The following is a 139,745-nucleotide window of genomic DNA, read 5'->3' as shown; positions in this document are numbered from 1 at the left end:
TGAGTTACATTTTTACCAAAAACTACTGTAAACTACATACTTGAAACAATATCGAAACTAATTAAAAACAAAATTTCGAAAGAAATAAATGATGCTGGAATGTATAGTATTCAGATTGACACCACACAAGATATAAGTGTTCAAGATCAATGCGCAATTATAGTGAGATACGTAAATAAATACATAAATGAGAGACTTTTAGCCATCGTCATTGTGGAATCATCAACGGATGAAACTTTTTACAATATTATAAAAGATATATTAGGAAAAAATAATTAGGACATTACCAAATGTATCGGAAATTCTACTGATGGTGCTAGTAATAAGCGCGGGAAATATCGTGAGTTTTCTGCTCACATGCTAGAAGCTATCCCGGAGCATGTTCATGTATGGTGCTACGCTCAGTTTTGAATTTAGTTATTTCTGACATTACTCAGTCATCAATTGCTGTAGCTTCATTATTTAGTCTATTAAATTTAATAGCAATTTTTATTTGAGAATCGTATATTCGAATGAATGTGTGGATTTCTTTTAGTAAATATACTAGGCGTAAAAAATTAAATACGATAGGAGAAACGCGATGGTGGGTCAAGGATGTAGTCTTGAAGAAAGTGTTTGGTAATTTTGCTAATCCTAAAGATGGCTTATATGTTGAATTAATATTAACATTACAGTATTTTGCTACATCAATAAACATTCAACCAAGCATACAAATAAAAGCAAAATCTTTTCTAGATTCCTTAATAAAATATGAAATAGTTTTTACAGCTGAACTTTTCTTACAAATATTTGATATTACAACACCGATTTCAAATTATTTGCAAGAAAGAAGCATAGATTTTATCAAAGCTCATCCTATGGTTATGAATGCAATCAAATTATTAAAGGATATATCGCGAAAATTTAACGTTGTAAAGAACTCTGCTGATGTGTTTGTAAATTATGTTAATAATAAACTGGATGAAATGCAGTGTGATGTCGAAGTTGAACATACATTACCGGATATTAGAATACGCAAAAGAAAGCAAATGGACAGTGGAGAAACTACGGACGAACCGGTAAGAGATTCATTCAAGAGGTATGAAATAAGTAATTACAATCACATACTAAATACTGCAATTCAAAGAATGGAAAATCGTTTTACAAAAAACCAATTATTTTATAATGACTTTGCATGTTTGCATCCAAAAATTTTTTCTGAAAATACTCCAGAAAATGCATTCCAAAAATTAAGCAGTATTTTAATACAATTTAATCCAGAAGCAACTCAACACAATATTATTTCAGAATTGCAACATTTTAAAACCTCATGGAATATTTTAAAGGAAAATGTCATTGAAACTCATCAAATTAAACGAAAATGAACATTATTTTGACGATCAAGTAGAAAATGATAAAGACTCGATTTCATCCTCATACTGCAAAGCTTGCAAAAATTGCCCTATTTGTTGTTACAACATATTATTCAGATATAACATGTTAAGTGGCGCTTATTCTATACTTAGTCAAGCATACAAATATTTACTATCTATGTCTGTAACACAAGTGTCCTGTGACACAGAGCTTTTCTATGTTAAAATTCATTAAAAGCAAACTAAGATCAAGTATCAGACAAGAAAATCTGGAAGCCTTCATGTTAATGTCAGCAGAGAAGAATATTTTAAATGAAATAGATTCTGATGATGTCATTAATATTATTGCTCAACAAAGCGAACTTCTAAATAAAAAATTAATGTTGTAGACTTGTGTTTATTGTAATTTTTGTCAATGTTATATTTTGAATATATTTAAATATAAATTGAAAAAAATACATTTTTTTTTATTTATGGGCTGGGCTGGTAATAATTTTTTCCACACAAAAATTTTAGGGCCAGTCCGCCCCTGGCTAGTATTACATATTTTATCTAGTCGCCGGATGGCCGAGCGGTCAAGGTGGCAGCCTACCGCTCTGGGGGACCCGGGATCGAATCCGAACGGGTCGAATAATTCCCAGGAATTTTTCGGGGGTGGTCCGTTCGGATATGTCGGGCCCCGTCCCTGACCACCCGGTCGCCCCATTGTGGGCCTGGCCGAACCCATAATGGGCCTTTTAAAAAAGGCCCTCTTAGTGCCCACAGAGCGGAAAGAGTTAAAAAAAAAACATATTTTATCTTTGGTTTGCTGTTTTGGGGCCGTGGATCGATTCCAGATTATGACTGCCTTAACTTTTTACATTCTCGCGGTCTCTGGGACTTCATTTGAAGATAAGGCAGCTATTTCGGCAATCTGTGAAGTGTGCGGCCGCTAAACCCAATTGAAGAGGATGAATCTGCCTGAGTGGTTGGGGTAAAATAGTTCTGTCCCCATCTCTCAGCTTCCGGCCGACCGCGACAAATGAATGACGCATTTTGTCGGGGTCGACAGGTCTCGCTGCTGGAGTTTGTAGATTGTAGATTGTGTGAGAAAAGTCAGCGAGCATTAAGTCCCGAAAGACCGTTGTGCCAGGGTTGATTGGAAGCTAAGATACAAGGTCGACCTGTTCGTTATCCCATTCATCCGAGGACTATGGGCGCAGCTGCAACCTCTACAACTAGACCCAGCGGCCGCAGAATCAGAAAGGGATAGCTACCTCATACTTAAACGAAGCCTCGGAGACCGCCAATACGTGGAAAATTCAGGCAGTCATAGCTTAAGCTTGATTCTGGGTTCCCAAAGCAGTAAGCTGAAGCAAAGCCACCATTGCTACAATGTTTATATTAGAAAATGTCGCAATTTTGGTTTTTGCCGTAATGGAGATTCTGCTTAGTCATTATGTGTTTTCTAGACAAACAAACTTACGGATAAGACTAAGACCTTCACAATGGTTTCGTGCCTTCAAATAGAATTTATATTTTGTGATTAACTTCACCCAAAAGAATAATTCGAAAACATTTTTGAAAAGTTTTTTTTTTTAAATTGATTGGAAACACTGGAAAAGTCAGTGAATATAACTGTAAATAAAACTGCAGGGTGATTTTAAAATTGAAAAAACACTGAAAATATATTTATCCAGTGTTTTCTGTCAATTTTGAAATAATTCTACAATTTCAAGAACCCAGATTCATCAAAATTACGTAAATTTGCTAGTAAAAAAAAATATGTAAGATGAGCACTATCAAGGTCTTTAGCAAGCCCATTACAAGTTTGGCCAGGTCCATGGTAGAGCGGTTGGGTAAGGAGTGGGGCCCGACATATTTTGACAGAACCCTCTCGAAAAATTCTTGTGATTTCTCGACCCCTCTGGATTCGATCCGGGGCCTCCAGAGCGATAGGTTGTCACCTTTGCCACTCAGTCAACCAGCAGTTTATGAACAATAGTTGAAGAGGCTCTGATAACCATGTGTTTTGTTTTATTTATCTTTAATGTTAAAAATTCAACTTGTATTCCTGTAAAGAACCATTTACCTGCATCTGATATGTTTATTTTTATTAAATACACAAATTTTTTTCAGAAATAAATACAACTGAAAATAGTCTCAGGTGATTGCTTTATTTATTTATTCGGGAGTACTTTAGCCTACATAAAAAAACATTAAAAAAACAGAAATGGATTAATATACATAGTATTTGTTCTACAAATAAGTACAAAGAGTAAGAGTAAAATAAGATTACAATACATGAGAGTTCTGCACTACAAATTAGAACATACTTATATTAAGTAACTTGCCTGAAACTTCGTTACTTTATTCAAATTTCTGTGTGAGGTAGTAAACATCTCAAACGAATTCACGCCACTGAGAAAATTCATCAACAAAGTGCCATGCTAAATAAACAATAATTTTAAAAATAAATTAATATTAAAATTATTTTTGAATTTTAACGCTTCATCTAAAGATTATTTTCTGGTGATTTTGTCAACTACTTGTTAAGTTATAAATTCCATTAGAAAGCGCAATTTACATTGAATAGTAATGTTTTTTTTTCTGCATAGTATCATAGATCACTACGAATATCATAATACAAGCAGATAAAAAATATACCAAACAAAACTACACATACTTGCATATTAACATTTTTTTTCATACTTCTATTATAAAAATTTGATTTTATAAAAATTTTTTAAATAATGTAAGTAAAGTTATCCCAATGACTTTTAAATTGGCCTGAGAACGATAACAGCAACAGGTTTCGGCATTGCATAAGAAGAAAAGAGTTAAACGTATTGAGGATATTGCAAACTACATTTGTGATAAAGTAATTGAAGACTTGAAAAATTACAAGTTTTTTAGTTTAGCTTTTACTCTAGCACGAATATTCCAGCAACATCACAATGCTCGGTTTTTATTAGATGTTGTACAGAACAAAATTGAATTTGCGAAGATTTTTTGAAGTTCCTTCCGATGAAGGGTCAGACCAGGGACAAAGATTATCTCAATACTATTTGCAATTTTCTAGAACAGAACAAGATAGATATAAAAAAATTACCGTTTGTGTATGTACCGATTGCTGTCCTTCAATGACTGGATCCGAAAATGGATTTATTTCTCTACTGAAACAGAATTATGATTTGACAAATCTAATAACATTTCATTGCATCATTCATCAGAAAAACTTGGCTTCACGTATTGCTAATTCGTGAAGTGAGAACTGTCATAAATATAGTGAATTATATCCGAGCACGAGAACCGAACTACAGAAAATTTAAAAGTCTTTTAGAGAAAGTGGGTAGTCAATACAGTGATGTTCTTTTACATATCTCGGTACGTTGGCTTAGCAGGGGAAAAGTTCTGGATAGGGTTTTTTCTTTGCGAAAAGAAATAACGCTGTTTTACAGCAAAATAATAAAATTTACATTGAACTGCAAAACGATGAATGGTTGTATATTGTAGCGTTTCTGTGCGACATTACAGAGAAGATTAACATACTCAACACTGGTTTACATGGTGAAAATAAAATAATTTCACAGATGGCGAATAAAATATTTGCCTTCGAAGAAAAATTAAATATTTATTACAAGAAATACAAAACAAAATACTGCGAAATTTTCCAACCACGACAAAAGCTAAACAAGACGATATTAATATTTCTCCAGAAAACTATATATTTTTTCAAATTATTTAACTGCGCTATCCGAGGAATTTAAACACAGATTTTATGATCTTAAGAAAAATAAAAAATATGCTGTTGCTCATTCAAAATCCCTGACTCTTGGAACCGGCAATAATATCAGAACTGGCTAATATATTGGCATGTAATTACGCAGAGCTATTTGACGAATTTATTGAGATGAAGAATAATACACACCTGAAAGCTATTTTTAAACAAAAGAGAGCGGAAAATAATTACGTTGACTTCTGGAAAATAGTGCCCGAACAATATAAGACGGTAAAAAATGTGCTCAAATTTTACTTACGTTCTTCGCATCAACGTATCTTTGTGAAACGTCATAGGCCTACTCAAAAATGAAATATGCAAAGAACATATAGGCTATAGAAACCGGTGTACTGATTCACACCTGGATGCCGTTTTACGAATAGCATGATTTAAATGAAATTGTGAAAAAATGTTCGCAATATTAACAGTCACACTAATTTTCTAGGGTGAGTGAGAAATTATGTACGTTTTTTATTATAATCGTTATGTTGAAGCCCGCGTGTAATAGCTAACATGTGTATGAGGCCCGAGAAAAAGGTTGAGTATGGTGGGGCTAGACGCTTGTGTATACAGTACGTATTGCTGACAAATTATATTTAACGTACAGAAATGAGTGTATTATTACGACTAAAAATTAAAACAACATAAAAAATTTATAAACTATAACCAACAGTTTACATTTAAGATTTACTGGTCGGTCGATTGTAGTTCTGTATTCCTAAAAAGTGAAAATGGAAAATTCTTTTTATGAGATACGAAGTGTTCAATTAGTTACTTCTAATCATACCGCATAGATAATATGCTTTCAAATTATGTCACTTTAACTAAAGTATAAAATTCTGCAGAACACAAACCATTTAAACATGACAAATAGTTTTAACGCATTTGAAACCGTGTCGGTAATTATTGTTATCTCCTAAACACTATAAAGTGCAGACACTCGGACACTTGGTAATCTTCATCTTAAGTTTATTTTAGTTGAAGATTGCCAAGTCTGCACTTTATAGTGTTTAGGAGACAAAAATGACAAATAGTTATTCATCAAATTTATTATTTTCATAGACTCCACAAATACATTTTCCTATTATAACTTTAAGATTGAAGATTGAAGATGGAATTAAGGTATTTGTCTGTATCTCTTATTTAATGAACAATTATAATATAAAAATAAATGCACACTTGGCAATTCTTGTACGTTTTAAATATATTCTATAATTTCTAGCCTGTTAAAAATTTTCCTATCTTAAAAAGTAAGTGGATTTACATTGTATTACTGATAATTTTACTTTTGTATACAGTATACTGTACATATATTTGTAAGATAATAATTCAGATACTTATTTGTGTAGTTAGGTCGTCTGGTCCCCGGAGATCAGGGACTGTCCCCGTTTTTGCTTATTTTTAATATTTGATTGTTCTATTCAAAGATTGATTCTACAATTTTATTAACACGTCAATATAATATTATCAACTTATAGATCAATAAATAAATAAATTTTAAAAAATTACCGAAGTTCAATCAGCTTTAGACTCCATTTTTACCGATTCTAAAATGTTCTCCAGTTGGATTGCAAATGATATGGTCCACCTAATGTAGTATAAAAAAAAAAAACTGCTGATGGAAAGGCGGTACCTTATTAATAAGGACAGGATTTAAGAGTGATAAAAAATTTTAAAAATGGGTAGAGAGCGCTAAAAACAAAAATGGTGTAAAGAAGTGGTGCTAAAAATCATGTTAGGCATCTATCTTGAGAGAAAATTTTTATTTAAATTACAGGGTACAGTATATTTTTTACAGGTCATTTGTTTTTATCCTACGCATATCATTGTCTCTTGAATGACTATTATTTGTCAAAATAAATGAATTAATTCAGATAATGGTAACTATTTCCAAATTTTTAAATGTAAATTTTCTGTACATGAAATGATATCTTTGTATGAAGGAAAAATCGAAAAAAATCGGAATCCATAGATGTTAGCGGAAATTACTTGGTCTCGAAATTCTTAATCATTGCATGAAACATCCTTCTTTAAGTTTGGATTCTTAGCAAGACTCTTATCATGCTTTTGCTTGGCAAATTCATCTAACTTATCTCTTACTGAAGAAAATAGGTCACACTGCTTTTCTTTTTGAAAATGCTTCTTTTCTAATTCGGTGATTGCATTAATAACGAATTTATATGAATATACAGCAGACAGTTCTGTTTGAATTTTAGCGTCCAAAAGTAAGTTCTTAATTTGACCAATTGCAGCAGAATTAAAATCTTTTATACAGAACAAATTCTTTGATTTTCTCATAATTTTCAAAATAGAAGATACTAGATCTTATCCATGTTTCCCAACTTGTGATGTCTGGATCAGATAGCAGGAGAAACTATGTTACTTCATGATACACAGCAACTCTTGCTGGAGCTTTCTTTAAAACTTTTTTATCTCAGAAATAAACATGTTTGCTTTGGGACATTTAGCATGTACTGATTCATACTTTAAATGAAGGCCATGTGCTATGCATGAAATGTGATTTTCGTTGACAAATTAAGTTGATTTTTACCCTTTCAAGCCCACGGATCCCTGAAAACTTTATGGGCTCCTGGTTAAAAACCACTTGAATAGATGAACGATAGAATTTTCCTTAACAGTAGTGATGTATATAGAAATTCCTCTAGACTCATAAATATGCAAATGCCCCAACTAATAGCGTCATTTTTGCACGAATAATTCTATTTTATAATTTCAATTCTGCAATAATTGTATCACGGATTAAGATACGGATGTGACACTTCCAAAGAACAGCATTACACTAAATTTCCAACGCCTTCACGAAAAACTAAATGTATTGCATATTGCCAGCATAAAGGGGTAAATCATTACTGAAGTGTACTTTTTAATATATTGGTAAATTGTAGCTTTAAACATACTGTATACGTATATATACTCATATTATTATTGCCCATAAAATATATATATTATGTTTTAAGTAGATTTATATCATTTATAAAAAAAAAAATAAAATAATATTTCAAAAATCTTTTTAAAACAACCAAATTTTATTTTACTATAGGTTTTCAGGAATTTTAGTCCGACGACACTCGCCTAGGGTCGACCTTAGATGCAAGGTTATCACCCTCGCTTTTCCCGCGAGTTGTTAGGATGACCCGAGAAAGCCTTTTTACGTATGGGGGTAGTGGTTTGCTGGACGCAAAGAAGACTCACACGGAGACCATATTTTCAAATTTAACGCGTTTATTTATAGGGAAAAATCATGCTTACAGATATGACGAAATGCAGTCCGATAAAAAATTGTTGCTCCCAACGATGGAGTTCTTTCTAAGGGACACGGGAGTCACACTTCAGAAAAGTTCTCTCGCTTAAATAGCAGGAGGTTTTCCTTCTGCTTGGTTGGAGAAGTAAGTAGTAGCAAAGTCGGTCCACGTAGCTCAAGCCCACGGTGTACTCAATGGTCCGTCGGGAAGTTAAGTCCCTATGCGTATCGTGGAGGAATCCGCAGCGGGAAGTTCAATTTCCAGATTCTTCTGCCGTATTTTTCTCGCGATCGTCTTTGCTTTTCCAAATCCGGAGCTTACTCGACCGGACTATTCTTCCAACCTCCTCGTGTCCTTGGGATCTCGGGTTTTTATATCGTTTTTACCCGAAATCCTGAGGTCTTGGTTTGTCCGAACGGTGACGGTCCAAAAATTACCCCAATGGATGATTTCTCTCTTGTTCTCACGAAGTACGATCGGGGATGTGTCAATTAAATCTGGAATGCGACAATTAAATCTCCTCGCACCCCATTCCTCGGCCACACCAGTCCTGTTCATGAAATAAGTCACCGATTTATTGGTTCCAACTCGACAGCCAGTTTCCTGTCAGGGGGGAGGGATGATGTCCCGGTCTCACATTACTCACAAATTTTAATATTAGTTACAGAAAATTTAGAAAGTTTTTGGATATAAATTCAAATATCATAAATTCAAATATGTATACAGTATTAGTACATTTTCATACATGATTCAACAATTTAAATATTTTTATTTGAGGTTCTAATAAGTTTTTACTTTTTATTTTAATTGATCACAATATTCTTATTTTAATAAAATAACATAAACAGATTAAAATATTTCAGGTGATTTCACTTGTATTTACAGACGAACTATTGAGTTCGTCTGTAAATACAAGTCATAATTTTAGACTCAATTTTTTCCTGTAAATTCCATCTTAATATAATTTTTCATTCATATTTCTAATTAAACGAATCAAATACTTTATAAATCGTTGGAAACGTAAAAAATGATAAATGGGGCGTTTTCTTTTTATAATTTTTACAAAATAACAGCGTAATAACAAACATTTCCTCTCTTCGCCACATTGAACGTCAACTCGGCACCCTTTCGTACGGATAGGAAACCGAGTTAACAAATTTGCCGGAATGGCGCACCATATCTTAATCCGTAAATTATATTTTTACAGATTTTTTAAATATCGAAAGTGCTGAGGGGCATGCTATTGGTATTATCACTGTGTTCATGAAAAATACATTCGTACACTAATACTTCTTAACCTGATATGTCTTATTTTATCACTGTTTAAGTTTTTAATTTGCTCTAATTGTTTACAATTTAAAAAAACTGTAAACATAAATTTCCCACTGTCCGTCTGTCTTTCCTTAACCTCCAGAACGGAGTTAGATATATAAAAGACGAGACCGGATATGAAAACCCTAGCGGCAGGAGGCATCAATTAACTATATAAGAATTTTCGGTTTGCGAGAAAATCATGTTATTTCAATTCAAAAATTTTCCCCTGAAAGGTGTTACATAGATGACCTGCACGACTCCATTGTTAAAGGAAAAGTACGATGTACAGGGGCAAGCCACTATTAATTTAAGGTGGAGAATATATGTTTTAAATTAAATAAATTAAAAATATTATTAAAAATTGCAGCTCGGTATTGTGACCATTGTCATAATAAATAATTGCTCGTTCCTTATGAATTGTTTCTACATAAAATTATTTTTTTCATTATTTTATTTTTATTATTATTATAAACTTTTACTCCCACCTAAATTCTTGTGCCCTGAGGCCGAGTGGGCCTAATAGGAAATCAGCCACTACAAGTACAGAAAAATTAATTTACATTTCGTAATTAATACACAATCCCATTCTTACAGTACTGTACAATCAACCGTTTAGTTACTATTTATGTGATACTAGGGTTTCTCAAACGGGATCCCGGTTGTTTTTTTAACCCGGGAAATATCCGGGGAAATTTTTTTCATCCCGGGAAATCCCGGAAATTTCTTAGAAATTCACTTTTTTCTTATTTTATGTTAAGGTTGAGGAACTTTTGTAAATAGAAAACATAATTAACTTATAAACTGTCAGAATACATTTGTATTTATTAATTTTAAACCTACGTATTAGTTTTTTTAATTTTTGCTCTTTATGGCTTGTCACAAATGGTCAATAATGGTATTAAAATACGTAGCTTATTTGTGGCAGGACTCTGAAAATTCTTTACTTGCCAGAACCTGTAATATCTGGAATAATTGTGCTTACGCTGTCTTAATTTTTAACCATGTCCAGTAGCTTCAATAACTGCGTAATGCCAGGTTGTGCAAATTGGGCAAGGATACAAACGAGTACGAAGTCTGCGAGTATAAAGTTTTTTTTTTTTATAAACCTGATTACTAAAGACAATCGAACTGCCAAATTATTGGGCTATGATGTTTCTAATAAAGCAGTCGACGTAGACAAATCAAGAATACTAGAGAGCAAAAGAAGTACTACAATCTCGAAAACGAAGTAGAAATCTTCCAGGCTACAGATGAAAAAACACATAATATCTGTCTTCTCTTAAATGCATTAAACACGATTCCAAACGCATCAATTCAATCGGAAAGAACATTCTCGGTAGCAAGACTTTTCGTTAGTTAAATAAGAACCAGATCGAGTGATTGGAGTATTGACCATCTTTGCTTTTTAAAATCTTATTATAAACATTTACAATAATATTTTCTATTGTGTTTTATTTAAAAATAAAAATTACTTTTTAAGTTAGAAGTTTGATCTAAGTTCATTGTTTTTTTAAATTTTTGACTCAATTCAAACATTTTTTGTTGTTGTTATTGTATGCAGTTTCCAGCAAGCTTTAATAAATTTTTTCTATTTGTGAAATTTCTACCCAATTCAAAGGTAATTTTTAATATATATCTTACACAGCATTATTAATATGATTTTGGAGGTTGCAAAACGTATTAAATTACAGTACTTTAAAAAATTAAGAAATAATTATATCATTTGATTTCAAGATATTTTATATAGCTTAAAAATAATTAATAATTAAATACTGGGAAATGAGAAACACTTGGTGATACTGTACCTTAACTAACATATAGTACAGAAATAGAGACTTACATAAAATTCAATAAAATAGTAGTTACAATAATTCAGTACTGTACAAGGTGTACTTCATAATGGCAATAGCAAAAAGGAAAATATACGGCAACACCACTCCGCAAAACTGAATTTAGCACTCTGACAGTTAAAAGAGTAACGGATAATCAAGTCTTTACTGTGTTGTACTTTCAATGTAGATAAATTTGGAAAAAAATATTACTTATATACAGTGGTACCTCGTACTTATAACGCTCCAGAGTTTGATTGCTAAATTAGAAATAAATTCGACCCGGAGTTTGAACAATGCTTCTGTGTTCGAACTATGTGCGCTGCGAAAAAATTCGCTCGCTGAGCTAAAGCCATTTGTTATGCACCTCAAGTCGTCCATCGCTCTCTGTAGGAAAGCATTCCTCGCGTTACACTCGAGTGTTTTCGGTGTTTATTTCGTTTTATTTTTGAGGTATTTGGATATATATATAACCACAGCATTCAAGAAAAGAAACAACGAAATCTAACTCGTATGTGGGAGGTCGTTGTATCGACGATTGAGGTGAAAAAGGAACTTATCACGAGGCATAAAAATTATATTGTCTACAGGTAAGTTACATCAAGGTCTTTTTTCTTTTCTTTCTAAGAGACACTAAGAGGAGCTTTTTTTTATATTCGACGTGGGTTCGGCCAGGCCTACAGAGGGAACGGCTGAATAGTAAGGTTCCTAGTCCGATATATCCGGGATGGACCACTCTCAAAAACTTTTTGTAGTCACTTGCTGGAATCGAACCCGGGTCCCCAGAGTGGTAAGATGATGCCTTAACGCCTCGGCCAGCCGGCCGTCAGCTCATTGGAGGGTGGCCCGAGGCGCCTGCCTATGTACCATCATTATTTAATTTTAGTCCTGATTTGAAATTAATATTTTGCAATGTAACATATGTTGATATCATGCAAATTCTCCACATAATTCATGTACAGAACATATTCTGCAGATTACACACTTTTTATTAAACGCTTTTATTTACCTTGCATTGTATTTTCCTCAAATTTCATCCACTTCTAATTAAAATAGAAGACTAATTTTCTGGACATACCTAAGTCCGATGACAATGCATATTAATGATGTTTTAGGGGCGTGGCCACATCCCCACTCCGAAACCCCATAAACAAAATTATGTGTGCGTGTAAATGTACTGTAATGATGTACAAGTTATGATGGGGTGAGGCCGCCCCATTGTCTCACACCCCTAATTTAGAACAACATGAATAATGAAAGCGTTTTTTTAATTATTTAAAATATACTAGAATCATTTTTCTAAGATATTACATTATATTTGAAATGATATTCTTTAATAGCCTCAAAGTCATCCACCAATTACTGGACCTGATTTTTTTGATATATCGAATAATAACGATTTATTAGACGCTAATAAGTTTACATAATACCATTCTTGCAGAAAGGTGGCCGATCACTTCTTTTCCCCACGATTAGTGATGGCATCCCTAGTTATAAGATATCATAAACTAAATTGGGTTTACAACAATATCAATTACATGACACTTCTTTGGGCAGAGTGATCACTTGAAATTTGTTTTTTTAAACTTCTGATACTCATTCGATTGACCATATTAGGAGAGGGTATCGAGAAAGCAATATACAATGCCATTTATTATTACCATATCATGTTTTTTTATATAGGATACTTTTATTTAAAGTAGATATTTAGAATCAGTGGCAATTCTGAAACTTTTTTGTTCTATATGTGAAAAAGTTCTGCCTATTGAAATTTTATAACTTAAACTCAATGGTGTTTGATTGTAATTGAGGTAAATAGAATGAAAATAAGCTAAAAACGTAACTACGTTTTTATTTGCACAACTTATATACAAACAATGATATGTGGAATCACGACGATAGCTTATTTACAGCTTTCTCCCTTATTGCTGGATTCTTCATACACTCGTTTCGGGCGATAGAAATAACCATACATTGGGGAAGCGTAACTAGTTGACTTCGGTTGAGCTTTGAGACATTTTATTACGTAAATGTTGCTAGGCAGGTAAGGAGGACTAATTTATATCAGGTTATTATGCTGATATTTGTAAAATGGGCTATTGGTTTCTAATTTGTCTCAGAGACCCTTCTGTCTTCTCATTTGTAAAGATACTTTGTCTGTTGATTTTTTGCAGTAAACTTTATTGCTTGGCTTGATTGGAAGACACTTCTATTTTGCTTGACCCCATCATTTAAATTATACTTCTCATCTTCGTAGATCATACTCAGTTTTCTAAACAATAAAGTGCTTGGGCTCTACAAAAAATAAGAGGAGCGATAGCTTCTCCCAAAATGCATTTTTGATTACGTATCAAGATTGATCCCTGATGTGGTCCCTGCAAAGCTAACGCGATTATCTTGAGGGTGATTTCGGAAGAGGGTATTTTTTCGAATAGGTTTCTTATTAAATGTAATGTTAATTGAGCGAAACATTTTTGGTGGTAAACTAATCTGGGATCTTTTCGGTTTTAATGAAAATTACTTATGTGCTGGTATTGTAAAAGCCATATTAAAATTACAAAAGGATTACTTTTATCCCAAAAGGTTGGTGATTTAGATCTGTTTATAAAAACCTTGATTCTAGAAATGGTTTGTACTTGATCTAAGTCGAAATCCTGTCTGTGTTTCCAGAGGGAATCATAAGAAGCTCGCTCGAGTTGTTGTCTCAAAACTCCGAAGATGTTCGTTATCGCTATCAACCCCTTCAGAGAAAAAATATATATTTTCTTCGTATCCATAACCGTTGCTATTAATTAATATTTGACTTACCAAATGTAAAGAATACTTTGCCAGAAGAAAAAAAAAACACTTTCATTTCAAATTGTAACAATTCAAACAAAATGAATTTTCTGGGACATGCGTTTCTTTTTGATCTTCACTCTGCCTAATTGTTGAAGTGACTGACAAATAATCAATTCTAACGGCCGATAATACGAATATTCATTTCTAAGGGTTTTTTGAACGAATGGAGTCTTGACAACAAGACGAACGATACTTCTACTTGACATATATTAATATATGATAAATTGAAATTATAATGTGTAAATATCTGATGTTTTTTTTTTGCAAATAAATTAAAATTGTTTGGACAGTCACATGTTCAAAATGTCTACGAACGAATCCGAAAATAAGAGAAACGGTTTTCATTTCTACAAAACTGTAGCCAAAAACGGCAACTGGTTAGTCAAAAGATATCTGGGCAATTGACAAAGTTCCTCTGCCAGTAATCGCCTTTGAAAAGCCAGATCTCCTCTTGAGTGTCGGGATGCTGACCGAGTTCAAACCACCTAAAACAATATATTTTGATTAATTTAGCAACTATATTATAAAATAATAAACGGAATACTTACATAGATTTCCAGTTTTCTCTCTTCCTCTTTCGATGTTTCCTGGCTTCTCGCTGTTTTTCTTCCAATCGATTTTTCTCGGAAGCAGCTCCATCTGAGGTAGGAAAATATCCACTATAAGTCTTTTAAAATACCTGATGATTATTAATATAATGAATTTATTTGATATAAAAATATGCATGCAAACTTTGAAACAATTCAAAAATTATTTGTCAGATAGCACAAATTAAGATTTTTTTGCCATCTTGAATACTGGACTATATTTTACTCCCAAAGTCATTAGCACACATGGGTATGTAGTCTACCTTAATCTTTCTATTACAATCGGATTTGACTCAGGCTGCATGCATGAGAACAAAGAAAATAAAAAAAGGAGAGAAGGAAATAAGTGAGGATCGATTTTGAATCCGATAGGGATTTTCACTTTTAGTAAATAGTTAGGGATTGCGTTTCAATCTCATTGACGCTGACCTACTAGTTGAGATATAATCTACATGAGCAAATAATAGGAAAAATTTAAATTATCATATTATAATCTACGTGAAAACTGCAATTTAATTCATATTGTAGCAGTAGCGTAACAAAAACCGATATTAACTGAGTTCAACTTAGAACGTGCAACTAGCATTCACTCCTGTATCACTGTGGATGTAAAGAAAACTCTTAGTTATTGTATATACATGTGTATAAGTGCGTTTTTCACATTTGAATCTTTTTCTTGTACTTATTTGATTATTTACTTACAGAGTTAAGGGACCTGAACACCTGAAATTTTCTCTGTAGTTCTAATAAAATCAGTAACCGAAAAAACGCTGAAGTCTAGAAGAAAAATACAATCCAATAAAGTCTAAATATGATAGTTTTCTGTTTATTCACAAGCGTTTACGCGGAAGAAAAATGCTATCCATTTCTTGATTTTTCAAGATATCTATATGGTTTAAATTTTATTTATCAAACGTTTGATAATTTTCATCTTTTTAGTTAATCTCAATTTTATAAACAGAAAAAAAACGAGACATTTGATTACACTATATTGTTGTTTATTTTCTTTCTATTCAAAGAATATTAAGAAAAACTATATGGGAACATGAAACTGTAACAATAATCTTTAAATACTTATTTTAAATACCATACTATCTCACGATAACTTTAATTAATTAGATCAAATTAAATTGGATTTCTAATTCATACTAGATTATTGCTGATTTTTAATTTTTTTTGTGTGTATTATGAAGAAAAATGGAGAAAAATAAACCATGTCAAATAATAATTTTGAATATGGGTGATAAATTGAACTGAATGTTGGAAAAATAACGAAGAAAGATTTTATTGCAAAGAAATGAAAATTATGAGTGTAGGGATTAGAATTTTAATTCATGCGATATATATTTTGCAACCTCTCTTTCTGAAGGCTTCTTTTATGTTCATCGTAAGTTCAACTAGGTTCTTAAAAGGACGGAGGAATAGTGAGGGGCAAAGTTTGACAGCAAATCATCCATGTCGAATAGCGAAAACCGAATGAAACCAATCACGAAATTTATGACTTTCCGGTTGCTTAGAATGACAAATAATTTCTTTACTTCCTCAATCATTCGGCTGTCATTCGCAAGATATTGTCAGAAATAGACAACATAGCAACTTCAATTTTATTCAAATGACAAGGAATGAGAAACGAAATATTTCCAAACTTCCAAACTATTGTAAATAGTGTGTACGGTTAAGAAAAAATCGAATTCAAATTGAAACCACTACGGCTGTAAAATAATTCCGTATTGCGCGGTCACTAGCCGATAACAGAGTGCTTTTTTTGCTTTGCTTGCAACAAATTACATATAATTGTGTAAAAAATATTTATGAAATTCTGCACCTACAGATTTTCTTGTAACACAAGTTAGGATTCTGTTGAACGTAGCATTAATTATCATTCACCGATAAACTTTTGAATTGTTTTTACGATTATTTTTTACAAAATTAATTTTGAATATATTTTACGAAAAGCTTTTCGTTTTGTTTAGATGTTTCCAGCTGCAAACGTTATTCACAAATATCCTATAACTTTAAAAAGTATTTTAAGCTTTTCTATGAAAATTAAAACTTTGACAAATATTATATTTTTTATATCAATCAGAAACTAGATAAAATAAATGAGGGTGAAATGGTGAACACATGTAATTATTGCATGTTTACACAGTAGATAATAGATATTAAAAGATAGCGCCACGTATTGATATATTGTGTTAGTTGAAAGCGATGTTTACTGCGTGCTGTTTAGAACAATTGCTGTAAAAATAGGTGAATAAATCGAACATTTTTATATCTGGCTTGCAAAATGTTTTACACGTTCGTGTTTACCGTAACCTCGAAAATCTTAACATTAGCGGATGACGTTGGTTTCTTGAATATACTACTTTAGTAGCTTGAATAATGAATTCTAATCAGTAATCGGTCAAAAATAACAGAGTAGGCCCTGGTAAAGAGCTTATCCTTATACTGTTCTCCAGCTAACCCACACTTTTAAGGGTGAGGTGATAAATTAGCAGAAAATTATATTTTTTTCGAATCTGTTTTTCGGAAAACACGATTACTTTGCTCATTATTGTGTTGTCTGGTAAGATAAGAAAACAACACTTCAGTCAGATTTTTAAAATAAAATTTATTTCTTACAGCTTCCAGAACTTTTATTCGCCATCTAACCCTGATTTACGCTATATATTAGTTCAATTTAAATAAATTTCTCTTACCTACATCACCCTCCTCGAGTTTTCGAATATCAGGGCGAAAGCGACAATCAGTTGGAGGCAAGATCTTTTCCAGTTCTTCGCTCAATTGATTCAAACCCATGGAGAAAAGAGTGAAATGATAATACTACAATAAAATTAATTTAATAATTTTACTGTTTTATAATACAAATATAGTAATAAATATAACCAACCTGAGAGGAATATTCAGGTCGAGGCACGACTTCCCACAATGTTGTAGAATTAGAAATTTCAATAGAAGTACTGGAATCATTTCTGGGCACGTCTCCGTTATCTACGGAATCAGATCCCTGTAAGAAGACTTAGTAAATTAAAAAGCTTCTTATATTTAATTATGCAAGTATAAAAAATAGAAATAAGAAATTTACGGAAGTAACTTTATTGGATCCGCTTGTAAAGGATCGAGTCAACATATTCAATTTTGATACTACTACTTTTTTCGGTGTTTGCGAAGGACTTCCACCAGGACTCGAGGCATGTGCAGTATTGGAACTTGCTTCGTTTGAATCGACGATAGAAAATTTTTGCCAATTTGCACGCTTGTACTCTTCATAGTCATTCATATTAGTCGATTTAAAGTACTCAGTCCATTTGCCATAAAGAAATCGTAGTTTGGTATTCCTTTAAAATATACACGTAAAATACAAATCATTAAAGGAAGAGGTTGTATCAATAATTGAAATATGAGCATACGAACTGCGAATCAGAAACGAATCCTTCTAAGCGATGCAAGTCCCTTCCTGTAATTCCAGCAGATTTGAAGTGAATAGTGGCCCGCAGACCGGTTGTATAACCGATTATTTCCATGGTTCCGTACTGAAAGGAGACGATAAAAGACAGAAGCACTTTTCTCAGAATGATGTATTCCGGAGAATCGATCAATCCTCTGCAAATTTTTAATTAGTTCCCTCCGGATTCATATTTTGAAATTCTATTCGAGTCTCCTATGAAACTGGAGATTTCTGATTTGCGGAGGAAGATCGATAAGACTGTATTAAACGCTCACCTGTTCGAACCAGAGTTGACCCACGATGACATTATGTACGCAACAATTAACATTTGTCCAAGAATAACTCTCTCCGTGTCTGTAAAATCAAATATGTTAATACGACTAGTTTAATAAAAATAAGTAAAAGCGTAAAGAGTGTTTTCTTTTTCTGTAAGATTTTTCTTAATCTTTAAAACAATTAGAATATTAATTTAAAATTAATTACTCTAAATTTCAAATATACACAATCGACGACTATCACGACTATCTCTAAACGACGATCATTTTTTTCAGAAACGATTCTTTTTGAAATGCATACAAAATAACCAAATAATGGCCATTTCTAAAAGTTGGCATATATAGTCTGAACTCATGAAAGTTTGTCTAGAATTGATTTTACTTCTAGATTTTCCAGAAATAAAATATAATCGATACCTGTCTGAAACTAGCAAGATCGTGACTGATGAATTTTCTTTCATTTTCCTTTTTATGATAAAATTATTATTAACCAGCAGGAAGCCGTGGAAATCGACCGTTTTATTCAGTAAAAATAAAATCAATGAGCTCATTTAAAATTTGGCGTTCTATACAAAAATCATTAGTACAGCAAGTGTTTTCCGGATCCGTCTGCGAGTGATTTGCGTCAACCTGTTCTCCAGATCATTATGCTTTTTTCAATTTTGCAAAAGGAGTCAAAGGCTAACAATTTAGCATTTTTAAGACGGGCTCCCAATTTAATATGACAGTAATGGCGGCCCATCTCGTGGCAATCACCTTGTCCTGAGCTTTATGAATAAAACTCTTAGACCTACTAACAGTCGAATGTTCAGGTTTACTCTTCTTAGGTTTGTCGAGATATCCATCAATCGCCACTAAGTAATTACTGCTGTAGTCAATGTTGACAAAACTAATTTATTTAAAAATTTTTTATTATCTTTATTAGTGTTGAAAAGTACATGCATTTATTTTACTAATACATAATTTTTATTGTAAATTCTAAAAAATTAAAAAATAAATAAAAGTGATGCTTAATTTTATTTTATTATATTAAATATTTATTAAATATTTAGATAGTGTATGTTAAAAATAATGAACAAATTTTTGCTAATTCATGTGTCATTAGCAAAAAATTTAGAATTAGCAGAAAAATAGCAGGAATTTAGAATATGGGTGAGTAATGGTTGTTCTAATGGTTATAAAGGAAACTAAATAGCTAGTTGAAACGCAAGCTTGTTAGCGCAAGCTAACCGTGGGTTAAGGTCAAGGGTTAGCGCAAGCTAACCCTTGACCTTAAGCTACAGGGTTAAGTCTACGGGGCATGAGTGTCCCGTAGACTTAACCCTGTAGCTTTGCCGCTATACCACGCCCCAAACGGTTGCGAATTTTTCATTTCTGGTTGCAATAGACTCGTCTTTATTTTGGTACCAGAACCATGTTTGTATCTTCAGCCTTTCTCTCAAAGCTGGACGGTATTTGAGACTTATAAAATTAATATACAGATTATTATTTTTTTAGCTTTGTATATATTTATAGTTTTGGGAGAGAAAAACATTATTATCGTTATAATTATCATATTTTGCAAGATAAATTTTTATTCAAAATTTTCTACAATTTAATAAACAATTTTCTCAACCTGAATCAAATATTTCAGTTTTTTAACGATTTTTTTTAACAGTTCCCATTACTGAAAAAACATATATTATATCCATATATATACTTCAGGATTCTAATTCTTTTATCCTGTAACTTGCTTTTTTATCTGGACAAGCAAAAAATCTTCCCTCGTAATTTGTAGTACGTAATATTGTACGTAATAATGTAGTACGTCACTCGAAACGTTAAATTCTGAACGAAAAAAAAAGAAGTTGCATAGGCATTGTTACGAATGAGCATTGCACCCAAAATTGGCGGGGAAAATTATTGAATTTTAAGCCGGGATGTATACATAGATATACGAGTAATAAGTAATTAGTTATTTACCCTTAGTTCTTACAATAACCTCTATCGAAAAGCTTCTGGGATCAGTGATCACAATTCTCGCTCCAGAACTTTATATCATTTTCCCAAAGAATTATCTCTATCTCTGCTCATAAGAAGTTTCAAGATAATAATAGATATCAATTACATTTAGTTATATTATCATGGTTCATTTTTAAAAACAGAACTTACATGCGTTTATTTAATACAATGTACAGTACTGTACGTTTTATTATCAAATACAGTGTGTCGAAGATTGGTGATGTTATAAGAGTTTATCATTTATTATAATAATGCATTCTATGATTTAATTAAATACTTTTTAAGTGAAAAAGATTAACTAATATTTATCAATTTAAAAATTAAAAAATAATTTCATTTTCATTAGAGAAATGTAAAAAGTATTTAATAAATGAATGATATTAATTTGTAAAATTAATAAACAAGTAAAGTAATTGAGGTAAAACCTAAGCATCCAAGTGTTTGACGATCAATATTAAAATGAGTTTAAACCGTCTGCACGTTCTGCAAGCGCATTTCTCTTATACGTCGTTTTCACTTTCATTCTGAATTTGGTAAATTCGGCCGAAAACGTTTGGTTTCTTAATATACAGAAAGTAATATATAAAAGCAGTTCGGCCAGGTTTAAACTTATAGCAAAAAGAACTAATTAACTAAACAGTTCAGTAATTAAAGCAATTTATAATTACTTAAGCTCATTTTATATTCGAGAAAACAAGAGCATTGTTTGTCCAAGGTAACTTGCATTTAATCTGAAAGAAAATAAATTGGTGAAAGATTTGCATTAATATCTTGGATTAACTTATTCCAGCAATTGTCTTTTTGAACAAAATAAAATTAGTAAATTACAATTAAATCGCAGTCTGACTTGTTCCATAAATATTTTTTATTTATTTTTGAAATTAAGTTATCACAAACTGTCCTTGTATACGAAATATTCTTGAAATTTTCCTGTCTTTTCGGTGCAGTTTTCATGATTTTATACATTGCTTGTTAAACTAAGCTAGTACAAGTGAATCTGAATCCACCCAATTAACTAAAAACTCAATTCTCATAGATATTTTCAGAATTTGAGAGTTAAATGATGTTTATCCTCGCTCCAGTAACCAAAATTGCATGATGATATAGTCCTTACTTCATATTTGGAGCTTTTATGTTTGGTTTTTGGCTTAATGAAAACGGCTTCTCTCTTAGCAAAATCGTAGTCTTCATGGATAGTTTGCCAGACTTACATTAGTGGAAAATGTTTGCATGAAATTTACTGACACCCGTTAAATGAAATGCTATTATTGGGCTGCAGGAACGTAATAGAAAGTTTGTACAATGCATTAACTTATACCAGCATATCATTATAAAAAGCACGCTAACTTTAGGTGGCCAGATTTTACTTCAATCACCTCACATGTATTATATACAAAGAAGTGACACAAACAGTATAGTTGGAAATAAAAATGAATCATTCTGTTACTTAAAGCAGGGGTGGGCAACCCGCAGCCCACATTAGAATTTTGTGTAATAATAATAATTATTATACACAAAATATAATAATTATTATATATATAATAATAATAATAATTATTATTATTATATATATATATAATAAAATAAAACTTTAAAATACCGACATCGATCGGTCTGTAGTCGTACTAAATACGAAGAAGAACCCGCTTCGGACTGTACATGTCCGGTAGGTTAACGTAACTTCACTCAACACTTCATGCAGAGTTGTAGTTTTAAAAACGTTTTCTATCGTTGCATTTAGTTTTTTCGTTTCTTTGCAAATTATATACGATTATCTATTAACCTGTATCTATTATACTATTCCTTAACCAAGAAAACAAAATACGGATTTTTACAGTGCCTTTTTCAGTAAATACAGAAAATATGCCAAATGAACTTCAATTGGAAATAATAGACTTGCGATGTAATTTAGATTTAAAAAAAGATAATTTTGAAGAAAAAATTTGGTATATTTTTATAAAACTTTTATCAAAGAAATACAATTTCCCAACTTAAGGAAGTATGCAGAAAAAAGTCTGTCGTTATTTTACACTACTTGTGTATGTAAACAGTTCTTTTCTTCTTGCAATGAATTTCGTAAACAGTAAAATAAGAAATCTGCTAACAAATTCGCATCTCAAAAAGTAATTTAAAACTAACAGTGACTAATATTCAGCGAAATATTTCGTTCTCATCAGTTCAAGAAGTCACATTAAGTATACTTATGTTAATTTATAATAATATATAAATTAATAATTGTGATTTACCAGCAATTTTTCTTTTTTCTCTTGCGGTCCTGTGTCAGTTAAATGTGACTCTTACGTAGAAAAAAGTTGCGCATACCTGACCTAAAAGTTGAGATCCTACCATTGCGTAGCATTTTTGTAAACATTTCCTTCTTGTAACGCATCGTAACGATTCCCTATTACACACCCACCCATATCTGCATTACATAATTAATGAACTCACGAGAGAAACTTTTATAGGCTTTGAAAGATATATTGAAAGAATTTTCTTTAAAAGTTAATTAAGTTCCTTCCTTAAAAACTTCTATATTTTTTATAAGAAAGAATTCAATTGTTATTATCTTCAAATCTAAATAACAAATCTTGAAAGCAGAAAGCATTTTAAAAGTATTTAATGCAACCCTGGGCCTTATCAAATTCGTAATTAGTATCTTGGAAATGTTACTTAAGCCATTAAATAACCTCTAATGTAAAAGAAGATTTTAAAACGGCACATACAATATATTCATTTATTTACGATGTTAGTAAAAAATAACGTCGTAAAGAAGAGAAAAACAGTCTGCAGCCAAGAATTTTCGTTCTCCTTCCTGTTTTTAGAGCTCTTCCTCCGGAAGAAATGCTAAAATTCATTCTGGCACTGTTAAAAGAATTTACGCATTTCTTTTTGCATTTCTCTACGCATTCTGTTCAAAGAATTTACGCATTTACGCAAGTTTAAATGAAATGTCATATATGCTAGATAGCTATATTTATTGATTTATCTAAGGGCCTGATAGAAGTACTTCATAAGCTGTATATGCTCCAAATACCGTATGTTCAAATCTTTGATCTAAGAAAGCTAGACGTGTAGATCTTTTGGAGATAAATCTAATTTATATATTAATGTTTACACTTGATTATACTTAATTTGTTTAGAAAGTTACTCTCTTATTATATATATAGCATTTTATACTTGTATGCTACATAATAAGAAAGTAACTTTTATACGCCAATAACATGTTAACTTTTAGAAATTTATGAAAACAACAAATGATTTATATAAATTATAGTGACAGGCCTATATAAAAAGAATCAAATTCCTAAAATATGGTTAAATTTCCCAGAAATATGGATCAATCAATACTTTTAATACATAAATTTCTTATGACTATTTCTGCTAGCTCACAAGAATAGAAATGAAGACAAGTAACATCATTTCGATGTTATTTAAAGATAAATGTTTTTCTTGCAATTGATCTATATAATAATGTTTAATTATTATTATTATAAATATGTAATGTTATATAATAATATTTTGAATAATATACTATATTATTAAATTCGTAGAATTTGTTTTGAATTTATAAACCATTGTATAATTAAAAGAAAGTGTATGACAAAATGTACTGTATATGCATTTCTCAAGAACAAATATTCATTTAGGAAGAGAATGGAAAATATTTCCATAGCTAGATTAATGTTGCACGAAGTATGTTTGTATAGAAGGTTCTGTTTTCATTTATGTCTGTTATGTCTTCTTAACAGGCCTAATTGTAATACGAAAACAAAAATCAGCTTTATGGTTTATGCATGTAATGATGCTTAACAGAGAAATCGATTTAATGTAATCTTTCATTCACAAACCTGATTAAATTTATTTGTATTTTGCCCAACGTGCAGATTTTTGTTAATTACTCCAATTATATCTGCTTACTTCAGTCCTTTTATCCAGCATATCAAGCTTCCTCAAGCAAACTAGCACACATCTGCTTATATATATATGAATGTAGGTTGGCCGGATGGTCAAGACGGTGGCATAAGCCTATTTCTTTGGTGAATTCGGGAGATTAAAACCACAGAAAATTTTCGGGGAATCTGTCCCAGATATGTCGGGATTGAATTGACGATATAGGGAAATATAACACATGGACAATCTGCCAAGGAAAATGTCTTTCTGGAAGACTTTATACGGGGAAACTGGCCCTTAATTAGGTGTTAGACACGTGAAGAAGTCCGGAAAACTGTATGCAGCCAGCCCATTAGTGAGGCGCGAATACTCATCGAAGTACCAGTGTTCAGTGATTATCTACTCGGCCGCTAATGGGCCGAATATCTGGGTCCCCGTCCCTCTTATACACCTGATCAAACTGATAATAGATATTATTGATAAAGGCCTTCTTTCTGCTCATCGGCGAAAAGAGTAAAAAAATGAAATATATGTATACTGCTATATAAAAGAACTTAGTCAATTCTTAAAATCTGTTTCAGCGAATTGTCCCTGTTTTAATACTACGTATCTTTTAAAAATATTTTAAGTTACAAGAAAATGTATACACGTTCGGAAATATGTTCACATTAAATTATATGACGGAACATAATATATTTTGTGTTGGTAAAGAGAATAATCAGAAATTAAAAATTAAAAATTTGGCCTGTTTCTAATAGTAAATGTGTTGTAATTAAATTTATAATTTACTGTAACATATTAAACTATATCAATTTGTTATAAATATTTGAGCGGACATAATTAAATCGCTGTTATAATTAGACCAATCTGTTTAAGTCATAAATAACGCAGATCCACCTCCGTCGTACATATTTAAAAGTTCAACTGATACGGTATACTGTAATAATAAATTTCGATTTTGACATAACGATTTCCGACACAATATCTAAAATCACCTTATAAATATTAACAAAGTTATAAATTTAAAATGATATATAGATTATATATATCATTATAAAGTATTTTTTGTAGCATATTATTGATCGATACTTAATACCTTTCATAAATTTTCGAGATCGATGAGGTAAAAAAAGAGCACGAATAGGACAGAAACAATCTGGTGTATTGTTACATTATTCTATATTATTATACGCCGGTTGCCATAGCTTTCCATGAATTTTTCGATACAATCAGATACATCAATTTATGTAAATCAGATTCTAAATAAATACTCATATGTTAATTTCAAATTAAAATAATTTAATGGTACAGTAATCCAATTTTTATAACAAATTAAATAGCTATTGTTAAAGAGCTCATTAAGAATATTAAATAATAAATTTTCTATTTCTATTGGGAACGAAACAGTTAGATCATTATTATTTATATCACGAATTTCAGTGGTTTCATACTAGTATTTTAATTATACAAATGAAGTGTAGTCATATATTATTATTAAAACTTTAGAATGTCATGATGAATAACATGACAAAGTAATAATAACACAATTTTATTTTGCCAGAAACGAATAGATTTATTTTAACAATAACCTTTTTCTATTTTTTTTTTTTTTTCATTTTTGGGTCATTTTGTCCTTTGAACACTAAGAGAACCTTTTTAATTATTCATCGTGGGTTCCGTTAGGCCTTCAATGAAAGCTGCTGAGTGTTGAAGAGGAGTTCTACATACGTGGAACAGACTGTCCGCGGAACACCTGGGGAACACCTGGAATGTTCTGACCGCTGGAATTCGATTCCGGCTCTCCCAGAATGGTAAGCTCGATAAATGAATCTCAAACGCTGTGTAATAGAGATAACAGAGACTTATACTGTTACTGAGGACATTAAAGTGGCCCTTCTATCAACAGAATGCAACTTTATTACTGGTATGCATTTCGGTTCGAAAGCCCTATCAGTCATACATGAATATATAGTTATCTGTTATAGATCTACACTAAAAAGCAATGCTTATCAATTAGAATTATTTCTACTACACAGTGTTTGAAATTCAATTCAGTGAATCAACAATCATTGAGACAAGAAGCTATATATTAATTAATGATGTATTTCGGTTACTCGGCTTCGAACAAAATTCTCAATTAAAATTGAAATTTTACTATTTAAAAGTGATAAAGTAACGTAAGATATTTAAAGTAACCAGTTTTACTAAAAATTCTCGTCACGAATTGAGTTCGTTTTAATTTTAAACGCATAATTGCAACAACGATCTCCACTAAATCAGTAATATAGACTCCAGTTTTACGTCTGGCATAAATTTTCTTTAATGACTGTATAAAGTGACGTATTTAAAAGTTATATTTTTTATTGATCATTTCTGTGTAGTGCTTCGTAATTAAAACGAAACAGAATCTTAATTTAGTACCCTGAGCTTATAGTAACTATGACGGCCCAGCTTAACGACAATTCGCTTTGTGGAAACTGATGAAATCGTAAAAACGAGGTTATACTTTACTTAAATTGTTTTGTCTATTTGTTTAAAATGTGTGGCGTTTGGACTGGATGACCAGATGACGTCAGCCTATCGCTCTGGAGATCCGGGATTAGGATCGGACGGTAAACGAAAGGAATTTTTTGGAAGGTGATCTCTCCTGGATATCTCGAGCTCCCTACCCTCACCACCCAGCCGCTTCCATTGTGGGCCTGACCGAACCCGTAACGAGCCTGAGAAAAGGCTCTCTCAGTGCCCATAGAACGGAAAACGTCAAAAATAAAAAAAGAGAATATAATAAGAAGTTTACTGTATGAATCATTGTTCATAATTGTTAACTCTTTTCAATTCCGACAATATTATGTAAATATATTCACACATTTTTTAAATATTAAAAATATAGAAAAAATGTTCTATTAATATTTTTATATAAACTCTCTTATCATTTCTAGACGATAGACAGAAGTTATTATCTCGAAATCAATACAATATGTTAGATTATAATGATATGAAACTTGAATTCTAATCGATATTTAATACCCTACATATGATTGTCTGTTACTAAAATAAATTAAGTCGGAAAGCCAACGATCTGTCAAATAATCTCCTAGACGCGTTAAGCCAATAATCTATTAATGAGGTTTTTATTTTAATCGCGTAATATGATGATTTAAAAAGTGAAATATGTTACAAACCTTAGTAATTTGACCGTTAATCTTCCCTCCGGTTTAATCTCCACTGATTTGCCCCATTTTAATTTGGGCTGCATGGTTCCAAAAAATTCGAAATGTTCGGAATCTGCATGGAAAGCGCTGATGGGTGGATGATGACTCACCTGTTCACACATTATTCTAAAACCTAGGTCATCCCTATAAATGTAAATAAGGTTTTTCAAGAGGATAAAGTTTGAACGCAAATGTGGTAAGGGGAAGTTCTCTTACCTTACCAACTCATAGGTTCCCCGAGAAGTGGATTAAAGGGCTTACTCAGTCTCTGCCAATTGGAAGCCAAAGCAGAAACGGCGAAGGCAGCAACATACTAAAGACAAACAATTTTCTTTGTGAATAAATTGCAAGTTAGTAATTTAATTGTAGATTCATTTTCTTAAATGGCAAATAAAGGAGAATATATTTTTACTGTACCTCTATCCTCTCCACGGCGTCGTCAGCCTGATTGGCTTTCTTTAATAGATAACTGTATTCCATATATTCCGTTATTCTTTGCAGGAAACTGAGTGGCTCGTTAAACACAACGGGCATAGCTACCTTGGACAAATCCTAGAAAAAATAAATAATTTTAGACAAAAATAGAACAAAATTTGTATAATAATTGGTTTGCTTACTTTTCCGATGCAATTTTTTAAGATGCTCCAGACGCTTACGTCATCATCGGATGTTTTTGGCACGGGTAACTTGGTTCTAGAAATATGCCAAAATTATTGTTTACTGATTTTGATAATGTTTTTCCATTAACCATTAAAACTGAAAAAATCAATGGTTTGTTTTTACGTAATTAACGATCAAATGACACAGCCGTATTCTTGTCGGGATAATTACTTATTAAGATACTGAGTAATTTTGACGAAAGAATTCTCCTGTATCGTTTCATTAACATATATCGGGCTTGGTAGCGTTGCCAATTTAGCTTTTTTTTTGGCTAGATTTAATGAATTTCTGTAAATTTTAGATAAATTACCAATATTATAATGACAGTATCCAGCTATAAATTGAATTATAATGGAAACAGTATTATTTGGCTATTTTTACTGAAATTTCTAGCTATAAATTTGAGTTGAAGACATTAGATTGGTTTTATAGCTAAGTAATTAACGATCAATAACAAAATCAAATTAACCGATATTAATCGATAAAGAAAATCGATGGAAATTTTTGAAATACACTTGACATTTTACAGATATATATTGAATAAAAACACTTCTTGAAATATAATTGATTTTTTACGTGCACAAAAACAGAAGTACGGGTAAAATATACCCGTACTTTCAATTTGACACAATGTACAGCATCGTCAGGCTGAAATTATTTTTATACAAATTTCCTATAAAATGATTTATTATTATAATATCGAAGGTTTATACAAGGAATGTAAAGATTACATATTTGTCTTCTGTTATTAAATTTACATCACATAAAGGTATACCACTTATATTTATCGCGAACGAAATTGAATTTCTATAAAAACGCTTTACGAATTTTACAGTTACATTTTCGTCTCTGTTTTTATACATTGCTTTTCTTTTATATTTGAACTCACCATTCTTTCGGCTTTTTTTTTCATTCAGTCGCCTCATATTTGCTTTCTATATAAAATTTATTACAAAGTAAACTGAAAATAACAAGATATTCTATAACTTTTGTAGCCAGAGATGGCGTTTCCGGTTAAGATGCGAAAAGTAATCGATAGGATATTCGATAAAACGCGCTGCTTCATTATCGATTGACCAATGTCAGAGTGTCCTGAACGAATCACCGAATTTTGGTCTTTAAATACGATTATTTTCGGTTCCTAATTATTGTCCTTACTTTTAAACGCGTAGATTATTTACTCCGCAAACATCGAAAATCGATACGAAGATGTCGAATCTAGAAAAAATTAAAAAAAAAAAATTTCCGTACTACGGCGATCGTACGTACTGTACGTGTATAACGTTTGAATGTGGTTCTTACCTGAAAGTCTCTACCGCTTTGTTCGCCATTGAAGTAGAGTGAAGAAAAATTCTCAAGAAACGACTAGCATCGTATATAAGAGGAAGACATCAACAATCGCGAAAAACGAATATTATTATTTCTTTGCTTTGGAAATTCGTTCAGCGGTGTTGTTCTGTTATTTTCACCAGGCGGTTCTTAGTGATATCTTCCGAGACCACCCGGATGGCTTCTACCATAACGACGATTTCGTCCTTGCAGATGCAGAAGTAGGTGAGGTAGACAAGGACGCCGCCTCTCCTAATCGCGTACCTATGACGTCACCAGAGCTGATCGATGTTAGCGAAAGTGGACGCTAGCGTCCTTTCTCGTCACCGAATTAACCGTTTTAGCGAATGGTTCGCCTTTCTTACGTTTGCTAAATGCGTCGAATGGTTTTTCTTTTTCCTTCGTGTCACGATGATTAGCATAAATGTTAATTTACATGCGCCGTTCATTCGTCGCATAAATAATCTTAATCAAAACATTTTAATATAGCAGATTCGATCGATACGTGCCGTATTCTTCTCCTTCTGGCCATATGTTCAATTTTAACTCCTTTTGCGAAATTTTATTATATAACTCTATACAAATAACGCCATTTTTGATTCTTACACCTTCCTGTTTCTTTATTAAATCAAATAAACCTTATTGTTTAGCGTATACATTCATCGAAACTTTCCTATTCATCCATACAAAATTAGTGTAATCGGGATTAGCAATTATTGTCATGATACTAATCTAAGCAATAAGACTAATCTCTATTGATAAATTGAGAGATTACCGCAATAGCCATATATTAAACTATAAATAATTTGAAATCTGTTTAAAAGATAAAGATTTTCAGATTCTGAATGTACTGTTAATGGAATGTTTAATTAATATAGAGAATTCAAAACTACCAAAACATCTCAACTATTTACTGATGTAAACAACTAAACATCATTATAAAATAGAAAAAAAAGGCATTTATTTCTACCTTTTTTCCATTTATATATCAGATTACAGTACTAGAATTTCTAGAAAATTGTGAAATATTAAATGTTTTAAAAAATTATCTTTTGAAAAATTCAAAAAATAAATTTTAAAAAATGATTTTAAATTTTGAATATTTTAAGTTATAAACCCGTTAGATAAATAATAGTTAAATAAATTATTTAATATATTAAATAACAGAGCTGTGGAGTCGGAGTCGGAGTCGTGTAAAAATCTACCGACTCCACAGCCCTGTTAAATAACTAAATTTTATTAAATAAATATTAAATAAGTAGGAAAAATAAAAATAAATAAATAATTCCACGAACTATGAAATATAAATTACAGAAACTTTTTATATAAGAAATTAATTAAATAGTTTATTTTATTACATTTTTTTATTTATATTTTTAATTTATATATTGGAGCGAATTTCTTCTTTTTATTAAATTTTTTTGATATACTATTTTTACTTTTTTTTATTTATAAATAAAAATAAGTAAAAATAATATCGTGTGTAGATATAAAATATTAAAAAAATATTTAAAAAACCAAACAAATATTGATTAAACTAAACGTTCTCTTCCATTGAATTTGTTATTTAATTGCTTTTATAATTAAAATTTTTTTAATACTCTAGAGATTTATCATAAATGTAATTTATTTATAATAATAACATTAAAATATCTTATTGTTAAATTTAAAAATAAATATAGTTAAACCTCTGAACAACGGAAACTGATGGAAACATAAAAAATGGTCACTGATAGAGACCGTTATTGGATACGCAGTCAAACCTCCAATATATTTATAAAGAATTTACTATAAATATAATTTGTAAATTTTTATTTTAGTAATTTAAAAGTGAAGTCAATTAGACTTAACTTCATATTTTCATGTACATTTTCGAATTTTATTGATTTTATATTGGAATAGTATACAGGGTAATCGAAAAATCGACTATGTTTCGCTCAAAAATACAATTAAATTGATTGAACTTTTTAATTAATTAAGTTGATTAATTGTAGTGTAATCTTTACAGTGATTAACTGATACTTAACTTCCCAACATTTTGAATTTTATTAAACTGCATAATTCAAATTTTTATATGGTATAATATTTTAGATAATATATATTAAATTAATTTGATTAAATAATATTTAAATACAATTTAACATTATTTTTTGTTCTATCGAAAACTTAGATTATTAGATAAATGTATTGTTATGAAATTTAATTGCAATTGTTTAATTCTTATTTTCATTACTAGTGGGTAATAGCTTATACATATAATCAATGAGTGCACGATTTTTATGAAAAGATCTATTTTATCCCTGTCTATAGGATTTTATCATTAGGGTATTATTTAGATCAATAGGAAAAGACAAGGAAAAATAGAACGCTTTCGCTGGTTTTATTCTGACAACTTTTTAAAACAAATAAGAATAAGATATTCTGTAAATATATACACTCCTAAAGTGTTTACTTACGTATTTAAGTAATTTTTACGGAGAAACAATTAAAAATTGAGTGAAAATTATATGTAATTCAATTTATCTCGTTTTATATAAAGATGCGAAGTGGAAAATCCGTAGCGCATTGTGGAAACACAATAAACAACTGTAGTTTACTACAAACAATATATAATTTTATTAAGAAAATGTATTATTTTAGGTTACGCTAGTTACAGAAATAAACTTCTACAATTAATTCGTGAGTCCAAGTTTTACAACTTTAACATTGAAACTAGACATCTGAGTAGGTCTACAACTAGAAGAAAATGAAAAAAAAAAAAAAAAAAAAATCTAAATTTCTATTCTGAGTAGATAGAAACTGAGTTTTTGTATGTTTTTCTTCTATAAATTAAACATTAACTCTACGATGTCCGCATTTTTTATACGAATTGCTTTACGATGTTGACCTGTAATGTTTAGAATCTCTTCTATTTATTTTATTACATTGTTTTTATCTATTTTTATTTTGTTTCATTACTATATGTCAGGGATGGCGAACCTTTTTTAAGTCCGCGTGCCATATTGTAAGCATACTTAGCTTTAAAGATGTTAATGCGTGCCAATGTCTTAGACTTCGAATAATGATATTTAAAGAAATTAAACGAATACACTTTAATTCGAATAAATGTAAAAAAATCTGATTGAAAAAAAAGATGATCAGGAGATAAACAGAAAGGATGATTGAAAAAGACAAAAATCATATGATACATTACGTGCCAGATGATTTCTCTTACGTGCCACTTTGGGCACGCGTGCCATAGGTTCGCCATCCCTGCTATATGTGAAGAACTAGATAAATTTTCGTATTTTGACATTTTGTCTTAAGGACTCTTTTTGATATTTCCGCTCAAAAATTACTTCGTTGTATACGATGGGAGGTAGAGAGTCGAAAATTGTCTACGTGGACTTTTTAAGTGACTTACCAATTTGTTTTTAAAAGCCTATTTACTAGTCATATGAATAGTAAATAGGCTTTTAAATACTATCAAAAAATATCTGTAGTACTTTTCTTAAATCATTTCTTTGATGTCAGAGAGTCTATAAACCATCGAACATGTAATTAGGGGGAAGAGTTTTGCTAAAAATATAACACAGTACACAACAGGTTAAAAGTAGCTTAAAAAATTACATTACGCATTTATTAATCTTGGTGTTCTTTACAGTATTTCACATGCTTTCAAAATATTTAAAATAATCATGTGCTATTTCCATGAAAAATTTTCTATATTTTTTCAGTTACTTCTCAATGAATATTATTTAATTAGAAAATTCGCATTATATGTCCTTTATAAATTTTATATCCGAATTTATTGATAAAAACTTAAATTTTGAATACAAACAGAACAATTTTTTTGAATAAGAAACAGCAATAAAACTTTAGATTTTCCTTCTGTGTTCTGTAACGATTGTGTTAAAAGTTCAAGTTTCAAATAATAAAAGATTTAAAACAACGTAGAAAATATCTGTTTGCAATACAAATATGATAATGTAAACATAAAATAAAATGTTTTTAAAATAACTGTAATTTATACTATTTTTGCATGTGCTCATACGCGCGTGAAGATTATGTTTAATTCATAGCGACAAATATAAAAGAAATTTCATAATAAATCATGAGTAGATTTGATTAAGGAACAAAATCTAATTCTCAAAATAGCTATTTTTCTTTATAATTTTTTGGTTCCATTAAAAATGTACATACAGTACTTAATACTAAATATGAAAAATATTCATCTTCTGCTTTATTCAGTTTTCCCATTTTCCACATTTTCTATCTATTTATATTAAAAATATTTCAAGCAATAATATTTGATTAATATCGTAAGTCATAATCATTTAAATTTGAAAAATTTACTCATATCCAAGAATCAAGCATAACCATTAATTTGGCCTATATCTCTGAAAGTGCTGCTCAGAACAGCTTGTAATTTAACATACAAGCAGAACATTGTATTCTTTATGCAACAAAACAAATGAAAAGAAAAAATTTAAGGAAAGTTACATGAAACAAAAAATAACAACAAAAACTAAGTACCTGTAAGCATTGCCACAAATCTTTTTGCACAGATAATGTGTGTGTGGTCCTGCACGCACATACGTTACACAGAGATTGCTCATTCTGCTTCAAACGTTGTTATTCAGTACTGCCTGGAGCAGAGTTCATTCTTGAACAAGACTATCTTGAAGCTTCTAGTGTGGGTGTTTGGTGGATGTTGACTGGTTGCAGTTTATCTCCCTAGAGAATTCTACATGTTCTATGCGATTTAGATCCAGAGAATTTGTTAGCCATTCAATATGACGAATGCCTTCACCATCGAGAAAGACATTGACGAAAGCAGGCAGCCCTATATGCACCGTAATTATCGTCCATGAATTGAAATTTGCACCCACAGCACTTTTAAAAAGTCTCACATGGTTTCAAAACCTCGTCTCTGTATCTTCTTGCAGTTATGCAGTCTTCCTCTTGCAAAAATCTGGAGCTCAGTGAAGCTTCTTTATGTTTTGCTCTATTTATAACGTGGACGATTATGCTTATTTTTTCACATGAATGTATTATTTGACTACTCATTTCTCATTTTACGATGAAAAATGTGCATTTTAGAGGAATAATGTAATTTACGTGGACTTTCTACTTATCTAATTGATATAGACTAGTGTTTTACATATATCATCTTTTAACTGATCTACAAAACATACATGATATTCAAAAACGGGGTTTAAAACGAATTAATATATGCTTTTATCTGTTTTAATAAGTTTAAAATAAGACATTAAAATACTTGACATTATTGAACAACTTACAGTGGGTGATCATATTATTAGAGCCACTTGTTAAACTGATAAATAATTAGTAATACTGTAAACATTTCAATACAAAATTCATATTCAAGTCTTATTACTAATTTTTAGGTCCTAGCAGATACACGTTTTAAATTAGTTGATTATTTATTGTTGGCAACAATAACCATTAATAGTACGCCATTTTGCGATAACGCTGTCATTCAACAGTTTGCCGCCGTTTGAGTACCATCTGCTTAATTCGTAGTTTTTGTGTTTAAAAACGTTTTATTGACTTGTTGTGGGGATAATATTGTTGTTAAGGTATGTGATGTTTAATATGATGTTATAATGCCATTTTATATAAAAGTTGTTACAAATGTGAGCTTTTCATTATTTTTAGGTTATTTTAGTCATGGGGAAAGTTAATGACCTCACTCCTAAGAAAATTAGCGAAATTAAAACTCTCATTTTAAGTACTGAGCATTCAAATAGACAAATTGCATCAATTGCAAGCGTTTCAAGGGCTTCTGTTGATAGAATTAAGAAGAAACTCGACACTAATGTGGATTCAATTTCGAACAGAAAGGGAAAATGTGGCCGAAAAAAAATTACTACACCTAGAGATAAGCGTCAAATAAGAAATATCTGTTTGGAAAACAGAACGACACCTCTGAAATTATTGATAAAAAAGATTCAGGATGCTAATATAAATATATCACCAATGACGACTCGTCGTCGTACTTGGGCTTGCGTGTCGGCGTCCAGCAAAAAAGCCGCGGCTTACGCTCACTATGATGGCAAAGCGATTGCAATGGGCAAAAGATTACAGAAACTGGACTGTTCAAGATTGGAAAAAGGTAAATCTATGGTTTTGTACCAAATTATAAATTAAATGCCTTTTTTTTTTATCATATTTTGAAGGTTTTAACGACTCTGCTGATTTTTTCATGTTTGTTTCTCTGAAGAGTCTTCGATTCAGATTCTGTCTGATAAATCAGAGTTTGAAAGGAGACGAATTGGGGATAAGTACCGCGATGACTGTATAGTAAAAAGAGTAAAACACCCTCTAAGCGTTATGGTGTGGTCTATCATCAGTATCCAAGGTACTGGCCGCTTGTACATTGTAGATGTCACAATGAGACAAGACCAATATATGAAAGTCTTAGACACCAAGATGCTTCCCCAAGTTGGGGAATGGTATCACAAATGGTGACTTTTTGTTTATGCATGACTCTGCTCCTTGCCACAAGGCTAAAAGAGTCACAAAATACCTGGCAGATAAACAAATTGAGTTAATATGACGATTTTAGTCTCTGTAATCCAAATTCTTGGTAGACAAATCTCACAGCAATTTAAAACTTATTGGCAAATTAAAGACTGCATCAAATGCATTTCGGGCTGGTGTAATATCTTCCAGTCCCTCTTCAGTGAATAACCGTTGGTGGTAGTTACAATGATATTTCCATAGGTAAGGATGGTAAACTTTGCACACATTTATAGGAATCAAGTTTAAGAAACTTTTCACACACGTGTATAATAAACATACTAAAACAATCCTGATGGGAGGTTTTAGTATGTTTATTATACACGTGTGTGAAAAGTTTCTTAAACTTGATTCCTATAAATGTGTGCAAAGTTTACCACCCTTACCTATGGAAATATCATTGTAACTACCACCAACGGTTATTCACTGAAGAGAAACTGGAAGATATTACACCAGCCCGAAATGCATTTGATGTAGTCTTTAATTTGCCAATAAGTTTTAAATTGCTGTGAGATTTGTCTACCAAGAATTTGGATTACAGAGACTAAAATCGTCATATTAGCTAATATACAGCAAACCATTTATATATATTTTAAACAAATTGAGGTTTTGAAATGGCCTGGAAACTCCCCAGACCTTAATCCTATAGAAAACCTTTGGAAGCTGCTAAAGAGAGAAGTTTCCAGGGCCCTTATCACCAACAAGCTGCAATTGATAAAGCGTTTAATAGAAGTGTGGCACAGGAGTGAAGAAATAAAAAAAAATTGCTTGAAATGCATACAAAGTATGCTTAGAAGAGTTGAAGCAGTGATTGCTGCAAAGGGCGATTCAACAAAACATTAAATATATTTTTCTACATTTATTTTTAGTTCTAGAAATATAAATATAAACACCTGATTTGTATTTTTCTTTTATTAATAAGACCCCTTAGAAATAAGTAAATAAACAAATTTAGACATTTTTCTTAGTTTCATGCTTTTATTATGATGTAAGTTGAAGAAATGTATTTTTTAAGTTGTGGCTTTAATAATATGATCACCCACTGTATAATAAATAGAAGAAAAGGAAATTGTTCTGTTAAAAGTTAAGCTTTTATTTCTATTTTATTTGATAGATTACAACATTTATTTTAATAAATAAAAAAAAAAAGATATTTGACAATTTATTTTGGCTGTTTTGTTTTACGTTCAATTATTCTATTTTAAGAGAATAAAGGAAAACAAAGAAAAGATAGTATAAATATTTAAAATGCGATTTGGCAACGTTTCAATTCATTTGATAAGCAACTGCTATCTTCTCTAAATCTGCATATATACCATATTATAAATTAAAAATATAACAAATTTAAAGTAAGAATTTGCTAATTTAAGACATAAATTGTCATAAAATATTTATAAATGGATAAAATAAAATTCCTATTCTTCTTTATGATCATATACGAGTATAACGTGCAATAATAAATTGCAATGATAATCTCCAGAAAATAGATTAAACTTAAAATGGTTTAATAAATTTCCTTTATCGACAATGATATTTTAAATCAATAAAATGCAATTAAATGTTGTAGCCTATTTGTTGATCCTTTTGCGAATTCTGTTTTAAAAAGTAAAATCACATCTATTTATGCTTTAAATACATCAATTTAAATATTTTATCATGTTTATATTTTAACAGAAGGCAAATCTCTTTTATTTTAATTATAGTTGGCTTCATACGGCATTTATTACATTAAATTGTGAATATTTAAGACAAAAGAAAAGCTGAATCATACTATTCCAAATGGATTTAGCATCCTGTATAGACGTCAAAATTCAATCCATTGATTAGTTTTAGTGGAACAATAATGACAAACGAGATTGTTGGACATGCGAATTGCAATGTGAAATTTAGAATCTCTGAGAATTTATTAGCAGCTCTCATAATCATATTTATCGTTGTTTATTTTCTTTTTCCAATCAATAAGTGAAATTGATGTAACTTTTTCTATTAAAGTGATAAATTCTTCTTATACTTTGCACTGATGCTAAACCTGCAGAACAAGTCTTTTGACTGGTATCGGAACCACTGTGTGACGAACGGCCTAACTTCAGCGTTCTGGGGAATCTTTGTCTCTTAAGGTTTCTTTTAAGGGTCAACAAGATAATAGGTCCGGATTTTAGTCTTGGCAATCCAGAATTTCCGAATGAAATTTGTTGACCGTTTCCATCGTGTGCAAGAACGTGTTCCGACGTCATCTAAAAGACTTCTGTAGGATCCATTATTGCGAAAATCGATGGAGAAGTGTTAGAATGAAGAGAGGCAGTACCAAGATAAAGAAACATAAATCGAGACTATAACATATACAGTTCCATCGCCATTACTGAAATTCCGGACAAAAGTTGAACCATCCTCTTATATTACCATTGTTTATGTGTAGTTATGAAAATACGGAAGAAATATTATATATTAAAATATGAACAAAACGAATCTAAAAAAAATAGAAAATCTACATCTGCAATGTGCAGTTGTTATGCATTCTTTAAAATGACTTAAATATAAAAATATTCAATTTATTTATCATTTTTCTACTATACCAGTATATAATCTATTACTTGATTTGCAGTTCGGAAAGTTAACTAATTATTCTAGAACTAGAAATTATGACTGTGTCATTAGAACATTGGTTACAAATCGTTTATCTAGGCAGTAATTATATAAATTAATTCATCCTTATATTACAAGTTAAAATATTTTATAGATCTTTGAAAAGATTTAATGTCTCTTAAATTGTAGGCCGAATTGTGGAAATCTTTCATAGAAAAATGAAAAGTTTTTTATAATCTCAAATTTCTTGTAATAGATTACGACAAGCGGCCGGATGGCAGAGCGGTCAAGGTTAGTAGCCTACGGCACTGGGGGACCCGGGATCGAAGCCGGCCGGGTCGAAAAATCCCTAGGAATTTTTCGGGGGATATGTCGGTCCCCGTCCCTCACCACCCGGCCGCCCCATTGTGGGCCTGGTCGAACCCATTATAGGCTTGCTATAAGAGGGCCTCTTAGTGCCAACTGGGCGGAAAAAGTTACAAAAAAAAAAAAAAAAAAAAAAAAAAAATAGATTACGACAATTTAAACATATCTCACAATTTTCTAACATGGTATGTTTTATATACATTATGTTTTACTTTGCTTGAGGAAGGAACTATTTTCCTTTGCATGATCACCTTAATTCCGCGTTGAAACTGCGATTGTGGTAAAACTTTAATGCACATGCATTATGCTTAATGGGATAGGTAACGCAACATGTGGGCGATCTGCTAAGTGGGAGTGTTTCTTTGGAAAATTGGCCCCTTTTGGGAGTTATCCATGTGGCCCGTGATGGAGCAAGAACCCGTGAGATTTAATCAGTTCGGCCACTGGTGAACACGTTTATTAAATTATAAAAATTGAATTTTTTAACAAAGCTATTTTTAAAATTTAACTGCTAGATATTACACAACGGGAATTAATTTCGAAAATATTAATTAGGAACATTCATCATTTGTAAAGCTTTGTATACAACATTTTAAATTTATCACAATGCAGATCATAATTTTCGAATTATTAATTTTTTAAAAATTACCCTTAGGCATTTATTATTCATTACATCAGATAATTCCATATTTTACGGTTGATACATATGATATATTATGTTGAATATAGTATGTTACTACAAGCATAGACTGAATAAAAATAGAAATAAGAATGTGTTTTTCAATTTCTTTTACTCTCGTGTCGCTTATTTTTATAACTGTTATTGTAGTGTCTTAGAAATACATTGTATTTCCAAACAGAAATGAAGATCTTTTGCAATGTTTTCATCTTCTGTTTCCTAGGTGATCCATGCATAATCTTAGATTAAAAAATGCTGTCTTAACTGTTGATATTAATATTTACCAGTGAGCAGTAACGAATCTGCAAATCTTTAAACGAAGTACAGAAAGGAACAATGTGCCTTATAAACTTTTGTACTTTCTGAGGCACCCGAGGCTTTACTCGGGAAAACCCCAGAAGGGAAGTGTAGCTGCCACCTACGCACTCCCTAAATCCATTTCTGTTAGTGAATTTTCTGAAACATATTTTTAAAACGAAAAGACATTTTACTTATCTTGCACTTAAGTTATTTATTCCTTACCAGTAAACTTTCTATGAAAATGTCAAATAGCAATTACTATAACGGCTCGATGGCCGTTGCGTTTAGGCGTTAGTCTTTTGCTCTGAGGACCGGGAATCGAATTCGGATATCCTGGATATGTCAGGCTCATTCCTAACCACCCGACCGGCTTACTATGGTCGAATCCACGATGGATACGAAAAAAACTCTTTCAGTACTCACAAGACGAAGAATCAAAAATGAATTACATATATTCATATTCAAATTATATATATATATATCAAATCGGAGCCAAATCAAGTAATTATCTACGGACTTAGACTTACGTAACGTTTTATGCTATTTATGATATTCGATTATCACTGTCATTAATGACTGAGTCCAATTACTGATCAAGTAGAAATCCATGTCACAGCTTTCCATCTTGCCATTTGTATATTATATGGAGATATTTTGTTTAATATTATTAAATAAATATAAATAGTAGCAGAACTACAGTGGCGCATAGTTCGGCCGAACTAGGTCCAGAGCCAACAAGGACCCGAACGTCTCTTGCAGAAAGACTACAACTCACGATCGAAACAAATTATTGTTTTGATCATGGATCGGATGATCTTATTTTTAGTGATAGACTAAGGGCTGTTTTAGCAGATACAAATCGTTTTTTTGCGATGGAGGGGTGGTTAGAAGGCAGAGCGACCCGCATTAGAATTTCGAACCACGGTTCGAAATGAAATTGTTCCCTCCTAAATATATGCTTACAAACTTTTATAAACTTATTGAATATATCGAATTACCTTACCTGCATTTGTCTACCTTTGATTTTCAACAAAAGTTATTAGTGATTTAAAAAAAAATTAATGACATATTAGGCGATTATTTAATGATCCAACCTGTATATCTTTAATAAATAGTCATTCTGAAAATAACGAACAATTAAAAAATTTATATATTTTAAATTTTTAAAAAACGAACGATATTTTCATAATACAATTAGGCTATATTACGACTATGACTACTGTATGTAAGTCATCGTCGTTAAGAGTGGTTCCTTTCCGCAATGGAGTCAGCCGGCACGAGAGAAAGATGAGTAACGACTCCAAGATCCATACAATTTTTGATAAATTATAATTTAATAAAAATATATAAAATTATAGTTAAATTATATTAATAAATTAAGGTTGAAAATAATTCTAACATTGATACTCTTAATGTTAATACTCTTAATGTAGACTGACACTTTGCTCTTCCACGATTACCAAAATTTTCTAGAAAAAAGTTTTTTGTTCTTAATTATTATTATGCAACTTAATTTGATGATAAAAATAAACTGAAATGTTCGAATATAAATTTATTTCTTCCTACATTAAATATCGAACGAGTAACCCGGAATAACAATTAATTCTGTTGACATTTGCCATGCGTGATTTGATCTAGATTCTTGTGATTTTTCATACCTAATTCGAATCCAAACTTTTTTCTCTATCTTTGCAGTAATGTACCCAGAGACGGTAACTCTAAATTAATAGCCTAAAATCTCTAAATGAAAAAATAAATAAGTACGGGAAAAAGATCTAAATGTGGCAAATGCACTTAAACATAAACAGTATATATTTATATACAATATCTAAAAGTTAATTCATTATCCTCACTTCTAGTGACTATATCCATTGCAGTATAAAAATGAAGATATGTTTGCACGTTCTAACACGAGTCAAGCTCACTAATATCGGTTCTTCTTGTACGCTACTATATTTCTGATTCATGTTGTAGATCTTTTTGACTTACCACTATGGTTTGTAATATAGTCTATTGTAATGTTATCTCGCGGAAATATCAATTAAATTAGCTCTAATAATAATAATAATTAAAGTCAATGTATTTATTTATGAAATTACTTGTCACGATTTAAATACAGTACATACAATTTGATAAAATACGAACATTTTTGTTTAGCAATTTGAAATCGTATTATATTTGTAATAATTATATTGTATTATTATAACACAGTCAGGAAAGAAAATATGTGGGAGAAAATCTGTGAAACTCTAAATTAAAATGATAAATGATAACACTTCCGACTTTTAATGAATGAAAACGACCTTAAATTCGTTTTCGTTCATTAAAAGGATGTAGTGTGCGGAAAGCTTTAGAAAACCTGTCACAAGATATTCATAACAAGATTCATAACACGATTTTCTATCATAATATAATCGAGATGGGTTGATAATGATAATAATAATAAGCACAGAGCCCAAACAGTTTGAAGCTGAAAGTTAAAATTTGTTACACGGTTAGGGTACAGTATGTCATGAAAATGTACACTAAGAGGAAATTTTTAGAAATTCCCCCTCCCTCCGCGGGGAAGAGGGACAGGGTTAATATTCGCTATCGTTACTTTTTGTCCGAGCAACGATGGGATCTGCTAGTCTATAATATTCAGTCCAGTTTTCAATACATATCTAACAATATATATGCAGTAAATATATCGTTACATAGTATTTATATATATGTTATATATGTAATGTTATTTATTTAAAAGTAAATACTGAATCTTTAGAAGTTTAGACTAATTTAAATATTTGCATATTGCAATTTCATAAATAAAATATCAGATATGGTGTTCATGTAATGTGTACTGATTTCATTGCTATTCTTTTTAATCGGTAAATACAGTTAAAATATACGATGTTAAAGACAATATCTATATATATAAAATTGAATGTATGTCTGTGTGTGTGTGTGTGTGTGTGTGTGTGTGTTTGTCCTTCATGCATTACCATACCATTTATCCGATTGCCATGAAACTTTGGGAAGTTGTTTAATACACTCCCACAAAGGTTTCTGGCATATGTGAAGACCACCATTTTCCCCCTTTCAAAAATATATTTATATATGGATTAAGGCTTTTATGTCCAACAGATGGCGCTAACTTCCGACGACCTAAGTTTGCTTCTCTGTGAGGCATTGTTTTTCTGTGAGAACGGACTAAACCAGATCATTTTCTATCTATCTATATAAATAAAATATAACGTTCGTTTGTTCCTACCGATTCCTTTGAAATTTTGACACCACGTTGCATTCGAATACGCACGTGTTTTTATATAATATACATGTCGAAATTCCCCCACTGGGGGGAGAGGGACAGGATTAAGGCTTACTGTGAAGAACTCGGCTTCTATTTATACTATTTTGCATGCGTTTTTTGCGTTTTTAATTGCGTTTTAATAGGTTACGTCAACAGAATATACACTAAAAAGGGATTTTCGATATTCCCTTGCGAGGGAGAGGGACAGGATTAAGGCTTACTGTGAAGAACTCGGCTTTTATTATACTATTTTAGACGTGTGTTTGATTGCGTTTTAATAGGGTACGTCAACAGAATATACACTAAAAAGGGATTTTTCGATATTCCCTTGCGAGGGAGAGGGACAGGATTAAGGCTTACTGTGAAGAACTCGGCTTTTATTATACTATTTTAGACGTGTGTTTGATTGCGTTTTAATAGGGTACGTCAACAGAATATACACTAAAAAGGGATTTTTCGATATTCCCTTGCGAGGGAGAGGGACAGGATTAAGGCTTACTGTGAAGAACTCGGCTTTTATTATACTATTTTAGACGTGTGTTTGATTGCGTTTTAATAGGGTACGTCAACAGAATATACACTAAAAAGGATTTTTCGATATTCCCTTGCGAGGGAGAGGGACAGGATTAAGGCTTACTGTGAAGAACTCGGCTTTTATTATACTATTTTAGACGTGTGTTTGATTGCGTTTTAATAGGGTACGTCAACAGAATATACACTAAGAAGGGATTTTTTGAAATTTCCCTCACGGGGGAAGTGTTATCTATATATATAAAAACGAATATGTCTGTCTGTCTGTCTGTCTGTCTGTCTGTCTGTCCTTCATGCATTACTACACCATTTATCCGATTGCCATGAAACTTTGGGAAGTTGTTTAATACACTCCCACAAAGGTTTCTGGCATATGTGAAGACCAACATTTCCCCCCTTCCAAAAATATCTTTATATATGTATTTGTGAACTGTTATCTATATATATAAAAATGAATGTATGTCTGTGTGTGTGTGTGTGTGTGTGTGTGTGTTTGTCCTTCATGCACTACCACACCATTTATCCGATTGCCACGAAACTTCGGGAAGTTGTTTAATACACTCCCGCGAAGGTTTCTGGCACATGTAAAGACCACCATTTCCCCCCTTTCAAAAATATATTTATATATGGATTAAGGCTTTTATGTCCAACAGATGGCGCTAACTTCCGACGACCTAAGTTTGCTTTTCTGTGAGGCATTATGCTTCTCTGTGAGAATTAACTAAAGCAGATCATTTTCTATCTATCTATATAAATAAAATATAACGTTTGTTTGTTCCTACCGATTCCTTTGAAATTTTGACACAACGTTGCATTCAAATACACACGTGTTTTTATATAATATACATGTCGAAATCCCCCCTGGGGGGTGAGATGGACAGGATCATGGCTTACTGTGAAGAACTTGGCTTCTGTTATACTATTTTACATGTGGTTTTTTGCATTTTAATTGCGTTTTAATACGGTACGTCAACAGAATATACACTAAAAAGGAATTTTTCGATATTCCCCAGCGGGGAGAGGGACAGGATTAAGGCTTACTGTGAAGAACTCTGCTTTTATTATACTATTTTAAACGCGTTTTTGATTGTGTTTTAATAGGGTATGTCAAGAGAATGTACTGTACAGTTTCAGTTCAGTTCAGTTTTATTAAAAGGTACAAATTAATGTACATCCTGGCTCCGAATGTACTGTACACTAAGAAGGATTTTTTGAAATTCCCCCCACGGGGAAGTGTTACACATTTATAAAAGATACATTTTGAGCCACAACAACGCGTGGCCGGGTCAGCTAGTATCTTATAAAATTGTCGTGTCACAATTTTTGTTACCGTACTCTTCCGAAACGGCTTTACCGATTTTCACCAAATTTCATATGCATATTCAGTAGGTCTGAGAATCGGCTACTATCTATTTTTCATACCCCTACACCATTTCCCCCTTTCAAAAATATATTTATATATGGATTAAGGCTTTTATGTCCAACAGATGGCGCTAACTTCCGACGACCTAAGTTTGCTTTTCTGTCAGGCATTCTGCTTTTCTGTGAGAATGGACTGAAGCAGATCATTTTCTATCTTCTATCTATATAAATAAAATATAACGTTCGTTTGTTCCTACCGATTCCTTTGAAATTTTGACACAACGTTGCATTCGAATACGCACGTGTTTTTATATAATATACATGTCGAAATTCCCCCAGTGGGGGGAGATGGACGGGATTAAGGCTTACCGTGAAGAACTCGGCTTCTATTATACTATTTTAGATGCGGTTTTTTGCGTTTTTAATTGTGTTTTAATAGGTTACGTCAACAGAATATACACTAAAAAGGGATTTTTCGATATTCCCCAGCGGGAAAAGTGACGGGATTAAGGCTTATTGTGAAGAACTCGGCTTTTATTATACTATTTTAGATGCGTTTTTGATTGCGTTTTAATAGGTTACGTCAACAGAATATACACTAAAAAGGGATTTTTCGATATTCCTCAGCTGGGAAAGGGACAAGATTAAGGCTTACTGTGAAGAACTCGGCTTCTATTTATACTATTTTGCATGCGGTTTTTTGCGTTTTTAATTGCGTTTTAATAGGTTACGTCAACAGAATATACACTAAAAAGGGATTTTTCGATATTTCCTTGCGGGGAGAGAGGACAGGATTAAGGCTTACTGTGAAGAACTCGACTTTTATTATTCTATTTTAGATGCGTGTTTGATTGCGTTTTAATAGGGTACGTCAAGAGAATGTACACTAAGAAGGGATTTTTTGAAATTCCCCCCACGGGGGAGGCGTTATACATTTATAATAGATACATTTTGAGCCACAGCAACGCGTGGCCGGGTCAGCTAGTATATATATATATATATATATATATATAGCTTTTTAAAGCTTTCTGAATGTCCATTCACAGCCATTCACAATAACTGGATCACCAGAATAATAAATGCATTTCCACTGTCCAACAATTTTTTAATATCGCATATCCATTATTAACTTCCACACATTCATTTCAAAGTACAGTATTTATTACTTTTAAAACTATTAAATTTAAAATGTTAAAAATGATTTGAAATCTTAAGTTTTTTATATTTTACAATTAATTATAATTTTTATTAAGTTAATGTAATTTACAGACTTAAAAAAAAAGTTAAAAACCATACACCAGGAAGATGCACCAGCATCGAATATCCTCCACTATTGAACTACTAAGTTAATACTTTTATATTTCTTGTTGCATCAACTCGGAAATTAAGGAGAAGTTATACGATTTCCTCTTGATTAGTCAACTTAATTGATCAAATCCATTGTTTAAATTCAGTTAGAGAAACAAAATAATTTCCTGTGAGGTTTTTGACGATGATTAAATAAGTTTAATACATATTAAAAGTACAGTACATAATATGTTTATATTATAAATATATAATAAGTTTATTAAGTTTAGAAAATATGTTATAAGTTTAATGTATATTAAAACTAATACATTTAAAATCATATAAACATTTAATTGTTTTTACCATTTCCAAACTATTATCTGCAGCTTTCATAATTCTTGAAGATTTTAGATTAACGTCGATTTACAGAATTTATTAAATTTAGAATAATACAGCATATTAAATTATTTCAAACCAAGTCAGAGCGCAAGTTTTTTTTAAATGGGTCTTTAAAAAACATAATATTTTTCAGAACATAGTTTATTATTCTATATATGTGTGTGAGGATGTTTGTTGTTTGTTCATTATGCATCCCTAGGCTGTTCGACCAATTGCTTAGAAATTCGGCAGTTACATTTACATACTTCTAACTTAGATAATGTCGTACATCCCACCCTAACTTATTGATTGAATTTTTATATATCAATTAATTTCTGTTTACATTTAATCTAGCTTTACACGTAGAATCTTTTAGAAAAAAATTAAACTAATTAATTAATCAAATATAATTCTTACAAAAAGGATATAATTTTAAAAATATATATTATATTCACTGAATTACTGCGACAATGATATAGTGCAAAATAGATGCGCCATTATGCTATTACTGTGATAGGCTTGTCTGCGTGTAGTAGTGTTTTGCGCCTGTACAGTACATCACACTTTTTCTGTTAGCAATAGAGTCATGCCGGTTATGTGTCTAACTCCATCCAGGGGAATATTTTTTAATTGAAATATGCGACTTCTGGTGTAAACCAGAAGTTCCTATATAGTTAATCTGGTCTTCCTACTTTTAAGCTTTCCATATCTGGTCTCGACTTTCATTTATCTAAGTCCATTCTCGAGATCAAAGAAGGACAGAGACAGACGGATGACAGTGGGAATTTATAGGTCTACAATTTTTTTCAAATTGCAACCCAATAAGTACTGTACCTTCCAGTAACAGAGTGGATAAAACCGGAAGTCGGTCATGGGTTCGCGCATGTCTAACGGACTGCCCATGTGGAGTTTTTTGGGCTTCACGTTAGTAACACCTAAATTGGGGCCAGCTTTACATAAAAGTCTTTCCGGGATGTATCCTCCTTGGAAGATCGCTCAGTGTCACATAGCCGTAACCAATAAAACCAAACCAATTCTAATAATTTTTCTATAAATGCGAAATTTACCAGAACATGCTTAACTACCAGGAAACCTGGACATCCAGCCTCCTCCCCTTATTAACTCATAAACCCATTGCCCTAAATTTCTTTCACTGCTACTGCTTAAGATGTTCTAACGTCCAGCCAAATTAATGTACAGTACGTCCAACGATTTTAAGGCACAAAGTAGAGCTCGAAGTTTTTTTCTGTGCCGATGTTTATTTTTTCCTATTATCATGGCGACATTGCTTTATTCAAAATTTCCTGTTGTTGTAATCTGTATAATGTGCACTTTATTCACATGTTGAGTCTCACTGTCAAATCTGCTTCCAGTGTTGTGGTATAAACATACTGAAAGCAGTATTTTTACGGGATCACATAAAAGCAATTATTCTCTTATTTTTACAAGATTTTTTTTTATTTAAACAAGTCTTATATCAAGTCTTTCGGGCGTTAAGGTTAGCAACTTCGATTACGTGCGCGGTGATCACAACCCATCCAACACGAATTACTTTTCAAATATTAATAGTAGACCAATATTAAAGTAGTAGTCGTTGTCCATCTTCTCTTCCGGGAGGCGGTCAGCTACTACTGTTGGTCGAATTTATTTCAACCGCCTTCCGCAACACTTTTTTCTTCCTATCGGACCTACGTGTATGGTGGCATTCGAATGGGAAAATTACATAATACAAGGTTATCAGTCTGCAGAAAATATGAGTTAAGTGATTTTCGAGAGTGCCGAGTTTAAATGTTTTGTCTGTTTTTTGCGAACTTTGATTGATTGGCAGATTACCATTTAATATTCGTCTGTGAATGAAACAGTTTGTTAGTGTTAACATTAAAAAATACGATATCTTAAAAAAATTAATATACAGTATTATATTTTCAATCGGTAGCTACTTGACCAATGAAACTGTGTTATTTCGTACCATCCGAGTATTGCAGTAAACATGACAATGGAATGCTGAAATAACCGGACTCTTTATATCGTTTTCGTTTTAATGTTTGCGATATTATAGTATTTGATTTATATAACTACAAAGGTTATCTTACATAAGGGTTTATCACACCGAGTGGCCAATCTAACACATTTTAAAAATTCTTTATTCCTCTACTGTACACAATTTTAAAAAAATTTTAAATATGTTAGATTGGGTTCTCGGTGTGATAAACCCTTACGTAATACAGCCTTTGTAAATATAAATCAAATACTATAATATAATATAATAGAAGAGTTAGAAGTACGAAATAATCTAATAATCTTAATGAAAATCTCTACTTATTTTTACTCCGAACAACGCCGTGCTTACTTGCTAGTTTTTACTAGAACAAGTAATATCTTTAAGACTACATTTTATTAATAAACATTCTACATATTTCATTCAGACTCATTTCAGACGTCGGTTTTTCGGACGTTAGACCGACGCCCCTCGCTCAGAGAGACCCCACCCCAGTGGCGTAGCGTGGGTGTCAGCCGCCCGGGGCGGAGGAAAATTTCGCCGCCGCCTTATTTAGTTATTTTTGCATGATATTATTATTTGTTGTGAAATTTTGCCGCCCCCTAAAAGTGCCGCCCGGGGCGGGCCGCCCCTGCCGCCCCACTACGCTACGCTACTGCCCCACCCTCAAATTTTTAAGAAAATTTGATTAAAAAATTATCTTTTGTCAAAATTTCAAGCGCCGCTAATAACTTTTCCTAAGGCCCTATAAAACTTCCAGTTGGCCCAGATTTCATTTGTTCAAAAAATGGCAAAAGGGGCTCATTAACGGGTAGAGAGGGCCAGCTCTTCCTCCGGATTCTATGCTTGTCTCGGCAGCGATAATGTAGGATATTGAAAAAATAATTACTTAATTTTATATTATAAATACCTGATATTAAATAATAATTTAAATTTTTGAATTTTTAGCAAATAATAAAATGTAATAAATTAATTTCTTTTCGATATTACTTCATGATAGCACAGCTAATTTAATTTAATTTTCTTCTGTACGTATTTTAAACTTAAATTTCATTATCATTTAGATTTTTAAAATTAATTTTTATTAATTATTATTATTATTATTGCTAATTTTTTTTAACCAATAACATAAAGTATATTGAAAAAATCCAGCAACGAATTTTGTAACATTTCCGGCTGTTAAAAAATTTTATTTAAAAAATAACTTTTATATTATTAATATATAAATTGTATGTGACATCATATTTTATGAGCCTTTATCGCAGAAAACTTTTTACATTATTAATTATTATAAAATGCCAAAAAGCTTAATTTTGAGGGTAGTGATGAGTTTTGTTTTAAAAAATCGTAAATGCTAATAACGAATAAAATCGTCATTAACTCCAACCCCGCTCGAGATATGACACGTGATCCCCTCTATCTCTCCACCCTCTTGACCTAACCTCCAAAATTTAATAGCATTAGCGTCTCTCATGTACCAGCCATCGTGCCAAATTTCGTTTCTTAATCTTTACCCGTCCTAAGATATTAAACGAAGTAAACGCCAACACATCACACACATATCCACGGACTATTTTTTGCCGTCTTTTGTTTTAATTTTTGGTTCAAGAGGTCTCAAAACCTGGAGATTTGCTAAAACACGCGGAAGATTAAGTTTGACGAGATTTCAAAACTTTCCATTGTTATATAACAGCCGGGAAAGTAAAAGTGAAATAAAGTCTATTATTTAATATCATTGTAATTTCTAAATCTCTGAAATAAAATTTCAGTTTGCTTCTGTTGCACATGCACACATCTAACATGAGCAAAAATAGAATCGTCGTCAGAGAGTGAAAACTTTATATTTTTATAAATGAAAATAATTATTTTTTACTAGGTATTTTAGTAAAGGAAGTAATATATTTTATTTAAATTTCTCCAGAACATCAAATGATTGTGTTTAATTTTTTCAAATCGCACTAATTTGATTTTAAAAAGCCGGCAAAGGTTCTTGCACGACTTTCCCGGCACTAGAACCGAATGATCAAAGACGAACTACAATAATTATGAATTATACGATATAACGATATAAAATTTAAATATTAATAAAAGCTTAGAAGCTTTGTTAAATTATAAGAAATTTTCCCATTTTTCAGAAAAGACTAAGATAAACACTAAGATTATGGTTCGAAATAAAATTATTTATGGCGCCATCTATTATGGTGTTTTATTAAAATAACTTTTATATTATTAATTATTATAATAAGACAAAACCTTATTTTTGGGGTAACAGTGAGTTTTTAAAAAAATATCATTAATGAGTAAAATTTTCATTAAGACTGACTGAACTAGAGACATGGCCCATGACCCCTTTATCTCCCGACTTCCTTGACCTTTAACCACCAAAATTTAATAGCGTTAATCAATGTCCTATGTATTTAGAAGTAATTCTGCCAAGTTTCAAAATTTTTGAGTCATCCAGGCCTCAAATATTCTGCAAAACAGACGCCGATATACGCGCACATACAATTTTGTAAGGTTTATTTTACATCTTTAGGCTATATCATATTTTCCCTACGTTACATTCTATAACAGCCAGAAAAGTAAAAATTTTAATTAAATTTTTGATTAGACTATTTTTTTTAAACTAACAAGGAAAAGCCTTTTGCTATGGTTCAAAGCTTTGAAACCAAACCTATTTAAGAAAAATTTAATGCTTATTCCAAGGATTTCCTTGATTACTCAATACCTCTTTAGTTTTAGAGATATTTGTTAAAGGCTGTTGGCAGTTAAAGTTGTTGCTGCATGCAAAAAAATATCAAAAAATTGATTTCTCCTCATCGTGTCCCATATAACATAATGGTTAAGGCAACTATTTTTGCTGTGAGCAGTTCCAGGATCGAATCTGTAATTTATTAATTTCTTTTAAATATGTAGGCTATCTGCTATTTTTGTGATTGGAATGTACTCGTAATGCTGCCTTTGTTTATATTTTTATTGTATAGGTATCCCTTGCTTCACGCGGAATTTGATTAACGCGCGAGATTAATTTTGGCAATCCCTTTATAAACGCGGCAGTTTTAATTAACGCTTTAACAGCCGTCTTTACTTAACATAGATACCGTATTTGATTAACGCGATTTTGATATACATGGTAACATGGAAGGATTAATTAACCGCATTAATTAGGGATACCTGTGTAAAATATTAAATTGTAGAGACTATAATCATTATTGTTCTCATAATGGGAAGAAAGCAATCGCTTTGCAATTGCGACCTACCTAAGTTACAAAAATGAAAAAACAATAGAAAGAAAGAAAAAAAATAACATTTACGATATTCGATTCATTCGTGGAAGAAGCTTTTCGTGGAAAAAGAGCATTTACCATTCTGCTAAGGAAGACATGCTGTTGTAAGGCAGCTTTTTTGCTCTTTCCTTGCGTGCATCGTCAACTTTAATTGCCAATATCTCAAAAACTAGGGGAATATTGAAGTGGGAATTTCTGAAATCGGCATTCAATTCTCTATTAAATACAATTGGTCCGATTTCAAAGTATTGAATCACATTATAAGCCCTTTCGTTTTAAGTCTGATCTTGTAAACTTATTAAAATATGGAATAACAGTACAATTGTTTATGATAATTAACTGTAATAAATACAGAGTTAAATCAAACTATCAGCCAATGACAGGCCCAAATATTTCTGTTGATGGCCTTCAAGTACTGTACAGTACCAATAATCAGTTTGTATGCGTAAAGCGTTTTATGAAAATCATTAATGTTAAGATTTGTAATTTAACTTGCATATTAGTTATTTGATTTCTAAAGTGACTTAATGATTGATGTATAATTAAAATTGCAATTTTCATCTAAAACTAATATTCTCAGTTATGAGTTAATACGGGTCTTACATATAATCTTTTATCTCCCTCTCTATTTTATTCTTAGTTTCCAAATCTGTTAGAATTCTTAATAATCCTTTTTATAAGAAGATAACCTTTTCATATATCTTTTTACGCTTTACTGATCTAAATGTGCATAAGGATCAGAGATAAAACAGAGCCGGAAAAGTAAAAATATACAACAGTAATTTAAAAGCGTTAATTATTACTTGTACTATAACAAATCCCTACGTAAAAGATATAATATTCAATTCATCGTGTTACAAGCTACATAGCGTGAAAAATCGATTTTGTGTTATTTCTGTAAATGCAACTCTATGTCAATGAATAAACGACTAGGTGCGTCTATAGCGGTGGAAATTGTAAACCAGCACCTCACTCAAAATCCAAGGGGAAAAACAACTAAAAACGGGCCTTGTATATATTAGGGCGGGCCTTGACGGTCCTGCTCTAAGTTAGAAGCTATGGTAAATTTCCTGTAGTAATTCATAAATTTTAATACAGTTGTTAGAAATTGATACAGTAAACGGGTTGCTGCAGTCTACTGCAGCATTACTCGCAACCTATTTAAGGTTTTTATTAGGCTGCAATTTAAAAAAATTATAGACCTATAAATTCCCTCTGTCTTTCTCTTTCCTTAATCTCGAGAAAGGTCTTAGGTAGATGAAAGTCGAGATGGAAAACTCAGCGGCAGGAGGCTTCGATTACCCATATAAGAACTTTCGGTTTGGTCCGGAAGTCAGGTTGTTTTACAGACTTAGATAGATAACCGCCATAACTCTGTTGTTAACAAGAAGAGTATGGCGTACAGGAGCAATATACTACGAACATCAAGGCCGATATTTTAAATTAAATTAATTATAAAAATATGATTAAAAATTGCAGCCCTTTATTGTGACGATGTCACAATAACTAATTGCTTGTTTAATTAAAAATATTTTATTAATTTAACTACATCAGTAGAATTACACGTAAATAAATTATGCCAGCGTTACAAATATTGCTGGAAAATAAAGAGAATTTATGATAATCGTTTAAGTAAATAATTAATAACGAGTTATTTGATCCAATAATTAAAAACGTAAGTGTAGTTTGATTAGCAAAATAAATTTTATATTTATTTATTATTTTTTAAGCAAACATCTTTCTTCTGGAGCAAGACGAACACAAATAATGTTTATATCACAAAAAGAGCAATCATTTCGATTGCTTTTATCTAACTCAGACTTACAATTTCTGTAAATTTAAACTAAGATAAGCCGAACCTCCAACAACGGCCACTTGTAAACAAAAGTTATTTTTTATGTTCCCGTCAGTGGCCGTTGTTCGGAGGTTTGACTGTATCCATCACCATGCGTTAAAACTTAAAAAATATGTCTTTAAATTACGTATTTAGAATATTTTAAATTAAATTTTTGAATTGAAATGCATTTATATTTGGAGAGCATTAAAGTGAAAATAAATTGTAACTTATAAATTTTAATTTTGCAAAATTGGTACAATATTACATTTTTTTTTTCCTTTGGACATAATAATCTGTACATTATTATTAATTACTTACGCTGTCAAGAAAAATTATTATCTCTTCAAACTGAATTAAGAAAAACAATTTTATATTAAATTCAACTTCGGAAAAAACAGCTGCTATGAGTATAATTTTGAGTGAATTTGTATTGAAACAATACTTATGAAAATAATATATTTTAAAAATGCAATTAATATGCTAAGATATTGATATTATGATTGAAATAAACGCAAAATGAAAATATATAAAATATGTAATTCACATAAGAAATAAAAGATATAAAAAATAAAAATGAGAACAAAAAGGTATAAGTAACGAGCAACTATTTATTGCAACATCATCACAATGCTGGACTGCAATATTTAATCATATTTTTAATTTATTTGATTTAAAATATATGCTCTTCACTTCAAATTAGTAGTGTCTTGCCCCCGTACAGCGTACTTTTCCCGTTAGCAATAGAGCCATGCCGGTTCTCTACGTAACTCCATTCAGGGGAAATTTTTGAATTGAATTCACATGACTATCGGTTTAGACCAGAAGTTCAAGCACAGATAATCGGGGCCTGCCCCTAAGCTTTTCACATCTGGTCTCGGCTTTCATGTATCTAACTCCATTTTTGAGATAGGAAAGACAGATGGTAGTGAGAATTTATATGTCTACAATTTTTTCAAAATGCAGTCCAATAATTTATCAACAATGTAAAGAATTTGTTATAGTTTATGACGAATATACAGTCAACCCTCTGAACAATGGCCACTGACGAGTACATAAAAATGGACGTTATTGAAAGTTCGATTGTATTCTATCATTCCTTTAAATCACTAAAGTAAACTGTTTTCCTACATTTAATATAGATTATTTCTGTTTAGGCAAAAAGATAAAGGGAAAAAAATGGGTAAATATTGGTAGTTTAGTCAGTCAACGATTTTGTTGTTGTAAATTTATGTACAGAAACTGTTGTTCTCTTTGTAAAGATATTTTTTTGTATTCTGTTATTCATTTTTTAAATTACAAGCAAAATGTATTTATTTTACTGTTTCATCGTCTTAAAATAGCCATAGGAAGGGTAAAAATCAACTTATTATCTTAATTTTGTTATTGTGTGTAATTGTTAATTACTATGTTCAGAAAAAAGCACATATATTACTATATCATATGTTTTTTATTTTAATAAATCTATTTCTATATAATTGATTTCTTTTGTAATTTTATTTTATGCATTTAAATACCGAGAAGAGGTCCGTGACCTTTACCTAACTAGGAAAGGAGTTCGTGGAACGGAAAAGGTTAATGAAAAAACTGTTAATCTGGATTTATTACAATTGATGACAATACTGAAAAAAAGAAAATTGAAAATATTAATTATATTCTTGATATTTTAATCAAGAAATCGAAATTTAAATGCGCAACTATCGACAAAAATTTCAAAAAATTAATCCTCATCAATCTATGAAGAATTACGGAATAGTATATACAGGTCGTAATGAAACTAATACTGTTCAGTGCTGTCCAGAGAGATATTTAGCAATCGAAATACAACGAATCTGGCATGGTGACATTTCAGGACATGCTGAAGAATTTCCGTAAAAAACGAGCAATTATTTATTGTGACATCATCACAATGCCGGGCTGTAATTTTTAATCATATTTTGTAAATTTATTTAATTTAAAATATATGCTTTTCACCTCAAATTAGTAGTGTCTTGCCCTGTAGATCACACTTTTCCGTTAGCAACAGAGTTGTACCGGACATCTATCTAACTCCTTTCAGGAGAAAATTTTTGAATTGAAATAACGTGACTTCTAGTTTGTACCGGAAGTTAATCGGGGCCTCCTGCCCTTAAGCTTTCCATATCTCGTCTCTCCTTTCATCGATTTAACTCCATTCTCGAGAATAAGGAAAGATGGACAGATCACAGTGGGAATTTATAGATCTACATTTTTTCAAATTGCAGCCCAATTAGTACAAAAATTCACCATTATGATTCTTTTCGCGTTGCAAGCGATGAATAATTGTAAAAAGTCGGTTGTGAGAACACTTAGAAAAAGTTTGATTTATCGATATGCAAATATAGTAGCCTTGAAAGACGATATCATACTGTACATGAGAAGAATTATTCACATCACAGAGGATTCACTGTCGGCTGTTGAACATACTTGCAGAATGGGAATCACATTGAGCGGTATCCGTTCCATTGTTAATGTATCTGCATAAGTATCTTGTATAAATAAAATTTTTCTTGCTTAAAGCGCCAAAAGTGACATAGTGATGAGTTTTGATACTAATTTTTTTTTTTTTTTGTGGAAATATCTGGCGTACGTTTCGAAATGACATCGTACCAGATTTGGCTACATTTGAAAGGCTAACTATCTCTCTAGACAACGTTGGATAGCGGAACTTAATGATCACCTAGTGTATTGCAATACAATTTAAACTAGGACATCGCCCGACTTTGTCGTATCGCGATAGAATTGTGGCGAAGCAGAAAAGAAAAAAGTTATCATTGCACTTGTTAGACTCAGAAAAGGCAATCCTTTATTACTGATGGTCGCGGACAGAAAAACTTTGCACTTGCCTCCACGAAAGAGACATCTTTTCACACTCCCCCCCCAATCACGGGAGAGGCGATCCTCGCACCCTTCCGACCAAGGGAGAGGTGATCCTTGTACTGGCCGGCACACAGAGATGACCCATGCACTTATCAACACGGAGAAGCGATCTAAAAACAAAGCAATGGATGCCAATGTCCACCAATGGCTAAGTGGATAAAACCACTGAACACTGGTAATTGGCTGTGAGTTTGCGCCTGGCGAACGGTTTTTCTACGTTTTATTCACGTTAGTAACATCTAAATAGGGGCCGTATTCCAATAAAAGACCTTCAGAGAGGTTTCCTCCTTGGCAGATCGCCCGCGTGTCGCATTGCGATATACGAATAAAACCAAAACTAAAGCAATCGATGCCAATTACTTTGTTCTTGTGTTCTGTTCGTTTTTTACGTCTGTTTTCTGTTATGTAAACGCAATGTTGTTATTTTATTTGGCGCCTAAACTCCGTTAGGCACGCTCATGGAGCACGAACATTGTCACCCCACTTTATATCGAAAACGAAATCATGGAACCCTATTTTCTACATTTGAATTTATTACATTTCTAGATTATTCATCACAATCAATAGAAAATGGCTAAGTTTTAATAAAATAGGCTTATCAAATTTTAAGAACGAACTCTATTCTATGAGCCACATGCAAGATCTGCTAGCAACCTTGGGACATCCCGCGACTTTATTGCGCACGCTCGTGAAACGATCTTATATCTCGAAAACGAAGTCATGGACCCCCATTTTTTATTATATTTTTGGATTCCTCATCGCATTTAATAAAAAATGGCAAAGTCTAATCAAAATCGATCGAACAGATTTTGAATGCGAGCACAATTCTGCAAGCCACATAGAAGAGGCTTCGCTGACGTTCCGTTAATTCACAATATTTGAATTAACTGATGCACTTCCAGTTGACTTAATAATTGAAATGGATTGACAAAAATATTTTGTTTCCTACTTTATATTTCTACAAACTTTAATTTATTTCATAAAGTTTGTTTTTCGCTTTCTTAAAGAAATTTTAACATATTTCAGCAATCTATATTTTATAATAATTGACTTTTCCATGTTAGAAAATAAAATTTCGGATATCCATTACAATAAAAATAAGAGAATTCATTACAAAAATTGTAATTTTCGATAATAAACAAATAAAAACTGTAAAAATGCTAATGAAAATGTTCTCACAGTACTCAATAGCAAAAAGTACTTTCTTAGTGCCATTAGGCAGGGCCATTGAGAGGAGCTGGAGATTTTCTTCCTGATCCAAAGAAAACTTGAAGTGCGTAGTGGTTTTTACCCCTATAAATTAATGCTATTTTACTAACAGGAAATAAAATCTTTAAAACTACGTTTTAATAATAAAGAAACATTTTGTGTACCAGTATTTCGTTTGTTCAAAATAAAAAAAAAAAAAATTCAAAACGGACACTCTAAGACAGTGCAGTGTTTCCCAACGTGGTGCCTACGCCCTACAGGGGGGCAATTCGATTGTTAAGGGGGCAATTCGAAAATGGACTCGTCCAGAGTTTAAGGTAACAGTATAGCCGCTGTACACCATATTTATTGTGAATATTGATTTAAGTTAGTTTTAGTTTTCTTTGTTCTTTGTTTCCGTTTCCTTCTAGAACTTTCTTTTATAACCCTTTTTGCTTGGGGTGGGATTAACAATTCTGGGAACCACCGAGAACAAAGAGATGAACGAGACCCTGAGGCCGGTGAAAGAGGAGAAAGGACATTCTTTGCCCAGACGTGAGTTGTAGTGTTTCCAGGTCGCGTTTGGCAACGACTGGAAAGTGCGAGACTTTGATGAAAGGAGTGTGGCAATTAAGTGCAAGAAAAACTTCAACAAACACGACAACGAGAGATCTTCCAAAAGAGTTCAACGTATATGTTGGGGGGGCATAAGAATTTTAGAAAAGCTTAGGTGAGGCATAGCACAAAAAAGGTTGGGAAACACTGCTCGAAGAGGTAAAAGAAGCCCTCTCTATCTCGAATCCCATATGAGCGTTCCTGGCCATGTGGTACAAAGATGGTACTGTTTCCATGTATATTTGGGTTCGGCTGACTGTAATTGATCTTCTATGATGCTTTTCTCGTACAATATCAATATGATACTATCAAAGCAGCCAAATTTGCAACATGTTTTCGATAAACCACACACTTTTTAAAGTGTCTCCACAAGCAAAATCATGTATTTTTCATGTATGTACAGTACATATTGTTTATCGACTACTGTATTAACTTTGTTAAGTAGGAAACTTGACAATATCAAATGCAAGAATTTTCATAGAAAATAATGTTATTTGTTTATACAATTTTTCTATGAAAACATAAACACTTACCTGTTCAATTACTCAACCATTGATAAATTATATTAAGTTTTCTTTAAATTTGCATTTAAATGTTTAAAATTAGAAAGTAATTACGAAAGTTTAATTGAACAAAATTAAATCTTATTAACGAATTACGCTTTTTAAAAATTTAAGAAACAAAAATTATTTTTTCATATAATTTAATGAAAAATTCTGTAATTAATTTATAACTAAGTATCCCTATAGTTCAATGTTAACTCGCTTATAATTAAAATTTAAAATTTAAAAAGCAGGCAAATTTATAAAACAAAAATTAATGAAATTACTAAAAAAGTTTAAATAAATTTAAATTTGACGACCTTTCGCACGAAACAACTTTAAGTTATATGGCAAAAGAAAAAAGAGTTAAAATTGATTTTTAAAAATGTAATTAAAAGTTCAAAAAATGCAGGCAAAATAATTGCAAAATTAAATAAATAATAATAAATAAATAAAAATTATTAAAAATTATTATAAAAACTAAATTAAACCTAAAAATTAATTAAAACTAAAAGCAATAAAATAACGAACTATTATTCATTGTGACGTTGTCACATTGCCGGACTACAATTTTTAATCATATTTTTAGTTTATTTAATTTAAAATATATGTTATCCACCTCAAAGTAGTACTGTAGTGTCTTGCTCCTGTATATCATACTTTTCCGTTAGCAATGGAGTCGTGCCGGTCATCTATCTAACTCCTTTCAGGGGAAAATATTTGAATTGAAATAGCATGGCTTCCAATTTGCATCGAAAGTTTGTACATAGTAAATCGGGGCTCCTTTTTCAATCTTTTCATATCTCTCTTAAATTTCATCTATCTAACATTTTTCTTGATATTAAGAAAGGACAGACAGCCAACCAACAGTGGTGAATTTATAGAATTAGAATTTTTTTCAAATTGCAGGCCAATAATTAAAACTAGACTTTACACCAAAACCGAAACTAAAACTGAAATTAAAAATAAAATCAAAACTAATTAATTAAAATTAAAATCAAATCAATTGAAAGTTAAAACAATGTTCTTAACACTTAAATAAGGGCCAATTTCCCTAGAAAGTCTCATGGAAGCACCGTGCCCTTCCTGCTAGATCGCTTACGTGTTGTGTTGCTTTATTTCATCAATCAACATACTTATAAATTTAACTTATAAGTATTGGTGAAATAATAATAAAAATAAATAATGTAATACTCTTTAATGTGTTAAAAATTTAAAAACTTAAAATTATATTTAGCCTACGTAATTACGCCATTTTCTTTTGGATACTGTAAAAGTCTTAACTGAAAAATCTTCAAACAAGAATTAAAAATTTCTAAAATTTTATTTATAATATATTTTTATATTTCAAAAAAATAAATTAAAATTTTTAACATTTGGAAGCATCACAGAATAAAATCATTAGCAAAATAAGAATAATAATCAATTATTAATCATATTAAATTAATGACGTTAATCCTTTCATCTCTTGCATTTTGTGATTAATATAATTTTATGATTCAAACATCATTTTAACAGGAAAAAGTCCGATTAAAGATTTTACGATTCCCAAATTACTATTAATACTTTTAACTTAAAATTCGATTATTCATATCTGCAAAATAAGAATATAAAAATATTCATACAGTAGACCCCCTATAACACGGTAGATACGTTCCGTGTTATAGGGGGGGTCTACTGTATTTTAGTTTAATTTCGTGCAATGATCAAAAGAAAGGCAAAACCTCCAAGGAATTTATTGGATGATGACTCTACACACGAATATAGTACATTTTATTTACAATATGTACATCATTGTACTCAGAATAGTGATGGACGTGAACAGTGAGTGCACTTGAAGGCCGAGTGTGGAACATTTTGCAACGAATGGAGATATGTATTCATATACAGAAAGATAAAATTCAAACAAAGTCACAAAATGGGAGGGAGAAATGTTCCGGAATCTTCTAGAGCAACCTTCTCTTCTGAATGTCCAGTTTGTACATTTGTAGCTGTTTATACATAAGGAGTTTATTAGAAATTAAAACATTTAAATCATAATAGATACTAATATTCGAGAATTATTCATCTTAAAATATTACCTGCTGTCTTAGAAACGGAAGAAAGCTTTTTCTCAGTTTTACCTTTCTCTTCTATCAATGCACTCGAAACAGTTGATGAAGAACAACCTATAAATTAATAGAAAATTAAATGGCAAATATTTTCTAGAATATATTGAATATGAGGAAAAAAGAGAAATTGAAAGTAGCTACCAGATTCTATATCACGGGATGAAAGAGATTGTGATCTTCTAGAAATTCTTCCTCCGTCTTGTTTTTTTCCAGCCAACCAATTATGTTTTAGAGCTTCATCTGGGATCATTCGTAAATCTGGATTCCATCTAAATAATAATATTAACTGGAATATATCAACTCTAGTAATATAGAACCAGAAAATTTATCTGTAATAAAAACTTACTCTAAACAACGTGTCAGAAAATGGACAAAGTCTTCGTCACCGCATCCGATGGAAGCTGCTAATGTTTTGGAACTAGGTTTTCTCTTCTTACCTTTGCTGTTTGTGATGGAACGTGGGACTCCTTTCGAATCTGCCAAATTTTATCGTCCTTAAACTCTGTCTTTAAAGGTAATTCTTTTAAAGAAAATCGATACATACCGAAAAATAATCTCCTCCTGCTAGCAGTTTCTAAAATTTCTCCAGGAGGAGGACCGAAGATTTCCATTACACATGCCAACTGATCAGCTTCGTTTTCACCAGGGAACAAAGGAAATCCGGTATATAATTCAGCTAAAATACAACCTAAACTCCACATATCTATAGGTGTCCCGTAAGGAAGTCCAAGAATTACCTAAAAGACAGATTAATTTTAGACTAAATTCAGTATTGTAATATAATTCAATAATATAATTCAGTAATATAATTCAATGTTTAATTTTTACCTCTGGAGATCGATAAAATCGAGACTGGATGTAAGTATAGACCCTTTGATTAACGAAACAAGAACTACCAAAATCTATCACTTTAATCGAACTGCTTCCTCTGTGTTTTAACAAGATATTTTCCTGCAATTAAACATGCATTTTAATAACAATGTGCCGAGAAATTTATATATATATATGACTTAAGAATAGTAAATAGGAAGAAAAATACCGGTTTTAAATCGCAATGTATAATTTTTTCTCTATACAGGAGCCTTAAGCATTGAACAAGATAATACGCAAATCGCCGAATGAGACTCAAGCTGAATCCTTGATAGTTATTTTTCTTTATTAATTCGTATAAGTTCATGCTAATGATACAAATATAATAATTATAATTACGCCAGTAATTCAATAGCAGTTATCACTAATTCTTACCCCATTAATTCAAAGGTAATGCATAAATGATTTCGGAAGTGAAAATGATCCAACATCTGGATAATACAGTAATATCCATCCGTATCTTTCTTGGATAAGTGCTCAAGAATCTTCACTTCTACCAATGCCTGCTGATGAAATCTGCTGGTAATATCGAAAATTGCAAATTAAACTAATTGCCAAATTATTCAATTATTAAACTAAGAGTAGAATATTTTAAAGTTTATATAATGTCAAATAAAATATTACATGAATGACAAATTAATTTCAGATTATAAAGTTATAAACCTGGGGTACAATTAGATTTGTTGTGGATCTTAACCAGTGGGTCCGTGAACTCGGAAGGGTAAAAATCAACTTATCTTAATTCTCGTTATCCTATACACTAATCAAGAATATTTTCACTTGTGAAGCTGTTGCCATATTCTATAAATTACAATACAAGCAACACACATTTTCATACCATATTATTAGTTCTTGCACATCTCAAAAAATTATTTACGCTCATTAGTACTTTGAAATTTTGTGTTATTGTGTGAAATTATTAATTACTGTGTTAAGAAAGAAGCACATATATTAATTACTATGTCGTGTTATTTATTTTTAAAAAATCTCTTTCTATAACTAGCTTCATTCGTAATTTGATTTTATACATTTAAAAACATTATTCCGAGAAGTGGTCCATATAACAAAAAAGTTAAAAACCCCTGCTCTAAGCTATAACATAATACCAAATAACGTGAGGCCTTACGTTATAGGCTTGTAACGTGAAACCGTAAACTGCAGCATATAAATTTAGCTTAAAGTGCAAATCCGACTCTGATAATACCGAATTTGCATATAAGCAAAATAAAGTAGTAGTTTATAATGAAGAATATAAGAAAATGAAATGCAATACTGTAATACAGTTATTTAAAGGAACAAATTCTAAGTTGGGCATCAGTTTCATTTCTAATAAATTTTCATTTAATGAGTTATTTATCTATCAGATCAAATATAAAACAAGGTTTTATACAGAAGTTACTTTCTGATATGGGCCTTCCAAGGAACATGTTCTGGAGATTCGGTACATTAAGGTCAAGGTCATTTTTATTTTTAGAAATATCCATTTGAAGTTGCAAAGAGAAAATCTAAATGATTTTAAAATAAATTTTATTAGATTATGAATGACACTGATGTTGCACGAATCCGTCTCGGCCTTCTTAACCTATTCCAATGTATAGATTACTTTGATCGTATCTATAAATACAAATATTTTAACGGCTTTCTTCCTCTCATTATACCTTTATCCATATTCCTACATGCAATAGTAGATCATCAACTTGTATTCATACGCCCTATTGTCGCCTGAATGTAACAATTAGATCTTTCTTCTACCGCTATCAAAAACCACTATCGAAGTCAAAGACAAATTGTCCTTTGACTTCTATAAATTCAAAACCATTTGTAAAAAGATACTTTACTCCAAATAATTTTTTTAATAATTGTCTTATTATTGTTTTGTTATTCTCGCGTTGTTTTTTCACTTTGGTTTTACCGCGTATTTATTTTTAACTAATTGGGATTGTTGTGTGGGGGTGGCAAATACTGTCCGCTAGACATCGCCAAATTTAATATAATAAATAATTAATTAATTAATTAATTAATTAATATTTAGAAAAAGCGAAGACTGATAAAGCAACATTCCGAACTTTTCAACATAAAAATCTAATATTTCTCAGTGATTAATTCTAATTTCTTACACTTCATACTGGACGGGACATCGACAAATGTTTTATTTCTTCAGATACCTCGTATTTTAAAATAAAGCACCATTTCTTATTTATCAATTAAGTTTTTTTCTATGTAACATACAGTATAAAACTGACTAATGACATCAATCTTAAATGATTTATAACACCATTAAAATTTTACTTTCAAAATTGAATAATTTTAAATAAATTTTTTATTTATTCAAATATAGGTTTCTAGATACAGATTCATTTCTTTGAAGAATTGAAAATAAAGTTTTTATGCGAAAAAAATTACAGGTTATAATATCAAAAAAGGAATAAATTTACCAGTACAATCGTCGCAATCGATATGAAAACACTATTTATGTATTGAATGAAACGAAAGTCGAAAAATCCGAATTCGATTCGGTCTTTTGCCTCAACGGAACCAATCGAATTTTAGCTAATGATCGACTTTTAATCAATAGTGTAACTAGAACCGATATTAGGGGTCTAGTTTAAAGTAGAAACTCTTAGATATTGTATGCAATAGATGCTTTTGTCATTTTCAAATCTTACATTACCACTGTACTTAATTTTTTCTTTCTTTATTTATTTATAGAGGTAAATATTACAGAGGATCCCTAAAGTTCCTTCCTTTGGGGTCCAGCACTATTTAAAATATTACTGGGAGGCCGAACGTGTTCAGGCCCCTTAAAGATGGCGCACACGCTAAGTTATAACGTATAAAGTCCTTCATAGTACATTAAGTAGTAATACGTTTAAAAACATAAGTCCTTAAACTCTACCCACGTAGAATGAGCCCTAAGCTGTAACTACAGTATGGTGGAAAATAATTAGACATTGAGAAATCGCTATACTTTCTATATTTTTAATGCAAGGATGATGAAAATTATTTGAAACGTGCCTTAGTAAAGGGAAATATGAAGGCATATCTTAAAATTAAATGTGGGCACCGGAGCCATCCACCAACTTCTCTGCGCGTCCGCAAACCAAACCTGTAGTCATTTAAGCTTCGAATGACAATATCTTGATGGTTTTTGGATGAATTGTGGCATGACGTCTCTTTACGTAGGCTCAGCGATCACTGATTTCCACACCTCATAGCGTGCAGCAATCTCTCTCGCTCCTGAACAGACAAACGATCGGCTATCTTTTTGTGCAGCCTTTCTTGGTCATTACTCACACCACCGATACAAGAATTATATAATTCCATTGATTTATATACATAAATTTTTTATGATTTCATTATTACTGCAAAAATTATATCAATTTCTCAGTGTTTCTACTCATCTTATAGTTTAGCTACGTGTAAATTTGACAAAGCATTCAACTTATCTTGAAAATTTTCACTTCATAGTCATGTTTACTGAATATTTATTGTTTTATAAAATAAAATTGCACATAAACATAAATACAACTATACAAATGATAGCATTTGTATATGAGAGCATTACAAATTTTAGTAATTAATTTTAAAAAGTGGATATTTAATATTTAATAGTCAATTTGCATCTAAAAATATTTAAATAAATAATTAGCATAAATATTTTATTTTTAGAAATTGCTAATCATTTGCATGATTTATGATAATAGTGGTGATGATATTTTAATGAATCGGTAATTTAGGAAACTGCGAAGAGTAAATTTCCATCTGACTTTTCTGATGAGTGAATTTGTAAGAAATTTTACCATTATGCAATTTTCAATCGTTTTATTAAAGTAAGTACAGAACACGCTTGTCAATCCGCTCTCTCAATAATCCGGCATATCCTCCGTGTAATTGCCTCTGGGCTTCCATTTCCATAAAAATCTTTGTCACACTTGTTTTCCTGTTTACTCGGATTTCATTTCTGTGTATAGTATTGCATGACAGAGCGCCATATTGTTTGCCCTCCTGCCTCCAAAAAAAGAATCAGAACCAAAGGGCAATAGGTTGCGTCATTCATTGCCTTTAGGCCTGAACACTTTCCGGAACTCTTTTTAATCTGGTAACTCGCTAATCCGGCAATCTCTTGTATTCGTGTGCAAGGAGTTAAGTGTATGCACTTTGCTTTTTGTTAAATAAAAACTGCTATCTGACTTTTTCTGAATTTAAAAAATTTGTTAATTATTTTATTTCAGCGAATTATTTTATTTAATTTAATAGTAAAACTGATAGAGTCAAACCTCTGAAAAGTGGCAATTGATCATAAAATAAAAATGGTTGTCTTTAGAGGTTATTTTATATGCATTTTTTTAAAACAACGTTTCTAAAATATGGGCACTATTTATTGGTTGCCATTGTTGAAAGACGGCTTCTATTGAAGGTTCGTTTGTATTTTTTAAATAAATTCAAATGAATATCATAAATAAAGCAAATGAAGGTTCATTTGTATTTTTTGCTGATTCTCAAAGAAAAACGGAATATAACATTTAAAATAAAGTTTTGAATAGTCTACAAAAACCAGAAATTCAAATACAAATATTTAAACCGTTAAATGTTAAAAACTAAATACTAAATAATATATTTTATTTTTAAAAAACTCTTTTCTTTATCTGTATTTTATCCTGCGCCAGGTAATGATCATAGATTAAAATGATTAGAAATAAATGTAAAAATAGCTGAAAAAATAGCATAATCATGAAAAATTGTTTGTATTTTATCTCTCGCAAAACATTATTAAAAATTAACTGTATTCAGTGATAAATATGTCACCTAATAGAATATTACTTCCCAATAACTCATGGAAAGAGATTAAGAATTATAGTTGTAAATTTTTTAACCATCATTTTTTACTAAATTAATTGATTCTGAAATATTTATAACTATTTTTCTACATTTCAATTTTGATTTTCTTTAAATTTTAACGTTATAAATCTCGTTTTTTCAAACAATAAGTTTAATAACTATATTTCATATTTATTAATATGAAATTCGAATATACTATTCTACGTATTCTTTTTTAAATATTTATTATTCAATAATACAGTCAAACCTCTAAAAATGGCAACCTTTAAACGGCGGCCATTTTTCAGAAACGTTTCTTTTTGAAATGCATACAAAATAATGCAAAAACAACGGCCATTTTTTTTTTATGTTTTCGTCAGTGCCCGTTATCAGAGGTTTGGATGTAATAGAAATGATAGTAACAACAAGTAATATTGAAGTTAAATATAGTAAGGAGCAATAATTGGTATTCCATTCCATGTTACAACATCTTTCTGTCTGTCTTTTTAGTAGATGGAATCAAAGAAATAGAAAGATAAAAGTACATCTCCTTGGTAACCTAAAATTCACCTTATTGCTTTTAATGGAAAAGACTTTACTTTAAAGCATTTCTTCCGTAAAATGTTATTTACTATTCTTTCTACACTTTTTCTAATTTTATCTCCTGCGAAATTAATTTTTCGTCGTAAATTTTAACAGACTCTAATGATTTCAACATGCATTAATCACGACTAAAATGTAATAGACGTTTAGATTGGAAGTGAATACAAACAATAATGGTTACAAAATTAATGCACGCATTTATTATAAAATAGAAAACTGAAATGTAAATGTTTAGTCGAGATTATTTTGACGTTGCTGATAAACTTAAAAGTTTCCTTTTTCTTTCAAATTTACCCACGTAATTTATAATCAAAGCTAGCAGTTTGGTTCAGGAATATCTTAGGATAGACGAGTAGTTCTTTATAAAAAAAATTCAGAACCACTAGAAGATTTGTAATTTCTGAATAAAATATTAATATATTTCGATAGTTTTTATACGGGAAAGAGATAGCCCATGGAATATAACTACAAATAGATGGCTTTTATTATTGAAGGGAGCGTGTTCTGTTTTGTATCGGTAACATCGTCGGTAGTCCAATTGGATCGTTGATCTGATATTTCGCAGACAACAAATATAGTACTTATAAAAAATAGATTCTCTATCTAAATTAACCAGAAACAGTAGTTCGATACAACACTATCGAATTACACGTAAATAAATCGTCTAAATAAATGAATAATTATTTTTTTCGATTTTATTCAGTTTTGTTCATTTTATTCGTATTATTCAAAATCAACTAATTTAATAAATCAACAGATACATATTACAGATTTATTTGTTTATATTAAGTTAGAGATCATTATAAAATAAATAAGAACCATCCGAGATGAAATAACGATACGAAGACAAGAGATAAAAACTAGAAAAAAGCCAGAAAAAAGAAATTAAAATATAGATAAACTAAAGATATATTCGATTAAATAATAAACTAAAATAATAAATCTTGATCCTTTAACAAATTAAAATAAACATTATAACTTTAAAAAAAAAAAAAAAAAAAAAAAAAAAAATAGAAACTTTTAGTTTTGAAATATTTTTATTTTTTATTATTTTAGATTTTTACACCTTGTGGGCACTAAGAGAATGTCTATTTCCATACCCATAATTACCATTACCAAATAATTTCTTAGATTATTAAACGAAAAATCGTATAGTATTTAATTTTTTTCTGTTTTAAATGAATAATTTTTGAATATTTTATAATAACGCAAATTTTTTAAATTACAGTTATACAGATTAGTTTTTAAATTTACATCATTGTTAATCTTTCAAATTTTTGCAAGTTTGTTCAATTAAAATCAGCATTTATTTTTAATACGCTGATATTAATAAGCAGACCAGTAGCATAGTTTGTTTCATATGAAACGAATTATACTATTAGTTTACTTGCTTAGTTGTCACTTAAAAGCACTTACAGTTTGTCAATATTTCTAACAATATTCAGCAAATATATTCGAAACACATTCATTCCATTTGTGTAAAAATTATTAATAGTTTAGCAGTAGTTTAATAATAAATTTCAGAGCGTAAATTAATAACAGATTAAATCTGTGAAAAATTTTAATATTGAAATTTCAGCGCATAATTAAATAAAAATTTTTCTATTGGCATCAAAAATAAACTTTCGGTGGAAAGGACACAATAGCATTAAATATTAGAATAAAACAATTTTTGCATTGTGCATAAAATTTTTATATTCAAGCTAAAACGTTAATTTTTATTAACAGAAACTATCGGGAATAAGTTTTAATGAATAATGAATGTAACGTTAAAAGCATTGCATAAATTATTATCTTAACGCGAGATATAATTATCCTATGCATATGATAAAACAAACCGACAATCAGACATCGAGGCAATTACGGCGTTAGTCTAACGCTCTGGGGTATCCTGGATCGAATCCGGACGAGTAATCCCAGGAATTTTTAATAGGTTGTCTCTTCCGTACATGTCAGTCCCCATCCCTCACCACCCATTCAGCTATCCCCATTGTGGTTCTAACCGAATCTGTAAGAGATAAGAATTGTGTCTACAGGGCGAAAGAGTTTAAAAAGAAAAAATGATAAATATATAAATGAATAATCTGTTATATTTTTCAAGTCATTTTATATTAAAATTACACTATAAAAATTGTGGATTGAAAAATCACATTTATAACTAAACCAGATAAAACGAGCAATTATTTTAAATCATATTCTTAAATTTATTCAATTAAGAAATATGTCCTCCACAGTGTCTTGCCCCTGTACATCAAACTTTCCTTGATAACAACAGTCATGCTGGTAATCTAAGTAACTCATCTAGGGGAAATTTTTTGAATTGAATTCACGTGACTTCCGGTCTAGACCGGACGATTATATATAGTTAATCGGGTCCTCCTATTCTAAGCTTTTCAAATCTGGTCTTGACTTTCATCTACTAATACCTTTCTCGAGATTAAGGAAGGACAGACAAACGGACGACAAATTTTTTTCAAATTGCTGCCCGATAAAACATCCAGTTTTACGTTACGAAAATTAAAAAAAAAAAAAATCTTATACTGTAAATCTTTTTTCTTCTAACTTGAAAACTCTGCTGATAAATCACGTCAATTTTTTAAATTGTAATGTTTAAAATTTACGTTCAATACATAAAAGAATTCATTTCACTTTATGTTCTACTTATTCTAATAAATAAAAACAAATTATTTGACTTTTGCTGCTGTTATATAAATTGTATAATAACTGAAAAATTATTAATAAACTCCTATAATATGTTCATCATTCGAATACTAATATAAAAAAAAGAGAGAAAAAACTGTATGCATAATAATGCGTAAATGAATGGAAAATATTTACATATAAGTTAACAATCTCCATTAAATTTTCTAGCGAGGTACAAATAATAGCAGAATTTCATATGATATTTGGATCGATAGACAATTATAAAAGATCAATAACTGAGAGAAATTATATTTTAAAATGTTAACAATTAAAAATATGGCATTTAACTGCGTTTAATTATTCCAAATACGGTATCCTTTTCGATTAAATTTCTAGGAATAAGCAATTTCAGAAAATTGAACTAACTTATATTCTGATTCAGACGCAAAATTATTCAAATCAACGTTAAGAATTTAACAGAATCTAAATAAATGCCTCATTTAAAACATTTATTTCAAGGATAAATATTAAAACCACTGTATAATATTCTGTATAATATTTAAAGCGCATATTAGTAAATTTTACATATTCTACATCTGTTACAGTTCTATTTCTACGTTAAAATTTATACGTTTTGGAAAAACATTATTATTTTTTTAAAGGCAAAACCCTTTTTTTTGCATGATTTAGTAGCAATTCAAATGCATATTAATGCATGACAATTCAAAAATAAATATTTGAATTTTAAGTGCTTTCGTATTTATAAATTTATTTATAAATTTTTCTTTTGTAGTTTCTATCGATTTTTATATTTTGCAGGGAAATTTGTTCTGTTTCTTTTATTTATTTTACATATCTGTAAATAGTTTACACACTTATTAAATATAGCACGTTATCAATTTCATGAATACGAGTGAGTTAATAAGAACTATAGTAGTGAATTCCTTAAACCGCGTATTTAGTCCAGTTGTTACTAATGTATAAATAGAATGTCATATCATTTATATGTTTTGATATTTTATATTAAAAAAAACACTCGTTATCGTCGCGTATACTTCTTAAGTAAATAGATATTCTGAATTAGAAATCTTATACCTAATAGAGTAAAAAGGGTTACATATGGGGCTCATCATTTGAATGCAATACTCTACATATACTTTATTACAAGTTGTAGTAGGAATTTATTAATTAACTTGTATAAATATGCAATGCACACGTTTTGAGTTTTTAATTGTTATTTCATGTTAAGAATGTCGTAAAACTTTTAAAATATCGAAAAATTAACAAAGAAGTGAAAATAATTGGCACATTTTCTGCATAAATGCAGACTATACAATACACACAGAGAAATGATCAAGATAACAATTAAACATTAAACATACATAATTATAAATTTTTTATGTTTTTATGTATGTTTAATGTTTAATGTTTAATATTTTATTAAATGCAACAAAATAAAAACAATATAAATTATAAATTTTATATTTTTCATATTTTACATTATAAGATGTAATATAGTGCATACAGTATAATGTAACATACACACAGATATGGTGGATGTGTGTGTGTGTGTGTTTAGTTATGTGTTACTGTTACTGTTTTGTTATTTTACTATAATACACACAAAATGGGAGCATAATTTAAATAACAATTTGTCAATATGTTATTTAAATTATATTTTAAAGACTATGTTAGCCATAATTTATCGTGAATCAGCATTAAATTTATGAAATTAAAACGATATCTTACGTAATAAACTTTATTACACATACAAGCACACGTATTATATACACATATAAATAAAACTGTCATTCATAGAATAAAATAAATATTTATAATTATTAACATAAAAATTTCATTCATCATAATGAAATTACCAAGAGAACTATTTAAGATAACAAAAATACTTGCTGCCATCTGTTGGTAAGAAGTTTCATTAAATTATATTGATTTACTTGAAAAGTATAATTCGTTAATTAAATTTTGCAAGTAAATCGATACTAATGTAAAAAATTTGAGTGTTATTTAAATCTGGGCATCTAAAATTATCTGATTTTGTTATATACCGAATTAGCAACGTAAAAATTGTAAAAATCTGTCTTAAAACTGCACAGAACTAAAAATATTTCATATGTTTGCGTGGAACAATTATTAAAAGAATAATTATATAATTTGTTAATCAGATAAAACAAAGTTTTTTATCACTACAAAGGAATTTTTTTTAAATATAGTTAGTTATTTATAATATGAAAATTAGAGAGATAATGGGATTTACACAATTTTTATAATGAATTGTTAGGGAGAAAAAACTATAATATTCCTCATAAAATAAGAAAATTAAATAAATAAAAAAGAATGTTCTCTAACAATAATTTATTTTCAAATTTTTTTATTAAAGAGTAATTTTTAATATAAAATAATCATAATTTTATTTTTAATGAGAACATGCCTTTTTTATGAGAAAATATTACAACGGAAGATTTTTTCTTACAATATCATTTTTATATTGTAATTACATTAAATTTTGTTTGTAAATTACATACAAAAAGACCATGTAAACGATTATCCATCTGAAAGGATGTTGAGTAAAATGGGAATGAAGCACAGTAGTTAACTGGGACCGAATTAAAACGTGCAGCCTACATTTACATCTGTACCACTGTAGACGTAGCCACTACAGCTGTACTCTTAGATATTATATGTACTGTACCGGTACATGCGTAACATTCAAATCTTTCTCCCGTACTTATTTCATTTTTTCTTTATTTATTTACAAAGGTAGGGGACCTGTGCATCCTGAGTCCCTGTCTGGTTACGTTACAAGACCATATAAACCATAAACACGAAAGAAAGAAATTAAATCTAGTTTCGAGGAGACAAAAATGGAGAAAATTCGGTATTTTTCTTATCATATCTCTCTTGATGCTGTTAAATATGTAGCCTAAATTAGATTATAATGATCTAACACGGGAAGTATATACTTTTTTTTTCTGGTCGAGAGATTTGGAATAAATTGATTTATGGGAGTCGTGAAAACTCTTTTCATAAATCGCTCTAGTTTGTGTTTATCACGTCATAATATAATCAATCATTCGAATTTTTACAGAAAGAGTGATTAATAATGAATACATCTTAAAATATGGCTGCCTTAATCAGAGCTGCGATTTCTGAGTTACATAATTTATTAAAATAAGTCAATTTTTAATTTTTGGTTAGTAAAAATTCATCAATTATTTTGCCAAGCTAATTTTTAATTATTTCGTAATTTATTTCTATCGCTCCCTGAATTAATTTGACAAGAACTTTAGACATTTTGATATACGGCTACTTACGCGTTTAAATCGAATATAATTTTAAATTTCGCTAATTTATAGCTAAAACTTGAATCTTAATTGTAAAACTGAAAGAATTGCATCATTTTCTTACGGTGTTACGGTCTCCATTACTGACAATTTGTTGGAAATACGTGAAAATACGGTAGTCCAAAGTCGGTTAACCAAAATTTCTTTTTCTGTTTAAAGTACTTAATCAGTTTGGAACAGCTGTACGTTATTTTTAATAATATGAAACTGTTCCAAACTGACTTTAATCATTCTTAAAATAATCTTAAAATATATCTCGATTAACCGACTTTCTGGCCACCACATATACAATATTTAATTACAAATAAGAAATTACAAGCAGCCGATCGATATTTAGATCGAAATCAAAATTAATTTTAATTAATTTTACCTTGTTTAAAATATGTAAATAAATTATAAATCAATATTTATAATTTATTTACAGACTATCTCGTAATTACATTAAAAACGATGTTATTATTATCCATTATAATAGAACAGCAGTTAGAATTTTGGAATATTATGGAGGCTTAGTTTCAGTTCATTTTCTTTTTTTTTTTTTTGTTTTTTTTTTTTTTGTTTTTTTTCCAGCAGTAATAAACAGAGCTGGACTTGACTTGTTATGCCCTAAACTATAACACATGGAGGCCCTTCCTCTGCAAAACGCAATAATATATATTTATATAAAAATATGAGTCCCTAAGCTATAGACTAATAACGCAGATCGAAAGCTGTAGCTTGTTTAGCTATTTCTAAATCTGGTCCTGATAATAACACTGAAACAACAACAATAGAAGAGAATTTAATTAGAAAGTTTGTTGTTTAGTTGTTAAACTTGGCTTTCAGGAGATATGTTTTTATAATCATACTGCTGGCAGTAAATGGTTAATTGTGTAAATAAATCTAAAATTAATGTTTCCTGATCAATTAATCATGTTCACTAGCTATCGTGCAACGCGTCGTTGGAAGATAGAAACAGCTATGAAAAATTCATATTCCTGTGCTATTTCTTTATCAGAATCAACAATTCGTTCCAACTTTTATTATTTATTACCTAACAAATCATGTCTTTTCTTATTTATGTAGTTTCAAATAACATTTTTATTTGAAATTATTCGTTGAAATAATTTTTAACCGGTTTACATTTTTATAACAAAAAATTTTAATAAGACTATTCTAAACATTGTAATTTTTTTAAATGATATACTTTGAATGGAGATCATATCCGATGTTGTTTTAGTACTATTGAATTTAAATTGTTTGATTATTTAAATTTCCTGTAATATATTTTTCTTGTTTAAAATTTAAAGATTTGTTTGAACTTTCCTCGCATGCAGATCAGTATATATTTTACACAAGACGATATGCAGATCGGAAATGGCATGTGATTTATGAACGAATGGATTGGATTGATGGATTGGATGAAACAAGACAACGCTGCACTTAGGCAATCTGCCAAATGAATTGGCTCCTATTTAGGTGTTAGATATGTGAAGAAAACTCCACGTGGTCAGCCCGTTGGTGAGACCGAACCCGTGACAGTGTTCAGTGCTTCATAAATGGTCTATTTTTTACACCCAGGGGGTAAAAAATCGACCATTTATGAAGAACTTATGAACTGACCATTGAACTTATGGGTTCAATGGTCAGTTCTTATGGTTGCTGTCATCGGTGGGCCTTATGAGAGAATGGAACAATTTCATTAAGAAATTAACAAGCCAAGGCGTGAGAATACCTAAAAGATCATATCGTGTTGTTTCATATTTATCGTATCGTAACATCGTTTGCAATGCATCGTAAGAGAAAAATCCTAATTAGATATTTCGCAATGAAGTAACTAACATTCATCATACTTTGCTTCAAATAAAATTCACTGATACTGTTATACACAGTAACCTTATGTGATAAATACAGTGTAACCTTACAGATAAATACCTAGCGGCCGGATGGCCGAGCGGTCAAGGTGGTAGCCTACCGCTCTGGGGGACCCGGGATCGAATCCGAACGGGTCGAAAAATCCCCAGGAATTTTTCGGGGGGTGGTCCGTTCGGATATGTCGGGCCCCGTCCCTCACCACCCGGTCGCCCCATTGTGGGCCTGGCCGAACCCATAATGGGCCTACTAAAAGAGGCCCTCTTAGTGCCCACAGGGCGGAAAGAGTTAAAAAAAACAGATAAATACCTTATGTGATATTTCATATATAACACTTGGAGTATGAATAAACTTCTGTACTCTTTTATAATTGTATTCCATTTACTTCGTTACGATAAAAAAATAAATACCGTTCTCTTTAGAAAGGAAGACAAACTTAAAAATAAACTTGTAGAATAAGTGAAAATCATATTTTTAACGTATTTAATTTAAAAATATGGCTTTCTTCCTCAAATTAGTAGTGCCTTGCCTCTGTACAGTATACTTTTCCGTTAGCAATGGAGTCGTGATGGTCATCTAACTCCATTCAGGGGAAAAGATTTGAATTGAAATAATGTGACTTCCAGTTTGCATCAAAAGTTCATATAGGCCTATAGTTAATCGGATCCTCCTGCCCCTAAGATTTCTATATCTGTCTTAACTTTCATCTATCTAACTTTTTATCAAGATTAAGGAATGGCAGGCGGACAAACAATCGGACGACAGTGGAAATTTATAGATCTACAATTTTTTTTCAAATTGCAACTCAATAAATGAAAAAAAAATATTAAAGAAAGGGCAATTATTTATTGTGATATCATCAGAATACCATGTTGCAATTTTTAATCATCTTTTAATTTAAAATAATCCAGCAACGAGTTGCTTAACTTTCCGGCAACATTTAATTAAAATTTTGGTGGCGCCATCTATTATCGTATTTTAATAAAAACGTTATATATTTTTAACTGTTATAAAATGGCAAAATTCTTAATATCGAGGATAGGGATGAGTTTTATAAAAAAGTTTTAAATGCTAATAATGAGTAAAATCGTCATTAAGTCCGACCCTATCAGAGATACACATGACTCCCATTATCTCACCCCCCCATCGACCTTTAACCACCAAAATTTAATTAGCACCAATCCCCCTAATAAACAAATGTTTCTGCATAATTTCAGAAATTTTCGAAAAAAAGCGAAGGAGTTATTAAGTTTCAAAGAGGGTGAACAAAATCATGTCCCCCCCCACTAACATCCAGACATTCAAAAATTATCCCCGAATTTTTTTGCATTTCTCGACGTTTCAAGGTGTCCTAAGTTCAAAAATGTAAAAATCTGGGGAGAGTCAATTTTTGCCGGATTGCCATACTTTCCCTCTATTATAATAGCCGAGAAAGTATTTACATGCTTTCCGATCCAGAACGGAAGTTCGTATATGGTTAATCAGAACATCCAGCCCCGAAGTTTGCCATATCTTATCCCAAGCTTTATCTATCCAACTCGGTTCTCAAGATTAACAAAGGACAGACAGGCAGACAGTCGGACGTACGACAATTGGAATGTAAAGGTTTGCAATTTTCAAACTGTAGCCTAATAGATAAGTCTATCCAATTGAAATTTTAATATATGCGTTTATTGTAATAAAAATACAAATCATCATCTGTGACTGTAACGGACACTTGGTACTGTACAGTACATGTGCTTGGGCGGAGTCGCCAGTGGTGCGAAGCTATTATTCGTGGGATTATGACTAAACGCCCCTAAGGCAGAAGCTCCCTAGCCGCGGCAACGGTAGTCGTTGCGATAGTAATCCTGCCCAGTACGAGAGGAACCGCAGGTTCAGACACTGTTATTTGGTCACTTGTCGCTAGGACGTCGGCGAGTGCTAAGCAAGAAGAACGAACGTATACCCCAGAATAGATTTGAACCTTGGGGTATGGACTCTCGAGTGTCGACCACCCTGAACTTGTGCCTGGCTAAGATTCCCGTTAGCCGTAACAGTGACAAACAGGACAGTCGAGAGAAAAAAGCTAGGAATTTTTTCCGAGTCCAGAGAAAATTTATGGACCCATAGTATTGAATAGTTCCTACTCATATAAATGAATATTTATTTTTACTAACAAAAACATAAAATATCTAAAACTGCTATTTATTAATAAAAGAAAAAGCATTCCATGGGTTTCATTTGTTAAAAGAAAAAAGATAAACAAATAGCAAAAGGAGTCCATTAAAAAGCAGAGTGGCTTGATCTACCCCGGGCCTCATACAAAATCTCGATAACTCTAGTGATAAATTTTGAACTTTTTTTATAATTATACTTAATTATAATTTTAAAATGTATATTTTTAAAAGTACTGTAAATCAATTAACCAGAGTCGCCGATTTCTATCTTATATTTAACAACGGAAATTTATAAACATTTTTCGATTACAGCAATCAATTTTATGAATTATTTATTTTCTTTGATCTCAAAATATTCATCATATGTTTGCTAAATTTTAATACTATGTTTACTTGTGTACTTCATTTCTGTAACTTTATACAGATGTATTCTATATTTCTTACAGAAGTGCATGAGCTTTCATAGCTACTATTATTAAATAAATAAATATCCGCAAAAAACCATGATATATTTAGAAAAAATAGATCAAAGTTTATTAGGAAATAAATCTACTTGGTTATTATGAATTATAATGAATCTATAATGTATACTGACAAATATTAAATTACAAGGAAAACACTTAAATATTGTTTCTTAATAAGACCTTGTGTAAAGTTAAAGGCGCTCTCTTATATTCTATTTATTATTTTAATCATAAATTTCTTTTCTGATATGTTTATACATTTTCATAATAATCTTTGTATTTTCAAATAATGAAAATTATCAGTAGATTTATTATTTTTATAATTGTTGGCTATAAACACAATATAGTGCTTACGACGATTACTTGGCTTTTCTTCTCCCTGTTATTTAGTTGAGACAAACAATACGTGCGTATGTAGCTCGTTTCGGGCCTAAATTCAGAATTTGTTACAATAAATGACAATGGTTTCCATTTACATTCAAAGAAACATGTGTATTAAAGTTCCAATTGAACAGACTTTTTATTTTTTTAATTAATTATAAATTTCTCTTTTAATATTGTTTTGTATTTCAAAAAAGAATATTTATTGTTTATAATAATTAAATATTAACGTACCTGTGTATACATGCATCTCTTATGTACGGTATCCGTGATCATTGTCTCGCACATAAGAAAGTTATATAGAACAAAGTAGCCTAAAAGTCAGTTAATCAAGACACTTATTTGGAGGATAAACCGGTTTAGAAGCATATATTAGTTTGGAACAGTTACAGTTGCAGTTGGGTAATATATTAAGATTATTTTAATTAAAATATTATAGTAATATTAAAATATCTGTATATGTTAGTAAACTTTGGGAGACATATTAATATAACAGAAAATACAATGAATTAATGGTTTATATTTTTAAAAAATATGTAAAAAATTTCTAATTTATTTGTTTTCATTGTTTTTGCTACACCGTTAACTACAGAATTTTGTTCTTTGCTAATACAGTAATAACATTACAGATAGTAACTGAAAATAATATTTACTCTTCCCCGAAGTGACTTGTGTCATTAAACTATAATGTATAAACTGAATTTTTAAAAAATCTATATGAAACTATCATTCTGCTTTAGTTACATCGTTAATATTCATATTTTATTTAAATATTAAACCATTACATTAAACAGAGAATATTACTAGCATGTAAAATAAACTTAGAAAAGATTAGAAACTTTATAATCATATAATTTGTATATAGAACGTATGATTATAAAGTTATAAAACGAATATCATTACAAATACCATTTCTGTCTGTATAAACAGACTTGTTTATTTTAAACAAGAATAAACACGTCTGTTTTGGCAAACTTTATCTTTAATTTTAATTAATTAATATAAGTAAATAATAATTAATACATAAAGTATTAATATATTTAAGTAATTCATGTGAAAATTCGTATTAATAATATAAAATTTTATAAACAAAAACTACATAGGAATATAAATAGAACAAATAATTATCATATTCAAATTCATAAACAAAGTTTCGGATATAACTTAATAATAACTTTTGTCAACTTTGTAACTATAAATCTAATTATACAGTTGACGAAAAGAATAATTTTACAAGAAAAGATATTTTTTAATATTAAGTAAAATACTTTTTATATTCAATTTTTATTACCATAAAAATTGAATATAAAAAGTATTAATACTTTATTTCGATATCGGAACATGGCGAGGGAAGCGCGCCATTAAAATATTCTATTTTTAAAAAAGAAACAGTGGAAACAAATGAGAAAATATTTAAAGTTTAGGCAAAATGTTTCTTATAAAGTATTTTTCTATAAATCAATAAGATCTCGAAATATCTACCGTTTACATTAGTCACGAATCAAAATATTCCACGATAAAAATTTAATGTTACTTTTGCGACAGCCAAAGAGTTATTATTATTAAATCAATATTTTGTTATCATAATAAATCACGTTATCAAAAAGAAAATAAAAATTTGATAAATGTCTTATCACATCGTAAGAGAGAAAAATTAAAATTCGGCTTTGGATGCGTTGTAGAGAAGACTACAACGTTACAGCAAGAAATATTTTATAAAATTTAAGCAGACAATAAATTTGCCACAAAAAGAATTAAAATTTTATGTTAAATATAACAGTGTTAGGATAGAAAAACCTGTTTAAACTGAAATACTTTCTCCTTTATTTATTTATTTATTTATTTTTGACTCTTATGGCCCCGTGGGCCGCTTTCTCATTCCCATTACGGATTCGATCGGGCCCGCAATTGCGATGGTCGAATCCTTAATACCGTTGAGAGAGAATTTTTCTCCGGGTTCGAATAAAATTTAGGAACCCTTAGTGGTTCCCCCCTGTAAAAAATTAATGTTAGTTTTACCAACAGAAAAAAAAAATCTGTAAGACTAATTTTTATTAATAATAATGGAAAAAAATTATACGTATTTTGTTTCTTCAAAAAATTGATAAAGGGCCCACTAAGAGGCAAAAGGAGACCGCTCTACTCTTCACCCCCTATACCAACTCTTGACGGCTCTGATGACGAAAGGAAAGACTTGACATTGAACTGGAATGCATTGATGGTTTTAATGCAAGACAGCGTGTGGACCATCTGTCAAGGGAGATGCTTCCTAGAAAGGCTTTCTATTGGAAACTGGTCCCTATTTGGATGTTAGACACGTGAATAAACCCGGAAAACTCCACACGGGCAACCCGTTCAGATGCGAACCCGCAACCAGCTCCCAGTATTCACTGCTTTTATCAACTCGCCACTGATGGAGTATGTTTTAAGGGAAATTTTAAATCTTGGTGACCAAGTAGCCAAAAAGGAACGGACAGATCATCATGTGCGTATTCCGGAGCGTGAAAATAAATTTTTAAAAAATAATTGGTGAACTTTTTCTTTAGTTTAATTAATTGACTAAATAATAATTAATATATAAAGTATTAATATATTTATTTAAAGTAATTAATATGAGAAAATTCACACCAGTAATGTACAATTCCATAAACAAAAACTAAATAGAAATATAAATAGAAGGAATAATGATAATAGTCAAAAATAAAGATTCATAAATATTTATTTATAACTTTGTTTATGAATTTTTTTAAAAAATATGTTAAAAATTGGCTAGAGAGAATATGTTAGCTTAACGTATCGGATTGTCACATTATTAACAATAACTGATCAATAGATTTTTATATTTATGGGCGGTGTCGAATATATTTGTTCTTGAACAAGTTCCAGAATTTCGCTATTTCGAGAGTACAAAATCAGATACGATAAAAACATTTGGCGAGATTTTTTGGGACAATATTCAAAGTTTTATTGAGGTTTAACATCCTTAAATAATCAATGAAGAGCCAGTCTTACGTGTAATTTTTACGATTTAGTACAGAAATATAAAAATTATTCTCTTTTATTGCTTGATAATCATATTTATAAGTTTCGGTTCGGCAGAATTTCGATTAAATATTTATTTCTATACTGAAGTAAGGTTTTCAATGATATTCGATCGCACCATCAAAAGAATCTTGGTTTGATTATTGTATTGAACTAAGATTCTTATGGTAATCCTTATAGCAATGCTTTCTAAATAGCAATCGAGTAAAGAATAGCGTCGAAAATAACTCTTATATTATATATTTTTATTAAAGCTGCTGTTCTAAAACTAAAATTACTTTTACTAAGAAGAAAAACTAATAATAAGAATACTCTTTAAAAAAATCAAATGCAAGATTTTAACTTTAGACTAAAGTAATTCCAATAATTTGAGTGTTTATAATAATGATAAATTAATGTTTAGAAAAAATGAAAGAGTTCAACGTTAGTAATAATATTTTTCGGATTGTTTTTATTTCAGATATTTATAGGATAATTACAGCTACATTCGAGAACTATCAAGGTATTTAAAAGAAGTAATTTAAAATATGAGTATTTGAAGCAAAATGATAGGGATTTTTTTAAATATATAATAAAACTTCATATTAAAATATAAGTAAGCTAATAAAAATATAATATGAAAAACGTTAAAAATTAAATTTTCGAATTTTTAATATATTGAAAGAGGATTTCTAAATGATAATTCCTACTGAATTAAATAAGATTCTCTTTCGATTTTCTCCATAATATATGCGCATGAATCGGGATAACATGACTCATTTCGGATTTATCATTGCGTAAATTGATGCTACACGACTGTTTTTAAATGTGTATATGGGATGTGACGGTCACGCAATGCCGCTGACAATAAAACTATCAAGAACTTCCCGTTTTCGATGTTGGATCGTTGTTAAATTCAACAAATTGCCGTTGCGTGAAAATAACAAATTTTCAATACAAAATTTGTTTTTCGTTTTCTATCTATTGACCTTTATGATACATTTATCACATGTAATTAAACAAAAGTCGTTACAACGCTAATGAAATTGAATTCAAAACAACAAATAACAATTTAAATACACCGTTTTTAAAAGCTTTTCGTCCTGTGGGCACTAAGGCGGCCTTTTTTTCAAGCTCATTGTGGGTTTGATCAGGCCCACAATCGGGTTCCGGATGGTGAGGGACCGGCTCGATATATCCGGAATAGACACTCCAAAAAATTCCTGTGGTTTTTTTCTGGCCAGACTGGATCCCTAGTCCTCCCCAGAGTGATAGTGCCTTAACCGTTTCGGCCATCCTGCTAAATATACAACATTTACAATATACAGTGTTTACAATATACAGTGTTTCAAAAATAGTTACAATTTTATAATGGGGCCACAGTCTCAGCAGTATGTCGAAAAGCAGGGGTTATAGAAATGGAATTGAAGATTTATCACAACTAAAAAGCCGCATTGGAAGAGAAGTGAGTCTCATTAGTCTTGACATGTTGCATTTGACTGTTTCTAATGTAATAACTGGATTGCAATATGTGAATGAGAGTGGCAGAAAGCGTGTTAGACAGTTTTTTATGCTGCTGCGACAATAGAGACGTTATAAACTTCTAGTGGCGAAAACTGTAACTAGATCTGAAGCTCTGTACATAATTTTCCCGTGTCAAGGTAAACGTGCCTACAGAATTTTATCGATCTACCTAAAACAGTTTTCTCTCCAGAGCGGTCTAAATTGGTATACTTTAATTATAGGCACCATGTATTTAAGTTAGGAATTTGCTAATTTTTCTATGAACGGATACTTTTCTTAAACATAAATGCATCATGAAAATGTGAAGAGGTAAATGAAAGATGTATTAAAAAATTAATTTAAATATTTCTTAATTTTGACCTCAATTCAGGAAAAGCTTTGAGAGAAAATTTTAAACAAAGATTTAAATCATCATTTAAAAAGAATTTATCATAAGGGTTTTAGAACCGTTGACATCACTCAAATAGACTAAAAACATTGATGAGTAAGTTATATTTAAGATCCTCATCCAACTCAATATATTCTGTAATTGAATAAACTTTCTTCTGAACTAAATGTTTTATTTTAAAAACCCTAAAAACCATACTTTATACGATTTTGTAGTTTTTCATAATGGTAGAAGACTTTTCGCTTTTTTAGAAATGAGGCAATGAGAGCCTCAAATAAAGCTGGCCGGATGACCGAAGCTGTTAAGGCGTCAGCCTACCGCACCAGGGAACCTGGGATCGATTCCGGACAGTCAAAAACTCCAGGCATTTCTCGGGGATAGTCTGTCCCGCAAATATTTTTCAATGTGTTTGATAGTCAATTTTTATGTCTTAGGTTTGGAGTGGTAAAGTACAGAAACGCAAGATATAGGCGACTGCCAAGAGAGATGCCTCTCGAGAGGACTTTTTATGGAAATAGGTTTCTATTTAGGTTTTAGACATGTGAAGAAAATCCGGAGAATTCCACATGGACAGTCCGTTTGTCAGGCGGGAACCGCGACCAACTACTAGTGTTTAGTGGCACTATCCACATCTCCCTAGTGGATATTTTACATTTTAATTACAAAGAATAATAGCTTTATATAATTATGAATAATATAATTTATTATTATTGATTAATTGCTGATCTCTGAAATGTAGTGCACTAATTTGCAACCGCACAAGAGATATAATGTCATATTGATTTCTTTATTTGCTTTTTGTAAATGGCACTGGAGGAAAAGCTGACTTATAAACATGCTACAAACAAGGCAAAAATATAACATCGTAGTAACAAATGTACTCGTTTCGTAATTTTCTTTAATATTTAGTAATTACTAAATTAAATATTGTTTTCAATGATAAATCTGAAAAAATTGTCCTAAATTTTATTTTTATCCTGATTTATGACTTAAATAAAATAGAAATTCACTAATTACTGTACTTAAACACTTATTTGTAGATAATACCGTTCTCGAAATTAAGGAAGAACAGATAGCAGTGGGAATCTATTGGTCTACAATTTTTTCAAATTGCAGCTCAATAATTTTAAGACTGTAAATATTAGCTGTATACAGTCAAATCCCGATAATACAAAATCGGAGAGATTTAAAAATTAGCACTTTGTACTAACAGAACTCGTTTATTTGAAATGCCTATTCTCCTTCGCATTAACGCGGACTTCTCGTAAACCAATAACATAATAATGGAGTTCGACTGTACTGTATATATATTATGTAACTATAATGATATTACAAGATAGATATTATGAACGCTAAAATAAACAAGTGCTTGGCAGATATACGTAGTAGACATGTTTGTTGGAAACATATGAACATAGATATGTATGTGTATCGGTTTGCAATTTATAGTAGACTATGCATATATTTTATATAAATGGTCCAAAATGAAGAACAATAGTAAAGTAGCTCTGAAAAAATCATCTAAATTTTTATATTTATGCAATTCATTATATTCCATTTATTCAGCTCTAGGAAAGTTCTATTCTTATAGGCCAATAGTATTCAAACATTTTAATAGTGCGACCCCAAGGTAATTTTCTGCGACCGCAAATGGGGTCGCGACTCATAGATTGAATACCACTGTTATGGGCTATTCCATTTGCCTATATAAATCATCATGATCATAAATCATAAATCATAAACCATACGTATATAAATCATGATGGTAATGTTGATATCATTTTTGATTATTGATATTATTTTCTTACAAAAGATCAGAACACATTAATTACGTTTTTCACCGAATATTCAAAAGTTTATATTACAAAGAATAATTGACACTTTCTAATTACATCTTTAAATTACTTTTGAACTTAAGAATATTCTGTTATTATAAAGTTTTCACAGTAATTTACAAAATAGGTTTTCTGTGCGCAAGTACTGTACGTTCATCCATCACAAAATCGAGTGATTTAAAATTCCGCGTAAATAAAGGAAACCATTGCCAAACAGGATATACAATTTAACTGTCCAATTAGTGTTTTAAAGTAAACTATTGGTCGGCTTGATCTTTCAATCGAATAAATTTCCTAAATGAAGGTTTCCCTCCATTTAGGAAATTTATTAACACACAATGGAATTACTCAGGATCCCGATTTAATAGTTTTCACAAGTTACATATAACCAGATTTAAAATTATCAAATAATTAGTCAAATATAAATACAAAATTTTGATATATTTGTTAATTTTGACAGAAATACTACTACATGCTGCTACTGCTTATAATATAAAATTAATTAAAAACGGAATTTTTATTAATATTCTGAAAACTGTTATATAAATAAAGTTAATTAAAAATAAACTGATATCAAAAACTTTTTTATTTATATAATTTTACGTGCAAGCATTGCAAATTTACATATTTACTTGTGGAATTAACATAGCCTTATGATTTTATTGTCAGCCTCAGATTTATCAATTGATGAAGGATAAAATACGATACTCAACTTATGCTATTCATGGAAAACAAGTCTGTCCTTTTAAACATTCCTAATGCAACCGGGCTTAGAATTAATAATATTCCTGCAATTGTGCAACGTTATTTTGTCCATCCACTCATCTTGTACACGTTCCCATAATTGATGGATGCTTTCAGGCAGAGCTGCAAAGTCAGACAAGCGACGTTTAAGAAGGGACCAGATGTGTTCAATTGGGTTGAGATCGGGGGGATTGAGGCTGCCACTCAAGCAGGCTAATATTTTGATCCTGAAGCCATGACATTGCCCTCCTAGATGTATGTTTTGGATCATATCTCTCTGATAAATGAAAGAGCTCCTATCAATGTGGTAATAATCAACAGATTATAACGAATAGTATCTCATGTAAATAACGCTATCCATTCTATTAAATATAGAACATAGCATTCCAGGCTCAAAATATGTAATAGAACCCCAGACCATAAGACTAACATAAGACCACCAAATTTCATTGTTGTTTGCACTTCCCGCTCGGTTATAGTCTTCATCGATGTAGTCTATACCCATTTTCGCCCATCTAAACAAACTTTTTTAATTTTGGATTCATCTGACCATAAATCTTTTAAAGTCCAGTCTTTATAGCGTTTGGCAAAATTAAGACGTTTTCTGTTTATCTAAGTTGCTAAGTTTAGGCTTCTTGGGCTTTCAAATTGTTACGTTTTAGGCATCTGCGGATAGTTGAAGTACTCACTTCTATTCCCAAGCCAGGTTTCAATTCCCTCATTACTTGTGGTAATGTATCGCAACGTCCACTCGTTATCAAACGCACGCAGTCCCCTTCTGTTTTGCCGCTCAACATTTTCTTTCTGCCAGCTCTTAAATTTTCGTGATATGGTAGCTCACTACTTTTTATTCTGGATACATTCCAACGCCTAACACCAATTTCTAATGTTGTTTTCTCAACAAAAAAACTTTTTTTGGCAGGCTACAATACGAAGGTTCTTCTTACTAGAAAGCTTTTACATGATGACGCATATCAAGCAGCAGCTCATATCTCGTTAATATGCACGAAATTACATTGTTTAACGTTGATGTTATAAGAAGTTATTTTATGCGTCAAAATCCTCCCAATGCAACAAGCAGATTTTATGTACCATCGATATTTTAAAAATATGAAAATTATTTTAATTTTATGCTATTATGTGAATATTGTAATAACCTTGCAGTTGATTTATTTCCTTTTCCTTTCGCATGTCGAATAGTTTTTGATATTTTTCTATAGTACGTACGAACTTTCGGAGGATTTTGACGCTTACTGTATTAGTTACATAGGTTTATATATTGATACATTAATCTTAATATTGTACAATATTTTTCTTAACTTTACATTTATTAGAAACATAAGTTGATATGTATATCAATATATATCAATATAAATTGTAAAATAGGAGAGATTATTTTATATTTCTTGTAATATTATAAAATTTTGAAAATCTGAACAATCAAGTTAATATAAACAGCATAAGTACATTTTCAAAGTTTAAACAAACTACAGTCAAACCTGTACATAACGGAACACTAAGGGATCGAACAACTCTTCTGGAGTAGATAGATTTCCGCTATATACAGGTTCCCTTCTATAGGTATCACTTGATTAATGCGATTAATAAATTTCTCGATGTTACCACGTATATCAAAATCGCATTAATGAAGAATCACAGATAAAACTATACTCAATTCAGTTCGATTTTTTTATAAGCGGTAAAAAAACTGCGTGCGGAACACAATCATCTGCATGTTTTACAACCATTTCAAGTGGATGTAATGTTTCAACAATACTTATCTGTGACACACTAAGATTTGTTGCAAATTCGGAGTTTACAGCATCTTCCCCCTACACGGTACGAAACTTAAAAAGCATGCATAATACCCTTTACGTAATACCCCTTAGCGTAATACCCTTTACGAAACTTAAAAAGCATGCATAATGTGCCGGATGTGCATTTTATCTGCAGACATTTCGACTTGATTTTATTCAAATGAAATGTGATGTAAAAATAAGCTACAAAACAAAGAATGCAATCTTACATCAGGAATAATGTGTTAAATGTCACAACTTATAATTACATCACATATTTATACTAAGTAAAAACAGCAGTTAATAAAAATACACAAAAACTTTCCGTTTAAATTTGAATAAAATTAATGTAATACAGTAGTCATATTTTGCTATTCTCTAATCGGTGTGTGTATTTTTGACTTTGTTATGATTTATACATGCTAGGTTTATAAATATCTCGTTAAATTTGTGCTAAATAGGATAAAGAGACCGATTTTTCGGTTATACGACCCGATTTTTCTTTCCGGTTCCGCGTTGGACGGGTTCCGCTATATACGGGTTAATTTACATTACTTTCTGCAAAAAATTCAAGGAACCGAAGAAATTTTCCGTTAATGACAGGTTTTCGCTATATACAGATTCCGTTATAGACAGGTTTGACTGTATATGTATAAGGTTCTGTATAAGGTTATTCAATAATAGCGTTTGGTGTTAAACAAACTTATATAAAATGACTTTGAGATTTTTATTTTTATTGTAGACTTATAGCGTTGTGTTACAAATCTATAGAACTGTTTGGAAGAATATAAACCGACTTTAATTACTTATTTTTAGCAATAGGTCAAAATAACTACAAAAAGGTTTTACCACTAAATTATCTTTCTAATAGTTTTATTATTTTATATATTTTTAATCATTATGCCCTACCATTCTGCCTCAATAGAATGTAATTTATTGTAACTTTTGAAACGTAAAAAATTACACATATTAATTTATTTCATCAACGGTTACTACAGAAACCGAAAACAAACATTACGCCCATCAAATATGGCAAGCGTTTAAATATTTACATTCGCCAATCAACTTTTAAACTTGAAATTTCCGTTATAACTTGATAATAATCAGCAGAAAAATCCGAGATGCGGGAAAAGGACGCCAAAGGTCAAGATAAACGTAATAAACAATTACCTAAACTTAATTCAAAAATAGTTATTGAGTAATTACAATGCAGAAATTTATTAACCGTTTGGTGCTTCAATCTTATAAACCAAATTAATATTATATGATGACAAAATACAAAATGATATAGCAATGACTTTATGAAATATCCGTGTCATTTAATTAATAAAATTATTTATTTCTGTAATGAATTAATAATTTTAAATTAAATTTAGATAATAATTTTCTTTGTTAAACATTGTCCTCGTGAAATAGCAATAACTTTTCCAAAAATATAAATCCAAAAGTCTTTGTTGAAAAATATCTCTCAAAAATAAAATAAATATTTTCTTTGAAACCAAGAAAAATCGAAATGCTTTGTTACTTCTGCTCGAGAGCACCAGATGAATATAATAATGGAAAACAACATAGACTTTTTGTTAAAAATAACTTAAAATAAACATAAATATATTAAAATTCAAATAAATTATCATCATAATTAATGTAAATACAATTTCGTATCACGGCACCTCGATTTAACGAACGAAAAATTTTTACCGTAAAGAAGAAATTTGGAACCTTTTTATTATTTGCGAAAAGACAACGCTAAAAAGGCGAATTATAATGAGAATAAATTACTCATTGTACAGTACATTATAATGTCTTCTTTTTCATACGTTATAACATTTTAATACATCTTGTGCATTGTACGTTGTTATTAATATACGTTTTTAAAATACATTCGATTTAACAAACTTTTGGCAATAGTAGACACCCCGTTTCCCAATTATTCCGTTAAATCGAGGCCTACTGTACTTAATAACTAATGCTCAAATAAGACTCATCTCACTATCTTTATTTAAAAATAGCCCGGTTTTAACCAAATTTTCTTAAAAGTAGTAAAAATCAGAATAATACTAACCAATATCATACAGTACTATGTAAAATCAAAAATAAAAACTAATATCAAATTAATTTGATACTTTCACATAGTTACGATTTTAATTCTTTTTAATATAAAATATAAGAACCAAATATTCTATATTAAAACAACGTAGAACACAAATATTTTTAAAATGTAGATAGAATAACTTGAGTAAGAAAGAGATTGGAAATTTAGAACATCCATATATTCATAGAGTAACCATAGTATAGTTATGATTAAGTTCTTTAAGCAACAAATAGTTTTCCTGGATCATAGGAGATTTTTCTTAATTGAAAGAAAAAAAAATCCAAATATACAATTTGAATCTACAATACAATTTTTTTATATGTGCAGTACAATACAAGGGTTTCTGCGTCACTTCTCAAAACACCAGGATTAAACGCATATTTCTGTACTTTATAACAATTTTTAAGTAAACGCCATCAGTTTTATATATATTAGTTACAGTTATTTAATCTATTTATTTAAAAAATTTTAATAATAGATGGTGTATAATAGTCCTTCCCGTTTATATTAAAACGCATTATTAAATTTTATTACAGAGTCAAATTCAATAGTGACAACAATTTGATTGCTCTATACCATGAAAATATTAAGCAAAGTAAATTTCAAAAAAATAAACAGCTATGGCATAATAAATTAAAAACTTATCAACAAAATGTTTCTTATGTAACGCTGACGATTTATCACCTTATCATTTAATATTAGAATGTCCAAAATTAAACGATATTCGTTATCACTATGACATGGCTCGAATTTGTAAAAGCAACTCGCTAATAGAATCGTTAAAAAACTTCAATAAAATGACTAAAAAGGACTCATATAAAATTTATAACTATTTTAGTAAAATAATCGACATTTATAATAACAAAACAAACGAACATTAACGAAGCATTAAAATATGCCATTATTAATGAAATATGACAAAAAAAATTGTAAGAATCAAATTAGAAATGTATGGAATGTATCGGTGGAAAATAGGTGTAAACTAAAAATCACAAAGTATTGTAAAGTAAAACACAAGTAAAAAATGCAAATGTTACCCCCCTTGTAATAGGGAAGAAATTCCCAATGAATAATAATAAACTGATGATGATAATAATAAATAGTGTATAGTAAGAGAAAGAAAACAGTGTAATGGAGCGAAAGGATCTCTTTGCCTGTATTGATACAAGAAAAAATCAATAAATATATTAAATATTAAATTTTTATTGTTTATTTTTTTAAATTTTATTAAAGCCCCTAAATTGGAGCCATGCACCCTTATCTGCAGAGTTCTGTTGTAACATATTGAATCATTTAGTTTTTTAGTTAAAAAGCCTGCTTCCATTCAAACATTTCATGTCAATAAGTGTGTCAGTCAGTTAATGTAGCTTTAGTTATTGCATGGGTATTCAATATCGAATAATATTTATAATATTGTATAATTGATTGATAATCGTATAAAAAGTTTCAAATTTTAATTACCATGAATGACAACCCTCATGGGTTAAAGCTAAGGACAGAGCAAAAAAGCCATACACAGCTCCATTTTCTGGACATAAATATCAGGTTTAGAAGGGGCATTATACAAACATCAGTGTATTTAAAACCCACGCTTGCGCCACTATATATACCAGCATGGTCAAATGATCCGTTCAAGTATAAGATGTCAGCGTTTAAGGCGCTTATTAAAAGGGCGTTTGTATATTGCACCAACGTACAAGATCAAATTAAGGAGATTAGCAAAATTAAAAAAGTGGCAAAGCAGTTAGGATATAAAGCGAACGTAATAGAAGGATTGCTTAAGAGTTACAAACAGCATAGTGACAGAGGATTTAATAGAGAGGATCGGATCGGCAAGTTCACATACGACAGGAAAATGAAAGAAGTGATGGAAGAGTTATGTAAATATAAAAACACAAAAATGATATATAAAAGAGCACCAAGCATCTACAGATTGCTTAGAAATGATAAGGACATAATGAGAATGCAAGATAAGGCGGGAGTTTATAAAATTTCCTTTCAGAATAAGCAATTAGGAGTGACAAAAGATTATGTTGGAGTCACTAGAAGAAATTTGGCAACGCGTATAAAGGAACACAAATATGATGTTAAAAAAAGGGCATAATAACACCATTTTGGCGATCATGGGACAAACAGAAGGAGCGAACGTAAAATGGGATGAAGCGAGAATAGTCAAGACGGTCCATTCTCCGACGATTGCGTTAGGGATGGAAAAAGTAGAAATATATAAGAGTAAGGTAGAAGACAAGTGTTTAAATGCAAAAGACGCCAATACTCTCCCAACGGCCTGGAAATACATAATAGAAAAAGAAATGAAATTAGAAAACCCGCAGAAAAGACATGGCAGCTTTAACTAGTTTAATAAATATTGCTTCGAAAGTAGATTTATTTATTTTTATGTTTGTTGATTATTAGTGTATTAATAATTTGTTTGTGGTTGGTTTAATATTTATTATTTAATCCTTTATTATTTAAACCGTTAAAAATTTTTTAAAGATTCGAAAATTTTAAATATCGCGAGCATTCGAGAGCTTTATGTTCGAATGTGGAAATGTAATAAATTTTTCCTGAAGATGACCTATAAAAATTAGGTTGAAAACGTTAGAAATTAAAGATAGCAGTAAGCTCAGCAAGTGTTTTGGTGTTTGAGTATTGTTGTAAGTAATCTGCTGAGGGAGTGAAGATTGTTTTATTTGTCAATAATTTTCTAGAATTACTCAGAGAAAACTAGAATGGGAATTCCTACCAAATTAAATTGAATAGAAAATCTTTATGTAAGCTAGGTACAGAAATTCTCAATTTTAGATTTTTAAATCATAGCATAGAGCAAAACTGTGTTTGATTATATTTCTCCTCACAATGTGAGGAGAAATATAATCAAACACGGGATATAATTGATCGCATACCATGAATGGTAGAAGAGAAATGCCGACCTAAAAAAATCAATTGCGCATGACGAGAATCAATATCAGGAGCGGCAACAAGGAGAGGCTTACGTTCCACATTCATATCAAACATAAAAACATTCGATGATGGTCTCTTATACGCTTACACACAGTTTGGTGTTCAAATGTAGAGCGTAAGCCCCTTGTTGCCATTGGATACCGAAAATAAGCTCCAGAATCGAACTAGAAATAACATGAATTAGAATCTTGAATAAGCTCTTATTTATAGATTATTTTAATAACAAAATAATCTATAAATTTGTATAGGCTATTTGTAGTTCTAAATCAACGAGAAACGAAATAAAATTAATTAATAAAAATTAAGATTTACGGACGTAAATTTTTAAAAAGTCTTAAATTAAGATTTAAAATGAAGACAAATGTTGAAACACACTAAAACCTTTAATGACGACGATTTATCTTTTTAAATGTTTTTATTTAACTTGCTTTGTGCCGTGCTCAAATCTTGTAATTCAAATTTCACCCACTTCTAATTAAAACAGAAAGTTGAAACTTTGAGGGACATTTCAATGTTTTACATGGTGACCTCATTCCCACCCCGAAACCGTATAAACGTGACCAAATATAGAATTTAATAATGATGTGTATGTGTATGTGTGTGTGTAAATGCACTGTAATGATACATATGGTGGGGTGAGGTTACCCGACCATCCCGCAAAACCAATCTCGAAAAATATGAATAATAATAGTTTTTAAAATTTTTTAAAAGATATATTAAAATTACTTTCGACTTGTCAGCCGTTTTAATAAATGTTGCAGTGTTTGAGAAGTCCTGAATATAACGAGTTATTCGTCTTTCACAACTACTGGAACACACTCAATGCGTTCAGCTGTTGAACTTACGTTCTTTGCCCTAATTGTTATACGTATGTTTATGTAAATCGTGATTAGCGTAAAGAGTGTAAATTCAACGCTTGAATGCATCAAATGTGTTCTAGTAACATGGCGGCAAATAAAGAAGACATCTTTTGTTTTTTGTAATACTTCACAAACACAGGGAATTTATCAAACTTATTGACAAGCCTAAAAAGAAAGATCGATGCTATTGTAGGTTTTAGTGTAAACTATTCCTGTTTTCCACATTCGTTTTAATTGTCTTTATTTTCAATTCTAATTTAATTTTTTTTCCTCGAGTTAACATTGGACTCTTGAACTAATCCGAGTAACAGCGAGATTTCCAATGGAATCAAAATTTATGATTAAACTTATTGATCCTTAGAAATTTAGCTCCAAAACTCGATAAGCTTCAATCTGTGTGCAAAAATTTTTGTCGAATGAATATAAAATTACAGAAAAAGTAGATATAAGGAGCAGAATAATTAACTGAAAAAAGGAAATTAACCAAATAGTATTTTCTTAAATAGAAAAATCGAATTAAAAAAATTAGAGTGAAATTTAAAAACAATTACTACGTATTTATTGTGACATCACAATATCTGGCTGCAATTTTTAATCGTCTTTTAATTAAAAATCACTTGACTTCCGGTTCATACCGAAAGTTTTTGTATAGTTAATCGGGATCTCCGGTCCTAAGCTTTCTATGTCTGGTCTAAATTTTCGTGGTGTCTTGCCCCTGTACATCATACTTCTCCTCCTCGATCAATAACAATCGAGTCATGCCGATCATCTATCTACTTTCGTACTGGAGAAATTTTTAATTGCGATCACGTAACTTCCGAAAGTTACGAGACCTAAGTTCGTATATAGTTAGTCGAACCTCCTAAAATTTCCATACCTGGTCTCGATTTTCAGCTATCTAATTCCATTCACAAAATTAACAAAATACAGGCAGCGGACGACAATAGGAATGTATATGTCTGCAATTTGAAAACTGCAGCTCAATTAAAAGAAAATGTTATCTTACGAAGAAATATTAGAATTTTATATTAATAAAACATTATAAACTTTATCAAAACCATAATTGAATCCTATTTTTAATAAGCTTCTAAACATTTAAGTGATATTAATATAAGTATCGAATACTATAAAAATTATTGATGCTTTTCGAATAAGTTTGTAGAAAGTAAAATAAAAAATTGCTATTTTATTTTACTTTAAAAATTCAGAAATGTGAATTCGTTTCAAAGATAAAAGTAAGGATAAAAAATTTTTTAAAAACTTTACAAAAATCAAAACACTCATAGGTTATTAAGCATAATTAAAACTCGTTCGTTAAATTTTAATATGTAAATTAAATTTTGTTGGCATCTTTATAACTTAATATTAAATTTATGCAGTAATATAGAGCATTCTCTGTAAACCACAACAAATCTTATGCAACTGCATATTCTTAGAGTTCCTGTTCACAGAATTTCTATAGCCATCGAGAGATAAGAAACTCTATAAAAAGGAAGGAGTATTCTGAATGCTATAAAATTTGTTTGACATTCTTTTTTTTCTGTCAGATACGTCTGTTTTCAGATTATCTGTATTTTCGCTCGTAGATTAGGGAGACGAATTTCAACTTTAAAAAATGGCCAGAAAAAAATTGTCTATGTATTCTTCGAAATAATTCTTCTCAAATAAACAAGTGTTAGCTCATATTTTTTTTCAAATAAGAATTTTACTTGTAATAATTATGGGTAGCTCCAATTAACAACTCGATAGTTATCTATTCCATTGAATTTGTCATATTCAAAAAATTGATCTGTTTGTTTTAGTTTATTCTAAATTATGCCATAAAACAGGTTAGTATGTGAGTGTAAAGTACACATTCAGAGCATTCAAATATTTTTATTTCATCAATTAAAATCAAAACATTCCATGCATTTACATAAAATTCAAATTATTTCGTAAAAATATCATCTTTTTCAAAGAAGAAAAATTAAATAAAAATATAAACGAATATTTTTAAAAAATAGAATTAAAAATAGAAATAGGATAAAAATTAGAATTTAATGTTAAACTCTTCAACATTGAATACAATAGAATATTTGCAAATAAAGGGTTGGTTGATATAATAAAGTTTGTATTTTTAGAAAATTAATTTGTGAAGAGATAGAATAACTTAATATGACCAATTTTAAATGGTTAAAATTATTAAGTTTAATCTAACGTATCCATTTTTCAATATAATAATTATTCAGAGTGACATATTTTTCCAAACGTTTAATTCAAGTTTTCATTCCGTGTCTGAAAAACTGGTTTTTCTCTGTTTGTTCCCTTCGCATGTTTATAACTCGATATTAAATTTAAGCAGTAATAAAGAGCATACCATAGAAACTATAGCAAGTCCTTTCTATGAAACTGCATATTCTAAGAGTTTCTGTCTCGGTAAAGCGGCTTAAACTTTGGCACTCGATTACTCGATTATTTTATTCGGATAGCGAAAGGTTGACCTCTCAACACCTCTTTTAATTTTGGGAAGGCGCAGAAATCAGATTACGCCTGATTTTGCACTAATTTTTGTATGTTAATACAAAACCGCGCCGCATTAAGAAAATAGAGAAGCTTAAAAACCTGAAGTTATATTCCACATTTTTCTTACAGCTTCAGATTTCTCAACATTACACTTCTGATTGTTCTCAAAATTAAAGGTTTTAAAAGCTCAACGCTTTTCATCAAACTCCAAAGTTCAAGAGTTACTGCATTAGAATAGATCAAAGAAATTTAGAAAAAGTTGTCACTTTAAATGCTGATTTTATTTTAAAAAATAGACATGTATGATTGGAATAAATTATTTCACACTATTTAAAACTAGACACATTATTCTACATCTTCTAAACTAATTACATATATATATATATATATATATATAGACATAGAGAGAGAGAACTTAGTTTTAATCAACGCCCATACTTGTGAAATACTGTAAAGAATTTGTATAGATGAAGAAGCCACTTTTGTACGATGTTTTAGCCATCAATGGACTGCAGTTTGAAAAAATTGTAGGCCTATAAATTCTCAGTATCTGCCGGTTCTTCCTTAATCTCAAGAACGATGTTAGATAGATGAAAGCCGAGACCAGATATGAAAACCTCAGGAGCAGGAGACCCCGATTAATAAATATAACTTTTAAAAATATATTTTTTTAATTTGGTACGATTAATATTAATATTTTTTAAATTGAAAATTAAATAATCTACAATATCTAACATAATTTCGAGACAGTATCATCAATTAACACATCCGTATTATTTTCAGAAGCTATTTTATATAGATAAAATTAAATCAGTTGCTAGTAATTATACGTCTCAAGTACAAGTTCATTTAATTAATCATTGGACACGGGTGTTTAATGGCACTTTTCCAGTCTTGATAAGACTAGTTCGTGACGTTATAGGTACGTGATGATAGATTTGAACTGGTAATTACGTTCTACAATTCTCGACGTGATTGAGATACGAAAATTTTTGAATTTATTGTTTATTCCTTCGTAATTTAAATACACGTGAAATATTTATAGTAAAATGTAAATTGTTCGGCTGCAATTGTAGACCTATAAATTCCCACTGGAGTCCGTTCTTATGTCTGTTTTTACCTTGAGAACAGGCTTAGATAGACGAAAGCCGAGACCAGATATGGAAAGCTTTGGGCAGGAGGCCCCAATTAACTATATACAAAACTTCTTGTTTGAAACGAAAGTCACGTTATCTCAATTAAAAATTTTTCCCCTTAATGGAGTTCGATAGCTGACTGGCATGACTCCATTTTTAAAGGAAAAGTATGATGTGCAGGAGCAAGACTACTAACATAAAGAGCATATATTTTAAATTAAATAAATTAAAAATATGATTAAAAATTGCAGCATAGCATTGTGACGATGTAATAATATGTTTTGTTTATTTAAATTAATTTTTTACAGTTTCTTATATATTATAAATTATATCGAAATCTTGGCATTTATATAAGAATCATTTTAGACTAAAAGAAAAGCTCGCATCATTCTTAAAATGTTGAAACATTATTCTAGTATCTTAAAACGTGCACATGCATCGAATAAAAAATTCATACTTGAGGTCTATCATACTTTATTTTTTCAATTTAAATCAACTTCATCATTTATTCAGTAGGCCACGAAGCGAACAGAAAAACAAACATAAAAGTAAAATTCTCACTCAAATCTCAGTAAATGAAGTGCTGTTTTCGTACATTTAAACATAAAAAAATTACTTTAGCTAAGTATTAATCATTTGAATATTTTTCTTACACTTATGCTGTAAAGTTTTAAAAGTAATAATATTTCGTAATAAAATTTTATATGAAAATCTAAATTATGAGCTTGATAGTTTCATTGAAATTTTTCTGAAACCATACTGAATGTATGTAAATACTTTTATAACAAAAAATATTAATTTAAATAAAATAATTATTAAATTACATAAAGATTTTTTAAAATAAACGCTGGTTATGATTTCAAAGACTTTCAGTTATCATATAATTAAAATTAAAACACTATCTAATAAATTAAAAAATAAATATTTATCTATAAAATCCGATATAAAATATTATAAAGGTAATAAAATCCTAATTGTATATATTCATAGAAATTAAAACATCAGTTTATTTTTTATTTTTGTCTCTTTCCGCCCTGTGGGCACTAAGAGGAGTTGTAGGATAGGTGGGACACGACAGTTAGACACGTGCCTCCTGGGAGAACTTTCTATGGAAAACTGCCTCCTATTTAGGGATTATATACGTGCCTCCTGGGAGAACTTTCTATGGAAAACTGCTTCCTATTTAGGTGTTATATACGTGCCTCCTGGGAGAACTTTCTATGGATGATAGAGATAGTAGATACGTGTAAGAAACACAGAAAACTCCGTGGCCAGTCCGTTGGTAAAACCCGAACCAGTACCAGCGTTTAAAGGTTTTATCTACTAGACCAGGGATGGGCAACCTATTTCTACGTAAGGGCCGCATTTCAAAACTTTTGAACTGACGCGGGCCGCACACAAAAGATAAAAGAGGGGAACTGTCGGTAAATCACAATTCTTTATTCATATATAATTATAAATTAGCATATGTATACTTAATATAGCTTCTGGCACCGATTTAAACGTAATATATCGGAAATATTTGGTTACATATTAGTCACCATTAGTTTTAAATTAGTTTCGATGTGTCTGTTAGCCGGTTTCTTGTTTTAATTTTTACTAAATTCATTGCGAAAAAACTTTTCACAAATATAAGTTGTAGAAAATAACGTTTGAATTTTTGTTGAATATCTCATTAAGCTGGGAAATTGATATATTTATTCATATTTTATGCCACGCGGGCCGCAAAAAATATTACTGCGGGTCGCATGCGGCCCGAGGGCCGCGGGTTGCTCATCCCTGTACTAGACCATTGGCTTTTGTTTTGTAATCATAATACTATAGAATTTTAGAATAACTAATAATAAATATATTTTGTTACTGAAATTTAGATTTACAAAACGTAGAAATTTATTTGGTTTTTTTTTTACAAAAGTATATTTATTAGTGCATCTGTTATTTCATTACAAATTATATTTGGATGTTAATTTTTATTAGTGTATTTTTATAAGTTTAAATGGTTGATTTCAGCAGATATAAGTGATCGTTTCATTTAACGATCTATCCGTTAATGTTGTAAAGGAAACTGCTTTCTCTATAACATTAACAGACAGATACAATAAGGCTCGAAGTAAGAAAACCATTTAGATCTTGAAAAGCTCTAACAAAAAGACAATTAAGAAAAAGTTTCAGAAATTTTCGGATGTATTACATACAAAAAATAGAAAGACCATCAACAGAAATTTGAAAGACGATTATCCAAATGTTATTTCTTTTTCCAGGACGATTTGTGTCATTGACGTAATAAATTAGCAGACAAAAATGATTACATCTTGTTAATGATGATAAAAGTGATTGGATGTTCTGTTTGAAACGAAATAATTTGACAGTACACGTATTCAATAGCTAAAATTAATGGTAGAGAATTTTTTAAATAAAAATACAGTATTAAAAAGGAAACAGTTTTATTGTATATCTTTATTACAGATATTATCTTTAAAATAAAATAATGCGTTTAAATGGGGTTTATACTTGAAATACGACATTAAAGATCGATCTTAAAAAGAAATAAATATTTGAAATAAAACTAGATATTATTAAATTAATAGCAATATTTATTTTCATTTCAGTAATAAATCAGTGAAGGCATAAAATTGTATCTGAGTGTCATATCTGTGTAATCACCCAATTACTGTTCGATTATTCAATTCGATAGGCTTATTTATCTTATCCATTAGGCATTTATAGAAAATAAGACGAACTACTTATCGGGTTTACGGAAAAGCACGTAAAGATAAAATAATAATATCAATAGCACATACGTTATACTACAGAAAGCTGCCATACCAAATATGCCATATAATCAAGAAATTTTTAAATACAGATATATACACGAATAGCATGTAGACGAAATATATTTTTCTTTATTAATTTTCATAGCACTAGGCACCGGTCTACGTGTAGTGTAGAACCATCAACACCACAATAATAATAATAATAATAATAATATTAGTAGTAATTCAAATACAATTAAACAGTTTAATTGTAACAATAAAACACGTCAATTTTTAAATATATAATTCTAAGTTATCTTCTCTTAGACATATAATTAACAACAATGTCAAAGTTCACAATCCATAATATAAGTATTTTCAATGAAGAAAAAAAAAAACGATATTGATTTACGCTGACTTTTATATTTTCCGTATAATCTATATATACAGTATATATGTGTGTGTATATGTATATATACAATATGTGTGTGTGTACGCTACATAGAAAATATACTATTATGTATTAGATAAATAATATTTGTGTGTGTGTACCTGTATGTAGTATATACATATAATTTATAAATCTGGAATGTAATAGCTAATCTATTTATATAACATCTAATATAAACGAATAATATAAAAGATTATAAATGTCGATAAACAGTTAATTTAAATTTATTTTGTATACTAGTACTTTTTATATATTAACAGGACTTATTGTACTGGAAAATATGGATGCAGATATTTAGTCTTACAGATCAAAGATAATGTTTTTTATTTAGTTCACAAAAAAAAACATTATTTTTGATCTGTAAGACTAAATATCTGCATCCATATTTTCCAGTACAATAAGTCCTGTTAATATATAAAAAGTACTAGTATACAAAATAAATTTAAATTAAGATAGAAAGGACACAAAGGCATAATAATTAGTCGATAAACAGTCTTTCTACAGTCTATAAACATCGCATAGCTTTTACTGCCGTTATATATTCACAAAAAACACAGATTATATAGCCTATAAGAAAATATTCATAATAGATTTTTTTTAAAGTAGTGTTTTTATGTTTGATTAAAACTTGAATAACTGGTTACTAGATTCTTAATTTCCTCTGGTTTTCGTAAAAAAATATAATCGCTTATCTTGAATAGTCAGTCTTGAGAAGTGTATTAATTACGAACTTTCATTATAAATTACCCGGTATATCATTTCTCTCATGTCATCGCATGGAATTTCGTGTTTACAAGTTACAGAGAAATTTCATGAATTCAACAATTGTTAACTCAGTTATATTGATAGAATAATGAATTAGAATATAAAACAAATATATCGCCGTTAATAAATTTTAAAAGAAGATACAATCGATTTCTGAAGTTAAATTTATTATTCCAGATCTATATCTTGTATATAATTATATATTTATATATTTTAAAATGTGTATTCCACCATTATACTTTGTCACTTATATTTGAAGGCCATTAAACTGTACAATCATCCGTTGTGATTAGAGATTCGTCATATTTCGAATTTTTTTTTAATTATTTTTTTAAAATAAAATATGTTAAATCGTATAATAATGAATTTTAAATTCTATATAGAGAATATGACAAAAAAATAAATTAATAATACAATGTGTAAAAGTCAACAAAATTTAAATCTCAAGCGCTAAAAAATAAAGTGCAAAAACTTTGTATATATATATATATATTTAGAATGCCTGCTTGTTTGTCCGTCTCCTATTCACTTTTAAATTCTTTGACCAATTCGAACCAAGTTTCTGGCAATTTTAGGTTCCTGAGGAACATTTAGTTTATCATAAAATTTGGAAACCCCACCCCTCTCCCTACTTTCATTATCTTATTTTCTCTTAAACCATTTGACCGACCCAGACCAAGATTTTCAGTTACTCATGTGTAATATGTATAGGGTACTATGAAACTTGTAAAACCTTTGATTTAATCCTCACACTTTATCATAATTTTTAAGTTTAATGAATTATTAGACCGTTTCCCAAATTCCTTGGTAAAGTGGAGCCTTTAAACAAGGAAATTTTTTTTTGCAAAGCCCTCACAACTGATTGGTACCTTTTACGACAAGTTTGCACATTTGAGGCAACCAGACTCTAATGTTTTATTTTTATTATTATTTCACTGAATGATTAAATTAATATATAAATAATTGTTTATAACTGTTTTTCAATAAACAATTATATATACTATATTTTATTTTTAGATCATTCAATGAAACGTCAGTTGTGCAAATGATGAGTGATAAGGGCAAATGGCAACTTCCGTGTTGAGATGTAGTGCCGATTCAAGGAAATAACTGCTCGCTTAAAAATAGCTATAAAATAAACAAATAATGCATTTGATTCATTAACTTTAAAAATATTTTAAAAGATCCACGGAGTCTTAGAATTTGAGTTGCGGAGTCATTAATATAAAAATTAAAACCATGTAAAAGTTTAGCTTTTACGTGGTTTTAACTTTAATATTTGTGTTTATGTGGTCTAAATTTAGCTAATTTTTTGCAAACTTATAGGTCAAGTGATAAAAACAAAAAATCAGCCAAGTTTAGGCCACATCAAGGTATATAAATCATACTTTTCGTCCGGGTATCTGCTAGTTATTTAATAAATACACGAATAGCAAAGCTTACAAGAACGTAGAGATGTTAAATATTCGATTAAAGAATCAATAAAATGACTATAACAGTTTAAAAATAAGTTACATATTAGCAGATTCTAAGTTTGACTAAATAAACACTTTCGAAATACAAATTAAACAGATCTCTTCGTCTTGTCAGATAACGTATTTCTTTGACGTCATCTGATATCATTCTTTACGTTCGTTCATAATAAAATTTGAAAGATGACATCAAGTTGACGTAGAGTACATTATCCTGATAAAACGATAAATCTAATTATTATTGTAATTAAGGTCGTGACAGTTTTTTGAAATCCGATTTTCCAAGTCTAGTCAAAAGTTATTTCTCGCCTGTCAATGCAAATATTATCAGATATACCCTAAAATTAATTTACAATAAATATTTAAGAGAAAATTAATTATATTGGACTATCGTAGTTAGAACTTTTTAATTTTATAAAATAGGAAGAAACCTTACGCAGAATGAGCTAAAAATCAAAATAATTTTCTATAAAAATGTATCAATGAGATCGTATTTTATTGAAGTGCTAATAATCGTTTAATAAATAGTTGATGAGTCCTGTTACATTTTACAAGAAAAAATCACTCAGTAAGATCATCAAGATAAGAGAAGAGACATGTGCTAAGGTTAATGCATCAGTTAAATGTTCTCCCAAGTAACTTCGAGAGTTCATTAAGACTATATGTAAGATCTGGATTGGCATTGAATAATTTTAATTAACTTTCCAGCTTGTCATAGCGTACATGTCTGTAAGGATGCGAAGATTTTGGTTCAATCATATTTTATAAGTGATCATATTTTCCACTATAATTTATCATTATTTGATATCAATTTTAAAATTCGTTATTTAACTCGTTACTTAAAATTCTCACACAAATATACAGCTGAAAACATAAAATTAGTATTTAAACTTTCCAATATATAACGACCTATGGCAGTTTTCTTATAACATTTAAAATTTATTTATAAATATCAGCTATAATTAATTTAAATTATCTGTCAAAAGAATTTCTGAAATCTTAATTACAATGTTATTAAATCATGCCTGATTTTTATGTATATATATTTTTTTCTTATTTCTTATTATTCACATTGTTTTCCACGAAAAATTATGTTATTTGTTTCGTTCCAACTAGAATCTAGAACTTTTTCAATAATATTTATTATTAAAATATACAATTATTTTATATAATACTCGTTTTCACATCAAATTTTGCCAAGATCAGATCAAAAAGGATAGCGTTTATATATATAATTTTGATTTTAAAAATCTAAGGATAAACGTGCAAAAACAAAAACAAAAAAAAAATACTACACAAAGTTTATTAAATATTTGAATTAGTCTAATTTATATAAATTTATAAATTCTAATTATCGGTTTCTGTATAGTAATTATAAGTGTAGTGATAGTGAATATAATGTATTCTGTATAATGATTATGTAATTAATTTCAAAAAATTTCCGCAACTTTAATGACTTATTTCACACTTAATCTTCTAAGAAGTATTCCTTTTATTTTCAAAATTATTCCAAAATGTTTCACTCATAATACGAAAATAAATAGAAGCGCATTTTTCTTTTATTCGATAATATTTTAAAATATTTGAATTATGAATGTGTTTTTATTTCTACAGTAGTTAAGAAAATCGAGAGCCATTAAATATTTGATATCTTAAATGAAAATATATTAAAATTAAGATGTACATTTTAAATAATAAAAATGTAGAGTATTAAAGAGAGTGCTAAGGTTAATGCATCAGTTAAATGTTCTCCCAAGTAACTTCGAGAGTTCATTAAGACTATAATTATGTAAGATCTGGATTGGCATTGAATAGTTTTAATTTTGGATTAATTTAGATAAACATCTAAATTATTCCAAAATGATTTGGAGATATTTATTTATTGTGAGGACAAAAGAGATTTCTTTATCTTAAATCTGTTGATTATTTTTCCTGTTAAAATTTTGATTAATCAAAATAACGTGAAGTTCTCCATTAAACTTTTCAAGATTGACTTCAAGCAAATGTTTGTATAAAACATTCATATAATGGCAATTGGCAATTGCATTATACAATTTTTTATTTTTATTTTGAATCTTTATAAATAATATCATTTTATTAAAATTAAATTACTCACAAAAATTTAAATTAACTCTAAACATTAGATTTAAATATGAATAGGATTGATAGATTAAAATAACGCGATCTGCCAAGGGTTTCCCTTCTCATAGAAAGTCCTTCCGGGAGAAAGGACCTCCTACGTGAAGAAAACCTGGAAAACTGCACGCGGACTCGTCTGACTACCAGTGTTCAGTGCTTTTATCCACTCGGCCATTGGCCTGTGAATATTAACAAACAATATTTTTTATATTTAAGGATATAAAACTTATTGTCATTTATTTTTAAAAACTAGCAATTATTTATTGTGACAACATCATAATACCGGGCCGCAATCTATAATCATATTCTTAATTTATTCAATTTAAAATGTACGTCCTCCATCTCAAATCCGTAGTGTCTTGCCCCTGTACATTATACTTTTCCTGATAACAAGAAAGTCATGTTGATCATCTATGTAACTTCATTCGGGAGAAAATTTCTTTTAAAAAATTGAATTTACGTGAATTCTATTCCACGATTAACTATATATAGTTAATCGGAGCTTCTTGCTCTAAGTTTTCCAAATATGGTCTCGACTATCATATATCTAACACCGTTCTAGAGATTAAGGACAGGCAACAGATAGACGACAGTGGAAATTTATAGATCTACAATTTCTTTAAATTGCAGCCAAATTACAGCATTTTTCATCAGTCAATTCACTAACTCGATCTTATGATGCAGCTTGCGAGTAACAATTTTTTCCGTCTCTCTCTCTCTTTCAATTCAATTATCGAAAATTATGCCAGAAAATATTTATCTTTATATCCTTTTCGACATTCACTTTTTCGTTCATAAATTTGATATTTTGTAATATTTATTTTGTATTGTAATTTTAAATAACAACAACAATTATTATTTTATGAAATTCTGTGTGTTTTAATCGATTTCAACTTTTTTTGTATTAACAATTTGCGTGTATGCACACACAAAGTGTTAATACTTACAAAAAGGAAGAAAAAATTTAGAAACATTTTCCCCGCGAATAGTTAGCCGAAAGTTTGGTTCAACGAGCCAATGAGTATAAATTATTCAATATACATTATACTAATTTTTTCATATTTGTACAATATAGCAACATTTGAATACATTTTGCATATGTTTTTAAAATACTGGTACATAAGATTTAACGGACTTTCGGCAATAGCTGCCCATAGTTGCCCATCAGTCGCCGAATAGATAAAACTATTGACCACTGATAATTAGTCTCGGTATAACAATTTCAGGTTAGCCTCACTTCACCCTAACACGATAACTTAAAATCGCGTTCAGATTACCAGGAGGCAGGATGAATCGATCTCGAATTATCCCTGGAGTACCTTGAAGTGGACATTGCCTTTGGAGTTTATTCTGCAATTAGCGAGGGGCTGATTTCAAATTACCTCCTCAAAAAATCTAAGTTCTGTACATTCCATCAGAATAAAACATGGAGCAGGTACATGTAACATTCCAATCAATCAGCCTCTCGATACCTATAAAATAAACCCCGATGGCAATATCAGTTCCGCTCCTTCAGCCCGATTCTGGCTGAAACTTAAGAAAATCATTGTCTATTAAGGACCATATTTATTTTGGGTAATATCAGTTTGTTTCTTATTGTCTTCTAGTATTATAGAACATATAAACACGAGTAAGATGGCCTACCTTTGAAACCTGGGACACCGAAATTGAGATTTTTACAATAGCAACAATCCTTATCAATCGGATTTATTTATACAGTAAATGTGGAAATGACAATAAATGGTTGGAGTATAAATTACTATTTGAACTATTTGAATTCATGTAACGAAGACAATGTTCACCACTTTGAGTCTGTAATTTAAGTTTTTATTATTGAGTTATCCTTTTGTCGAGTTAAATAATGAGTTGTATATTATTAATTAAAAACTAAGCTGCAATTCTGTGTCCCTAATGAATATTTACTCTTGTAATTATTGTATTCTTTCCTAAATTTTTCCAATTAGGTTGATTCTTTGTATATCATATTTTTGTATATAATATCCCATGCACTGCAAACTACTGCATGAGCGATTTTAGTGCAATTAACATTTCTTGTGACTTTTATTTTTCAAGTATAGCTTTCACTGACTAGCTTTCAATATTCACATGTTTTATATAATAAACGTATCACGAGTTTTAAGCATAAAAGTTTATCATTTTAGCTAAATCAGGGGTGGTAATGTGAACGGTAAAGGGTTCAGGCTATTTTTGAGGGTAATTCGAAATCGATTTTCGGATTACCAGGTGTAATACTTAAATAGGGGCCAGTTTTCCGGGAAGCACTCTTACTTGGAAGAACGTCCATGTGTTGTGTTGTCTTATTCCATCATCACTTCAACCAGTCAGTTAAATCGATGGTCAACTCTATATATAAATAACAAAATACATATCTCTGCGAGTTAAAGGTAAAATACAGTAAATTTGGATATAGTACCTCCCTAAATAGCGGTACTCTCGTAAAATTCCAACGAATACTCGTAAATTAATCTTCTCTTTAAGTATTAAATAGAAAGCCCTTTAATATCTGAATTAAATCGATTTATTATGTCGCTTGAAATTCAAAATGTATGATTTTAAATTTCAAGCGACATAATCATCCAATATATATATATATATATATGAGTTGAATACTTCATTAATATATATATATATATATATTAATGAAGTATTCAACTCAAAAGTTTTGAGGCACTTCAGTTTATCTCCAATTCAAATTAGTACCAATTTTCATAGGCGAATAACTTGAGATGCAAAGTTAGTTTACTGTAAGTTGAAAAAAATTTTAAAAGTTGTCAATGTGATATTTAAATACCAACTTTTCAAAAAGGAGAAGGCAATCTGCTAAATTATTAAAATAGAGAAAACAACAAACAAAATGTATGTAAACAACTAAAAAAACAACGAGAAAACCTTCAACTATCGGAAATTCACATGTAACTAAGCAGCACTACGGTTTGACACAACTGAACTCAAAATTTAATTTTAACTGCACGACATAGAAAACGGCTTCATGGAAAACAAATGTAGTTGCTATAGTAACTTACTAAATAAAATAAAAAATATTATATACTTAACAGCATACTATAACAAGTTGTTTTGAGTAACAAAGTCTAGTCTCGTAATAGTAGTTTTCATACTCAACGTTTCCCCATAAATATCAGATATAAGACTGACTTTAATTCAATTATATCCAGTAGTTAATGTGATGGTAATGTGTGAGCTATATTATAGTAGATGTTTATCTATCGACTAAATATGCAGTTTAATAAATCCAAGTTTAAACTCAATCATTAATGGCATTAACATATACAAGATATATGATTCGTGTGTTTCTCGTTTTCAGGAAATTGAAAATTTATTTTAAAAAGATAGCTAAAAAACACGTACCGCTTCTTATTTCTTATAATCTTGAGAGCTACTTGTTTATTTGTTTTGTGATCCAAAGCTCTTATAACTTGACCGAAAGAACCTTTGCCGATTACTTCTAGAATTTCGTACCTATAGGCAATGTGATCGTGAAGAACCTGTAAGAAAAAATAATCGATTAAAGAGACAAATAAATGGATCTTGAACTTTGCCTAATAATAAATATTTTATAGTCTAGTAAAATCTAGTTTGTTTATCACTTATACACGAACCTTTCATCATATAGAATTTTAAAAATATGTTTTCATTCATCAACGTTATTTACCAGTTGAATAAACAGACTTTTAAGAAACTTAAAAGTCTGTTTATTCAACTGTTTATTCAACTCATTATAGCCGGAAATTATAAATTTGTTCAGATTTACTAAATATAAATGTCAGCTCTTTTAATTCTTTTCGTCATGTTAGCATTAAGAAAGCCTTTTCCCATACCCATTATAGGTATGGAAAAAGGCTCATCCATTATAGGTTTACCAAAACCGAAATGAATTCCGGATATGACGGATCGAGCTCTGGCCTCACTGTTGAGAGATCCAGTCCGACATATCCGAATCAACTCACTCACGAAAATTTCAAAGATTTCTAACCGAATCCGAAACCGAAACCGGATCCACAGGCAGACTGATACGTTCATTGTTCGGACATCCAGCTATTTAAGTCTTAATTAATGTGCTATTAATAAAGATATTGGGTAATAAGACTATTCAAAATGTTTTGTTAGCTATTTTTAGATATTCTATGGTTGTCTGAGAATAAATTAAAATTGGGAATTACAAAATTCACTTTGTTACGTCAACATTGATTAAAAGCAAAAATTGAGATTATCATCATTTTAGTCCAAAAATTCATTTTTTATGCAGTTAGATAGTTGATTTACAAATTTAATTTAATAAATCGTTATGTTTTCAAAAACCGAGTCATCGTAGATCTATATGAAAACATAACGACTTATCAAAATTCAGCCAAATCTGATTTGGTAACACTTCAGAACGTAAGGAAGACATTCCGTAAAAATTTGTACCAAAACTCACCACTAAGGCACTTTTGACGCTGCAAGCAACAAACGTTTTACTCGAACAAGACCTCTATGCTATACAAAGAGGTTAATGATGTTCAATATGGTCCCCATTCTGCAGATATAAAACCTGAAAACAATGATGAACAGTGTGTTCAACGACCGACCAGAATCGATTGCTTCTCAAATGCCGTGTGATTCTCTCTCAATGCTGCCAAATTTTCAGCAGGTCTTCTACAAATCAAACTTTTTAAGTTTCCCCACAACCAACTTTTTACAATTTTTCGTTGATTGCAAATTTAAAATTATTATTACTCATAAAAACTTATTTCCTATGACAGAATTGAAGCTTGTATAAAGTATTTATCTCCATGTTTTTTCGTGCATATCTTAATATTTTATTTGAACTTTTTCAATTATCTACTGTTTTGAGGACTACAGTATTGAGGACATCTCACTCAGAGCAAAACTCAATTAAAGTGAGATTATTCTAAAAAGTTTTAGGTTTGTACTCTCCTGAAATCGTCCGGTCCACATCCATGTTCACAATTCACGACTTTTGTATAATTGAGCTTTTCTAAAAGCGAGAAGAGCTCCTATCGCGAATACCCACCCCTATGTGCTGACTTGGCGCTGCGAAATCGCTCATGTGGATACCCTGCTTAAAACTATTAGACCTGAACTGCATATTACCTGAAAACGGAAAATGATAACGAAAGTTGAAAAATAGAGATTCAGTTTCAGATTCGTTTCTGTTTAGCTAAACTCCGCACTATCAGAAAATTGCATCCATTTCGGCACTTTTCAAAGCTAATCTTCCATAATGAAGGATGCTTTTATGGCTTCGATGCCGTATTGCTTGCAAATAGTCTGTTAGTTTAGTTAAAAACTAAAATATAAAAAAAAAACATAAATTTTGGGATTTATGATTTTTGGGTTTTACATTTAGACTGGAGAGATTTTGGGCGAGAATTTGAAAATACGAACTAAAATAAGATTATAACGTACAATTGCTGAGAAAGAGCTGCGATTCAAGATTCGGAGTTTTATTTTAAGTAAGTTTTGTAGAAGATAGTTTAAACAAAATCATAATTATGAGATATTATATAAAATTGATTCAAACTATTTGTTAAATAATAGCACTAGTATAGTTTGCTGACGTATGACGTCACTTATAAAACGTTTTCTTATTGGTGAAATCATAGCTGAAAAGATGATAGAAAAGAAAATGTTGATATTTTCAACTTTGCTTTTAGGTGAGATTCTGTCGAAGTAAAAGTGAAAAATCCGGAAGTTGTGTCATTTCCGGTTTCAGTTTTCTATTTCAATTGTATTTTCAAATACAGTAGACCCCCCTATAACACGGGTTCATATAAAACGGATTCGTATAACATGGCGGAAAAATTGTGATCGTGTTCGTATAACATGCTAATTCAGGCTTGTATAACACAGTAAAAGAATGAGACAGATTGTCATGGCCGACTCGTGTCTTGACAGGATTGGTCGAAACTGGACCAATAGCGGACGAGCAGCGGACCTACTTGAGAGCTACCAGCATAGCGAGGACGCTGATTGGATGACCGCCGTCCAGCGGCACGCGTATATACGGACAGTTTAGGCAGAAAAGCTGTGTTTTATTGTGGAAGAAAACATTTATTATTCAACGGTCATAAAAATTGTTGTCATGTAGTGCCTTAAGCCTGATTACTAAAGAAAGTTATTTTAAATATAACAAGTAAGTTAATCGCTTTGGGCTGTGAACGGCTCATGTACGAGGTATTTGTAAAATCTAAGTGACTCGTACAACACGGATTCATATAACACGGAACGTATCTACCGTGTTATACGGGAGTCTACTGTAATGTGAAGTCAAAACCTTAGTCGAATGCTATGAGCTAAGGTTATTATTTGGGATTCAAATTCAAGTTAGTTCATAGCGATTTTTCCGAAGTGGTTGGGATTGAAATTCTGAGTCAAGTGCACAATTAAAGAGAAGAATTTGTACACAATAGGAATTAAGTCATGGAGTTAATATGAATAAATTAACGAATTAAAGCTAAATAAAAATATTCGTATTTAACAGACAAATTCCGTACAAAGCATTCTAACCTTGATATAAGATCCATTTTCATCATCATAACCACAGTTTTGCGGACTACCTTCCTTGCCTTCGATCTTAATTGTTTCTAGTCCTAAATACCATATTTCTGGATATTGCTTCACTTCCGCTCTCTCGAAAGCATTTAAACGATTTGAATAATACTTAAGCACATCTGTATTAAGAAAAGGCGGGCTTAGGCAATGAGATTTAATAAATATTTTCATAAGATACATTTGCTTACCATTTGGCATCAGAGGAAGCTTCCTTCCGTAAGGATCTTGATGATGGAAGTTTCGAGGAGTTGAACTTTTACTGTTTTGCTGCGGGCTGCCAGTTGCAGGCGAAACACATTCGGGTGTGGCCGAAGAATGATCACTACCTACGTTATAGCTGCTACGACTGCTACTGCCCAGCACCGGCAATGAGGTTATAACAGTTAACGTCCCCGAAACTTTATCCCCAGAACTGGAGGCGCTAGCTTTAGAGGAAGGTAATCTTTGAACGGAAATGCTGGGTAAACTAGTCGACTTGTCCAAACGAGAAAGGACATTATGACGGGACAGCCGTTGTGTTAATGAAGCGAGTGCTGCTACCGGACGAGATTTACTAACTTGAAATTGCTTGACGATGGCTCGGCCCAATTTGGCCATTGGATCGCGATGAGGCAGACTGACATGATCCTGGAAAAAAAATATATTATTATTATGTTTTGCGTTGCCTTGTCCCATTTTAATAAATGTATTTGACTTCTTAATTCACGAATGAATTATGCATAACCAATTACTAAACTTTGAATATGTTTTAGTTTAATAAAAAAAAATCTGGAAGTTTAATATTTGGTTATATGTATATGTAGTATAAACAATTTACAGACTATAACAATAAGTCTGATGTATCAAATCATTTTCGGAATTTGGTTTTGAAGTCTGAAAAATCTGAGTATTCACTTTTACAGTAAAGAGAAACACAATAAATTAGTCTATAGATAAAATATACAGAAAGTAGCATTTTTCCAGCTTGAATAATACCGGAAAATATTAATGAAATAACCAGATAACCATTATTAAAGATATCAATGAGCTAATTGAAGAATCAAATTTTCCTCGTTATTCACTTTAAAAACATTATTCCTTTTGTTCTAATTGTTTACAGGTCATAGACATAAAATTAGTGAAATAAATTATAAAGTATAAAAATAAAGATTTAAAAAAAATTTAACAAAACGTAAAGGGCCTAATCAAATAAACACGTGAAAAGTGCCCCAAACCAAACTGAAATCTTAATCTTTTCGTTTCATAGAAATTGAAAAAAAAAAAAAAAAAAAAAGTGATTTTTAGTCATTGTACATTTTTCATCGGTAATATTTTCATTTTTGATAAAACAGGAACAAGCTAAATTAAAAATTTTATCAATTTTAAAAGTAATTTCTTTTGTTTTTCAACTTCTATTTAACGTTCACTTTTTTCCTTTGGCTTCTTTAATCATTCTAGGAACTTTTTACAAGTTATTTCGACAATATAATTTCTTTTCGTACAAACTTTTTCATACAATTTTCTCCAGTGAAGTGTATTTCACAAAAACAGCGTATCAAATTTTCATATCCTGAACGTATAAAACGAAATAAATCCAGCACTGCAATAAGATTCAGACAGCAGCAAATTTCACGATTACAAAGAATTTAATAGATCTATATATTTTGTTTTATAGGCCATGGTGACTTTTATTAGTGATATTATGCATCATTCTATAAATTTATTTTTAATTTACGGGAAACGGATAAACTACATGCTCATCTTCATTATCTTCAAAAATTACGTTAATACCTTGAGTAATACATAGAAAAAATTTAAAATATTAAAAAGAAATTAATAATATAGAAATGATCGTATTTAAACACGACTTTTATCCAAAAAAAAAAAAAAAATCTCGAAATTTGCCGTCTTGTAAGTGAAGTTATGATCTGTCATAGATTGATGAACTTCCCAGTCTTCAACAGCCTACAGGTAACCTCTATCTAGCCCAACTCCTGAATAAAGATGTTATTATATTAAACATATCATTATAAGCTGCAGATAAGCAGCTGTTGTGTGTATTCCTGTACAATATTTTAATGGTAAATTTCACTAGTAAATGACTTATTTTTATCTGATAAATAAAAATGTGCATTTTAATTTTACTTACTTGGTACTTTACAGTAAAAAAAAAAAAAAAAAAAAAAAAAAAAAAAAAATTGGGGACATGGTATCAACGGCGCGTGATTGCTTAAATTCACTAAATGCTTTTACCTAAATACTCTGTGCTTAAATGGAAGTGCGTCATATATGACATAAAATACGGTAATTAAAATATTGTATTTTAGATAAAAAGAAATACAGTAATTCGTTCAAAAAACCCAAAATTTTAAATTTTCTTTAGAATATAAATTATAATTTATATATGCTTCAATAACGTATAAAACACATGAACTTCTTCAAATGATTAATTAATTGGTCATGGGTTCACTCCCGATCGACAGGTTGGCCAGTGGAGTTTTAGGGCTTTTTTCACATACATAACACCTAAATAGGGCCAGTTTATCACAGAAGATCCTATCGGAAGTCATCCCCCTTGGAGGATTGCCTACAAGTTGTGTTGCCTTATCCGACTTGGTAGTTGATGATGATTCATTAAATGATTAAAAATATTTTTACGTAGGCGACATCGTCTTTGTCATTCCTTAGAACCTTAGTTCGCATTACAACAAAGTCGTGTAAAAGACAATTAATTAATTATTCGTCCAATTATTATGTAATGTATCAGATTCCATCCAATTATGTCTTTTATATAATTTGGGAATATTTTCTTTAACTTCATCATCAATGTAGGAGTAGATACAAAAAACAAGGAGAAAATCAAACTTAATTTTTTTTTGTTTCTTAATTAATTTCTTTTAAGCTTTCTAGAAACTGCTAATATCGTATTTGAAATTTCGGAATCAGTATCGTCTACAGTAGATTACTGTAAATTAGGATTTAACAACGCTAATCAGTTTTGTCAAATTGATGTCAAATTAATTAATGTTAAAATAAATTAAAGTTGAATTAACTTTTAAATTAAAAGCAACGTTCATTCAATTAATGCTAAAATAATTTATTATTAATTAACAAATAACGAATGTTTTAATTCAATGAAGGAAGCAATATAAAAATATTCTGGTTTAAATTAAACGTCATTAACTATCTTCTCTATTCTTTAAAAACCTTGTTTTTTTTTATTTATTTAAAAAGTAAAGTACCTTTTCTGTCAGCAGTCATCAATAATGCCTGAAATGACGATCTTAAAGTCGTCATTAAAAAGATGATAAAAATTTCATTCTAAGTTTTAATTAACAGTTGAAAAATATTTTTATTTGTTTATAAAATAATAATAAGTCCATAAATTTAACGCCTAATAGGAAATGGAAATTCTTTTATAATCAATTAAAACTTTAATGCTCTTTATATTGTGTAATTTACAAAGAAAAGTTTATGCTAAACTCTACATAAAAATAAATAAAATAATGCGTGCAAAACAAATAAAGGAAAACCACTTTGTAAATATAATACCGCTTTAATAATAATAAAAAGGCGTTTTCGTTCGTTATCAGAGCCCACCAGTAGCCGAGTGGACGAAATCACTGAACAGTGGTTCGAGTCTGATCCCACCTGCCGGTGGATCAGACTTGAATCATTCCCCACATGGGGTTTTCTGGGTTTTCTTTACGTATCTAACATCCAAATAGAGGTTATTTTCCCAAAGAAAGTTCTCCTGTATGGCACTCCTTTGGTAGATCATCCAGTTATTGTATTGCATATGTTATCAATCCAATTCAATCCTTTTTTCACAAATTTCTTTATACTTTTGAAATAGCGTTGTTTACATTAGAGTTTTTATTATTATTTGATCTATCATATTTATTTTTGTTGAAATACAATGTGAAATCTAAACCCAACAGAATATTCTACGTTGTATTAAAATTTCAATGATAATGTGATCAAAAACAGAAACTCAAACAGAAATTGTTCTGCTTATTGCAATCATAAACATACTTCTTCTTCATAACTGGTCACTGGCTTCATTCTGGAATTTCAACAACAAAATGCAACTTGTTCTTGATTATTATAAAATTATGAACAAGTTGCATTATTCTACTGAAACTATTAGAATCGCCTATTTTCTCATCAAATCACAATATGCTTGTTTTAAAATATGCTTTAATAATTAATGACATTTATTTTGATAATTTCAAAACTAAAACACGTTTAATTCTATCTTCAAAAGCTTCTGGAAACAATAATTGATTTGCCATTTGAACACTATTTCATTGAATCAATATTCAAATGACGCCAATAGCACTTTTGATCCATTCACATTGAAGTTTTGTCATCGCAAAGTACAATAATTTTTAATTTTCATTATTGCCTTACTGTCCTTTAGTTTTTTATTATATATTTTGTCAACGTGGACATTAATTATTAATAGGACAATTATACTGGTTTTAAGCTTTTACGTCAAGAATTGAGGAAAAAGTTCTTAAAGAAAACCGACTTTCTTTATTAAGCTACCTGTACACATACATCGATTCACATCTGTGTTTCGGGCTATCATGCCCCTCATCAGCAGGTTTACATGAGGGGCATGATAGCCCGAAACACAGATGTGAATCGATGTATGTGTACAGGTAGCTTAATAAAGAAAGTCGGTTTTCTTTAAGAACTTTTTCCTCAATTCTTGCGTAAAAGCTTAAAACCAGTATAATTGTCCTATTAATAATTAATGTCCACGTTACTTATTATTTTTTTTTTTTTTTTTTGTAACTCTTTCCGCCCAGTGGGCACTAAGAGGGCCTCTTAAAGCAAGCCCATTATGGGTTCGGCCAGGCCCACAATGGGGCGGCCGGGTGGTGAGGGACGGGGACCGACATATCCGGACGGACCACCCCCGAAAAATTCCTGGGGATTTTTCGACCCGTCCGGATTCGATCCGGGTCCCCAGGGCGGCAGGCTGCTAACCTTGACCGCTCGGCCTATTAATACTTAATGTCCACGTTAACAAGCTATATAATACAATAATTTTTATTTTTATTTTCTCTTGTTGCCTTCATAAAACTTAATTATTGTGTTAATATTCAATTATTAATGAGGAACTTTTCCCTTGTTACATGTAATTAATTAACAATAATGTAATTAATAAAATAATGCGACGTTAGGTACGCTCATGCTGTAGTATTATTCCATTACAGTTAAGGGATCGAGGATATGCGTTACGTAATTTTCTGAATTTTCTGATGAGTATATGTGACAGCGTTACGGAGCGTTACAGGGTTAATTGAAAGCATAAAAACGTCACGTAATGTATAGACGATCCCTACATCAAACTATGAAAATAAATTTCTACAAAATAAAAATAAAATTTACTTGATAAACTTTTCAAGTCTGCAAAAACTATGCAAATTACTATAATTAATTCTTTGTTTATTATTAATTTAAAATATATAACAGCTTTTGTTTTTAAAAATTAACATATTAATGCGAATTTTTCATGTTTTGCTCCTTATTTTATATTTCATTCAATTTTATATTAAAATTTACTTTAAATCCTTATTTCTAAAATATTCTAAAACATACGAAGAGCTCATAATAAACTTTCAGTTTAATATCTTTATTTTTATGTTTATGAATATTTGCGCTGTTTTGTATTTATGGAATATATCTATGGAGCAAGATAAAATAAGTGAAATAGTAAAAAATGCATAATATATCAAACAAAATAAGTAGTAAATCACATATACAAGATTAAACTAACTTTGTATGATCATAAAAAACTCTTTCGGTTATTTTCAATCTAATGCTAAGTACTAGTTTTACAGATATTTTGTATTGCTACAGAAAACTATGCAAATTTCAAGATATTACAATTTCAATTTAGTATGAGGCATTGAAATTTCCTCATATTTATGTAAATATAATAATAAGTCAATATAAGTAAGTAGTCAGGAACAGACCTGAAAATTTTTTAATACAGCTATTAAACATTTGAAAACCTCTAAACTGACACTGATGGGAACACAAAAAATGAGTGTTGTTTGAGCTCACCAGTGGCCAAGTTGTTCTATTTCCCGACCACTGAGAGTTCGATCGTTGGTTCGCGCCTCACTTGGACGGTGCCTGCCACGTGGAGCTTTCCGGGTTTTCTGCACGTTTGTAACGCCTGAACTAGGGACCAGTTGACCTTAAAAGACCTCCCGGAAGGCATTATTCTCGCACGTTATGTTCACCGTGATAAACGTATCCAATTACTAATACTAGCCAATGAGCTTATACATTCCTCGGGGCGAAGTAGCCAGAGAAGCTGATGCCCAACTTGCTTCTAAACAAACTGTTTTTTGGAGGTTCGACTATACTTAAATTTATTATGTTGGTTATAAAAAAAATCACATCTTATGATTTTTTATTTAATATTGATTCAGGATCAAGTTAGACATTTAGATAATCATCTCAGAAATTTTTGATTAAAATTAATTTTTAAGATGACTGCCATTGAATTTATTGCTAAAAAATTTCTATACATAATTAAGTAATCAGTTTGGAATGATACGTAAAAATACCGGTATCAAAAATTAGTTATCAACATTAAAATCTATTATTGTCGAGCGCCTGTAACTTCATCCTAACATAAAGTGAGAAATCTAAGAATTATTCCTCTATTATATATCTTTCTTGCAACCTTGTCTAGTGTAACGTATATTGAGAAATCTATTATAAATAGTAAATAGGGATATATAGTAGCATCATGCAAATTACTGGTCGATGAAGTTCCACGAATATGAACAATAGATAAACAGCCGTTTATGCTGGATGTATTTCAGGTTTAAAGACTATTATATGTTTATGAAATATTGAATAATTAGAATTTTATCATTAGTTATTTTTCATCTTAATTGTTTCTCGACAAGACAAAGAAAAAACTTTTAGTATCAGAAATATGTCAAGAAAATAAATAATTAGATTTGAAAAAAAAATTCAGCAACGAGTTGCTTAACTTTCCTGGTAACATTCAAAACTGCGTGTGTGGTGCCATCTGTTATATAATATTTTATTTTAAAAAACTTATTTATTTTTAGTTATTATAAAATGGCAAAATGCTTCATTTTGAGGATAGGGATGAGTTTTATAAAAAAAGAAAAAAATTATAAATGCTGATAACGAGTAAAATCATCATTAAGTCTGACTCTACTCAAGATTCGATACATGAACCCCTTCAATCCCCCACCACCTTGATTTTTAACCACCAAAATTTAACAGCATCAATCTCCTTAAAATACAAACCTCTGCAAAATTTTAGAAATTTTTGACAAAAAGCACAGGAGTAATTAAGCTTCGAACAGGATGAACGAAATCGTGTCCCCCTACATACACTAACATCCATACATATAGAAAAACCCCCAAATTTTTTTTTTTTTTTTTTTTTGCGTTTCTCAACGTTTCAAGATTCCCCGAGTCCAAAAAATGAAAAAATCTCGGGGAGTCCTTTTTTGACCGATCGCCATACTCTTCTGTTATAGGCATAACAGAGCCGGGAAAGTAATAACAACAAACTACATAGGGTGTCAAAAAAAGCATTCAGTATTTAGAAAGCACACATCATAGTGAGTAAAGAAACCTTAGTTAACCTAGATCGAAAACACCATTTCTGAGATATTATTCAGGATTGTTACACACAAAATTGTTGTCTTATTGGCCTCTACGTATCGTATGCAATGTGAAAAGAGATGATAAGCTTGCCAAATCTTTCCCTCGATATTTACAAGAGTTCCACACAAGGGCGTTTGCAGAGAGGGCAAACGGAAGTACTTTCTCTTTCCTGAAATTGAGTAAAATATTCCACAAGTTAAAAGTGTAAAAGCGATTGAGATATGTAACCTTACACCTTCGACCTGGAGACATTTTGTCTGTCTTTTTGAGTTGATACCGTACTGCAATATTTTTCACTAACTAATTAAATAAAAATTTATTGTTGTAATTATTTGTTTCCAAGTTTTGTCCTGGAAAATTTTCTCCTTAAATTTTTAACTACATGTGAAACCATGCAGTTAGAACCGAGGATGACTGATCAAAAGAATTTTGTAAATACTGTTCTGTCCATTTGCAAGCGCTTAGCATCATTTTCCTGTAAGATGATATTGGCAAGCGTGCTGAAACTCTCAAAAAGCATCGCAAACTCTCAAAAATTCCGTCTTTGTTGGATTATTTATCTCAGAAACGGTTGAATTTTCGTCCTACGTTTACTAAGGTTTCTTACTCGGTATAATGTTTACTATCATATAAATGCCAAATACTTTTTCTTTAACATTTTGTACAGCAAGTTTATTCTTCTATCATCTTTGACAGAATTGGTCTTTTTCTAATCCAGGGGTTATTCTTAGCAATAAAAATACTTAATTTTTAGAAAAGCATAATATATAAAAAATAGATTAACACTAGCATTTTAATTTCAAACAGTTTTCTTAAAATTATAAATAAAATTTTATTTCAAAAGAAAAATGTTATTGCTAGGATTAATTTCAAATGATATGTTATTTGGAATTAATAATAATCCATGTCAAATTTAAATGCTACTTCATCTATCTTAGTTAAAATATAAAGTCATAATTCACTTTAAAATTGGAAGTTCTGATTTTTCGTGATACACCGAAGACAAAACGGTCGACTTCATTTAGAAACAGTAACTTAAAAAAAAAGTTTCCTAGCGAAATTTTCCATTTACCGCAGCTTAAACGATGTTCAAGAGAATACCTTATATTGATTCTACAATGAAAAGCTAAACAAAGAAATTCAGTTCAGGAACGGATTGCATCGATCTATAAATATAACATATATTATACTAATGAATTATCTGTATACGTCAAAATATATATATAACAATTTTATTGGATCATTAATGAATATCAAATGAGTTTTATTGTGTTATTTAAAGAGAAAATTTAATTTCCCTTTCTATACTCCACTTGATAAATGCCAAAGAATTTCTAATAGGTAACACTTCGTCACTGTCAACTTCTACTTTGTTCGTTTTGGATGTAAGAGTGCGATAGGAAATTTATCATGATAAATATGTGTTGAAAAGTTGAAAGATTTTATTAAATATTTACTACAGTAATACTTCGGTTTCGGTTTTCGTCGATTTTTTTTCGCGAAAAATCTGTCTCGGTTTTCGTCGATTGCCTCGGATTTCGTTGGCGTGCTCAAGTGATCTCGCTGCTAATTTTGCGAAAACAAAGGGAGACCCACGCGTTTTCCGACACAATGTGGCGTTATTTATCGTTGTGTGAACATTAGCCCTCGACTGCCCACCATTGGCCAACGGTTCCGTTTCCTGAACACTGGGAGTTCGGTCGTCGTTTCGCGTTCGCCAGAGCGTGCTGGCCACGTGAAGTTTCCCGGGTTTTCTCCACGTCTGTAATGCCTGAATAGGGGCCAGTTACCCTTAAACGAATTTCCTGAAAGGAATTATTCCTCGCATACGACCATCATAAACTCATACAACTACTATTACATGACAATTACGTCACACTTTACCACGGGGCGATATAGGCTAGAAGCTCATGTCCAACTAGCTTCTAAAAGACCCCCATTACCCCGCGCGTCTAGCCAAACAATTCCATCGCTTTCCTTTAGATTAGTCTTTTATATTAATTTCTTATTGTATTTAACACTATATTAATTTTCTATAAAATGTGTTTTTGGTATGTATTTTGGAGTGTCTAGAACGAATTAATTGGATTTACATTGATTCATATGGAAATAATTGCCTCGGTTTTCGTCGGTTTCGGATTTCGCCGATTATCGACGAAAACAGAGGTATTCTAAACATTTTAGAAACATTTTATTTCTATAATAATAAAAAATAACTATGCAATAAATTTGAATTTAGATGGTTGGAATGTATGAGATATTAAATACGTATTTTATTTCATTAAATACTTCAGTCTACGAATTTTAGAAAAGCAGTTTTAAGAAAGAAAACTACTGAAAATAGAAATAAATATAAAGACCCTTTATTAAATCTACTCAATATCTCTTTCCCAGGCATAATAATTACACGTTCAAATAATTACACGTGTAATTATTAATATGCCTGTATAAATGCCTGTATAATTAAATGCCTGTATAAATATACTGTAAGGCAAATGTTCTTTGCCTTACAGTATATTTTCAGTTTAAAAAATCAATAACGGAGTTTTAAATATGGATTATTAGGACTCAGTTGTTTAGAACAGTTGTAACAATATCTTATACACATTTTACTAGTTTTAAAAATCTAGCTTAGCAATAATGAAAATAATAAATATCGATCGCTGCAACCTGAACAATTTTCAAGAGAACCTGTAAAGTAAAGTATAAGTATATTCCTTCCATCAATAAGAATAGACGACAAATTAACAATTAAGAATGAATAGATACTTTCGTGCTTAGTATTGTGTTTGCCACAGAAAATATTCCTTTAATTTAGAGATGAGCAAATCGTGGAAAAATAAAGAGGGAAAATAAGAAAAATACACAAATTTTAAAAATTTCGTAGAAAAGACTAAATGTTTTCATTTTCGTCGTATCAAATCACCAGGAACAACAGTCTTCCATTGGAAAGGGGACCTTTTATTAGAGGCTGTACCTCTGCAAAGCATGCAAAACTAGATTTCAAGCATGGCTTGAAATCTAGTGGATCCGTAAACATTTTAGCCAATCAGAGGACGGCAATGTCGTGAAACATTTTGGTAAAATGGCTTCCAATAACAAATGTGGTTTTACTATTAATTTTAACCGATACGAACACTTTTAAGAAATTTGCTAATTGGTTACGACACAGAAATAGAGAGTAAAAACCGCGAGGACGATTCTGCCAAAATATCGCTTTTTGAATCGCGCGGATTCTGTTTTCCCGACGACTGTGTACTTAATATCTAAACAGAGTTCCCAATACCCATAGAAAGTCCTTCTGGGAGACATTCCCTTGGTAGATCGCACATGTGTTACGTCTCATCAAACCAAACCAAACCAAACCATTCCTATCAAGTAGGAAAATTAAGCGATAAGTAGCTGCTTGGTCTAGCTAAAGCCAATCAGTAACTTATTGTTTGCGGAAAAATTTATTGTTCTTGTTATATTTTTATTAACATTAACATTGCATTCATATCTGGATCTGAAAAGTCGGAGTGTTAAAGCAACAAAAATGAAAAAGATTGTGGAAAACATAAAAAATATAAAGATCTATGCCAAAAATTAGAAAAATAACTGATTGAATTGTAGAAATTCTTTGTAAAAACTAACAACAAGATAATATTAAAATTAAAAGTTGGTATACGATGAACTTTTGAAACTGTGTGTGAATAAAATGAATGGAATGTTTGTTCAGTTTTGCTTAAAATTTTTATCAAATATTTGTTAAATATTTTATTAAAATTTTAAATATATTTAGCGAAATACATCTATGAAACGAAGATAATGTTCATTAATAGAAAGAATAGAAATAGAATTGGTAATAAATTATTCCATAATTAATTCATTAAAAAGAATAATTTAAATTTAAAAAAGAATTGATTATTATTCTTTAAAAATTGAAGCTATTTTTATATTAAAACATAATTTCAATGAAGAAGAACTTGGAATTATGATACAGTAAAAACCTTATAATGTTTCTTTAAAAGGTATTTATTTATGAATGTTTATTTAGATTTAACGATTGATTGCACTATTACATCCATTTGAAAATAGTAACTATGTCAATATTTTATGTATATATAAATTATTCAAGTCAATTGAATAGATGCGCAATAAAAGATTCTTCTACAGCATTTGAAGATCCAGATCGAATCCGATGTAAACCTTTGCAATCCTTCAAGAATAATTTGAATTGGGCCAATGTTTCTCCGTCCTTTATCCAAATAAAATTTATTTCAAGTCGGATTCAATGTTTAATAGATGAAATTATAGTAGTTATATAGTCCATTTTGTGTTAGTGTCACGGTTAGTAAAGCTAATCATAAATTACTGAATAGCCTACAGCTACTCAACTATTAAACCAAAATATAAAAATTTGACGATTATATTTAGTTAGTTATTAGAATAAACTTAATTTACAGAATTACTCGCGATAATTTTCTGGTTAATTAAACATTATAAAGAGAAACATTCATTAGTTTAAGAATAAATTTTATTTCTATATTTATCAGCTCAACGTGTCTAGATTTAAGTTATATAGACATACAGGACGTTCAGATTTATAGCTGGCTTTTTATAATACTAAAATTCTACTTTATTTATAAAAGAATTACGTTCTCTCGAAATCAATCATGTAACCGAATGAATAAAACTACTGAACACCGATAGCTGGTCATAATTTCGTGCCATACCAACGGCTGCAAGTCTGCGAATGGAGTTTAATGGGTTTTCTTTGCGTGTCTAACACCTAAATAGAGGCCAGTTTCCCGCAGAAAGTTCTCTCAGGGGCACTCCCCGTTGTCAGTCGCTTATATGTGCCCATGTATTCATTCAACCAAGCCATTCTCTTAAACAAAAAAATTATCAATCGAATTCTTATACACCCTTCTAAATCACAAAGAGAGAAATTCATATTACAATTATTATGTATAGAGAAATTCATTTTGTCTCCGAAAAAATTCAATAATAATAATAAGCCTATTGTAAATTTTAGACAATATCATTAAAGGTATTAATTTTCCTCGATCAAATGAAAAAGAAGTTTCATGAATATAAAAGAAGACTGTACAAAAAAAAAATGCAAATATGATATCTGTCTTTCGCGTTACAAATATAACCATATTAGGAGAAAAATTATCCTATGGTGATTAGTCATAAGGTCTAACGTAAAAACTCTATTTCCATTAAAAGGTTTTTTTAATCCCATAAACGTCGTCTGTTTTCAATCAAAAAATATTCAAAAGTCAAATGAATATGTAATAATGGAACAGAAATTTATACTTGATGCCAATTTAACAGCAATCAAAATCATTTAATAATCAATAAATATTTATTGATTATTAAATTATTATCATAATCAACAAATATTTATTGATTATGATAATAATTATTATAGATTCATAAATGCTAAACATAGAAATATATAATAAACTATGAATAAATAGTGGTATAATGAGTGTTTACAAGCAGATTTATAAATTTCCATTATGCTTTAAAATGAAAATCCATAAAACGAAGAGGAGTTTACTTATAATATTCTTTACAACTTCATAAATTAATTATCATTAAAGATTCCAAACACATCTGCTTTTCGTGACAATGATATCATTAAAATTGTCATTAAAAGTATGCAAAATTGCAATCATAAACACGAAGTCTACTTAAAAAACTTTAGCCAGTATATTGATATTGATATTGCCAATAGCAAGATAGTGCAGATTTTGTAATTGGAGAGTAAAGCATACTAATCATATCTCATCACCGCACAAGAGAAATTAAATGTATATTATCACAATGCCGATTTGCAATTTTTAATCATCTTTTAATTTTTTTAAAAATAACATGACTTCCAGTCCATAATCCCAAGCTTTTCATATCTGGTCTCGATTTTCATTTCTCTAACTCCGTTTTCGAGATTAAAAGGACAGATAAATGAACATCAGTAGCGATGTATAGGTTTACAATCTGAAAATTGCGAACAATCAGTGATATAAATTGGACAGATATATTCTTGACTTGTTTCTAAACAGAAAAATATTCGTTATTGAAATTCGAAATCAGATTGACATAAAAAAATTATCACGTTTTATATCGTAGTATATCATATAAAATCATATTTTACATTTATAAATCTGTAGCTTGGAAGAATAAGGTCCAATGCACTTGAAATTGGCTCTTATTCTTCCAAGCCACAGAAATAAGAAAGTGCTAATGAAAAATTATCATTTCGATTCTTTTATTTGAGTATATTTCAAAATGCTTTTTCAAATAAATGAAGTTTTTTTCAATCGGTTGTATTCTCTAAAAGCATATGCATGAAGACTTTTTAAAATATAAGGAGCACGCGGCGTTTTTCAAACAAAACATCATAACTACATGATGGGATATGGAAATGCGATAGGTGAACGATCTGCCAAAGGAAAATGTCTCCCGAGAGGATTTTCTATGGTAAACCTATTTAGATATGAAACAGGAAAAGAAAACTCTAAAACCTTCACTTAGCGAGTTCGGACCTCATTGGTGAGATGCGAACTCGCGATCAGTATTCAGTGGTTTTACCCACTCGGCCACTGGTGGGTCCTTATCTACTTAAGCCCTTTATTTCAAGGATCTTAATACAGTAGCCTACTCTTATCTTACTTTCATAGAATAAAACTAATTTTAGTACTTGGAATACTATTAGGACCTATATAAATATACCAATTAGCCGAATTGGGTGAGTCTGAAAGCAGCTCACTTGTCAGTAAGCAACCAATGACGTAAGTTCATTTCATACGAAATGGACTACGTCATTGGCTTGCTTACTTATGTGCTTACCGGACACACACTGTCTATAAAAAATAATAAGAAATAAATTTTGCTTCTTCAAGCATATTTCTTCAATAGGGAAATCCGTTTTACTTATTTTTAAGATAATTATACAGGTATCCCTTATAAACGTGGTTAATTAGTCCCTCGATCCTACCTCGTATATCAAAATCGCATTAATCAAAATACGATATCTATGTTAAAGACAGCTGGTAAAGCCGCTTAAATTAAAATTTCTGCCGCGTATATAAAGGGATTGCCCACGTGTATAATCAAATCCCGCGTTAAGCAAGAGATGCCTGTAATCACTTAAATTTAAGATAATTAAAATCATTTAACTTATTCATTAACTTAATTTATATGACGCAAACTAATTATTATAGCTATATCAAAGTATGTTATTTAACAGTATACTTCATAATAATAGCTTTTAAACTTTAACAAAAGCAATAATAAAATAATTGTAAACATCCATTACTATTGCTGCATTAATGTAAACAAACTACTAACATTATGTAATAATAACGATTTTAATGTCTCCTTAATCTTAAATTAAATTTTAAAAAAAGAAAATTAAATTAACTGATTAGCTAAGTTAATATTTACGCTTAATTTAATTACGGCAAAACAAGACACGAAAATATAAATTATTCCAATTAGTAATATCGTTTGTCAAGAATTTGTCAAAATTTGATTAATTTCCTCGAATCGAATTTCCTAAAAATAAAATTATTTTAAAATTTTTAATAATTTTAAACTTTAGAAAAGTCTTTCACAGATAAACTGTGAAAGACTTTTCTATGAACTTTAATGCTTTGTCAATTAGAACGCAAAACTTAGTTATTAACGTTTATTCGAGTGTGTATACTTACATAATTAACTTAATTATATAATAAAATGTAAGCTGTAGCTTCGAAAAAATTGCATTTTTTGATCTTAATCATTTGAAATTTGCATTTTTTTAATGTTTGATTTAATCATTTGAAACATTTAGGATTTTTAGATGGAATGTAATTTGTGTGATCACTTAAATATATATATTTCAGAAATAGTTTTATCATCTTTTCATCATGTTTTATCATCATGTGAATTAATCCTGTGATAAAAATATGTGCTTTTAACATTAAACACATGTATATGCATGTGTTCAGGTTTCGTGTTAGATTATATTTTCCTCAGGTCTCAGAGAGTAACTCTGAAAAATTTGGTGCAGATTGGTCAAAGGGTTTAGAAGAGTATAGAGGACAGACAGCCATTCTATTTTATATATATAGAATATTTTATTTAGTTTTAAAAATACATAGATGGAAAAATCTATAAGCATTTTAAAACTATACAAATTATCCTGGAAAAATCATACCTGTATATAAATAAGGAATTAACGATAATGATTATTTGTACTGTCTTTTTTCAGTGGCAGAAGAAATTATAATTGTAAGCAAGACTACTTTAAGTGGAATTACAAATAAAATAAACACACAAATAAGTTAGTTGCATAGTAAATTTGTTATATTTTAAATAATAATAATAATAATAGTAAGTAAGTAAGTAAGGTTTATTGTACTAGGTGTACACCTGTTACAAAGGGGGATACCCCTTTGGGTTTGTGGGGTTTGTGAATACATTCTTGTGAAGGTATTCACAAAAAGACAAATATATAACTTCACATATTATAGTACTGGCTATAACAATCCTTTACACAGATTATATAAATTATTAATAATTACAATTTATAACCATATGGAAAAATTACATAAAATCATTATCATTACTCTTGACCGTCGTACGGAGGTTGTATTAATCTTACAACTCATAAATTCGTCTATGACAGGAAATTGGAAAATTTTTAAATATTATGAGATATTGTCTTCTCTTAATATAGTCTTATGCCATAGATCTATATAATAACAATGACACAAACTCAACACAATTAATATAAGATCATATTGTTATTATATTATTTCGCACAAGATTACTCTATAATATGATTATGCTTATTGTAAATTTTCTGTCGAACGATACATACAACAGAAGTCAACATAAAATATGAGCATAATTTAAATCTATTCTTAATGTTCTTATTTCATAATTATAACAATCATATATCTATTGCTTTTATCATTCAAGTTATTCTCTATTTCGAAAATAATCAGATCCTATTAACAAACAGTCAATCGAAACACTTTATCCAGGTTGATATCATATGAATATTTTTGATTATCCTTAATGTAGTAATCGTCTCTTATGATTATTCTATTTCCATTGAGTTTTTCCTTTTTGATTATTGGTAATAATTTTTTCTTCCTCATTCTTGATCTTTTACATAGATCTGTGGTGAATATTATTTTATTTTTCTCCTTTTTACTTAATTTATTTTCCTTTTTCCAAAACTCTCTACGAATAATAGTTTCTATGAAATAAGGAGTCCACTGAGATTTTCACTATAGGCTTACTCTCGCCATCGGTTAGCCTAACAACACTTTCTGTACAGCTATTAGATATTCCCAAATCTTTTTAATGTACTAGCTAATTTCATTTGCGTAATCATGTGAATTGAACGGGAAATTAATAATTATAATATTCCTATTATTTCTCTCATTAATCAATTTATCTATTTCGAATTCTATCATACCTTTAATTTGGCGATTGTTCTTGGATATTATTTCCATTTCTTCTACTTGTTGAGATAGCTTTGTCAACTTTCCATGAAAATAGTTATTTTCTTCTTTCAATAAATCAACCTCTGTTTTAATTTTTTGTAGTTCAATATGGAGTTGTGAAAATTTGTCCTGTATTAGTTGATAAATCGATTTCAATATTGGGGTCCCTCTTGCGCCTGTGGTTCTTTATCACTAACCATTGCGAAATAATCGTTTATTTTCGTATCTCTTGTAGTCTCGGGGCTGTTTTGACAGATATCTTCGTCTATTTAATGAGAATCTTCGCTACGAAGATCTTTCAATTGTTTTCCATTTTCCTTTTCTTGGGAATTGTCTTTACATAGTCTACCACACCCCCTTCTTTGCATGGTAGCTCATTTGTTGAGGAGAACAGGATAAAGGACCAGGATTAGATTCTATCCCGAAAATTAATAATAACAATATAATTAAGTCTAAGGATACTCTACTCACAAATATCCACTTCCGTGAATTAAACATATTCCAATTATTTACAGTCTTCAACTCACCAATATACAACACCAGGCTCTACTCAAAAGTTCACCAACACCACCGACGACCAACACATTCCCCCATATTTTAAATATATATCTTCTAACACATTTTAAAGCATTTTTAGTCAAATTTTAGAAATTATACTTTTAATAATTATCTATTTCAAAGAATAAATCACAAAATAAATAAAGATATATTTAAATTACTTTCAGAAGTATTCTAAAAATAGTTAAGAAACTAGTGAATTTTGCAAAAATTAATGCTTGGGAGAATAAAAGAGATCAATTAAAATAGAATGCAATAATTTAATATATTTTTTTTATTTTAAACACCGACAAACTGCTATTGAATATATAATCATTTTTAGTTTTGTATCATACAAATAAAATTATCACAATATTGATTTAAAAAATTAATCTTCGTGACTTTATACATATGAATTACATGTAACAGTGTAATAAAGTATAATAAATTTTAAGCGAGAATAAAATAAATCAAAAAAGCATAAATTAAAATTTTTAAGTGTGTATTTAATTAAAACAAAACGTTTTAGTATAATTCAAAGTGCTCTTTTCCTTTTCTGTCATAGTAGAAGAAAACGACTCACGCAAGAAAACTATTACACACCCGAATCAAATAATTCAATTTGTGACTTTAAACATCAATATATTAAAGGTTAAACATCCAAGATTTCGATATTAGAGAGAAGAATTTCGCTCCGTCAACTCAAACAATCGTTAAGATGAGATAATGGAGAATTGATGGGAATTCTGATAAAAGTTGAAAAACAGAACCAATCGAAAGAATAGAAAATAACAGTGGATACTCGAGTTGATAAAATACTCGAAATATCGCATCAATAAAGATTATTTTCGGAAAATCTGTACGTCAGAAAACGGGGGACGAAACGACCCAATTAGAGTGTTCTAAAAATAGAAATCTTCATCGATCGACGACCCATATTCTCCTCTTCTATCGAGGTCGTTTCTAGTTTACGCTCTCCGAGTTAGCGGGACGTTCTCTTCGTCTTCTTTCCTAGAAAAATCGAGGTCGGATGGAGAGAGAAGCTCTCTTCTTCACCGATAAAGTCAGGGACACCAAAACTGGGACAATGGTAGAGAAAGTAAACGCATGCGCCATTATATGATTGATTTTCGGATTACCGAAAGCGGGAGTGTCGGTTGCCAACGCAGCTGTGGAAACATGGCCGAAACAAATAACACTAGCTAGAGTGCTTTCCCGTTAGGCTGAGTTGTCAGAAGGTCAAGATCGCTTTACAGTAGTTCGACGTAACTCGCTTATACGTGAATGACAACCGAGAATTGATAATAATAAAAGTTAATTTTACGCGGGGGAAAGAATCTTACCTTCAGTATAGTTTCCTGCTGGAGAAGAGGTAGCTGGGTCTCGGAACAGACCTCTTCGCTCATTTCAACCTCTCGAACCTTATATCCACGATTAAAGCATCGGTCGTTCGTTCGTTAATCGAGATTTTTAATTCTTTCTCGGAGTAGCCGACACGAAAAGTCAGATAGACGTCTCCTGCCTCATCGCCACGGCCGCCGCTGTCGGAATTCCTTTGCCCGTCGTTCGCTAGGTGGCGCGACGTTTGGTAACCTTTTAGCCGATCGAACGTAAATAACAACAACAACATAAACAAATAATGAATATTGTCTCTGGTTAATTTTAAAATACTTTTTAACAAATCAATTAAAATTTTTAAAATGTATTTTTTTTATTTATAAAAATTTACAAGATTTATTATTATTATTTTTTAAGTAGTGATTGCTCGTTTATTTGTCATTATTTCTTCAGATGGCAGCAGCATTGCGATTATTTTATCCGTATTTTTACCTTTTTTTTAGAAAATCTTTAACCGTTTAGATCTTCTATTTCAAATACGTCTGTTAATTACTTCAAGATTTTTAAATAATTAATATTAAAATGTACGGACGATTATATACATACATAAAATAACATAGTCGTCATGACGGTACTCCATCAATTGCCTAAAGTCGTATTTCGACAACCTGTTGGCTTTTGATATACAAATTCACGAATCTCACCCCTATAATTAACCTTCTAACTTAATGAATCGAATCTCCATCGATTATTTTTCTCTAAATTTGTATTTTAGACTTAAATCTATTTTTACGTGGATTACAATCTAAAGCCATTAATTGATTCAATTATAAATTTTTCTTTAGTTGTGAGGAATATAAATTCGAATCAATCTGGATCATTATTATCTTTCAGATTCGAATTTCTCGGGTTTCGAATTATATACCTGTAGAGGTTGTATTTATCTTTGTTTATTCCTTTATACGTAAAGCACGACCCTGAATAAGAAAGAACAAACTGAAAATATTTTAATGATCGGTAACCACAGTCAATGAAATGTCTCCGAAAAGTTGAACAGTGCATTCAGAATTCCTATCAATTGCACACGTGTAAAAGAATAAACAAAGATTAACATAACTCCTATGAGTCCTATGGAGCCAGTCTTATAGAACATCCTGCATATATTTAAAGAACTAGAATCGATTTTGAAATGAGATGAATTCATCGATTAACATCAGAATTTTAATTTATTAAGCTACATTCTAAAATATGTTAAAGATAAAATAATAAAATAAATATTTATAGTATAGGAATCGTGGAAACCCGTTTAAACAAAGTGTTTTCGAATATTAAAATTTAAAAACTACATATATGTTTTTAATTTTTGATACATATTAAATAAATAAAGGCCTGCGTATTAAATAAATACGTATCAGCAAAGAATTAATACAAGTACAGAGGATATACAAAATAAAATGTATGATTTTCGTGTTTTATTTAAATTATTTACAAGGTAAATATCTTGTAAAACAAAATAAACTTGAAGAGCCATTGAAAATCGCCCTAATGATTTGACATAAAAGTGTACATTAAGAATAAACAATGACAATAAGAACTAAAAGATTTCAGATGTTAGGATTCAATATTGTCATTTTAATTAATGAAATAACAAATTAAAAACTAAAAGTTATAAAAAATTTAATAACCTATTTAAGTGTCAAAACTTTAAAAATATAAAAGAAAAAAATGTTTAAATATTCAAAATTGTCATTGAATTCTGTCCAATAATGACGAAATAAAATTTTCGAGCCTGATTATGATCAAGATAAAAGATTAATTATTCAAGTGAGTCTGTTATAGTTCATGTGAATAAATCTAATCTTAACCAATTATTATTCTATAATTAATATCATTTAAACTTTAAATTACAAAATACCGTATTTCATTCGAAGTTTTAATGATGAGTAAATTACAGTAATTATTGTAGTAATAATAGTATATTTAGTTCTACAAAAATGAATTATAAATTTCAAATATCCATTATAGTTAAGATGAGTATGGCTTAATATGTATCTTAGATTAATAAAATAATTAAAGTTTATCGCTATTTCAATGTTTTTTTAATATTAATCTTACAAAAACTATGTGATTATAATCCATATTTGTCAGTTATGTCTTATTTAATTTTATATAATTTTGTAAAAATACATTTAAACAAGTTTGAAAGGGAAGAATTCTGTATTATTGTATTAAGTTTTTTATATTAATGTACAGAATTTATAGATTATTTTATCATTAATGTAACTTTATAAACACTTCTTCCAACTATAACATTTATTGTTTTCTATGTTTTATTGAAGATTTGAACCCATAAATTTCTGCAAATATTTTTAAAATGCATTCAATAAATTTAAATTTCTTTAAACAGAGAACCTTGCAATTTTACTTATTGTATATCATTGTGAGAAAGAAAACAACTCATTACCTGGTTAATTCAAATTCTGTTTAAGTCAAATCGATAAATTCCTCGAGACTCAGAGTATGAATAATTCTTTAAAATATTTTTAAATCCTTAAATTTAAGTATAAAAAAGAGAAAAACATTACACCAAGAGTCCCCAACCTTTCTTGACAGTGGATCCCTTCAAGAGTTCCTCGATATTTTATCGACTCCATTCTACTTGTTTCACTAATACAATTAATAATAATAAGAATAACAATGATAAATCTGATGAGCCAATATTAATTCACTCACTGTTTTCATAGTAAAGATCTACTTATTTACATTGTGCAAATTTACATCATCCCAGAACTGTCATATACATAACCTTGATACTTTGATGAATCTTTGATATTGATACTTTTTGATTAATCGTTTTTAAACTCTAGTCGACCACCGACTTATTTTCGATCCCAGAAATGCCTTATCGACCCCCGGGGGTCGAGAGGCATTTATGAAGACCACGTTGGGGACCTCTGATTTAAACAGATCATTTGCTACTTGTGATTCCATAAAATTAGAAATTATAACAAGCTTAATTTAAATGAAATAAATTTTCAAAATTGTTATAAATTAAAATGTTTAAATAAATTAAATTCAAACATGATAATTTACGTTTACAGTAACCGGAAAAAGCAAATTTTAAAAGTAATTTAAAAATTTGTAATTTTAGTAAGGCGATTACAATGTACAGTAATTTTAAAAATTTCTTAAATTCAAAATATGTAAGAGAAATTATTCTATTCTGTAATTAGTCGCATATTAATGTTAACACAGCTAATTACGTTGTGTTAATGTCTGTTATCTCTCCTGGTAGATAATGTAAAATACAATCCAATATTTCTTTTCGTATTTAGGAAGCTTCAGTTAAAAAATAAAAATAATAATAATAAATAATATTTTTCATCAGCTTTGTTTTTTTTAAATTTTTTTCTTTCCTTTCAATGCTTTTTATTTCATAGAAATTTCGATAGAATTTCGATAGAATTTAGAAGTTCTCACTATTTACAAGCAGTTAGAATTAGATTGTTACATTAACAGAGAAAATTCGAATAAAAAAAATGCTAGAAAAAAATATTGAAAAATTAAGAGAAAAACTCTACAGAAGATTTATTTACTTTTACAAAAGACATGCAAAGTTCCGAAAAACAAATGATATTCGCCCTCCCAAAAAATAACAAAATAAAATAAAAGGAATCAATAAGTATGCATAAAAAACTGCTTAGTTAAAAAAGTAAAATAAAAAAAATTGTACATCACATATTAGCTATAAATATATGTATTAAAAACTGTACAGAGCTGTACATTTTAGTTTAAAACTAGATAAATTAATAAATAATTTTAAAAAACCCAACCGTTGAGATAAGCTCAAGCTAAAAAACGAGTGAAAACACAAATTGAAGGGCATAGGTTTCTCGGATGTATTCGCTAAGAAAGCCCATCGGAATAAATGAGATCATTAAAAAGTTGTAATATAACAATCAATTAAACTATTTAATACGATAGAATAATGATGGAAACCCCAGTCTAATCCTAGCAATGCTAGGATTTTTAGTAGGAGTTGCATAATTTATTAAGAGGTAAAAAAAAAATTGTATTTGAAGCTCGAGCAATCCTCTCCAAAATGAAAGGTGCCGCTACAATCCAAATGAACATTCCGTACTCAACACAGAACTAAAAGTTGGTTTAAAAAAAGCCCTACTTATAGAAAAGATGGGCTTACAAAAACGCCATAAAATTCTGCGCCTGATAGCTAAACATTTAACAAACCTCTCAAACTGATTATATTTGAATTACTCTTGTATTTACTGAATAATTCGGTTGAATTATTCAGTAAATACATATGATACTGTAGCTAAACTGTAATAATGAGCAAAGATTTTATGCTGAAATTATTTAAATTAAAAAGACAACTGATTAATTACTACCTTTTTAATATTTATTTTGAGTAATGTTAAATTTATTTAAATAAGTATATAATTATTTTATGTGGTTGTGTTTATTTAGCAAATTTCTGTAATCCTAGAAATTTTGTTTTTAAATCTTCATAAGATATATTATTCCTCTTTAAGACAATGGACATATCACTCAATGTGTAATCCAGTTTTTAATATTGGAAACTTTTATGTTAATTTTCTGAAAATGTGCTTTAAAAATAATTATAATTTTGAAAATATAATTATTTAAACAACTTTGACAAAGTAAAGAATTGAAGAGAAAATTCTATTTTTTTGATAAATATTTCATTTGCTGAATTATTTTAATTTTCAAATATATATCAATATATCTAGTATATAACGAAATGTTTTTCTGTTAGTTGTAAAAATAGTTATTAAATTATAAATAAAGACATTGTAAAGTATTATAAGAATCTAGTACTGTAACAGGATATAAACACAATTACCACACTAGACTATACTTCGCATCTACTATGTGATAACTAAATGCTATTGTGCCAAAGTATAAGTAATTAGTAGTGACTATTCGTTATTTTGTACTCCATCGAGTACTACAAGAGATAAGAGCATAGTTTAAATAAAAAAGTCGTAGAACGTGTTAAGATCAATAAAAAATGTTTTTGTCCTGTTAAAATACTCAAAGCAGAAGCGGCTTCAATTTTCAAATGGTCAAGCCATGTAAAACCGCTTCTCTGAGTGGTCTTGAACACGCAGGGCCACGCATAGTTTCATCATTCATTTTTCCCTGGTCTTCAGCCACTTTTCCTTTAAGTAGTTTAACCATGCAGAAGCGTTTTGTACTGATCTTGAAATTTTTTAATTTAAACTATGCCGTTATATTTCATAGTACCCAAGATAGGATTTGTCCAATGCAAAGTGGGTTAGGACTGCATGGCATGGGGAGATTGGCAACCAAGCTCTCAACCGATTACCTATATTCAGTGCAATTGTATATAGAAATTACATATTATATAGCATGATGCTTCTGCTATATAATTATATAGCAGAAGCAAAATGTAGCATGATACAATATTTGTTTCCAGGTCTGTATATATTTTGTCAGCGGCGAGAAATGTATACAACTGGAAAGACAATAGAGGTTTTGAGAGAGGCATAAATCATATTAATTCTATATAAAGAATTATACAAGTATCATCACAAATACACCTGAATAGACATTAAAAACATATCACTTTCAACAATAAAACTACATGGTTTAATTTGATTGTAATCAATAATTTAAAAATAAATTCGGAATACATTTCTTATTACTCAAATAAATAAAAAACAAGAATAAGAAGTTTATAGAATATGATGAATAATGTTTAAATTATCAAACAATATATAAGAAAATCAATTTCTATTTATTTCAAGAGAAATTAATTTCTCTTGGAATGTTTAAATAAAATAAAATTTGAATAATACTATAGATGACTCAATGAAAATCAAAATATTGAAAGAAAGTCTGATTCTAGAAATATAATAAAGATATCTGAAAAATTTCAGGAACCTGAAAACAAATAATTTCGATGTGTGAAAGCCAAGAAAATATATTAGAATCATAAAAAGTTTTCTGTTTAAATTAATGTAAATTAAAGAAGTGTGATGTAAATTATATTAAACGATGATAGTGGGCAAAGAGACCGGAGTGGAAAAATTGAGGAAAATTATATAGTTTGAAGTTTCTTTGCTCACTGGTAATGTATCAATTTTAGTATACAATGACTGTTAATGAAGTTTTAACACATTGTGTTAAAATACATAGCTTCATAATATGAAGCTATGTATTTTAACGATATTCGAAATATCAGTAAATTCAAATATTTGTTATATAGAACTACTGTATATGCTAGATATGCAGTATATATACAGCATATACAGCATATACAGTATATTTGCTAGATATACTGTATAGAACTAGGTCATCGATGAGTTTACTCCTTTGTACGTAGAATGTTTATTAATAAACAGTAGACTTGCAGAATTTACTTTTACTTTTTTTAGTAAAAATAACATTAATTTGTAGAGATGGGAACCGTTAAAGTCCTGTAAACATTCTCAAAACGCACGGAAAAATCCCCAGCGTTTCCTATCGACGGTCCTATATGTACAAAAAAAAAAACACGTCTGATCATTTGGTATATGGGTGAGTGGACTGTATGTTGCATTGAATTAAAATATACTGGACAAATGTGCAATAGACAACAACGCCCATTAATGTCCACATGAAAATACCTGGCGTTGCCTGGTAAAGCGGTTTTAATGAGCACATCATTAGCTTGATTATCCGGCCGTAGTACAGCCGCTTTACCAGGCTATCTAATAGATTCGTTTTTTGTAATATTAAAAATTAGGCCGGATGGCCGAGATGTTTAAGGCGTCAGCCTACTACTCTGGGGAATCCGGGATCGAATCTGGCGGTCAAAAAACCCCAAGAATTTTTCATGGATGATCTGCTCCGTATATGTTGGGCCCCGTCCCCACTACTCGGCGACTCCCATTCGCCTGGCCGAATTTGCAATGGCTATAAAAAAAAGTTCCTCATATTGTCCACATTGTAAAAAATGGCTAAAAAATAAATTAAATATATTTGGATATTTCAATGATAATTTAAATAATTTCTAATATTAAAAAACTATTTTTCTTCAACAAGCAAATTGTTTTCCAAAAGTAATTGCTAGTTTAATAACAATAATTACTTATTTAGTTTGATTTAATTGAACAATTTCATTGAAATTATAAATAAGAAATAATGATATATTTAAAATTAATGAAAATGTGAAAAGTAATTTCGACTATTAACGTCTAACAATGAATATAAATAAGAATTGGATTGGATGATGGTTTAAGGTAACACAACACATGGGTTTTCTGTGAAAAATTGGCCCCTAGTTAGGTGTTAGACACGCGAAGAATGAAAATCCGGAAAAACTTTATCGTGGCAGTATGTTGGTCATGTGCGAACCCACGACGAAAAAAAAAAACTACTAGTTTTTAGTGGTTTTATCCACCCCCGTCACTGGGGAAGGGGCTTTTTTTCAACTCTTTCCGCCCTGTGGACAGTAAGAGAGAGCTTACTTTTGCAAGCTCATTATGGATTCGGCCAGGCCCACAATAGTGAGGGATGGGCATATCCGGATGAACCACTCCCCGAAAAATTCCTGGGGATTATTGACCCATCCGAATTCGATCCCAGGTTCCTCAGAGCAGTAAACTGCCATCTTGACCGCTCGGCCATCCGGCCATCGAAGGGAAGGAGGGCTAGGAGTATAGGGAAAAAATCTTACTTTATTACACATTAAACAGTGTTCCAATTAAATTAATTTTTGCTATGTAAATTACAAATTAATTGTTGATGAAAGAGAGAATTGAATAAGAAGATAGTCGAAAAAATAATTCTAAATTTCATTTTAAGATTTCCTTACGATGTGAAGTAAAAATAATCCAGTGACGAGTTGATTAACTTTACCAGCAAAAGAATTTAAATTATGTGCAGCGCCCATCTCTTGTGATATTTTGTTCGAAACTTTTTATATTATTAATTCTAAAATTTTTAGCTTAATTTTTAGAGTTGAGATGCGTTTTATAAAAAAAAAAAAAATTGCAAATGCTAATAACGAATAAAATCGTCGTCCCCACTTGAGATACGAAACATCAATTTTCTCTTTTCCCCACCATCTTGACCTTTAACCAACAAAACCAACAAAATAACACCAATCCCCCTAACACACAAACTTCCTTGAAAAATTTTAAAAATTTTCGACATAATGCACAGAAGTTTCAAAATGGGTGAACAAAAACCTGCCCATATACCGAAAAAAACACCCGATTTTTTTGTATCTCTCAACGTTTTAAGTCCAGGCATGTAAAATTCTTGGAAAAAGTCATTTTTTGACAGATCGCCATACTTTTCCCTCTGTTATATAACAGCCGGGAAAGGAAAAAAAAAAAAAACATTATTTTAGCTTTATATCGTAAAACTTCTATTTATTTTATTAAAACAGTTTGATAGAAGCATCGCATAAAAATTAAATAATATTTAATAATTTTAAAGGCAAATTAAAATTCTATTACATTTTTGAATTCAAAAAAATAATTTTAATATATTACTTATTTGATTTTAACGGTTAATTAATAGTAGAAAATGCTCAATCAAATGGATAGCAAATATTTTTTTTTCTTCAATAATAAATTATATCAAGTTATAGATACAGTCCATTGAAATTTTAATAGTAGGTAAGTGTTGAAGATGACAGCTGATGTCATTCTTCAATTGGATGGATTTATCTGAAGTTTTATAGATTGCGTGATGCGTGGACAGTAGCATTGATGTTCTTTTCATGAACTCCATAAAACTTTTATTCATGCTTAGCTATTGATAAGTGACATTGATTGTCGTAAGAGTTTACTAATCGTTCATATCAGCTATTCACATTTTGAATATCTCCGATTAAAGAAAATCAACATATTGTATATATTTTAACTAATTATAATAGAATTATCAATTGCCCATTCCACATTCAGGATGAAAACCTAAATTAGATTTTAACGATAGTTTTAT

At 30.1% G+C, this 139,745-nt stretch overlaps 2 protein-coding genes across 3 annotated transcripts; both read right to left on the bottom strand.

The window, feature by feature from the left end:
* Positions 1-13,350: 13,350 nt before the first annotated feature.
* On the bottom strand, positions 13,351-30,313 carry LOC136978022 (oxysterol-binding protein-related protein 2-like). The gene is given in 13 exon segments (XM_067273664.1): positions 13,351-14,844; positions 14,908-14,998; positions 17,646-17,769; positions 17,837-17,953; positions 18,032-18,284; positions 18,361-18,479; positions 18,670-18,748; positions 27,744-27,917; positions 27,990-28,008; positions 28,011-28,086; positions 28,191-28,325; positions 28,391-28,466; positions 29,736-30,313. Coding segments are annotated over 13 exon segments (1,395 nt in total). The 5' UTR covers positions 29,765-30,313; the 3' UTR covers positions 13,351-14,741.
* A 30,832-nt stretch (positions 30,314-61,145) lies between these two features.
* Positions 61,146-130,992, bottom strand: LOC136978028 (dual specificity tyrosine-phosphorylation-regulated kinase 4-like). 2 transcript variants are annotated; one of them, XM_067273670.1, is made up of 12 exons: positions 130,754-130,992; positions 111,912-112,350; positions 111,679-111,842; positions 108,517-108,653; positions 62,782-62,925; positions 62,576-62,714; positions 62,365-62,487; positions 62,081-62,273; positions 61,883-62,012; positions 61,678-61,805; positions 61,507-61,593; positions 61,146-61,416 (listed from the first exon to the last, which is right to left on the bottom strand). In XM_067273670.1, exons 1-12 carry the CDS (start codon positions 130,814-130,816, stop codon positions 61,337-61,339), a joined length of 1,827 nt encoding a protein of 608 aa, XP_067129771.1. In that variant the 5' UTR covers positions 130,817-130,992; the 3' UTR covers positions 61,146-61,336. The 2 variants fall into 2 exon arrangements, with proteins under 2 accessions (XP_067129771.1, XP_067129773.1); XM_067273672.1 differs by having other exon boundaries at positions 62,782-62,922.
* Between the last annotated feature and the right edge of the window lie 8,753 nt (positions 130,993-139,745).

The sequence above is a fragment of the Centruroides vittatus genome, unplaced genomic scaffold (assembly GCF_030686945.1).
Source record: "Centruroides vittatus isolate TY-2023 unplaced genomic scaffold, ASM3068694v2 contig_484, whole genome shotgun sequence".
Lineage (NCBI taxonomy): Eukaryota > Metazoa > Arthropoda > Arachnida > Scorpiones > Buthidae > Centruroides > Centruroides vittatus.
The sequence above is the reverse complement of the archived record's forward strand: the minus strand, read 5'-3'. Positions and strand labels throughout refer to the sequence as shown.

What these genes read in the sequence shown, in the direction of transcription:
- LOC136978028 (XM_067273670.1), bottom strand. Translation starts at nt 130,816, where the DNA reads ATGAGCGAAGAGGTCTGTTCCGAGACCCAGCTACCTCTTCTCCAGCAG. An exon ending in AGCAGGAAACTATACTGAAG is followed by an intron (nt 112,351 to 130,753) that starts GTAAGATTCTTT and finishes TTTTTTTTCCAG; the next exon opens with GATCATGTCAGTCTGCCTCA. An exon ending in ATTATAAGAAATAAGAAGCG is followed by an intron (nt 62,926 to 108,516) that starts GTACGTGTTTTT and finishes CGATATTACCAG; the next exon opens with CAGATTTCATCAGCAGGCAT.